The 123,210-nt window shown below is 46.4% G+C and overlaps 5 protein-coding genes across 13 annotated transcripts in view; 2 read left to right on the top strand and 3 right to left on the bottom strand.

The window, feature by feature from the left end:
• Nucleotides 1–2,575, top strand: part of LOC128567461 (zinc finger protein 555-like) — a 6,957-nt gene extending 4,382 nt beyond the window's left edge. For both annotated transcript variants that reach the window (XM_053564635.1, XM_053564639.1), the window contains 2 exons: nucleotides 1,021–1,081; nucleotides 1,489–2,575. In XM_053564635.1, the coding sequence (XP_053420610.1) occupies nucleotides 1,021–1,081; nucleotides 1,489–2,575 (1,148 nt within the window). The remainder of the gene's footprint in view (nucleotides 1–1,020; nucleotides 1,082–1,488) is intronic.
• A 12,552-nt stretch (nucleotides 2,576–15,127) lies between these two features.
• On the bottom strand, nucleotides 15,128–28,203 carry LOC128578153 (zinc finger protein 555). 4 transcript variants are annotated; one of them, XM_053580645.1, is made up of 5 exons: nucleotides 28,070–28,185; nucleotides 27,379–27,702; nucleotides 19,871–19,997; nucleotides 19,019–19,199; nucleotides 15,128–17,615 (listed from the first exon to the last, which is right to left on the bottom strand). In XM_053580645.1, the coding sequence occupies exons 2-5, from the start codon at nucleotides 27,382–27,384 to the stop codon at nucleotides 16,049–16,051; spliced, it is 1,881 nt and encodes a 626-aa protein (XP_053436620.1). In that variant the 5' UTR covers nucleotides 27,385–27,702; nucleotides 28,070–28,185; the 3' UTR covers nucleotides 15,128–16,048. The 4 variants fall into 4 exon arrangements, with proteins under 4 accessions (XP_053436620.1, XP_053436638.1, XP_053436630.1 ...); XM_053580663.1 differs by lacking the exon at nucleotides 27,379–27,702 and having other exon boundaries at nucleotides 28,070–28,203; XM_053580655.1 differs by lacking the exon at nucleotides 28,070–28,185 and having other exon boundaries at nucleotides 27,379–27,859.
• A 7,137-nt stretch (nucleotides 28,204–35,340) lies between these two features.
• Nucleotides 35,341–47,188, bottom strand: ZNF554 (zinc finger protein 554). The gene is made up of 6 exons (XM_053608689.1): nucleotides 47,127–47,188; nucleotides 44,399–44,658; nucleotides 42,250–42,323; nucleotides 40,721–40,847; nucleotides 39,286–39,477; nucleotides 35,341–38,033 (listed from the first exon to the last, which is right to left on the bottom strand). Exons 1-6 carry the CDS (start codon nucleotides 47,186–47,188, stop codon nucleotides 36,850–36,852), a joined length of 1,899 nt encoding a protein of 632 aa, XP_053464664.1. The 3' UTR covers nucleotides 35,341–36,849.
• Nucleotides 45,112–85,085, bottom strand: THOP1 (thimet oligopeptidase 1). 3 transcript variants are annotated; one of them, XM_053580693.1, is made up of 13 exons: nucleotides 84,917–85,085; nucleotides 81,544–81,756; nucleotides 76,811–76,959; nucleotides 75,592–75,699; nucleotides 72,391–72,493; nucleotides 58,211–58,371; nucleotides 56,678–56,813; nucleotides 55,930–56,296; nucleotides 55,234–55,435; nucleotides 51,408–51,594; nucleotides 51,151–51,246; nucleotides 49,999–50,135; nucleotides 45,112–48,758 (listed from the first exon to the last, which is right to left on the bottom strand). In XM_053580693.1, the coding sequence occupies exons 1-13, from the start codon at nucleotides 84,930–84,932 to the stop codon at nucleotides 48,603–48,605; spliced, it is 2,031 nt and encodes a 676-aa protein (XP_053436668.1). In that variant the 5' UTR covers nucleotides 84,933–85,085; the 3' UTR covers nucleotides 45,112–48,602. The 3 variants fall into 3 exon arrangements, with proteins under 3 accessions (XP_053436668.1, XP_053436664.1, XP_053436656.1); XM_053580689.1 differs by having other exon boundaries at nucleotides 45,116–48,758; nucleotides 51,118–51,246; nucleotides 81,544–81,747; XM_053580681.1 differs by having other exon boundaries at nucleotides 45,121–48,758; nucleotides 51,118–51,246.
• A 1,581-nt stretch (nucleotides 85,086–86,666) lies between these two features.
• Nucleotides 86,667–114,203, top strand: SGTA (small glutamine rich tetratricopeptide repeat co-chaperone alpha). Of its 3 annotated transcripts, none has more exons than XM_053580706.1 (12): nucleotides 86,667–86,805; nucleotides 100,476–100,622; nucleotides 101,387–101,493; nucleotides 101,808–101,892; nucleotides 105,030–105,129; nucleotides 106,158–106,262; nucleotides 107,190–107,328; nucleotides 108,680–108,742; nucleotides 110,245–110,282; nucleotides 111,295–111,384; nucleotides 111,584–111,707; nucleotides 113,069–114,203. In XM_053580706.1, exons 2-11 carry the CDS (start codon nucleotides 100,523–100,525, stop codon nucleotides 111,696–111,698), a joined length of 942 nt encoding a protein of 313 aa, XP_053436681.1. In that variant the 5' UTR covers nucleotides 86,667–86,805; nucleotides 100,476–100,522; the 3' UTR covers nucleotides 111,699–111,707; nucleotides 113,069–114,203. The 3 variants fall into 3 exon arrangements, with proteins under 3 accessions (XP_053436681.1, XP_053436699.1, XP_053436690.1); XM_053580715.1 differs by having other exon boundaries at nucleotides 86,673–86,805; nucleotides 100,497–100,622; XM_053580724.1 differs by lacking the exon at nucleotides 111,584–111,707.
• The last annotated feature ends 9,007 nt before the right edge of the window (nucleotides 114,204–123,210 follow it).

The raw sequence follows: 123,210 nt of genomic DNA on the forward strand, positions 1-123,210 counted from the left end.
TGTTGGTAGTCCTGAAATAGCTAACGCTCCTCAAAGTCTTTTTTACTGGAAAGTATATTTTTCTTTTAAGATTTGTTTATTTTGGGCTCGGTGCCTGTGGCTCAAGTGGCTAAGGCACCAGACACATACACCTGAGCTGGTGGGTTCCAATCCAGCCCAGGCCTGCCAAACAACAATGTTGGCTGCAACCAAAAAAAAAAAAAAAAAAAAATAGCCAGGCATTGTGGCAGGTGCCTGTAGTTCCAGCTACTTGGGACGCGGAGGCAGGAGAATCTCTTGAACTCAGGAGTTGGAGGTTGCTATGAACTATGAGGCCACGGCACCCTACCCAGGGCGATAGGTTGAGGCTCTGTCTCAAAAAAAAAAGCAATAAAATAAAATAAAATCTCAGTCTTGGCTCCAGGCCTACAGCTCAAGCAGCTAAGGCACCAGCCACAAACACCAAAGCTGGTGGGTTCGAATCTAGCCTGGGCCTGCCAAACAACAATGACAACTACAACCAAAAAAAAAAAAAAAAGATTTGTTTATTTTGGGGGTGATACCTGTGGCTCAGTGGGTAGGGCGTCAGCCCCATATACCGAGGGTGGTAGGTTTGAACCCAGACCCAGCCAAACTGCAGCAAAAAATAGCCAGGCGTTGTGGTGGGCGCCTGTAGTCCCAGCTACTTGGGAGGCTGAGGCAAGAGAATACCTAAGCCCAACAGTTGGAGGTTGCTGTGAACTGTGATGCCAGAGCACTCTACTGAGGGCAACAAATTGAGACTCTGTCTCAAAGAAAACAAAGATTTGTTTATTTTTGGATCGCTGTTTGAAAGGCATGTATGTGTTCAGTACTTATTTTCTTGCCTTCATCCTACTAGTTCTTTCCAAAGAAAGTAAATTTTTTTAACACTTATTTTATATGATGACACACGAATTAATGTTAAGGGATCAAATCCTTTGCAGTATATATTTGTAAAGAAATGTGAAGTAGACAGAATAGTATGATTCATAAAAAATGATTACTGGATCTTCACTTTAGGAGAAAACTGGAAATGTTATGGCACTGAGGATCAGGACTTGAGCCAGCGTACACATTTAAGGTGAGTGGCATTCACAAAGAGAAAGTAATGTCTCAGGAGAGAATATTGGCATGCCATTTTAGTGTTTGTGCATGTGTGTGTGTGAGAGATTGTGTATGTATGCATGTAGGTATGCCAGACATTAAGCATTCACAGAAAACATTCACCAGTTTTATAAAAGTGATGCAGACATTGATTGAGGTGTAGTTCATTTGTAAATAATTATTAAGAAAAAAACTCTTTTAAAGAATACACTAGAAATGATACCTGTGATTGAGCCCTGTGTCAGAGCATTTAGCTTATACCATTTTGGAACAATTCCAAGAGGTCAGAAGACATACACATTCACTGGAAATGGTAGAAATGTAATCATATTAATCACTCATCTCTAGCAACATATTAATTGATATGATTTCTCTTTTCAACAGAAGCCATATGTTGGAGATACCCTCAGAAAATAGTGAAATAAATGAATGTGGAGAAACCTTCAACCAGATTCCAAAATTTAATGTGCATAAGAGACTTTCTACTGGAGTAAAATCTTATGAAAACAATAAGTTTGAAAAAGCCAACACAGATACTTCATCTCTAAAGAGTGATGTAACATCTCAACACAGACAAAGACCCTACCAGTGTAAGGAATGTGGGAGAACTTTTCTTTGTTACTCATCCTTTAGGGCACACGTAAGAGCTCACACTGAAGAGAAACCCTATGCATGTAAAGAATGTGGAAAAGCCTTTATATACTTCTCCAAACTTAGAGTACATATCAGAACTCACACCGGAGAGAAACCTTATGAATGTGAAAAATGTGGGAAAACCTTCAGATCTCCCTCAAACCTTTGGACACACAGAGAAACTCATATTGCTGAGAAACCTTATGCCTGTAAAGAATGTGAGAAATCCTTCTCTTCTCCCTCTTCCCTTAGAAAACACATGAAAGTTCACAGTGCAGAGAAAGCCTATGAATGTAAGGAATGTGGGAAAGCCTTTCTTCATTCTTTTTACCTGATCATACATGCAAGAATGCACACTGGTGAGAAAGCGTACAAATGTGGGGAATGTGGGAAAGCCTACAGTTGGCCATCAGACCTTAGGATTCACATGAGAACACACTCTGGAGAAAAGCCTTATGAATGTAAACAATGTGGAAAGTCTTTCAGTTCTCCATCATCCTTTAAGGGACATGTGAGAACTCACACTGGAGAGAAACCATATGCATGTAATGAATGTGGGAAAGCCTTCAGTAGTCCTTCATACTTTAGAACACACATGAGAATTCACACTGGAGAGAAACCCTATACATGTAAACAATGTGGGAAGGCCTTCAGTTGGTCATCATCTTTTCGAGGACATTTGAGAACCCACACTAGAGAGAAACCCTATGAATGTAAGGAATGTATGAAAACCTTCAGTAGACTCTCATCCTTGCAAAGACATGTGAGAATTCACAATGGAGAGAAACTCTCTAAATGGAAGCAATGTGGAAAAGCCTTCTGTAGTCCTCATCCATAAAAAACAAGCAAACACGTAAGAACCCACACAGGAAGGAAATCTCTATGTTAGTAAGTATGTGGGGAAGGTTTCATGCAGATTGCTTACTGTACATAACAAATTTCATGTATAGTAGATCGTCTATAAGTTGACCACCCAAGGTACTGTAACAAACTGGTCAACATAAGGAACTAGATTTGTTCCTACTACTAATTTGTTCCTACTACTAATACATTTGTTCCTACTACTAATACATTTGTGTGGTGCATGTCCAGTCTATGAAAATTAGGTCAACTTAAAGAAGTGGTCAACTATGGAGGTTCTACAGTAATTAGAAAATGGTTATAGAGGTCTTAAATATAGTGTTGGCTTTATTAGTGCCTTATGCTTAAAGTAGACATCTAGTACATTATTTCCAGTTATTTTGGAGAAAAACACTTATGAGATAAATATTCCTTTAACTATTCTTTTGTAGAACTACTATAACACATTGCCACAAAGTTGGTTGCTTAATGACACAAATTTATTCTGTTGTAGTTGTAGAGGTTAGAAGTCTGAAATCAATGTGTCATTAAGGATGGTTTTGGAGGGCGGCGCCTGTGGCTCGGTGAGTGGGGCGCCGGCCCCGTATGCCGAGGGTGGCGGGTTCAAACCCAGCCCCGGCCAAACTGCAACAACAAAAAAATAGCCGGGCGTTGTGGCGGGTGCCTGTAGTCCCAGCTGCTCGGGAGGCTGAGGCAAGAGAATGGCGTAAGCCCAAGAGTTAGAGGTTGCTGTGAGCCGTGTGACGCCACGGCACTCTACCAAGGGCGGTACAGTGAGACTCTGTCTCTACAAAAAAAAAAAAATAGGTTGGTTTTGGAGATTCTCAAGGAGATTCTGATCTCTCCATCCTTCTGATGGCTTCCAGCAGTGCTTGGGAATCCTCGGCTTATAGATGCATTGTTCCAGCTTCTGCCTCCATCTTCCCATATGCTCCTCTAAGAGTTTTTTCCCCTTCTCTTCTCCTAAAAAGCATTGGAGTCGGGTCACATGATCTCAAAATCCTTAATCATATCTACAAACACAATTTTTCTAAATATTGTTGGCATTCACTGGTTCTTAGTAGACATATCCTCGGGGGGTACTGTTGTATATATTATATAACTGGTCAAAATTTATAAATTTCAATATATATAGTTTTAGTTGTGAATTGCTAATGCAAAAATTGTCTTATTTGCACTATAAAGTCTTTCAGACTCAACTTTTGGAAGTGTTACTACTATGCAACTGTTGGGATTTTAGATGTTTTTGTTTCTAATTTTCATTATGTTTCAGACTTGTAGCTATTATTATAGTAATATTTTAGTATCATTAAGATTTTATTTCTGGCCTAATATCATAGATACTAGAATTTATATATGATACCTATCCCGTAATTCCTTCTTTCTAAAATAATATTTGTGGGACTTTTAGTCTTTAGTATTAAAAATGTGTATTCAGTATTTTTTTTTTCTAGTTTCTATTTCATTGACCTGGGAGAAACTGCCAAATACAAGGCTGTTGAAACAAGACATTCTCGTCTGACTTACTTTTCTCTTTTGCTGTTCTTTGTTTATCCTAGCTCCTGGCTAGGAATTGGATGCAAAATTTTGAATTTAAAAGGTAGAACTTGTTATTTGACAATGATAAAATCTAGAGTAGATGTGCTGTGCAAAAGCACGAGTACATATTACATGCAAAAGCATGGTTGCATGTTCTACAGTTGACAGAATCTCTGCCCCGTATTGTTGCAAATTAAAATTTTACAGCCAGGAGCTGCGGCTTATGCCTGTATTCCCAGCACCCTGGGAGGCAGAAGTGGGTAGATTGCCTGAGCCCACAGGTTTGAGACTAGCTTGAGCCAGAGTGAGACCCTGTCTCTAAAAATATCTGGGTGTTGGTGGTGAGGTCCTGTAGTCCCAGCTACTCAGAAGGCTGAGGCAAGAGAATCACTTGAACCCAAGAGTTTGAGGTTGCTATGAGCTTTGATGCCACAGCACCCTACCAAGCATGACAAAATGAGACACTCTCTCAAGAAAATAAATAAAATAAAATAAGAGTTTACCAGAAACAAAACTTGCATGAGATCTGGAAAACAGAAATGAAGAATATTGGCTCAGTGCCTGTAGCTCAAGCAGCTAAGGCTCTAGACACATACACCAGAGCTGGCGGGTTCCAATCCAGCCTGGACCTGCCAAACAACAATGACAACTACAACCAAAAAATAGCCAGGTGTTGTGGCAGGCGCCTGTGGTCTCAGCTACTTGGGAGGCTGAGGCAAGAGAATCGCTTAAGCCCAATAGTTAGAGGTTGCTGTGAGATGTGATGCCATGGCACTCTACCCAAGGCGACAGCTTGAGGCTCTGTCTCAAAAAAAAAAAAAAAAAAAAGAAAGAAAAGAAAAGAAAAAGAAATGAAGAATACATTATACTTAGTTTTTTAAGCGATCATATAGGAGGATAAACATAAAGGATACATAAGGGCTTGACAGGTACCCATTTCCATCTGTTTTTCCTGCTTTCTAGGCCCACCGATAAAGGATGTCTACAAACCAAACACCAATTATTTTGGCTTCCATCCCTCCATTTTTGGTAACTTCCACAGACAACTCCAGTAACTCTTCTGTCACACATCTGCTTCCATGGTCATCCATCCATATTGCCCACACAAGCCACTTGTTTGTACTTTTGTGGTTGGTGACCATCATTACCATGTTCTGGGTCTAATTTGTATAGTGAATATCTTCTTTCTGTAATGTGTCTAGTGGCCCTGAGTTCTTAGCTCCACCCTGAAAGTTATACTTGTAGCATCAGAAAACACATAGGACTTTGTTTCCTGATTACAGTGTTGAGTAGTTACATTTACCCTGTAATTTTTGTTTCTTTACAATCTCTTATGAGTAACAACACCTTTTAAACATATGAAGCAAACAGTAGGAGTTTTCTGTTATTCAGAGCTAAACGCAATCTCTGAATGATAAACCCAATATGGGTTAAATAATATTTCAATATTTCAACTTGGAAAATAATCCCCATTTTTTATGACCAACACATGGTTCTGCATAAATTTCTTAGAAAAATCCTAGAACTGTTTTTATCTTTTCTCTGTGCTTAAATTCTTAATTTTATTTTTCATGTACTTGGAAAGGATATGTTAAAGTGTTCCAATACAATTATGAATTGTTTGGGCGATGCCTGTGGCTCAAGGAGTAGGGCACCAGCCCCATATATTGGAAGTGGCAGGTTCAAACCTGGCCCCAGCCAAAAGACTGCAAAAAAAAAAAATTATGAATCGTCAAATCAATTTTGTAATTTTATATTTTAAAATACTATGTCCTGAGGCCACAGTGCATAAATGTTTTGAATTTTTTATGTGATTTGAAAAAAAAAATTTTTTTTGAGACAGAGTCTCAAGCTGCCACCCTGGGTAGAGTGCTGTGTCATCACAGTTCACAGCAACTTCAAACTCTTGGGCTTAAGCAATTCTCTTGCCTCGGTCTCCCAAGTAGCTGAGACCACAGGTGCCTGCCACAACGCCCAGCAGCTATCCTTTGGTTGCAGTTGTCATTGTTGTTTAGCAGACCTGGGCTAGGCTCAAACCTGCCACCCTCGGTGTATCTTGCCCACTGAGCCAAGGACCCCGCCTGAAAAATTATTTTAATGTTATACATATTTAATGTTACACATTTTCTCATTAAAATGACTTATTCATAAGAAAAGCTTACATATTGGTTATGTCAATGCCCACCTGCTAAAAATCATGACAAACACACTGGAAATTGAGCAAAGTAGGGTTTGTTGACTTATTTCAATGGGGTAACTGCATAGCATGAGGAATGATGGGATATCTCAGAAACTGCATGTTACACTGGACTTACTTTAGGTGATTTGAGTGAGGAGCTTCAAGGAAGCAGACTTTGTGCTGGGTTGGATGTTGTCAGGAATTTTACATTAAAGTTAATTTAGTAGGCTTTGGTTATTCAAATTATATACTTTCCATAGAAAGTGCTGGTCATTGACCAGGTCCTGGGCGATACCCATCCCTGGCCAGATAGATTATCCTTTCAATGTGACTTATGGTGAATACCTGTTTTTGTATGCCTGAGGCCATGTATATTTAAACTCCAAGACAAGCTGGAGACTGAGTAGCTAATATCTGTCATTTGGATGCGGCATGGCTATTTGACCCGAGCTCTAATGAAAGTGCCAGACACCTAGGGTCAGATGAATTTCTGTAATTGGCAACACTTCACAAGTTGTCACACATCATTGCCAGGAGTGCCTCTCAACTTCACTGAGGATAACTGGAAGCTTTTGCCTGAAACTGGAAGTTTCTCCTGAACTTCACCTTAATTATCTTTCCCTTTGCTGGTCCTTTCACCATAACCATGAACATTACAGCTCTCCTGAATCCTGTCCTGTCAATTCTTGTGTGTCATTAAGCCTGAGGATGCACTTCAGAACTTTTGATACAGGAAGTAAATGTACTCTTATGATTGGAACTTTTTTTTTTTGTAGAGACAGAGTCTCACTTTATGGCCCTCGGTAGAGTGCTGTGGCATCACACAGCTCACAGCAACCTCCAACTCCTGGGCTTAAGCGATTCTCTTGCCTCAGCCTCCCAAGTAGCTGGGACTACAGGCACCCACCACAAAGCCTGGCTATTTTTTGGTTGCAGTTCGGCCGAGGCCGGGTTTGAACCCGCCACCCTCAGTATATGGGGCCGGCGCCTTACCAACTGAGCCACAGGCGCTGCCCTGGAATTTTTTTTTAATAATTTTTTTTTTTCAGACAGTTCATTCTGTCTTGTTGTCCTTATTGAGTGCTGTGGCATTGTTATAGCTCACAGCAACCTCAAACTCTTGGACTCAAGTGATCCTCTTGCCTTAGTTTTTCTGTTTGTTTGTTTTTTTTTCATAGAGACAGGGTCTCGCTGTTGCTCAGAGTGGTCTCCACCCACCTTGACCTCCCAGATGCTAGGATTACAGGCTTGAGCCACCACGACCAGCCCCTGTGATTGGAAATTTTAATAGTTCTTATCTAGAAGTCAGGAAGAATGGACTTCAGCTAAAACTGACTTGTAAAGAAGCAAAAGTCAGCTTTATTAGCTAGAGTAGGTTTTGGTTTGCGTAATTCCTTTTATTCTAGCTAGAGTAGGTTTGGGTTGTGTAATTCCTTTTATTAATGACATGCTTACCTACCTCATTTCCCTGAAAATAAGACATCCCCCGAAAATAAGACCTACTTGCAGGAAAGTTGAGACGTCCCCTGAAAATAAGACCTAGCGCATCTTTGGGAGCACACCTTAATAAGACACTGTCTTATTTTCGGGGAAACAGGGTAGTACTCTGTGAAGCAGGTTCACTGTGCACAGATTACCAGGTGTCTGAGTCCAGTGAGAACGTCCATGCACATAACGAGTTACACAGAGCAGGTTTATTACATGTAGATAGGTGGCAAGGGACAACAGAGGTCTAGGATTCATTGTGAGCTGATTCCTCAAATCTCACAAAGCTGTCTGGAGCAGGTGAAGCCTCAACTACACATGCTACAGTTGCACCACACTTGAGGAACCCCAGAAGGTGGCCCGTTCCAGATTTTATACCTAACTGTAAACATGACATGCTGTGGCTAAAGCATTAAGAGCATCCTATTTTGGTTGGTGCTGGAATGGAACCCAAATATTCCAGCCAGCTCCCCATTATCTCAGGATGTTGCATTCCCATTACATTCTGGCTATTTTTGAGAACTGCAAGGAAGAGGAGGGAGAAGTGTCCAGCACTCTTATTTTTACCTTGCTCCATCCATCCCAATCACCTAATGGCCTTGTGTGGATCTGTTGTAGGGTAGAATTGCTTTTGTTGAACATAACTCCATGGCCTACTAGCAAATGCCAGGCCAGGTCCACATTTTCAGGTGCTGATTTATCTATGTAAACAGGTAAATATTGCTTACTCTATATCTGGCATTGTTTTGTTTCCCATAAATTAACGTATATAAATTCAGTGAATCCTCCAAAACTATAATGTAGACCACTTTTATAATTTCCTTTTGCGAGTTAACTGAAACCTACTGATTACAAACTTGGCAAGGGATGTAAGACAGGTCAGGATTCAAGACAAGTCTTTCTAGCTCCAAGACCATGCTCCTTAGTTGAAACTAATCTTTGAACCTCAAAGACATTGTAAGCTCAAAACAAAAAAAACTGGGCTCAAAATTAATCAAGGCATGGTAGGTTCTGAGCTTGGAAACAATAAGTCCTTCCAGTTCTGGTACATGTATTTTTGTGGGAAAAGAACTTGTTTTTTTTTTGAGACAGATTTTTACTTTGTCACCCTCGGTAGAGTGCTGTGGCATCATAGCTCACAGCAACCTTCAACTCTTGGGCTTAAGTGATTCTCTTGCCTCAGCCTCCCACATAGCTGGGACTACAGGTGTCCACCAGAACGCCCAGCTAGTTTTAAAGATGAGGCCTCGCTCTGGCTCAGGCTGGTCTCAAACCTGTGGGCTCAGGCAATCCACTGCCTCCACCTCCCAGAGTGCTAGGATTACAGGTGTGAGTCACCTCGGCCAGCACAAGAGATGCTTTAGAAAAGTGAAGTCATTAATGTAAAAAGTAGAGATTTGTTATAAAAGATATTGGAGGAAAATGATCCACACCAAGGAAGATAACAGGAAAAGCAGGAGGATGTAGTTGGTTACGTAAAGTCATCATGTGCACCTTTATGAAAATCTGTACCAGCAGGCATTGATATAAAAAGTTCTGCAGGAGTTACCAAAAGAATAGATTAACAAAGTATATTATGGTGTGTTATCTTTACTATAACAAGAAGGGAGAGGAAAAATATGTATCCATAATGGCTAGTTTCTATATAAAGAAACAGTGACATAATGTACAAGAATGAATTAAAATTGGTTGTCTGAGTTGGCTGAGACAAGAACACTGCAGCAGACCAGGTCATGCTGGCAAGGAGTCTTCATAAATTAAAACATCTTCTGGATTTAACTCTATGCATTATTTATTTTAAATCAAGAGACATTCATATGAATCATATTTTGCCTTTTAGTAGTTTTTATTTTAATTTGGAAGCCACTTTTCTTTGTAAGAAACCATTTAAGATTTAATTCTCTAAACACTAAAGTTTATGAAAATGCAAAACATAAGAAATGAAATATTTTCAAATCTCTCTCTCTCTCTTTTTTTTTTTTTTAAGACAGAGTCTCACCCAGTCGCCCTGGGGTTGAATGCCATGCCTCACAGTAACCTCAAACTCTTGGACTCCAGGGATTTTCTTGCCTCAGCCTCCTGGCTGGGACTACAGGCACCCACCACACTGGCTATTTTTTAGAGATGGGGTCTTAATCTTGCTCAGGCTGGTCTCAAACTCCTGAGCTCAAGCAATCCACCTGGCTCTGCCTCCCTGAGTGCTAGGATTACAGGTGTGAGCCACCGCAGCTGGCTTCAAATATCTTTATAACTAAAATGACAAGTAATATCATAGTTTGTATTTCTAGTTTATCTCATACTCAGAAGTAGTTTTAGAAATAGATAGTATATTTAATACTTCATTGGTTTGGGCATAACCCATTAAAGGAACTCTAATGTTCCAGGCTTTACATATCCTAAAAAGATAGCCGTCTTCATGTCAATAGTAATTGTCTTAGGAATAGTACAGCCTTTTATTTATTTATTATTTATTTATTTATGTATTTATTTATTTGAGACTCAAAGTCTCATTCTGTTGCCCTGGGTAGAGTGTCATGGCATCATAGCTCGCGGCAACCTCCAACTCCTGAGCTCAATTGATCTTCTTGCCTCAGCCTCCCAAATACCTGGGACTACAGGCCCCTGCCACCAAGCCTGCCTAGATTTTCTATTTTTTTTTTTTTTTAGTAGCAACAGGGTCTCAGTCTTGCACAGGCTGGTCTCTAACTCCTGAGCTCAAGCAATCCACCCACCTTAGCCTTCCAACGTGCTAGGATTATAGACATGAGCCACTATACTCAATTCTGTACAGCCTTTTAAATCTCAAAACTCTCTAGAAATAATTATTGATGTAAAAAAATGAAAAATGAATCTAAGAATTTAAACACACTCTCATATCTCAAGGTTCCCTTGCCAAAAAGGAAGACAAATATTGTATGCTTCTAGAATTATCATTTTGAATTTTATCTCTCATTTTGCCTCTTGAAAATAAAATTCTTACACATCCAAACAAGGAAATAAGATTACTAAATGCTTAGAAAAACTGGAGTTAGTTAGTAACAATATTTGACAAAGGAATGAAAAGGGAAGAAAATCAAACATTTCCATCAGCTCAGATAAAAAACCACCTTCACCTACAGTTTGCAAGGAAAACTAATATTCAGAAGCTGAAACATGTTATCAATCTTGGGGGCCAGACTCTTGCTGCAAAAATATAGCCAGTAGGGTGGGACAGTCCCAGTGATCAAGGGCAGGGGGACCTGAGGAGCCCTAGGAATGAGCTCTGGAGGCTCCTCATCCTCCATCTTCACAGGGTGGGAGCCCCTCCCCCATCCTCACAAGGTAGAAACACTCCGTCCCCCATGACTTCACTCCCCACAAACAAGGAAACTCTCAGCAGGACTCAGTTTAAGTTCTGACCCCCAAACTTAAATTCATCCCTTTTTCTAGGAATCAGTGCCCAGAGGAGTCTTTATTTTAGTCTGAACATCATGGACTTTTTCAGTTTGCACCATTGACCCCTCCAACTCTGTAAATGCCAAACCAAACCTGCTGACACAAAACAATGGCCCAAGACAATGGCAATTATAACCTCAGAAAGGGCATCTCCCTAGGCCTGCGCAGTGGCTCACACCTGTAATCCTAGCACTCTGGGAGGCCGAGGCAGGTGGATTGCGTGAACTCAGGAGTCTGAGACCAGCCTGAATGAACAACAGTGAGACCCCTCTAAAAAATGGATGGGCATTGTGGCAGGTGCCTATAGTCCCAGCTACTTGGGAGGCTGAGGCAAGAGAATCGCTTGTGCCCAAGAGTTTGAGGTTGCTGTGAGCTATATGCTGGGGCACTCTACTGAGGGTGACAAAGTGAGACTCTTACTTCAAAAAAAAAAAAAAAAAGAGAAAGAAAAGAAAAGAAAGAGAGGAAGGAAGGAAGGAAGGGAGGGAGGGAGGGAAGGAGGGAGGGAGGGAGGGAAGGGGCATCACCCCCAACTACGCCTGCATGTGGATCTCTGCTTCCTAATGCTCAACTGTCTCCACTATAATCAGCTGCTTCTGCAGCCGAGAGGCTTGGACATCTGCAAGAGGAGGCTCCACAGGAAGAACCAGCTTCATCTGCCTCCCTTTGGGACTCCCTTTTGGCTTTAACTTGAGTCATTGGCCCCAAGTCCCTGCTCCCCACGCCATGTTATTCACTCACACTGGGCTCCCTTGGATATTTTAAATGAGACAAACTCAGTGTCTGAAGAATCCAGTAAATCACTCAAACCCAGTGTTTGATGGAAGAGAAGAAACAAAGAAGGGAAGAAAATTTAAGTGATTTTTATAGCTCAGAAAGGAAATCCACAAGTACCTATTCCTTTCAGAAAATAAAGCTGTCACTCATTTATTTCCATGATAACACAATGCTTTGTAAACAATCAGATTTCAAAACTTCTAGGTGGTGCAAATTTCATGACATAGAATTTTGTGTTCATCTCTCAAGTCCAGATAAGAGAGAACAGAATTACCTATTGGGACAAATTCTCCACCCTGCAAAAGAATAACTGATAGTTTAGTGAGTTTCTGCAATTCAACAATTTATATACCAAACATTTTTTTCTTGTAGAAATGTATTTATTTGGGGGGCATCATAATGGAAGAGAAATTTATTCTATTTCTCTGAGTTTCCCTTCCCCAGGAGCATTCTCAAGACTAGGTCCTGAAATCCCATTTGTCATTACAGAGAGGAACACAGCAGATTTGACAAACTTAACTACCTGGGCAAAAAGGGACAACAGGAAAAAAAAGCACAAGAATTTTTAATGAATGCAATAAAACTGAAACTATTTTTTTGTGAAATTTGCCTCATTTGTCTCTTAGGAAACCTTTTATCATTCACTCTATTCATTATATGTATATATGTTACATTGACTCAAAAAAAGTATCTGAGGCTCCAGTATGTAAATAAGTCTTTTGAAAGGGACAAAGCAAGGGGGCGGGGGAAGGGCTGAGCAGGACACAGATTGTGTGACTCAAGAGTCAAGTTAGGCCATTCAACCACTTGGGGTGCCCCTCTCCACCTGTTCCTGAAGCGCTCCCCTAGCACCACCTCAGACACTGGCTGGTAACCCTGCTGTGTGACTACAGTGCATCTTGCTTTGTGGATGGTGGTACCACCTCACTGGATGATCCCCAACTGTGAGAATCTGAGGGGCAGAAATCATTTCTGTCATTCTCTCTCAGTGCCAGTTCCCTACAACTAATGCCTCTGCAAGAGATGAGGGCTGGGGGAAGGAACTCTGCAGTGTCCTGAATCAGATGAGGACAGAGGCTGCATCCTGGGATCCCCAGCAACTCCCCTGGGATGAACAGATGGCACAATATAAAAGGAGAACGCTAGGTAAAAATGAAGGCTATGCTGCCACAAGTCAAGGGACTACCAGAAGCCAGGAGAGACTTAACACAGATCCTCCTCCCTAGCATCTTCAGAGGGAACATGGTTTTGTAAACACCTTTGTTTATGGACTTCTGACTTTTTTGGACAAAAAGTTTCCATTGTCCTAATCCGCCAGTCTTCGTACTTTGTTATGGCAGCCCTAGGAAAATAATACAGCAGTATACAACTGATTTGAAAACACAGTAATTAGGATAATTCTAATAAATATCCTGGGCCCTGCATAGTGCCTCACCTTTAATCCTAGCACTCTGGGAGGCCGAGATGGGTGGATTGCCCTGAGCTCACAGGTTTTGAGACCAGCCTGAGTCAGAGCAAGACTCCATCTCTAAAAATAGCTCAGTGTTGTGGCAGGTGCCTGTAGCCCCAGCTACTCAGGAGGCTGAGGCAAGAGGATCTTTTGAGCCCAAGAGCTTGAGGTTGCTATGAACTATTATGCCTTGGCACTCTACCCAGGGTAACCAAGTGAGATTCTGTCTTCAAAATTAAAAAAAGGCATATCCTTACATTTTCCTTGAAAAAAATGTCTTTGAGACACAAACTAACAATTAATAAATAAACCCATATCAAGGAACTGCATTCTATATTCAGCCTTGAGTGACAGAAATCTCTCTTAATCTAATATATGAGGAAGGTATTTATTCCCACACGGGACTGGGTAAGCACACCAAGAAGTGCAAAAGGGTAACAAAGTTCTATGTGTAGTTTTCTTGTTTTCCTGCAACATTGTAGCCTTGCGATGGAACCAGGATCACAGAGCCAGGAAAAGTCTGAAGAGAATAAGGTGTTCACTAACAAATTAGACCTCACACAACTATATTAAGATATAGAGAATAATCAGTACATTAGAGGTTGCCAACCATGACAGTCTGCATCAATGGTCTGGAGGTCATGTAGGGTTTACCGCAAAGTCCAAACTATGGGTATCTGACCACTTAGGTGTATCATTGATATCAAGCTCATGGAGATGTCTATGGAAGAGTACACTTATGATGAAAAGGATATCAAGCACTTTGTGTTTTTCTTGATGATACTCTTGATTGGCAAGGCCAAGGATTTGGAAAATAAGCTAAAGGCCAGGGCTTGGCACCTATAGCTCAAGTGGCTAGGGCACCGGCCACATGCAAAGAGCTGGCAGGTTCGAATCCAGCCCATGCCTGCAGAAGAACAATGACAAATACAACCAAAAAATGGCCGAGCATTGTGGTGGGCGCCTGTGGTCCCAGCTACTTGGGAGGCTGAGGCAAGAGAATGGCTTGAGCCCAGGAGTTGGAGGTTGCTGTGAGCTGTGATGCCACAGCACTCTACCCAGGGTGACAGCTTGAGGCTCTGTCTCAAAAATAAAAAAGAAAATAAGCTGAAGGCTGGTATCTATGGTGCTCCCATGCATCTATCTCCATATATTGTGGCCCTCAAGATTTAATAATGACTTTGTCACATCTTCCTTATAAATCTCACACAAGTCAGGCTACTGGTAAATTTAAAGATGGAAAGGGATTCTGGCAAATGCAGTTCTTACCATTACCCACATTAACATAACCAAAAGCCAGCAGAACTATCTCCAACTCTAAATTTCATTGTCATATCACAGATGTCTCTTGAGTGAATATGTATTATCCACTTCACAATCGTAAGCAAGGGCAAATGTTGAAAATAACAATTTACTTGAGACTATACGCTTTGAAAAATTTGGCATAATTATGAATTTCTACTTGTTGTGTGACCAGAGACGCGAATGAACAGCAGCTTTGCCATAGGTGTAAACTTGCTCCTGTAATTATTAAGTCAAGAAACAGACTTTACAGGATGGGATGGCGTGTAGCGAAGTTCTTTATTTAGGGGTTTGATTTTATAACTTTCTCGTCACATACACTTAATCTATTATCTGTTAGTTTCACCATTACCTCATTTTACCTATCTGAAATCAACTCGAAAGAAAATATCCTGTTACCATATCAACACAATCACTTTTGTAGTAAACATCTTCTTCTAGACACTGACTAATCTCTGGGCAGGTATCTAAACAGATAGCATAAAGAAGAAAGTAGCCACAGGGGAACAGAGTTAATGGAAGAATATCTTCAAGCATTCACTCAGTTTACTCAGTATGAAGTAACGACTGTGTCTTTTCCTCAGGGCAGAGCACGTATAGACCTCTGACAATATGTTGTTAACATACGTCAACCCTCTGTCCCGTATCTCTGAGGAAGGGCGGCATGCCCTTTGATCTCAGGCTTCACGGGGCTCACAGCTTCAGAGAATGGGCTTGTGGAATTTTAACTCCAGTCAAGCCAACTCTGTGTGTGTCCCAGGGGGGCCCAGGTCCCTTAAGCCTCTGGAAGAATAGCAAGTCATTTTAAACTCACACTGAATTCACTTTGTGTGCTTGATGTAGGATATGTTTATTTATAAATATTATCCTACACTACTAATTATGTCTTAAGAGGAAAATGGGAGTAAAAAAGAATAAAGATTCTTCCAGTAAGAATGGTGGAAAATACAATAGGTAAGTGATATCCAATATCTGCTACACTAAGTCAGTAAAAATAAATCTCAACAAATACCAGTGTCCCTGTTCCACCAATTCATTACTCAGAGAACAATTTAAGAAAATCAGTAAAAATTAAACCTAATTTCATATTTAAAATACACTTCAAATCACCCATGAGTCCAACAAATTGTAAAGATAGTTTTATTTACTGAATTGTAAGAAAAAAAGCTACCTTCCCAAACTTAAGTAGTATAGCTAAGAGTACCTAGAGAATTATTTTTCCTGTTTATCTGTAAATGAACCATAAATACACTCCTTAGGTGTCCACTTTAAAGACGAGGTGCTCATAAAGGCAATACCATATTTACAACTTTTACAAGCTCTTCCTCCTGGTGTGAGTTTTCTGAAGTATTGTACGTGAATTTATTTGCAGGAGGAGGTCCTGTGTTATATTTATACTGTTTTTCTGTAGCATGTATTCTCACATGTCTTCGTAAGGATGAGGAACAATTAAATGCTTTCCCACAGTGCTTACATTTGTAAGGTTTCTCTCCAGTGTGCAGTCTCATATGTATTGGTAAAGATGATGGCCATTTGAAGACTTTCCCACATTCCTTACATTCATAGGGTTTCCCTAGAGTGTGTGTTCTCACGTGTTGTTGCAAAAGTTCAGGCCAACTGAAGGCCTTCCCACATTGCTTGCATTCATAGAGTTTCTCTGCAGTGTGCCTTCTCATATGTTTTTGTAAGGATATGTGGCAATAAAAAGCTTTCCCACATAGCTTGCATTCATAGGATTTGTCTTCTGGGTGTATTCTCACATGTTCTCGAAAGCAAGCAGACAAACTGAAGGCTTTCCCACACTGCTTACATTCATAGGGTTTCTCTCTAGTGTGTGTTCTCATATGCTTCCGTAAAGATATGGGCCAATTAAAAGTTTTTCCACATTGCTTGCATTCATAGGGTTTCTCTCCAGTGTGCACCCTCATATGTCCTCGAAAGGATGAAGGATGACTGAATGTTTTTCCACATTGGTTACATTCATAAGGTTTCTCTCCACCATGAGTCCTTTCATGTCTTCGAAAAGACTGGAGGTAAATGAAGGTTTTCCCACACTGTTTGCATTCATAGGGTTTCTCTCCAGTGTGAATCCTTTCATGTCTTCGATAGGACTGGAGATAAATGAAGGTTTTCCCACATTGTTTACATTCATAGGGTTTTTCTCCAGTGTGTGTAATCATATGTCTTCGAAAAGCTGAGGAATAACTGAAGGCTTCTCCACATTCCTTACATTTATGTGGCTTCTCTCCAGTGTGTGATATCATGTGTCTTCGAAATGTTGAGGAATAACTAAAGGCTTCCCCACATTCTTTACATTTATATGGCTTCTCTCCAGTGTGTGTTATCATGTGTCTTCGAAAAGTTGAGGAATAACTGAAAGCTTTCCCACATTCTTTACATTTGTATGGCTTCTCTCCAGTGTGACTTCTCACATGACTAGTAAGACTTGAAAAATAAATGAAGGCCTTCCCACATTGCTCACACTCATAGGTTTTCTCAGCAGTGTGAATTCTCATATGCCGATTGAGGGAAGAAGTACGAGGAAAGGTTTTCCCACATAATTTACACACATAGGGTCTCTCTCCATTGTGGGTTCTCATATGTGTTCTCAGGTGCGAACAACAACTGTAGACCTGCCCACATTCCTGGCACTGATATGGTTTGTGTCCAGTGTGAACTGTGATGTAACTCTTGAGGGATGAAGGGTGCATGAAGATGTTTCCGTAAGCACTGTAATCATATTGTTTTACTCCAGTAAAAATTTTCTTGTAGAAATTAAGATTTGCAATTGGGCTGAAATCTTCTCCACATTGATCATTCCTTTCTCCAAGTCTCTCCATCATATTATTTCTGTTAAAAATGACAAGCATGCTATTAATAGTTTAATAATGATCTATTAATATTTACTATGATTGCATCGTAACCATATTCAGTGAAAGTGTAGGTTTTCTACCCTACTTGAATTTTTTTTTTGAGACAGAATCTCACTTTGCCACCCTCTGTAGAGTGCTGTAGCATCATAGCTCACAGGAAGCTCAAACTCTCTTGTGAGTCACTTGTGTTAGCCTCACGAGTTGCTGGGACTAACAGGACCCATCTCAACACCTGCCTACTTTTTACAGATGGGGTCTCACTCTGGCTCAGGTTGGTTTCCAACTGGTGAGCTCAGGCAATCCACCTGCGTTGGCCTCCCAGAGTGCTAGGATTATAGGCATGAGCTACCACACCCCATACCTGAATTATTTTAAAGTGGAATAAATGGAATGGTAAGGAAGAGGGTTTGATCACTGCCATTATTAAGTGTTTCACATATATGGGCTTTCTTGAGAATTGTTTCAACTGAATTATGTTTCTAACACTCAGTGTCTAAGGTATATTTAAAGAAATAGTTTTGACCAGGTCTGGTGGCTCACATCTGTAATCAATTCTAGCACTCTGAGAAGCCGAGGTGGGTGGATTGCTTGAACTTAGGAGTTCAAGACTACCCCAAGCAAGAATGAGACCCCATCTCCACTAAAAATAGAAAAACTAGCTAGGAATTGTGTCATATGCGTATAGTCCCAGACACTTGGGAGGCTGAGACAAGAGGCTCCCTTGACCCCAGGAGTCTGTGATGCCATAGCACTCTAGCCTGGGGCACCAGAATGAGACTCTCTCTCTCTCTCTATATATATATATATATGTATATTTTGTAAAAATACTATGAATAAACAAATTGCATTTTAAATTTCATGACACCAGCCTGAGAAAGAGTGAGACCTCATTTCTTGGAAAAAAAAAATAGGGTGGCGCTCATAGCTCAGTGGGTAGGGTGCTGGCCACATAAACCGAGGCTGGTAGGTTTGAACCCAACCTGGGCCAGCAAAAACAACAATGACAACTGCAACAACAACAATAACAAAAAATAACCAGGTGTTGTGGCAGGCACCTGTAGTCTCAGCTACATGGAAGGCTGAGGCAAGAGAATTGCTTAAGCCCAAGAGTTTGAGGTTGCTGTGAGCTGTGATGTCACAGCACTCTACTGAGCCAGCTATTGTGGAGGGCACTTATAGTCCCAGCTACTCACAAGACCGAGGCAAGAGGATTGCTTGAGCCCAAGAATTTGAGGTTGCCCTGAGCTGTGATGCCAAGGCACTCTACCCAGGGTAACAGAGTGAGACTCTGTCTAAAAAAGTAAAAAATTAAAAAAATTAAATTCATGATATACTAAGATTCTTCCTATAATAGCATTTTATCTTATAAATGAAACTCACCTCAGACTTGTTCCCTGGTTTGTGTGCTGATCTTTGGTGCTAAGATCTTCCCCAATTTTTCCCAAAACAGAGGGCCAGGAAACACTTCTGATGAACTTTGCTATTTTAGGTTCCTTGAGTATTTTTTCTCCATTCATATCCTGCTTGGAAACTGACCCATTGGCCTTAAATTGAGTTTCATCTGTAACCAAAAAGTGAACAAGTCTTATATGAAAAAAGGTACCTATTAGCCTAAAAAAGACACTGAAGAACTCAGCTATTTCAGAACTTCATCAGACGGGTAAGCAACTTAATACACAATAAAATTTTCACTGAGTTGGAAAACCAAACTTTACTGGGCCCATGAAGCCTATATCCACAATGATGACACAAAGGGAGCTTTCTTTACAGAAAGAAAAACTCAGTTTAACACACAAATTCTCACTCTCAGGTGGTGCCTGTGACTCAGTGACTAGGGCACCAGACCCATATACCAAGGATGGCGGGTTCGAACCCAGCCTCAGCCAAACTGCAACAAAAAAATAGCTGGGCATTGTGGCGGGCGCCTAGAGTCCCAGCTACTTGGGAGGCTGAGGAAAGAGAGTAGCCTAAGCCCAAGAGCTAGAGGTTGCTGTGAGCTGTGATGCCACAGCACTCCACCGAGGACGCTAAAGTGAGACTCTGTCTCTAAAAAAAAAAAAATCTCACTCTCACAAGGAAACTATTAAATTCTAGCACTATGACAGCTGTGACCACATCTGTGTTATTGACCAGTATATCCCCTTTTCCCCATACCAAATTTTGGAACAAGTTTGATGTGTGAGAAATACTTGTTTTCCAAATAACTAAGTGAGGGAAAGATGCCATCCTTACCTACTGAGGCCAAGTTCTGAATGGTTTCCACCATCACATCTCGGTATAGGTCCCTCTGAGCTGAATCCAGCAAAGCCCATTCCTCCAGGGTGAAGTCCACAGCCACATCCTCAAAGATCACTGAATCCTAAAACATCAAACATGTTTATGGGAAGATGGTTGAGAATGACACCACAGGAGCACTGTACTCAATTCACATAAAGTCCACACAAGATTCTGTACTTTCCCAACATCTGCCCTATGACTTGGGTGTCAGAACCATTCCTTCCTTTCTACACTCACTTCCTCACAGATTTAATAGCACCAATAATACACTAAATGTATCTCTACATTTTTACTGTGACAAATTCAAGACTTACTCCTCTGCCATGCTGGTGTTCAGCATGGTGCCTCACACCTGTCAATCCTAGCACTCTGGGAAGTCAAGGTGGGTGAATCACTTGAGCTCAGGAGTTCAAGACCAGCCTGAACAAGAACAAGACCCTGTATCTATTCAAAATAGAAAAACCAGCTGGGCATTGTGGTTGGCTCCTATAGTCCTAGCTTCTCTGGAGGATGAGGAAAGAGGATTGCTAGAGCCCAGGAGTTTGAGGTTATTGTAAGCTATGACATCACAGCACACTACCCAGGGGGACAGAATGAGACTCGGTCTTAAAAAAAAAACAACAAGGGCGGCGCCTGTGGCTCAGTCGGTAAGGCGCTGGCCCCATATACCGAGGGTGACGGGTTCAAACCTGGCCCCGGCCAAACTGCAACCAAAAAATAGCCGGGCATTGTGGCGGGCACCTGTAGTCCCAGCTGCTTGGGAGGCTGAGGCAAGAGAATCGCTTAAGCCCAGGAGTTGGAGGTTGCTGTGAGCTGTGTGAGGCCACGGCAGTCTACCGAGGGCCATAAAATGAGACTCTGTCTCTACAAAAAAAAACAAAACTCCTCTCTTTAAAAAGGTTCAGACCATATTACAGATATCATACAAGCACTATACAAATGAAACAAATATTTGCATTTTAAGACCATCAATCCCTGTGATACAAAATATCTCAGTCCTCCCCTACTTTATACCAAACCACTATTTGGCATTACATGCAGGACAGGGTTTGAAGGGATAAAAATACAAAGAAGGTGCAGGAACTTTTCCTTCTTTTTTCACCAAACATGAGGCCAAGGGGCCTGAAAGGACCCAACTTGCAAGAAGAGCCAGGAAGCTGTGTCTTAAAGAACTGCAGATGCAACTGGCTAATAAAAACACACTTTTAGAGAAGTGCTAATTTTAACTTATCTGTGTAATAATTATTGTAGGCTAAGTTTCTATTTTTTCTATGTGCATTTTCATGGAAACAAAGTTATTGAGAAATTATAGCTTAGAAAAGAGGAAAAAGATATGAGAACTTAGACCTCCATACACTACTGAGTCTCAGTACTGAAACCTAACAACTTTGATCCTCATCTCTCTCCCTTACACACAGAGTATGCAGAGAGGTCACACAATGCCAAAACACCTCTTTTCACCAGAGTCATAAAGATTATTCCCACTAACCTTACAAATAAAGACTCCCACTTTGCAAAAAGATTAACTGAAATCCAAAACATCTGACTATAAATTTGCCATGGGTTGGGTATGGTGGCTCACGCCTATAATCCTAGGAGGAAGAGGTGAGTGGCTTGCCTGAGCTCAGGTGTTCGAGACCAGCCTAAACAAGAGTGAGACCCCATCTCTACTAAAAATAGAAACACTACCCAGGTGTTGTGGTGGGTACCTGTAGTCCCAGCTACTCCAGAGGCTGAGGCAGGAGGATCTCTTGAACCCAGGAGTTTGAAGTTGCTATGAGCTATGATGCCACGGCCTGCTACCCAGGGTGACAGAGTGAGACTCGGTCTCAAAAATAATAATAATTAAAAGAAATAAGTAAATAAATTTGTCATGGCTATCAAAATTATAAAGGATTCAGCAATGCCTTCCAGGAAAACACTCCCTTGTCTCAAATTACAGGAGGAAGTGATTCCCTACATATCACCCAAGAGGCTGCATACTCAATCTCTCTCTTTCTCTTTTTTTTTTTTTTGCAGGGGCTGAGTTTGAACCCATCACCTCTGGCACATGGGGCTGGCGCCCTACTCCATTGAGCCACAGGTGTCACCCTCTTTCTGGCCCACACACCCCGTCTCATTCTGCTGCCAAGCTGCAGTGCGTTGGCATCAGCCTAGCTTGCAGCAACCTCAAACTCCTGGGCTCAAGCAATCCTCCTGCTTCAACCCTCTTAGTAGCTTGGACTACAGGTGCCAGCAAGTTTTCCTATTGTTAGTAGAGATGAGTGAGGGGTTGCTCTTGCTTAGGTTTGTCTTGAAATTTTGAGCTCAAGGGATCCTCTTACCTCAGCCTCCTGTAGTGCTAGGATTAGAGGCATGACCCACCATGCCCTACCTTAATTCTCATTTTCACATCCCATAGTGAGCTCTGAGCATAGGAACCACTGAGATGCATGGTTCCTTTAAATTCTGGTTTCTGAAAAATATCATTGACCCACTAACATCCAGGAGCAGGGTTCAGAGAAAATACTGTCCTCCAAAATTCTATTCTACCATTTACCTACTTAACAAAGCAGCAGACTCATACCTATAATACCATATTATTAGTACAGGAAAGGATACATGCTTCCTGGGTCAGCATTAATTGCTTAGTACAGTGTACCTGTCATGTTTTCTCGTAAAGAAGTTCCCTGCCCTAGTGTGCAGAAAAGAATTAATGCTGTAGGCCTTAAACTTTATCTTTATATATATATTTTTTACTGAGACTTTGTCACCCTCTGTAGAGTGATATGACGTCATAGCTCACAACTCTCCAACTCTTGGGCTCAAGTGATTCTTTTGCCTTAGCTTCCCACTTAGTTGGGACTACAGGTGCCCACAATGATGCTCGTATTTTTTTTTTTTTTTGCAGTTTTTGGCTGGCGCTGGGTTTGAACCCACCACCTCCTACATATGGGGCCAGCACCCTACTCCTTTGAGCCACAGGCACCACCCCTGTTTTTGTTGTTGTTGCTGTTGTCATTTGTTTAGTAGGCCCGGGCTGCGTTTCAACCCACCAGCCCCGGTGGATATGGCCAGCATCCTATTCACTGAGCTACAGGTGCCCCTAGACTTTATCTTTAGAAAGTCTTGCTGGCAATGCTGGCCTTGGCTGGTGTCTGGGAACATGGATTTTGGGAGGGTTCACATCACCCATTGATTACTCACTGTGAAAACAACAGTATTAATGCTGAACACCCACTTTCCCTCTGGAGGTTTGGAATTTGGGTACCATGCTAGGCAGAGAATTGCTAAATGCTAGGCAGAGGGTATTTATGCAATCAGTCAGCAATAATGATCCTGGGCACTTGCCAGGAGTGGTAGCTCACACCTGTAATTCCAGCACTCAGGGAGGCCAAGGCAGGAGGATGACTTGAGCTCAGGAGTTCAATACAAGTCTGAATCAAAGCAAGACCCTGTCTCTACCAAGAGGAGAAAAATCACCCAGGCATGGTAGTGCAAACCTGTAGCCCTAGCTATTCAGGAGCCTGAGGTGGGAGGATTACTTTAGCCCAGTAGTTTCAGGTTGCTGTGAGCAGGCTGACACCACAGCACTCTAGCTTGGCAACCGAATGAGACTCTGTCTCAAAAAAAAAATTTTTTTTTTTAAATTGCTGAAAACCACTTTATACACCATTTATAATATTCGACAGGGATACATTAAAAAAACTCTTACCATTGTGGAATAGATAGTAATGCACATAACTAGGTAAAGGACTAACTGATAAAAGAATGTTCAAAAAAGAACCAAGAACCTATAAATGGTGTGAAGTCCATTGTTCTCCCCAAAACAATTAGGTACAAATTAAGTATGCCCAGAACCTCACTTCTAGTCAACATTATACTAGAGACTGGGCCAAGCACGGTGACTCATGCCTATAATCCCAGCATCCTGGGAGGCTGAGGCAGGTGTATTGCTTGAACTCAGGAGTTCGAGATCAGCTTGAGCAAGAGTGAGACCCCCGTCCCTACTAAAAAATATAGAAAAACTAGCTGGGCATTGTGGTGGCACCTATAGTCCCAGCTACTCAGGAGTCCAAGGCAAGAGGATTACTTGAGCCCAAGAGATTAAGGTTGCTGTGAGTTATAATGATGTCATGGTACTCTATTCAGGGAAACAGAGTGAGGCTGTTTCAAAAAACAAAATAAAACATTATACTAGAGGCCCAATCCAATACCACCAGAAAATAAACAAGTGTACAAGAACTGTAAGAGAAAAAAAGTGTCCTTTTTAATAATAATGCAAAAAAGTAATGTGAATGTTACTTTTTTTGCATTATTATTATTGCTCAATATTTCGTTGCAGCAATCGTCTGATTTCTTTTCTGAATGTATTTATCGTCATCTGTTCTTTATAAGGTTTTTGCTTCTAGTCCTTATCTTGAACATTGTTATCGTTACTAAATTTTAAGCCTTTTTAATTTTGTGAAGACAAAAAAACAAATAAACACATGTATATGAATAGACAAAATTTTTTAAAAAGTGTCTTTTTTGCATAGCTCTAACAAGAATGCATTTTGTTATTTTTAACAAAATAAAAAGATAATCCTGGGAAAATATTTTAGCAAGATTCCAGTATTAAAACTCAATATAAGGCGCCTGTGGCTCAAGCAGCTAAGGTGCCAGCCACGTACACCTGAGCTGGCGGGTTTGAATCCAGCCCAGACCTGCCAAACAACAATGATGGCTGCAACCAAAAAATAGCCGGGCGTTGTGGTGGGCACCTGTAGTTCCAGCTACGTGGGAGGCAGAGGCAGGAGAATCGCTTGAGCCCAGCAGTTGGAGGTTGCTGTGAGCTGTGATGCCACAGCACTCTACCCAGGGCGACAGCTTGAGGCTGTGTCTCAAAAAAATAAATAAATAAATAAAAATAAAACTCAATATAAGAATGAATTTTATTACCTTTCCCATGTAGCAACAGCAATTTAGAAAACTGATCTCTAGGCTCGGCACCTGTTGCTCAAGCAGCTAGGGTGCCAGCCACATACACCAGAGCTGGCAGGTTCGAATCCAGCCCTGGCCCGCCAAGCAACAATGACAACTACAACCAAAAAATAGCTGGGCATTGTGGGCATCTGTAGTCCCAGCTACTTGGGAGGCTAAGGCAAGAGACTCACGTAAGCCCAAGAGTTGGAGGTTGCTATGAGCTGTGATGACATTAGAGGGTGACAGCTTGAGGCTCTGTCTCAAAAAAAAACAAAAGAAAACAAAACAAAATGAAAAACTGATCTCTAAAAAGATAACACAATACGGCAAAAACAATTTTTAATTTAGTCCTAAATAAGTCTAATGAAGGATATAAAGAGAACCTACTGAAAACATTTATAAGCAATATTGGATAATATATCAACGCAAAATGAAATAAATGGCAAGATGGCACATGTTCACAGAAAGCACTGGGTTACTAAGATATCAACTCTCTGAAAAGAGATTATGACCTTAGTAACATTCTATTAAATCCCTGAACCATATTTTTTAAGGACTTAATAAATACTTTTTTTTTTTTTTGAGACAGTCTCACTCTGTCACCCTGAGTAGAGTGCCGCTGCATCCTAGCTCACAGCAAACTCTGGCCTCAGCCTCTCAAAGTGCTAGGATTACAGGCATGAGCCACTGTGGCTGGCCGTAAATACTAATTTTACAAACCTAATAGAAAGAACAAATGTTTGAAATTAGTCAAAAATGTCCTGAAGAACAAGGTGAGGACTTGCTTAACATTCAGGAAGGATTTTATTTATTTATTTATTTATTTATCTTGAGACAGAGTTTCACTTTGCTGCTCTTGGTAGAGTGCCGTAGCGTCATAGCTCACAGCAACCTCAAACTCTTGGGTTTAAGTGATTCTCTTGCCTCAGCATCCCAAGTAGCTGGGACTACAGGTGTCCACCACAAAGCCCAGCTATTTTTAGAGACAAGGTCTCACTCTGGCTCAGGCTGGTCTCCAACCTGTGAGCTCAGGAGATGCACCCGCCTCCGCATCCCAGACTGCCAGGATTACAGGCGTCAGCCATCGTGCCCAGCCCTCAGCAAGGATTTTTAAAGTACAAGAAACCAAACATTATGGTATTTGTAGCAGAACAGTCAACTAGTTCAAAATAAAACAGTCAAACTAGTCCTAAAACAGCCATCCTGTTTGCAGAAATGTGATTAATGCCCCAGCAGTCACTGCAGGTCAGTCACTGAGATGACACACACTTTTTAATACATGGGACAGTGGCAAACTGTTATCTAAAAAAGAAAAATGTCTTGTATTTCCACATATTTCATGACTAATAAAGAATTTATTATAAATTTAAGGAAAAAATATTGCAGATCATTGAAGAAAGAATAGAATCAGACATTGCCACAAATTCCCACACCAGGCCAGGGAGAACAACTGATATTCTGGTGAATCTTTTTAATTTATCAATTTACCTGTGACACATTTTTGTGAAAATTTATTCATTTTCCTATAGCCATACTGGAAGGGAGATTTTTTCTATTTATCAGAGATTCTTTTTCTGATGAACATTTTCAAGGCTAAGCCCTGGAATCCCATTTGCTACCATTCAAAAGAAGAGAGCTGAGAAACTTACCACCCAGTTTCCAGGGCAAAAAAGAGCATTTAACATATCTGATGATTGCTTTGACAGTGTAAAATAAATAAATAAAAAGTTTAACAAATGGAACGTAAGATTGAAACATTAATTTTTTATTCTGGTATTCACCCCTTTGGAAATATTTTAGCTTATCTTTCAAGCTCTATTAATTAAATGCCTGTTATATTTACTGAAAATCTGAGGCTCCAGAGAAAAAAAGTCTTTCCATCCTGCATAAGGAATAGCCACACCTTTCCTGAGCATGGAAGTGTTCCCTGAATTTAGGACACTGGCTTGAGCCACCTGTGGTCTGAAGTGCATTTTGCTTTTCAGGTCGTTACACTCCCTCCCAAGTTTGGGTTTTCCTTTGTTTTTTTTTTTTTTTTTTTTTTGAGACACAGTCTCAAGCTATTGCCCTGGGTAGAGTGCTGTGGCGTCACAGCTCACAGCAACCTCAAACTCTCAGGCTTAAGTGATTCTCTTGCCTCAGCCTCCCATGAAGCTGGGACTACAAGGTGCCCACAACGGCTATTTTTTGGTTGTAGTTGTCATTGTTGTTTGGCGGGTTGGGGCTGGATTCGAACCCGCCAGCTCCAGTGTATGTGGCTGGCGCCCTAGCCGCTTGAGCTACAGCGCCGTAGGTTTTCCTTTTTGTGTATGAGAACCCAGGTGCCAGGAATCACTTGTCCTTCCCACTAACTACCCTGTTTCCCCGAAAATAAGACATCCTCCGAAAATAAGACCTACTTACAGGAAAGATAAGACGTCCCCTGAAAATAAGACCTAGCACGTCTTTGGGAGCACACCTTAAAATCTTATTTTCGGGGAAACAGAGTACCAGCATCTTGTAAGTTAGAGGAGACTCACCATCATCGTGTCTCTAAGAAGGAAATTTGGGATTTAGGGAAGAGCATCTTGGCGTGCCCCAGGGGTGGGCTTTTCAGGTGGGGGTGCCTGGGAGGTTTTGCCCAGACACTGAGCACCGGGCAGCTCCCATCCCACCTCTCAGCTGTCCTGTGGGGGGCAGCACAGCGGGTCCCCAGAGAGCGGGCAGCGGAGACCTAGGAGGGCGGGCTGAGAAGACACTGGACAGGCCCAGTCCACCGGGGCCCCAGGATGATGGTCAGCAGCCCTGGGGGAGGGGCACAGGGACCGTCCCCGCGGATCTCGGGGTGGCCCTGCCCCTAGCTCCTGTGGACCGATCAAAAGCAGAAACCAACCCTTAAAAAGGAACATCTATCGCTCTGTGCAAATGAGGACCCTGGCGGGGAACGCTGGGAACAGAATAGGCTGGGACGGCGCCGTTGGGGAGGAAGGGAGAGTCCGGGGTCTCAGGGTGGAGACCGGCCACCCGGGCTGGCTGGGGAGGCTTCGGGGTCTGGGTTTGGGCACCTGCGTCCCCCGCGCTGGAGGCCTGGGGGGAATCGGGGCCGAAGGACTAACCGGCAGAGGCCCAGACCACCTGGCGAACCCGACCGATCGGGGGTACCAGCTTCCCTCCTGGGGTCCCGCCCACGCGGTTCCCTTCCCGGCTCTGCTCCCATCTCCGTGCACTCACCATGTCCCAGCCCGGCTCCTAGACGCTCCGGGCCGAGCCCCCTGCGGCCAGTGCAGGTGAGCGCGCTGGGGACAGGGACGCCTGGGCCCCCTGGAGCACCCGAGAGCGCACCTCAGTGGGGACGGCGACGCCCCGCCCCTGGAGCCTGATTGGAAGTTGATCGGGGCAGCGACGCCTGATTGAACAGTGCTGCCAACTATTGCTCCTGGATTGGAGATTGCTCCGCTCCTCATCCCTTTAGCGCCTTTGATTGGATAGTAGTGATAGCTACGCACCCTTTGCTGTCTGAGTGCCAGGCGCACCACGATCGCGCGTGGCTGACCCCTACCGGCCGTGGGCTTTCGTATCTGGGCGAACTCGCTCCGACATGGGAGGGATATTGGCCTCTTCCCTGCAGTCTGTGGACCCTCCCGCGACCTTTTCCCGGACGAGGGCGAGAACTCCAGATTCAATTTTTCCACTCATTTTGGGTCGGGGAGATCTGGGGTCCTGCAGGGTCGGGCAGAACAGGGGTGCGAAATCCCCGGGTCTATGCTCTGTGCCTCAGACCAGAGCCTTTAATGTGAAGTCACCAAGTCGGCTCCGTGCGGAAATCTGACTGCGGACACTGCGGAAGCCCCACACAGCCTACGTCGCCGGGTCTTGAGACTGGAAACTACTGCCTGAGGAAAGGCTAGAGCCCCTCGCCCTGGCGCGAGGAGCAGGACGCCGCAAGACCTGTGATGTGTTATTTACAGTGCGTGCGTACATTTGACACTGGAAGAAAAAACTCTTTTAGGGCCCGTTTTCACCTGCAATCCCAGCACTCTGGGAAGCCAAGCGGGATGATTCCTCCAGCTCAGGATCTGAGCAAAAGCCACATCATTTCTCTACTGAAAATAGAAAAATTAGCCAGATGCTGTGTCAGGCACCTGTAGTCCCAGCTACTCAGGAAGCTGAGGGAAGAGGATTGCTAGAACCAAAGAGACTGAGGTTGCTGTGAGCTACGCTGTTCCCAAGGCACTGCAGCCTGGAACAACAGTGTGAGGGTCTGTCTCAGAAAACCAACCAAAAAATAATAATAAAATGAGAGATACACAGGAATTTAAAAAGGTGAAATTCAGAAAAGGTGAAAGATTATACCAGAAATAGTTTGTGTTTAAAAAACAGAGATTGGTGGTGCCTGTGGCTCAGAGGAGTAGGGCACCGGCCTCATATACTGGAGGTGGTGGGTTCAAACCCTGCCCCAGCCAAAAAAACCCCACAGAGATTATGCTATTAAAATGACACAACTCTGGATTATTTATTTATTTTCAGATTAATGTGAGGGTGCAAATGTTTAGGTTACATTGTTTTCATTTCTAAGGTAAAGTTGCAGTTGTAGTTGAGACCTTCATGGAGGGATTTGATGAACACCCTCACATGTCATTAGGTGAAACCCCAATAACACTCCCTCCTCCCTTTGCTCTTTTTCCTCCTCCCCCCCTCACTAAAATATACTTGTGTTTGTCTCTCCTGTGGGTGTGTAGTTGTTTATGTACTGGTTTCATAATACTACTGAGTACGTTGGATACTTATTTTTACACTCTTGTGATAAAGAAGAATGTGTTTCAACTCCATCCCAGTAAACACAAAAGATGTGAAGTTTGGCGCTGGGCACCGTAGCTCAGCCTGAAATCCTAGCACTCTGGGAGGCCAAGATGGGCGGATTGCTTGAGCTCAGGAGTTTGATACCAGCCTGAGCAAGAGCAAGACCCTGCGTCTAAAATAGCCAGGTGCTGTGGCCAGAGCCTGTAGTCCCAGCTATTGGGGAGGCTGAGTTAAGAGGATCACTTGAGCCCAAGAGTTTGAGGTTGCTGTGAGCTATGATGTCTTGGCACCTACCCAGTGTGACAGAATGAAAAAAAAAAAAAAAGATATGAAGTCTCTATCTTTTCTTATTGCTGAATAAGAAATACTCTATGGTATACATATACGACAGTTTGTTAATCCATTCATGGGTTGATGGGCACTTTGGTTGCTTCCACATCTTGGCAATTGTGAATTGAGCTGCAATAAACATTCTAGTGCAAATGTCCTTGTGGTAAAGTGACTTTTTTTGGGTCTATCTCTAATAATAGGATTGTGGGATCAAATGGAAGGTCAACTTTTAGTTCTTTGAGAATTCTCCATACTTTCCATAGTGATTGGAACTTTGAATTCTGGGCAGCGCCTGTGGCTCAGTGGGTAGGGTCCCATATACCAAGAGTGGCAGGTGCCAACCCGGCCTTGGCCAAACTGCAACAAAAAAATAGCTGGGCGTTGTGGTGGGCGCCTGTAGCTACTCAGGAGAGTAGAGAATCGCCTAAGCTCAGGAGTTGGAGGTTGCTGTGAGCTGTGACACCACGGCACTCTACCAAGGGTGATAAAGTGAGACTCTGTCTCTACAAAAAAAACAAAACAAAACAAAACAAAAACTCTGAATTCTTTTTTTCTTTCTTTCTTTCTTTTTTTTTTTTTTACAAATACCTGCACTTTTATTTACTTACATCATTATCCTAAAACATACATGAAAGGATATACAGAAAATGGTTACCACTAGGAAGTGATTTACAAATAGGAAAGGTTAGGAAACAGTACTTTACTTTTGTTTACCTTATATATTTTTGTGCAATTTGAAGGTTTTACAACAAGCCTGTAAAATTTGGTAACTTTTATAATAATTTTATAAAAACAATGTTTGCAAAAACAACTTTAGTATGAATTGCTCTAACTTGAAGAAATATTACTAATGGAAATCTTATCCCAGGGTTTGGAGCCTTTCTCCATTACTAATATTTCATCAACTTAGACTAGGGCCAAAACCAAGACTCCTGTCCCAGGGAGGACTCCTTTTTTCAGGCTCCCCCAAACCCCAAATGGAACTCAGAATAATAAAAATATCTGCTACTATTTATTATGCACTTACTATGAACCAGACACTACGCTAAGTGTCACAGAAGTTATTTAAATCCTCACGATGACCCATGAGGTATTATCCTGATTTTACATAAGTCACACAAAGCATGAATTTTGCTGCAGTCTTTCTTCTTGAATCACTTTTCTTGATCTGCTCTTTGCAAAAAAATTATTATTTTTTAACACAACAGCTATAGTTTACTAACTTGTCATTAACTACATTTCTTTCTACAATGCTATATATTTTTTCAAAGTCCTTCAACTTTATTATTTTTTTCTATTTGGCCTTCAATCAACTCTGAGATACTTATAAAGCAGAACTTAATCCCCTCATTTTAGGATCCAAAGACCCAGCAAGCTTAGGTGAGTCCTTCTCCCAGTTCCTACAAAGGCAATTCCAAACTCAACTGTTCTACCAGATCCAATTGCCAACTGACAACTCTGCTATCAACTTTATAAAGAAAACAAAAGCCATCAGGCATCAATTTGTCCTATTTCTCTCTGCCCTACTTCACGCCTAAGCTTATCTTTATCCATACTCTTTTTCCTCATGAGTGAGAGAAAAAGAATCCATTTTCCTGTCCCCAAGACTAGGATGTGCCCAGGGTTCTAGTTCTTCCTATCTTTCAAAGTTCTTACTCCACCAGTGAGTTAATCTTGTTGTTCTTCTGTTCCTTCAACCTCTTCCTCTGTACTGGCTGATTTCTTTCATTGGACCAACACGCATGTGCAATATTTGCTTCCACCCTCTTCTGCGGAAAAGAAGTCAAAGGGGAGGGCGCTGTTTCACTACCGAGGTTCCTGAAGCTTGCACTGTACGAACGAAGGAGCAGCTCACAACGGAGACCGGCCGCCGTTCCTGAGTGCCATGGGCCCACGGAGCCGCCAGAGTCGGGCGGGAGCAGTACAAAGCACCAACCACAGCAGCGCCTTCAGCAAGAGTTCCCTGGCAGCACGCGGGTACGTACAGGATGCCTTCACTGCCTTCCTGGTCCCCGGGACCGCGCCAGAACTCTGAATTCTTTTAAGGAGCATTAAAAGAAAAAGTTTATTCTGGCCAGATGATATAATTTGCAGTGAAAATCTGTCACAAAGCATTCCAGATTATACCCCCCCCCCCAAAAAAAAAGTTAGAAATAAGCAAACAACAAAATACTGAAGAAAATTAAGTACATTGTACTAGGAAACTGTAACTCAATTTTCTTGAGCAGTTATCTTTAGATTGACAATCCAAAACCAAAAATGATAGCCAGGCAAAGTGACCCGCAGTCTCAGTACTCCAGGAGGCTGAAGCAGGAGGATCAAGTGAGCCCAGGAGTTTGAGGTTGCAGTGAGCTGTGACGTCACAGCACTCTACTGAGGGCAACATAGTAATACTCTGTCTCAAGGAAAAAAAAATTCTCTCTCAAAAGACTTTTGAGTTAAACATATGAGGTCTGACTATTAAGCTCACAAACTTATTCTAGAAAAAGTGCTACACAGCTCATTTCTAAACATCACTATAGTCACCTGTGAAGTACTCCCCTTGGGAAGCTATGCAACCAACACTAGCACCTAGTTCACCTTTCAAAGTGATTTTGGAACTCTTTGTGGAATGGTCATCAGAGCTGTTGTTGTATTACCCTTGATGTCCCAATGACATCAAAATGTCTTCCTTTTAATATTTCCTTTATCTCTGGGTATAAAAAAAGTCATGGGAGGCCAGATTGGGTGAGTAGGGAGGGTTCCAATACAGTTATTTGTATACTGGCTAAAAACTCCCTCACAGACAGAGCTGGGTGAGCTGTTGCATTGTCATGATGTAAGAGCCATGAGTTGTTGGCCAAGATTTTCAGGTATGATTTCCCTGTATCTCTATCAATGTTTAATTGTTGTACTATACTTTTTAGTCAGCCAGCAATTTTGGAGCACAATTCCATGAATTTTTGCAATGTTTTAATCAGTTCTGCTCCTTACTGACTGCCCTGATCTCTTTTTATCAGTGATGCTTTCTCTCCCCTTAGAAAATTGTTCAATCCATTTTTTTCATGGTACTATCTCCATAAATTTGGACTAACATGTCCATAATTTCAGTTCTACTCTTGCCAAGTTTAACAACATAATTAATGCTTGTTTTTTGCTCTAACCCAAGCTCTGACATTCTCGTGATGGCACACAAACATACACGACAATAATGAACACCATTCTGTAGGACACTGCCACCTAGTGTCAACACAAACATGACTGTGAGACACTGATATACCAAAGTTAGGAAGCCTTACTGAGTTTTTTATACAGTGCTGCCAATGTAAGTACGTGGTGGCAAATTCATGAACTTAATTGTCAGACCTCGGGCGGCACCTGTGGCTCAGTGGGTAGGGCGCCCCATATACTGAGAGTGGCGTGTTTGAACCCAGCCCCAGCCAAACTGCAACAAAAAAATAGCTGGGCGTTGTGGCAGGTGCCTGTAGTCCTAGCTACTCGGAAGGCTGAAGCAAGAGAATTGTCTAAGCCCAGGAGTTGGAGGTTGCTGTGAGCTGTGATGCCACAGCACTCTACTCTGTCTCTTAAAAAAAAAAAAAGTTGTCAGACTTCATATTAAACCAAAAAAAAAAAGTTTTCTTTTTGAGACAGAGTCTCACTTTGTTGCTCTTGGTAGAGTGCCATGGCACCATAGCTCACAGCAATGGTGAACTATGGTCACCATTGAGCCCCTTGCCTCAGCCTCCCAGGTAGCTGGGATGATGGGTGCCTGCCACAATTCTTGACTATATTTTAGAGACGGGGTCTCACTCTTGCTCAGGCTGGTCTCGAACTACTGAGCTCAGGCGATCCCCCTGCCTGGGCCTCCCAAAGTGCCAAAAATTTGTATATTTAGAAAATCCTTACATTTTACATATGAAAACAAAGCTACACTGAGGGTCTCCTCATCTTGGCTGCTCTGATGACTCACATCTCAACTTAAACATCAGGCTCTCAGAAAGATCCCGCCTGAGGCTGCTCACTATAATATTATCTATCACAGCATCATCCTGTCCATGTCCTCCATACCATCTACCAAAATTTGTAATTAATTAAAGCATTTGCTTGTTAAACATCTGTCCCAAAGCCTCACTTTTGTATAGGACAAGCTACAAATGTGTAAGGCTCACAACAACATAAAAGTGAGCAGGGGACATTTTATTACTGTGCATTAAAGTTATAATAATTTGATAATTTTTCATTATCATTTCTCAAAATAACTAGGAATGTAAAGGTAGGGCTAAAATCAATCACAAGAAAGTTGGAGTCGATCCTTGTATGACTGCTGGTGTCATATGCCCAGTCCTACTCCTTCAACTGGAATATACATTCATTGAGGGAAGCAAACTTGTCTGCTATGTACACAGTCACCAAAGAATTTAGGTTCTCTATAAATAACTGTTGAAGGGAGGGAGCTATCAAGACTGAAAACAGTGTACTCGTGATACCTCTAACTTGTCTCAAGAATATAGGCTAGGCATAGTAGCTCCAACCTGTAATCCTATCACTCTGGGAAGCCATAACAGGAGTAATCACTTGAGGTTATGAGTTTGAGATCAAGAATACACTAAAAGCTATAGATGCAGTCCCCAGAAAACACATCTATGCACACAGATGACATGGTTGACACATAGTTGACATGGAGCCCTTATGGAAACTTACTCATCAAGTAAGTTGAATTTGCATAGACCCAGCAACCCTTTCTTCTGTTAAAGAAAGGTTTACAGAATTCCTTTTTTTTTTGAGACAGTCTTACTATGTTACACTTGGTAGAGTGTCATGGCATCACAGCTCACAGCAACCTTAAACTCTTGAGCTTAAGCGATTCTCTTGCTTCAGCCTCCCAAGTAGCTGGTTCTACAGGCATCCACCACAGTGCCCGGCTATTTTTAGAGATGAGGTCTCGCTCTGGCTCATGCTGGTCTTGAACTCATGAGCTTAGGCAATCCACCTGTCTAGGCCTCCCAGAGTGCTAGGATTACAGGCATGAGCCACTGTGCCTGGCAACAGAATTCCTTTTAACAGTTCCCATTTAAGTGAAAGGAGAGCTGAAAGGCAACTTCTCTCATTATCTCTTAGGAAAGGGAAGGTCCAGAGAAAAGTTATGTGATTCCCAAGGGAAAATGTGAAAAACCCAGGTCCTCTGTAGACATCCTTAGCAAATGAGGCACTGGCTTTGTACAGGTTGCTGGAATTCAATCAGATTCTACTACTTTCTAATTGTGTGATCTTGAGCAAGTTACTTTGTTTCTGCATCCCTTCTGTAACATGGGTTTATGAACAGTGATTATCTCATGGGTAAGGTTGTGAAGGTTAAATGAGAAACCACATGTAAGTATTGGCCTGGTGCTGGGCATACAGTAAGCATTTAATAAATTTTAATGATGATGTATAACACCACTGTTAGTTTCTACTCTGTCAAGTACATCTCACAGTTGGGACTTTTCTCAGGCCAAAGATAGCTAAACTTCTCCATTTTCCAAAACCCACTCTACTGTATCTCTTCCATTTTGTAATTCACAATCTACTCTGATTGATCAATGAAGTTCCATATCCCATCCAATTTCTAGTGCTGTTTCATTTTTATTCACTGTCAAAATGACTACTGCAATAAATAGCAAATGACACAAAAATCATACATAATGATAATCTTGACTAATAATCAGATAAACTATTCATTTCTCAAAATCTCTGTCCAGCCTTTGTCCCTTTGTATATATACATATTTTGACTTCATTGGATCCTTTATTTTCTTATTTCACATCCAAAGCACTTGTCATCTTAGCACACACTCTGCTTTGCCAAAGTAGCACATGAGGAAAATTAGGATCTACCTAAGTGACCACAGGGTAGAATGACTGAGTAAATTGTTGCACAAGAATAGTGAACATTGAGGTGCATCTTACAAGGGTATATGTGAAACTTGGTAAACGGTCTGTGAAGCTAGTGAATGATGCCCCATGAATATATCAATGTAGACAGCTGTGATTTTTTTTTTTTTTTGTAGAGACAGAGTCTCACTTTATCGCCCTCGGTAGAGTGCCATGGCATCACACAGCTCACAGCAACCTCCAACTCCTGGGCTTAAGCGATTCTCCTGCCTCAGCCTCCCGAGTAGCTGGGACTACAGGTGCCCACCACAACGCCCAGCTATTTTTTGGTTTGCAGTTCAGCCAGGGCCGGGTTTGAACCCGCCACCCTTGGTATATGGGGCCGGCGCCTTACCGACTGAGCCACAGGCGCCGCCCACAGCTATGATTTAATAAAAAAAAAAAAAGAATATTGAACATTGAAATAATAAGTTGGAAGTTAAAACAGAGTACCTTTGGTTTCAGTAACTAAATTAACATGTGATTTCTTTCTTTCTTTTTTTTGAGACAGTCTCACTGTATTGCCCCCGGTAGAGTGCTGTGGCATCACAGCTCACAGCAACCTCCAACTCCTAGGCTTAAGTGATTCTCTTGCCTCAGCCTCCCAAGTAGCTGGGACTACAGGCACCTGCCACAATGCCCAGCTATTTTTTAGTTGCAGTTGTCATTGTTATTTAGCAGGCCCGGGCTAGATTTGAACCTGCCAGTTCTGGTGTATGTGGCTGGCGCCTTAGCTGCTTGAGCTACAGGTGCTGAGCCTAACATGGGATTGCTTAGCAAAATCCCATTCCATGTTAGCATTCCCACTGGGCAATCTTTTCTAAGAGGATGGAGTTCATTTGGTATAGCTTAATGGTGATTTCTCAGTTCCAGACCTCAGAGCTTTCTTTTAAGAATATGATATGAACCTACACCCATCACTCTAGGGCAAAGTCTAACCACATTTAAGTGTCAGAGTGCTGAGGGGTGCTTTTACAAGGTAGCATGCAATCACTAAAATCCAATAAGGTGGCTGCTCTGATAAAACGCTTTCCCACAGTCTATTATTCTGTAAGTTTTCTGGCTAGTGTGAGTTTTCTTATGTGTAATAAGGGAGGAGCTCTGGCTGAATGCTTTCCCACATTTGACACAGCTATAAGGTTTCTCTCCAGTGTGAGTTCTCTCATGCCTCACGAGGGAAGACCTCTGGCTGAAAGCTCTTCCACACTGGTTACATTCATAGGGGTTCTCCCCAGTGTGAGTTCGCTCATGCTGGTTGAGAGAGGAACGATCGCTGAAGGCTTTTCCACATTCATTACATTCATAGGGCTTCTCTCCTGTGTGTGTTCTCTTATGCAAAATCAGGTAAGAGCTTTGGCAGAAGGATTTTCCACAGTCTTTGCATTTATAGGGCTTTTCCCCTGTGTGAATCCTCTGATGTTGTGTCAGAGATGAAATCCTGTTGAAGGCTTTACCACATTCACTGCACCTGTAGGGCCTCTCTCCAGTATGAGTCCTCAGATGGCGAGTAAGGGTAGAGCTGTGTGTGAAGGCTCTCCCACATTCCTGACACTCATATGGTTTCTCTCCCGTATGAATTCTCTGATGTTCACTCAAAGAATGTCTCCGGTTAAACACCTTCCCACACTGGTGACATTCAAAGGGTTTCTCCGCTATATTAATTTTGTTGTGTACATTAAGAGCCACACTATGATTCACTGATTTTCCACTTTCCACATATACAGATGTCATATCCCCTGTTTCAGTTCTTTCATGTTGAATAAGCTGACCATTTTGGCTGATGGAATTTCCAAATTCATTACTTTCACAGGGTGTCTGATCTGCATATTGGATCTGATGACAGTTTAAGATTAAATCAGATGCCAAATTCTTGACATTTAGCTCACTGGCACTGACACATTTTCCTATAGAGGTTCCCTGTAATATAATATGGTCTGAGCTCAGATTACTAACACCTCCAAATCCACACCATGTCATTGCTTCTTCCTGAGCAACTGCCTTTATTTGGATGGATGTCATTTGCCTCAAAAGCCCCTGGGGGTCATCATGGGTCTTCTTGGACTGGTCACATCCCCAGTCTTCTATTATAAGCCTTATATTCATAGCACTAGATGGTTCTTCCTCCAAAACCACCTTCTTGCAAGTTGATTCTTGATTTTTCAGTTTAGTCTCCCAATCTGAAATACATTGGAGGGAAAAATATTTTTTTGGAGGAAGAGACTGCTATCTTAAGAATGGTGGGACAGGGGCAGTGCCTGTGGCTCAAGGAGTAGGGCGCCAGTCCCATATGCCGGAGGTGGCGGGTTCAAACCTAGCCCCGGCCAAAAAAAAAAAAAAAAAAGAATGGTGGGACAAAGGTGGCACTTATGGCTCAGTGGGTAGGGGGCCGGCCCCATATATCAAGGGTGGTGGGTTCAAACCTGGCCCTGACCAAACTGCAACAAAAAAATAGCCAGACATTGTGGCAGGTACCTGTAGTCTCAGCTACTCGGGAAGCTGAGGCAAGAGAATCACCTAAGCCCAGGAGTTGGAGGTTGCTGTGAGCTGTGTGATACCACAGCACTCTACTGAGGGTGATAAAGTGAGATTCTGTCTCTACAAAAAAAAAAAAAAAATGGTAGGACAAAAGAACTTATAACATAATACAAGACCCATGTGGATCGATGTTGAAATATCAGATTTCGACATGAGGGAAGAATGAGAAAAAGAGAGATGGGTCAGTAAGTAAAGCTGTTGAGTACAAGATACAGTGTAAGGAGTTTGACAATGACAGAAAAGAGGGAGAAATGTAAACATAGAAGCAATTACTCAGTATAGATGGGAGAATAAGGATGGCAGAGAGAAGCATCAAGAAAGCGAAAAGAGAAGAGATGTAACTAAAAAAAAAAAAAAAAGGCAAAATGGCTTCAAGAAGAAAATGGGGCCAGGTGCAGTGGCTTACACCTATAATCTCAACACTTTGGGAGGCCAAGGCAGGAGGATCACCCCTAGGAGTCTGAAACTAACCTAAGCAACAGAGTGAGACTATATCTCTACAATTTTGTTTTTAATTAACTAGGCTGGTGGTACATGACTGTAGTCCCAGCTACATAGGAGGACAAGGCAGAAGGATCACTCAAGTCCAGGAGTTTGCAGTTACACAGAGCTATGAAGGCACTATTGCACTCTACCCAGCGTAACAGAGTGAGACCTTATCTCCAAAAAAAAATTAGAAAATGTGATGTTATTTCTATGACCCCGAAGAAGGATAATACAGGGTAATACACAGATAGAGAAAGTTGCTAGAAGATACCTGTAAGTAAGTGGAAGATACCTGAGAAAGAATCTTGGTATTCTCTCTTATAATTAGAGCCTCGTGTAAAAATCTCTGACCAATGGTTCTTAAGGCACTATCCCCTTCCCAAAGGCTCATATCTGCCAGACGCTCACCTGAACAGGAGGCTTGGGGAAATCCTTTTTGCTTCATCCACAGGGCTTCTCTTTGCTCCAAGTAGACAGACCTCACTGACTTAAAGAGTGAATACCCTGTCCGTGGAGAAAGTCTGGTGTCTTGAGGGGTTTGTGCTGGGGAAAATGGACCATCCTCAATACCTGTGTAAGTGCTTTGGTTCTTCAAGGCTTCTGAAACAGACAAGAATACATTTGAGAAGTAGCAGGTTGCCTGAGCTGAAGATCTGACTTTCCTAATTAAAATATTTTGGATACATTTCCCTCAAAGAAGTTATAAAGGTGGTAAACATGCACACAAAAAGATGCTCAATGTCATTAGTAATTAGGGAAATGCACATTGAAACTATAATAAGATGCACTTCTCAGCTATTAGGAAGGTTATAATTTAAAAAATAAATAACTGGCTTGGCGCCAGCCATATACACCAGAACTGGCAGGTTTGAATCCAGCCCAGGCCCTCCAAACAACAATGACAACTACAACAACCAGGTGTTGTGGGGATATCTGTAGTCCAAGCTACTTGGGAGGCTGAGGCAAGAGAATCACATGAGCCCAGGAGTTGGAGATTGCTGTGAGATGTGATGCCACGGCACTCTACCCAGGGTGACAGCTTGAGGCTCTGTCTCAAAAATAATACTAATACTAATAATAACTGTTGGCAAGGGTGTGGAGAAATTAGAACACTTTACACTGCTGGTAGGAATGGAAACTGTACACAGCTTACTATGTAAAACAGCATGGCAATTTCTCAAAAAGCTAAATTCTAACACAGAATTGCCATACAGCCCAGCAATTCCACTCTCAGCTATCTACCCAAAGAACTGAAAACAGGGAGTGAAAAAGATACTTGTTTGTTAATGTTCACAGTAGCATTATTTACCATAGCCAAAAGGTGGAAACAAGTGTCCATCAGTTGGTGAATAACAAAATGTATTATACACATAGAATGGAATCTTATTCATCCATGAATGAACCTCTAACACATGCTATGTGGATGAATCTGGAAAACACCATGCTCAGTGAGAAGCAAGACACAAAAGGTCATGCATGCATGATTCCATTTACATGAAATGTCCAGAACAGGCAAATAGAGATCGAAAGTGGATTAATGGTTGTCAGGAGTGGAAGGGAGGTGGCAAGATAGGAGATGAATGTTTAACAGGTACAGTTTTAGTTTAGGATGATAAAAGAGTTCTGTTAAAGGATAGTTGTGCTGGTTATGTCACATATAAATGTATTAAAGCTACCATACATCCCTCTGATCTGTCAGAGAAACCAGGAGACAAGGAAAGCCACAGGCTAGGAACCACATCTGTCTTGCTTACTGATAAATCCCCAAGTCCTAGTATTGTGCCTGACAAATGGTAGATGCTAGAATTTAACAAGCATGTGAAATTTATGGTGCTCGTCTTACCCAGGGAGACAAGGTTCCTATAGTTCTCCAACATCACCTCTCTGTACAGGTTCCTTTGAGCAGGGTCCAGGAGCTCCCACTCCTCCTGAGAGAAGTCCATGGCCACATCCTTGAAGGTCACTGATTCCTAAAATATCACAGCAGTCTGTTCAAGATGCATTCATCTTGAGGAGGGGTGCAGATGGTGGCACCAGAGTAGTTCAGGAGGAGGGGTGCAGATGGTGGCACCAGAGTAGTTCAGAAAAGTCAGAATACAACAAGCTAAAGTCAGGTTCTACCAGCTACCTTGTGGGTACTTGTCTGTGGCTTACAATCAGGGGGCCATATAGATTCTAGCTCCACTATAAACACAGCAAGGAGGACCTGAACACAGGTCTGAATTAAACACTTTGACATTTTTTACTGAACTAGTTATTCTAACTTCTAGATCTATGAATATGACATTCACACTTGACAATCTCTTGCTGCTGGGGCCAGGTGTGGTAGCTCATGCCTATAATCCCGGTGCTTTGGGAGGCTGAGGCAGGGAGATGACTTGAGCCTGGGAGTTCAAGGCCAATCAGCCAGGCGTGGCGGTGTGTATCTATAGTCCAGCTACTGAAGTAGGCTCAGTCAAGAGGATCACTTGAGTCCAGAAATTTGCTACAGTGAGCTATGATGATGCCACTGCTTTTCAGCCTGAGTGATAGAGTGAGACCCTGTCTCAGGAAAAAAAAAAAAAAAAGAGGGTAAAACATAAGGGCCCTAGGCTGGGCATGGTGGCTCACACCTTTAATCCTAGCAACTCTGGGAGGCCGAGGTGGGTGGACTGCCTGAGCCAGAGTGAGACCCCATCTTAAAAATAGCCAGTGTTGTGGTGGGCACCTGTAGTTCCACCTACTTGGGAGGCTGAGGCAAGATAATCGCTTGAGCCCAAGAGTTTGAGGTTGCTGTGAGCTATGACGCTACAGCACTCTACAGAGGGTGACAAAATGAGACTCTGTCTCAAAGGAAAAAAAAAAACAAAACCGAGTTTGTGACCAGCCTGAGCTAGAGCAAGTCTCTACCTTTAGAAATAGTGGGGTGTTGTGGCAGGTATCTGTAGTCTCAGCTACTTGGGAGGCTGAAGCAAGAGAATTGCTTAAGCCCAGGAGTCTAGGATTGCTGTGAGCTATGATACCACAGCACTTTACTAGGGGCAACAAATGAGACTCTGTCTCAAAAAACAAAAACAAAAACAAAAACATAAGGGCCCTGCTTGCCCCTCAGTCTTTCTCAGGAGAGAGATGGCTTGTCCATACTGCCCTACCCCCAATAGAAAGGGTGCTTTTCTGGGCAGCTCTCTCTGTTCTATAGGACAAGGTACTAGATCCCGCCCCTCCCCTGTCCTTACACTTCAGAGAAGCTTGGGTACTGGGACCAAACAGTCATGGGCAACTCTCCAGTATTTCCCACATACCAAGGGGGTTCCTTCTCTATCAGTGAGTTTCTGATGAATTCGTTCCCTCCAAATATACCAGGTGCCTTTCAGGAGAAGGAGAATGTCTCACCTGGGACCAGGGGGGCAGGTACCCAGAAGCCATTCTCTCCTCTTGGGAAAATGAGGGTTCCTGAGCCAGCAGAGCTGCAGAAAAGAGAAAGGTGCTGTGAGATCAGATTCAGGCCCATCCCCTGAGGATTCTGGAATCCTCACTCTAGAGACCCCTGCATCCACCCATATGCAGAGGGAGGTAAACTGAAACCAGGACTGAGACCAGAGGTCTCAAAAGCTCCATTTTATGGATAAAGGTATCAAAGATTTGGGAGGCAACCAACTACTGAAGTTTACAAAGTGAATGTGCTCAGTTGCATGCAGTGGTTCAAACCTATAATCTTGAACTCTAGGAGGTCAAGACGGGTGGACTGGTTGAGCTGAGGAGTTCAAGACCAGCCTGAGCATAAGTGAGACCCTGTCTCTACCAAAAACAGAAAAACTAGTTGGGCATTGTGGCATGGGCCTGTAGTCCCAGCTACTGAGGCAAGAGGATCGCTTGAGACCAAGAATTTGAGGTTTCTGTGAGCTATGATGCCATCGCACCCTCCCACAGAGTGAGACCCTGTCTAAAAAAAAAGCGAACATGCTCTATTGTGAAGTGAAGCACTCTGTGTAAGTTTCCTGTGGCTGCTTTAACAAGGAACTACAAACAGAAGTCTGAGATAAGGGTGATGGCAGGATCATGTACATTTTGAAGCAAGGAGAGGTTCTTTCCCATCTCTCTTAAGAACTTCTGGTGGCATGACTGGCATCCTTATAAAAGAGAGAGAAAGACACACAGGGAAGGTCATGTGACAATGAAGGCAGAAATAAGAGCCTGGCTGGGCCACTTACGGCAGCTGTAAGCTAAGGAATGTCAGGGATTGCCAGTCTCCACAAGAAGCTGGAAGAGGCAAGAAGGATCCTCCCCTATAGATTTTAGAGGTAGCACAACCTTGCCACACCACCTTGATTATGGGCTTCTGGCCCCCAAACCTGTGAGAGAATAAATTTATATTGTTTTTAGCACATCCAGTGTGTGACAGCAGCCCCAGGAAACTCATGCAAGGACCAAAGGCAAATGGAGACACAGCATTTCTTGCTCACCCCTTAGCCTTGCAACTGAGGAGCTTCCCCCCAGGGAACGCCTTGCAAGGACCTTCAGGGATTTACAACCTGCTAGGCTTCCCTCACCCTCCCACTTGAGGAGGCTTCCTCTTTGCTCTTGGGACCCTAAATTGTAGCTCATGGCAAAAGATACATGTCTAGCCCCTAAACTTCTACAGACCATTTGTCACCCACCCTCCCATGGTACATGGGACCCTCTAACTTCACGGTTGACAAAAGCAACCCTTGTTAGACCCCCTCATTCACCCAGACCTGTGGCACCTGGACCAGGTGCATTCATACAAGGTCCAAACCCTGAGACTCACCCTTGATGTGCAAGAAAGGCCTGGTGAGGACTTCCTTGCAGAGAAAAATGAAATAATGCCCAGGGAACGGGGGAGCCATGAAAAAATGCCCAGGGAACAGGGAAGCCAGGGAACTTTGGTGTTGGGAGAATAGCAGAATGGTTGGCTGCTTCCTCATTCCTCAGCAGGTATGGGCATAAACAGAAGGGACCCTGGATACCTTACTACCAGGACCACAATGCTAAGCCATAAGCCAGGTCTCTCCCCTGGACACTGTGGACATTGGTGGGGCCATCCTAGGCACTTCAGGGTGCTGAACAGCGTCCCTCTGGCCTCCACCCACTCCACGCCAGGAACTCCCCCTAAGTAGTGACAATCACCCGTGTCCCCAAACATCTCCCAGTGGCCCCTGGAAACAGATCGTCCCCACGTGATTAGAAACCCTGATCTAGCTCCCAAAAGAGCCTAACTCAATCTTCATCCAAGCCCAGGCGTTTTGGTCACTTTATTATAAAAGTAAACAGGTTTTCTCCCGTTTCCTTACAGGTTCGGCCAGAAGAGCCTTATTCCGTTAGTAAAAGTCATCATGGGCTTCTTATCCACGTTTTTTTCACAAGGGGAAGGTCGGACTTGGGCAGGCAGTCAGGACCGGGAGGTCTTGCGCGAACCTGCCGGCCTCTCCCATGTAGCCTCCGACCTCCCAGAGGAGTCCGGACGACCATACTCGCCACCGCGTCCTGCCCAGCCCCGCCTGAGCCCCGACCCGCCACTTACGGCAGTGCGGGCCCCACGTGGGCGCAGGTGACCCTCGGACCACGAGGCTAGAAGCCGCGCAGCTCCCCCGCGGCAGAAGCGGCCCACGCAGGCCTTGCGACCCCCAGCTCTGCTCTGCCCCTCGGCGTTCGGAGTGGATGGTCCCGCCCCCTCGTGAATTCCTGCCGTCGCCCGCGGACGCGCGTGGCCGCGGATCGGCATCGCGCCTGCGCACCACGAGCCTGCAAACTACAAGTCCCCGCAGGCTGCGGGGCACGACGCTTGACCGTCAGAGTCCGGGACACGGAGCTGTGTCACAGCGCCTCCTCCGCGCGGGAGGTGTCTTCGTAGGATTTCCTGACCCCGCCCAGTGCAGCCCTCCACAGCGCTGGCGTCAGCTGGAGGCCCTAGAGGTCCTGGAGCCTTAATCCTAACTCCGCTAGTTCCGCGGCTTAACCAGCTTCTCAGCCCATTCATAGCCCGGCTATACCCCCCGGGGCCACGGGTGCCAACCGTGCAGCGGTAAACCCAGTTCCATCGGCTGCTGTAGAAAACCGGGGAAAAAACACGTCATATATTTAGCAAGAAACCTAACACACAAAGGCTTGCCATTAAACATTATTTATTAACAAATTATATAAATATATGATGCATTTATACGTGTTAAAATTGTTTTAATAACTAGTCTATTAATAAAATTAATATTGATTTTATTAATAAGTTAAAGTTATACTATAAGATTCATAATATATTTTAGTAATACATAATTGTATACTAACACTACATGTAAAATTCATAAATATATTCATACGTATTATAACAAATATATTAATACGTATTAACTATGTACTAATACATTAGTTATAGAATATTTACGTTTTTATATAAAATTTACATATTAGGTATAAATATATAACATGATAAATGTATAATTTAATAATTAATAAAATAAGTTATTTATTGATATTTATTTATTGAGAGATGGGGTCTCACTGTTGCCCATATGATTGAGATATGGGGTCTCACTATTGATAAATTATATTTATTTATTTATTTATTGAGATATGGGGTCTCACTTGCCCAGCTAGCGGGCAGTGGCATCATTATAGCTCACTGCAGCCTCAAACTCCAGGGCTCAAATGATTCTCCTGCAAAAAAATGGGAATTTGTTGATTCAGGTAACTAGATTGGTTCCCAATGTGGACTGAGATAGCAGCACTTGGGTGACAATGGGGGGCAGGCCTCAACCACAGCCCTGGCTTCCTCTGTGTCCTTTGGCTTCCAACTCCAACAGGCTCCGCGTTTCAAGTTCAATAAAGTTCTTTAATGGGTTTAACAAAAGTTACAGGCCAGACTGCACTGACTCAAATGATCCAAAAGGAGTCACAGTCCCACCCACAAAGTGTTGTGGGACGGCCCATACCACCTGCATGTGATCTCCCTTTAGTTACTAAGCCAGATCTGCTTTCTTGACCTTGCAGAGCAAGGGAAAGGAAAGCTCCCTGGAAAGGCAAGTTCAGGTGGGGATAGCATGACATTGGCCTGTGGCAACCTAGAAAGACCCATGCTTGGTGTACAGCCACAGTGAGCTTAGAACCCAGGATGCCACTCGGGCACCGGCCCCCCACCCCCCAAGGCTACTCTAAGAGTTGAACCCAGGCCTTCCCTCCCGCAAACCCAGCACTTGACCCACCTTCAAGCTGCCCATCAGTATCTGCATTGAAGTTGCATTTCATACTGAGAAGGGCCTCAATGCTGAGGCCCCACATGGGCTATTAGAGGCCATGGCCTTCAGCTGATATTGCTGATTGGGAAGCAGATGCAGGCTCTGATCCTGAGACATCCAGCACACAGGGACAGTGACACCAACCCCGGGAGCAGTGAGGACGCAGCAGTGCCTGCTTGGTCCTGAAGCCACAGACCTGTTGTTCTGTGGCCACAGAGTCCAACAATGGCCACCCCCTTATCACCCTCCTGTGATTTGGGGGAATGTCCAGGGAGAGAAGAGGGAGCCTGCCTGACGCTACCAGAAAGCCCAGCTCTTCTCAGAGTAGGAAATAAAAACCCAACAACTGGGAAGCCTGGGGCAGGGAGGAGATCCCAGGGAAAAGCCAGAGGCCCACCTCTACCCCACCAGCCCCAGGGTTGTATAGGTGGCTATAGAAGAAACCTTTTCTGCCTTCAGGTTTTGTCAAAACCTAACAGATGAGTTTATAGTTATGAAGTTCAGGAAACACCCAGGTGCCCTTTTTTTCTCACAGGGAAGCAGCAGGGGACTAGGGAGAATGAAAAGCTGGATTGATAGAGGAGCCTCATACCAGGTTATCCTCTTGAGGCCACTGCAAAGGAGGGTGGCTGGGCAGCTATGGGAGCTGTTTGGACCCCAGAGGCTACAATGACAGCAGCCCTGGTGGACAGGGGACCATCTGCCTGAGGCTGCAACCCCATTCCTCCAATAACTCAGAGCACAATGGACGGTGGGGGGTGGGGGAAGTGGGGGTGGGTTGGAGAGTACTATGGCACATCTGGATTTTGCACAGGGATGAGGTGGGGACCAAGTGTGAGCTTAGCACAGAGGACAGCAAGGGTACCCCAGACTTGCTGCCCCTGTGCCCAGAATGAGGGGCTCTGCCCCCGTCATCTGTCTCATGGAAGCCCTGCTGTGGTCTCTCATTTTTTTACCTTTTTCAAGCCCCAGGTATTTTCAGCATAAGCAACAGCTATCATGACTCTGGACATCAATCCCCACCTTCCAGGCACCTGGTCCTGGGCATGTGGGGAGCCTGTCAGCTCTGCGAAGAGAAAACTCATCCTTTGCCCCCTGAGTTTAAAGGACAGAAGTGGACACAGGAAGCAGAGCTAGGTGCACAGGCTCAGGGAAAATGGGATGAGGGAGACAGCACAGCCCAAAGAATCCCATCCTAATTGAGGTGATGACCAGAGGTGGCCATGTGGCTGTGGCTCTGGCCTTGAGAAGATGGGTTAGGAACAAGGAATGTCACTGGTTCCATTGACCAGCCTCTTCTGCAGAGGACTCAGGAGAAGACTCGTGGCATAGGAGGAAATGCCAGTGCTTAGACTTAAGGGGGGGCCTCCTGTCCCCTTCTGACCCCCTCCTTAAGGGGGTCAAGGACCCAAAAAAGCAAGATTATGGAGACATTTGGGGGAATTTTCAGAAGATCCAAGAAGTCCACCCTACTCTTGGTCAAGACTTTGTCATGATTCTAAGGGCCAAGGGAGGACAAGGCACTGGGAGCCTCTGAGCCAAGGCTGACCTAGTTAAGTCTTCAAGGTCATCCAACAGAGGCCATGGCAGAGCTCCCAGCAGCTTCACTGATTAGAAGCCAGCTCATGTCAAGTAAATCCCCAGAGTCTTTGGTCCTGAAGCCAGAATAAGCTAAGTCTCTCCTGTGGATGCCCAGGAGTATGTGTTCCCCCTGGCGAACGCAAATGGGCAGCTGCCTCCCCAACTGGCCCTACTGGCTGCTGTACACAGATAAGGCTACCTGGACTTCCAGATTCTCTGACCTGGTTCTGCAGCGCTAGAGCTCAATAAGGAGGAGGAGTGAGGGAAGGACTCCAAATATTTTCCAGGACAATCCCAGATGAGGTGTGAGGAGGAAGCAGAACTCTCTTGGTGGAACCTCCAGCCGTCCAGCTTGGTTGAACACAACAGGGAACCCTTCCAGGGGTCCTGAGCCCCTGGGGCTTCACCCCCTCCAACAGCTCAGCCGTTCCCTAGAGCCCCAAGCTTGTCTTAATTCAGGCTGGGGTTACAGGCAGGTCAGAGCCCAAGGGCTGGACCTCACAATGTCCAGTGCTCACCAGAAACACCACATTCCCATCCATGGAGAGAAAGGGCAGAAGCCATAGGGAGCCTTTCTCCTGTTTTGTTTTGTTTTTTTGTTTTGTTTCCTTTTTAATGACCACATTTCAAAGCAAAACCCACATGTAACAAATAGTGTTCCCAAGAAGGGGACATGTTAGTGCAACAAAGACAAGGCCCTGGGCGACACCAGAGCTCTCCAGATGCCGCAAGCACAAAACCTCACAGGGCAGCCTCTGGTGGAGGCATGAGGATCATGAGGGGTGAGAGCCATCTCCTTGACCCCTGCACACCTGCCTTACCTGGGCACTGTGCGGGAGCCTACCCTGCCCTGCTGGAGGCTAAGGCACTGGGGCGCCAGAATGTGGGCTGGACCAGGGCAGTCTGGCAGCTGGGGTGTCAGCATGCCTGTGGTTCACAGCCCCCCACCTGCAGCCCCTTGCTCAGGAGAAAGGCGTCTTGTTTGGGGTCACGGCCCAGGAAGCGCTTCAGCATGGCACTGGCGTCCTCTGAGCCACCGGGCCTCAGGATACAGCTTCTGTAGTCCATGCCGACCTGTGAGGCAGAAGGCCTGGGGATCTGCATGGCCCCTCCAAAGTGGTTTTTGCAGCAGCCCCTTCCCAGGCACAGGCTGCCCTCATCAGCAGCATGTGGGGGTAGTGTGCAGATGCCTTGGATCCCAATCTCAGGGTGTGTGTGTGCAGGACCCAGTATCCCTACGAAACTCCCCTGGTAGCTCTTCCCCTGACAGGGGTCTGAAATACCAGGCTGAGTCAAGAACAGAAGTGGTGGCCAGACAGAGGCGGGAGATGGTCTGGGCCTCAAAGGCCTAGGTTCCATCTGCCCCTTCTCTGCAGTGGCAGTGGGACTCGGGGCAGGTGGTGGCCCAGTGGAGGCACTGTGCATAGTTTGGGCACAGCACAGACAGGATGGGGAGGTGGCCAGTATTGGCTGTACAGAATCTGGGGACCCAGGACAGCCCTGGCCACAAAGGAGCTCAAGATATCCTCAAGCCTCACTGGACCCTATACTGACTAAAGGTGGCTGCTGGCCCACCTGGCCCTGTGCCCCCGGGGGCTCTCTCCACTTCTCCAATTCCCTTGCAGTCAATTTAGTGGGTACAAGAACTGTCCTGTCCTCAGAGGCAGCCCCCTGGTGCAAAGGCAGGTGCCAGAGGGTGGCGCAGGAAACCGTCGGCTCCCAGCTATGATCAGGGGCCTGCCAGAGCCAGAGGGTCTCAGAGGGGTCAGAAGACAGTGGACTTCTCCATTCTCACATCTCCAGGCCCTAGCCTTCCCACAGCTACAAGGGGGTATTCAAGAGCAGGCTACCTGGGGCAATGCCCCAAGACCCCCTAGAAACCCCCAGGGCAGGGCAGGCTCCTGGTGCAGCTGGGACCCATCTAGCTCTGTGATAGAATCCAGCAGCTGCCCCCAAGCCTGAGAACACACCAGGCCAGCAGGAGCCACAAGCTTGTGGTGGGCATTAATATTCCCATTTTATAGGTGAGCAAACTGAGGGTCACAGAAATGAAGAAATGCCAAAAGGCCAAAACTACTTCCCCCAAAAAGGGTCTGAGAGCTCCTGAGAGCCTGGGGCTCCCAGAACCACCACCATCCCCAGCCCCAAAGAGTCCGGTGCAGAGCTTCCAGCAGCATCTGAGAGACCAGCATGCACCTCAGCACACTTGCACCTGAGGCTGTAGACTTGCTGTCCCTAGTCCTAAATAGTGGGAGCACCCCTCAGTTGTCAGTAGATAGCACAAGGCCATGAGTCCCTGGCCTCCCCTCCTCACCTTGCTGTTCAGGACGCCTTCCTGCTTGAAGCGTGTGTGAAACATGTCCATGGAGTACACCTCACTCCACAGGTAGCCGTAGTACTGGGCATCATAGCCCCCTGCCAGGTGGCCGAAGGTTGCAGGCATGTTGGTCCCTGGGACAGACACACAGCAAGGTTGGCTCCCTCAGGAAGAGGACATCAAAGCAGCCTCACCAGAGACCCACCCCTGCCCTAGCCTGGGACAGCCCTGGAGACACAAAGCTAAAACAGGGTTGTGGGACATGTCTGCACCTGCTACTGCAGAGGACAAGGGCATGGTCACCAGTGACATTAGCGTCTATAGCGTCTTGCCATTAGGGTCAGGCATGGTGGCTCACACCTGTAATCCTAGCACTCTTGGGAGGCCAAGGTGGGAGGATTGCTTTAGCTTGGAAGTGTGAGACCAGCCTGAGCAAGAGTGAAGACTGTCTTTACTAAAAATAGAAAAACTAGCTGAGCATTGTGTAGGCCCAGCTACTCGGGAGGTTGAGGCAAAAGGATCACTTAAGCCCAAGACTTTAAGGTTGCTGTGAGCTATGATGATGCCACAGCACTCAGAGTGAGACTCTGTCCCCAAAACCCCCAACATATTTGCCATTAGGAGACTGCCTGATCAAGGCACACTGATATGATGCAATATCATATGCCACTTAAAGCACTTTGTTGAAGATTTAAGTGTTCATGAAATATTAAACCAGTAAGACATAACACGTTAAAATTCCAGTTCTCTTCGCATAGCTGTATATTCATACACACATACAAATAAGGCATGTCATTAACTCATTGCTTTCAGGATCTAGAATTACTAGTCTTTTCTGTACCTTTCCAAGCTTTCTACAAAGCACATAATTGCAATTTTGGATCAAGAAAAAACCAGCTTCATTTGTTGATGTATTTAAAGCAAAGGTTCCCCAGAATGCATTTCTCCTGAAGTCCCAGGACCTATACCTACGCCCCCCACAGCCAGAAACCTGCCTTAGGCAGGGCTGCCCTCCAGTGGCCACCTTGAGAAGCCCCCAGCAGGGAGCTCCCCAGCACTCGCCAAGTAAAACACGAGCATGGACTTGCTCTGGGTTCCCTGGCTCAGGGCAGCTACCTGGCGTTGCAGGGACCCCGAGGATGTCCTTACAGAGCCGGGCATACTCCTCTGCTGGGTCTGCATCCGTCTGCGTGTGCAGGGCCTGGTCCACCTTGGCAAGGACGATCTGGCGCAGGTTGAAGAGACCTGGGGAAAGATGGGCAGGAGCTGGCCTCTAGGTTTTGGGGTGGGTGTCCCAACACTTCTAGGCACACCAGACCTGAAAACTGCAGGTGGCCCTGTGACAGGGCCCTTGTCCTGCCTTGGTGACCAGAGAGCGTGAAGGTGGGCAGCTGGGGTGGCCGCACCTGTGTTGGCCTGCCGGGATGCGATGAGCTTCTCCAGGAGTGCCTGAGGCACGGTGCCACCCGTTCGATAGTGCCGCGACATCCGGAGCAGGGGTTCCTCCTCCCATACCCAGTTCTCCAGCATCTGTGAAGGCGCCTCCACGAAGTCTCGCTCCACATGCGTTCCGCTGAACATGGCAAACTCCGCCTACAGGTATAGGGCAAAGAGCCGCACCAATGCCCAGACCCTGCCCAGCCAGTTCCCTAGGGCCTTACCTGGGCCACCCTCCCAAGCACACCTAGACAGCCAGGTAACTGCCTCTCCCCCAGCTGCAAAGCCTGAAAAGTGATGAGGACAGGTAAGGCCCCTGGGCTGCTGCTGGCTGACCTGTTCCAGGACATGCCCAAAGATGCTCACCGCTGTCCCAGTGGTCACCCACACTCCTCTGCCCTGTCCATGGAGCTCCCCAAAAGCTCTGTGCCCCAAAGAAACATAGGTGCCAGTGTGGAAGGGGCCTGAGAACAATTGGGTTTGAATGACCCTGGGTGCCAGGCGACAGAAGGTACACTATGTCTGTGCCTAGAATCTTCCCTTTGAGGCCTAGCCCTTGGCTCAGTCCAGCCAGAGCCACACCTGGAGAACAACAGGCCAAATGGCTTCTCTAGAGACCTAGAAGTCATTTCAACAGCACAGAGGCTCCCCCACTCCAAGGATCATGCAATCATGCTCCTTGTCCTGCTAGCAAGTGTGCATGGAGGGACTTGTGCTGTTCACAGAGGGACTTGTTTCAGGTGTAGGGGATCCTGCATGTGCATGTGTGTATGACAAGGGTAAGCACTGTGGACCCAGAGTATGGCAGGAAGCCGGGAAAGGATGCATAGGCTCTCATTCCTGGATTCATCTACTCAGTAAGGTTTATGTTCACACTCAGCACTTTCTCAGAGACTTCTACCTTCTCTTAGCTCAGACTGTGGACAAGGGTCCTCTTCTTATTCTAATGAGAGTGACATTTGTTTGCATTTTTGTGCTTAATGGTGATGTGGGCTGGGCTGTTTAAAACACCCTCATGGGTGGTACTGAGGTGTCTAATAGTGTCCTTGGGCACAAAGAGGCCACGAGGAGCTTCACAGAGGAAACCATGTATTATAGAAGTTGCACTCAGGCCCCAGAGACAGGGCTGCTAGCTGCTATGTTCAACCTTAATAATGAATCAGTGACTCTTGTGGGATGTTTAAACAAAAACACACACAGGAGGCCCCGCATTGATTAGTTGATGAAAACATGACCAGAAGCCCACAGGAACCTACTCCAGGACGTTCCCTCAGGAATCACAGCTCAGGACACCCTTCCCAATGTCTGTGAAGACTTCACAGGATAGAACCATCGATGATGACAATGGACTGTGCACTTTGGGAAAGACTCTTTTTAGCAAGATGATGTCAAAGCAAAGATGTAAAGGAATTGAGAGAGTAAGCCTTGAGGGCCGCCAGCAGCCAAGTCTTCCAGATGTGGGAAAGAAGCACAAAGACTGTAAGCAGACTGCAGATGGAAAGCTGGGAAGTGCTGAGGGGACATCGTAAATGGTTGCCCAAGTCATCAGGGTGAGCAGATTGCACAGGGGAAGTTGGGAATGCTGAGGGGACATTGTGAATGGGTGAACGAGTCATCAGGGTGGCAAGTGGCGTCAAGGAACCCTGCCTCAGGTCCTCTGGAGACTCGCTGAGCACAGGCAGGAGGGCAACCTGGGAAGAGGGCCGTGGGGGTGGGAGCAAAAGAGGGCTGGTGCCACCATGTCCAACACATGCCATGGACATCCCATCTCTGCCACCTGGTCCCTTCCTGTCCTGACTCTGTGACATGCAGAGCTGGGGCCATCTGTTTCCTGCTATCTCTGCAAACCCCACTTTCCCGGCTACCCCAGTGCTACCATCCTCCTTGGTTTCCTGTAACGTGAATCCCCATGGAGAGTCAGACACAGACAATAGGACAGGTCCCAGAGGGCACCAGCACCTTTCTCCCTGGGCTCCTATAGAAATCCCTCTCTCCCTAAAGACTGCACTTGCCCCCCCAACACTCAACCAAAAAGGGGTGACACCCTGGACTCCCTCTCCCACATACTCCCAAAACAAGCCACCTTAATCCCTCATCACCCAGTCTCTCCACCCACCTCTTGGCCTCACCACAGCCCTCCTGGTCACACACCTCTGTTCATTCTGCCTCAGCCCCAACAGACATCGACCCCACTTCACACCACAGACAATTAACTCACAACATCCGACAGACCACAATGAAGAAGAAACTATCAAACTTGTGGCAAAAAAAATTCAGACAGGGTGGGCGCAGTGAGTGGCTCATGCCTGTAATCCTAGCACTCTGGGAGGCTAAGGTGGGTGGATTGCTTGAGCTCACGAGTTGGGGACCAGCCTGAGCAAGAGTGAGACTCCCATCTATACTAAAAATAGCAAAACTGAGGCAAGAGGATTGCTTGAGCCCAAGAGATGGAGGTTACTGTGAGCTATGATGACACCATCGCACTCTACCCAGGGTGACAGCTTTAGACTCTGTTTCCAGTAAATGAATGAATGAATGAATGAAGATAAAATCTTAGTGCCTCGGATTAGGAAACAATTTCTTCAACAGGATACAAAACAGTACAAACTGTAAAAGATAAAAGTTAATGGACTGAACTTCATCTAAGTTAAAAACCTCTGTTCATCAAGACACTTGAATCCACATGGGGGATTCAGCCATGAAAAGGAAGGAGGCTAGGATGCAGGCCACAAAATGGATGCACTTGGAGCACATGGTGCTCAGTGAGAGAAGCAAACACAGAAAGACACACAGTGTGTGACTGTGTTTATAACAGGCCTCCACATCCGCAGTTTTGATTACCCATGGTCTGAAAATATTAAATGAAAAAACTTGAGAGATAAACAATAGATAAGTTTTAAATTGAGCACCAGCCTGAGTTGTGTGATGCCCCCTTATGCTGTCCTATGGTTACACTGGGACATGAAACACTTCCTCACTGTAGATGGTACACAGCTATTAGTCACTTAACAGCCACCTCAGTTTTCAGATACACAGATCACAAGAAAGGTGAGTGTGGAACAATAGGATATTTTGAGAGACCACATTCATATAACTTGCATTACAGCATATTCTTATAAAGGCCCCATAATGTATGTAATAATCTACATATTATATATACTATATATGATAATAATAATTACTTATCATTATAAATTAAACTTTATTGCAGATGTGCATGTTTTAGGAGAATGTAGTTATGTAGGGCTTGATACTACCTCTGCTTGTAGGCATTGCCCCTCAGATCAGGGGGCTCTTGTGTATGAAGTGTCCAGAATAGGCAAATCCGCAGAGACAGAAAGTAGATCAGTGGCTGCTGGGGACTGGGGAGGGGAGTAACTGCTGATGGGGCATAAAAGATCTTTTCAGGGTGATTGAAACATTCTGACTATGGTGACAGTTGCACAACTTTGTGAATTCACTAAAAACCAATGAACACCAGGTCCTGCACACTCCCAGTTAGGCTCCAAGAATGTTCTCATGATGGGGAAAATGGGTGTCCTGAGTGCCAGCGAGAGGCTGAGAGCAAGTTCACATGCACAGCTGGGATCCTGGGACATGGACATGAGGTTGGGGCCCAGGAAACCTGGGCTGAGGCTTGTCTTTGGCCTCAACAGAGGTCATCACCATAACTGTATCAGATGAAGAAAGCACAGGCAGAACCAGGCACCCAATTCCATCCCTGGGCACCAGGCAGCCAGTGAGATCTCATCCACGCCCCTCCCTGGTAGTGGCAGAACTGTGGCCGGCACCCACCTGGGAGCAGAGCTGGTGCATCACGTGCCCAAACTCGTGGAAGTAGGTCTCTACCTCGTCGTGTTGTAGCAGGGATGGGGTATCTGGGGTGGGCTTGGTGAAGTTGGCCACCATGGCCGCAATGGCGATCTGGCGGCTTCCATCTTGCCGTAGGCAGCCGGGCTGCAGGCCAAAGCAGGCCGCATGCCCATACTTTCCTTCCCTGGGGAGGGAGGTGAGGTCAGGCCCACGAAGATCCCTATGCCACATCCCTTAGCCTACCTGAAAACCAAGACTCCCTGAGACATTCAAGGTGCTAAACCTCCCTCCCAGCACAGGAGTACCCAGGGCTGGGGTCTGAGAGACCACCAGTGCTGCCCTGGGGCCCCCACTCCTTGGGAGAGCCTCCTGAGGTGCCTGCCTCTGCAGAGAAGCCTGAGAACCACAGATCAGGTCACATTCCTGCCAGTGGGATCCCCAGGGACTTTGGCCTCAACAGAGCTATTTCCCTATCAGTGTGGCTGAGCCACAAAGTGAATGGTGACCACTATATGTCTAGTGCCTAAAGTGTAGACCCTGTACATCATGGCTCATCACCAAGACCATACAGAGAATGTAGCAGACCTCACTGCTGTTCACGAAGGGCAAAGCCAGGCACAGAGGAGACCTGGGGGCCTGAGTGCATCCCTCCCCTACCCGGGCCCTGCCCACACCCACCGCGGATAGAGGTCCAGGTAGAACTTGCCGATCACCTCCCCTGAGGTCGCATCCCGCACTGCATACAGCCTCACATCCTCGTGCCATACGCTAGCACCCTCCTCCAGGTCGAAGGTCAGCCCCAGGAGCTCCTGGTAGATGCCCAGCAGCCCCTGGGTGACCACCTGCATGGGGAAGTACTCCTTGAGCAGGTTCTGGTCCACATGGTAGCGTGTCTCCTCCACCTGGTTCATGTAGTAGCGCATGTCCCAGGCGTGGATGTGCCCATCGAAGGGTAGGCCTCGCTGCTCACATTCAGCCTTCTTTAGCTCCAGGATCACGGCGCGCTCCTGCTCCCCCAGCGGCTTCAGCTTCTGTGCCAGCTCATCTGCAGGGAGGGCAGAAAATTAGGGCCACCTTGCTGCAGCAGGCTCTCATACATGTACCCCAGAAAGAAGGCCGGAGCCATGGAGGCCTCTCACTGACCCCAATGCTGCAGGAGGTACTGATAGCAACTCCTGGTAACCTAGAGGGGCTAGAGCCTTGGGATGGGAGCAACAGGGCTGGGTGCCAGGCTCAAACTCTGTCTAGATGCTTCATGTTATGTTGGGAGCCCTGTAGCCAAGACTAGGAGTCAGGGCAGGGCCCAGAAGTCCCACTCTACAGATGAGAAGAACAACGTTCCCAGATATGACATTGTATCACAGTTAAGCACAGTCCTCCTTACAGGGCCTCCAGTAGAGGCAGGCAGAGGGAGCAGGAGGCTTACCTAGGAATGCGGCCACAGCCTGGCTAGTCTTGGCCATGTTCATCTCTAGGACATAGTCTGCATGTGTGCTGAAGCCCAGCAGGCTGGACTTCTGGGCCCGCAGGGTCACCAGCTCCTTGAGGATGGCACAGTTCTCCTGCAAACGGCAGCACCACTATCACTTGACCTCCTACCCCGTCTGGCCAGACCTCTACACACCCTGTCCAGCCACACCCACATGGGTCCTTATAAAGCCAAGTTCTTTTCAGAACCAGAGAGGGTATGAGGCTTGAATGGTTCCAAATCCCCAAACAAAAAGGGACACAGGAGGTAGGGAAATCACTGCTGCACTTAGGGATATCCCATGGTCCACTGCCTAGTCCCTAGCCTCAGGGGTTCTGCCCACTCCACGTGAAATGCAGGTCAAGCTGAGGGTACAGGGCTGATGGATGCACAAAACCAATCTGACTTGTTCACCAGGAGAAACTTGTTCCTTGCAGCAGCCCTTTGGGACAGACATGCCCTTAGCATAAGAGGCCCATGGGAACACAATGGAACCAGGCAGGTGTACAAAGAGCCATGGGAGGGCATGGGTGGTACCATCTTCAGGCACTTTCTCCAGGCACCATGTCCTTTCGGCCTGGGGATTGGGGTGGGATTTAGGCCAACTCCTGTGGGGCCCTGACCAGCCCACAGGTCTGCCTACTAGAGACTTCCAGCGTCACAAATTCTTGCTATAGCACAGGGGCAGAACGTGCGTCTTAGACCTTGTAGGACAAGGTATGGCTCCACCTGGGGAAGACAGCTATCTCTAGGGCCTCACTACAGGTCCTATAGTAGGGGCTTTCCCTGGAACCCTTACCATAGCACTGAGCTCGTCTGCTGCAGCCCACAGAAATAGAATACACATGCCGTCACTACCTGCACTTATGGTGCCATAGCTATTTCACACCCCTGCACAGCAGGCAAGAGGCAGCTGAGATCTCTGGCCAGTAGCTCCTTTGCCAACTGTGTGAGCACCATGTGATGCCCTGAGGAAAACCAGGGGTCTGAGCCTCATGCCCTCACCTGCCCTACATGCTAGACAGGGGAAATGCAGACAGAGGCGACCTGGCCAAACAGTGGGGAATAGGGGGACATAACGTGTGTCTGTGTGGAAGTGGCCATCTGAAGCTGAGGTCCCAGTGGGAAGTCTAGACCAGGCTCAGCTCTGGGTGCTAGTATTTAAGAACAACCTGGGCTGAGGCATGTGAGGATGGCTTGAGAAGAGCGAGGGAGATGTGGTCAGGGGCAGACACTAACAGAGCAGTCTAAGGAGAGACCAGATCACATGCAGCGGCCCCAGGAGCAAGGCCAGGCCTGGCAGTCCCCTACCAGGGCAGGCCAAGCCCTGTACGGGAGGCTTCTGTTAGTCGCTGAACTCAGGCAGGCAAGACTACGAGATCCTCTGTGGGCAAAGCCCAGAGGTAGCTTATGTGCCCACGAGGCAGGCAACCTGTGCCACCCTCTGAACCGGACAGGTGCAGCCCATGGGCCCTGGCAGAGCCAGCGCACCTCCTTGCAGCGGCAGTTGAAGGCCTCCTCCACCTTCCGCCGGGTCTCAGGCACGTGGCACTTCTTCAGGAGGGGGAAGTAATGGGGGTATTTGAGAGTGACTTTCAGCTTGTCATCCTCCATCTTCTCCAGGGAGTTCAGAAAGTCCTCCGGGAGCCCTCCTAGGGGACAAAAGCAGGGCAGCTTTGAAAGGATTGACATAGGCCAGTGCAGAGTGCAGGTGGGAAGGGGTGGGTTTCTCCTCTGTGCAGGAGGCTAGGGACACAGGGAGATGCTGCAGTCTGGGCACCACTCTCTGTGATTCTGACCAACTCACTTTCCTTCTCTTAACCCCAAGAGGAAAACTCTCCAGGGCCCCAAGAGGGACCGTCTGTTCTCACAGGGATGCCCACGGGGACAGAAGAGCTTAATTCAGCTCAACCCTCTGACAGTGTGGCTTTCAGGGAGTTTCTGCCCCCAAGGGTGTGAGGGAGTGAGGGAGAGGGAGAGCAAGGGCAGGGTCATCAGGCCCTTGGGAGCTGAGAGGTAAGATGAACTCAAACGGGGAGAAGGATCAAGATGGCAGCCGAGTAACAGCTTCCTTGCAACTGGGCATGGTGAGACTGGGGAGAGAAAACTCCAGGCATCTCTCTGGCTGGTGGGATCTGCCTAGAAACATCCCTTTAGGGACACAGGGAGTCAGCGAGAGACTTCTGGAACCCCGTGAGAAGAACAAAAGCAGTGGAGAACTGGCAAATGGCTGCATGTGTTTGTTCAGTGTAAGTACAGCACCAGCCCCTGTAAGTACAGCAGCAATGAGATTGCAAACTGGAAAGGCCTTACCTGTCAGCGGTTTTGGGTTTTTTGGACTTGGCACTCAATTGAAATACCTTGGAAGAACTTGGGGGAGAGTGTGGAGGACTTTAAGCATTTTCTAGGGCCCTGGACTGGCCGCTGAGCTGGACAGAATAGTGTTCAGCTGTGGGCCTTGGGGAACCACTGTGGGAGAACTGACCCGGCAAGCTCTGCCCTCAGAATCTCAGAGCAAGGAACCCGTGGGAGACTTTGGGTGAGTAATCTAGTGACTGAGCAGCCTAAAGGCAAGGACTGAGATGTCTTACAGCCTTGGCCCTCAGGGGCATAGAGTGAGACCAATTTTGGCACACTGGGTAAGTGGACAGCCACTTTAAGAGTGATCCCAATGACAAGTGCTTTCCTGGCAAAGCTTTTGCTTAGCCAAGGTTAACAGTATAAAGTGCCTTTTAAGTGGGCTGAGGAGAGATTTAGGCTCTCCACCCTGTCGCGTTTGAGAAATCAGCAGAGGCTTCCAGCCAGTCTTCATCTTGTATAACTGTATCAGCATTGTGATTAACATCTCATACCCTAGAAGATCACCTGTGGCCCAGACGATATTTAGCAAGATATATATACTGCTTTGTTTTTCATTTCTTTTTTCTTTCAACATTTTCCTTCTAGATTTTTTTGTTTTCTTTCTTCATTGTTCTAGTTTAAATATAATTTTCCATTGTTGCCTTCTTTAACAATTAGAATTTCGTTTGCTAGTGTTTCTACCCCTATTATTTGATTTCCCCCCCAGTTTTATCCTGTAAAGTTTTCTGCTTGCTTGTTTTGGTTTGATTTATAGCATCTTTGTCTTTCCTCTCTACTGTGTCTGAACAGACTGGCAAAGAGCTGCTGACCTCAAGGGAACCACCCAACCTGGCACCCCCAGAGGCTGGGGGTTTTAAAGGTTGGGTCAAAGTACCCTACTGGACACCTATATTGCTCCTGTCTCCCTCTTTCTTGCCTCTCTTCTTTTTGTCAATATTCCCTTTAACTCACCCCCTCTCCTTTTTTGCTCTCTCTTTTTTTAAAATCTTTTTTCCCTTCATGCTCTTCAATCTTCTCATCCTTCTGGTCTTGTACAAAAGGATGCATCGAAACCCTAGGCCAGAGGCACGATAACTTAAAGAGCAAGAGGAAGTGAAAAGAAAATTAGGGCAAGGAAACAGAGAAAAGAAAATACTCATGAGGAAGAAAATCAGCAGAAAAATCCTAGCAACATGAAAAACCAGTCCAGAGCAACCCCCACAAGGGACTGTGAGGTAGCTATTGCAGAGGATTCCACCTATAAAGAAATGTTAGAAATGACAGAAAGGGAATTTAGAATACAAATGATGAAAACAATGAAAGAAACGATAGAAACAATAAAGAAAACTGCTGATTAAGTGGAAAATAACCAAAAGGAATCCAAAGAATCAAATAAGAGATGAACTATATGAAGCATCTAGAAAGGACATAGCAGAGCTGAAGGAACTGAAGCAATCAATTAGGGAACTTAAAGATGCAATAGAAAGTATTGACGACAGATTAGACCATGCAAAAGAAAGAATCCCAGAGGTAGAGGACAGAGCTCTTGAGATAACTCAGATAGATAAAGAGGCAGAAAAGAAGAGAAAGCAGAACGTTCACTGACAGAATTATGGGACTTTATGAAGCGTTCAAACATCTGAGTTACAGGTATCCCAGAAAGGGAAGAAGAATGCCCCAGGGGAATGAAAGCCATACCAGAGAATATTATAAATGAAAATTTCCAAAATATCACCAAAGATCCTGACACACTCCTTTCAGAGGTATATCAGACCCCAGGTCACCTCAATTCTAACAGAGCTTCTCCAAGACACATTGTGACGAACCTGTCCAAAGTTAATGTAAACGAAAAGATTCTTCAAGCTGCTAGGAGTAAGCGAGTAAGCACCAGTTGACCTACAGGGGCAAATCCATCAGGGTGACTGCAAACTTCTCTAATGCAACTTTTTTTTTTTTTTGACAGAGAGCCTCAAGCTGTCGCCCTGGGTACAGTGCCGTGGCATCACAGCTCACAGCAACCTCCAACTCCTGGGCTCAAGCGATTCTCCTGCCTCCACCTCCCAAGTAGCTGGGACTACAGGCACCTGCCACAAGGCCCCGCTATTTTGTGGTTGCAGCCATCGTTGTTGTTTGACAGGCCCAGGCTGAATTCGAACGCGCCAGCTCAGGTTTATGTGGCTGGTGCATTAGTGACTTGAGCCACAGGCGCCGAGCCATCTAATGAAACTTTTCAAGCAAGAAGACAATGGTCATCTACCTTTAATCTACTTAAACAGAACAACGTCTAGCCCAGAAGTCTATATCCCGCTAAGCTATGCTTTGAAATTGACACAGAAATCAAATCATTTACTGATATGTAAACACTAAGGAAATTTGCCACAACAAGAGCAGCTCTACAGGAAATTCTTCAACCTGTTCTAAACACTGACCCTAACAATGGATCAACAGCAAAGTAAGAACTCAGAAATTAAAGGATAGAACCTAACTTCCACAATGATGCAAAAGGTAAAACTAAGCAATGGACTCTCACAAAATAAGATGAATAGAACACAACCACACTTATCAATTATCTCAATAAATGTTAATGGCTTGAATTCCCCATTGAAGAGACACAGATTAGCTGACTGCATTAAAAAACACAAGCCGTCCATTTGCTGTCTGCAGGAAACACACCTAGCTTCAAAAGACAAACTAAAACTTAGAGTTAAGGGTTGGAAGACAATTTTGAAGAAAAGAGGGATTGCAATCTTATTTTCAGATACATGTGGATTTATAGCAACTAAAGTCAAAAAGACAAAGATGGTCACTTTATATTGGTCAAGGGAAAAATACAACAATACATTTCAATTCTAAATATTTACGCACCCAACTTAAATGCTCCCAGATTCTTGAAACACACCTTACTCAGTCTGAGCAATATGATATCCTATAACACCATAATAACAGGGGGCTTTAACACTCCTCTTACAGAGCTGGACAGATCCTCTAAACAGAAATTAAATGAAGATATAAGGGACTTCAATGAGACCCTAGAACAAGTGTGCTTGATAGATGCATATACAACACTCCATCCCAAAGATAAAGAATATACATTCTTCTCATCGCCCCATGGGACATTCTCTAAAATTGATCATATTCTAGGATACAAAACAAACCTCAACAGAATCAAAAGAATTGAAATTTCACCTTGTATCTTCTCAGACCACAAGGTACTAAAGGTGGAACTCAACTCTAACAAAAACATTCAACCCTACACGAAGGCATGGAAATTAAACAACCTTCTGTTGAATGACAGTTGGGTGCAGGAAGTGGAAAATAAAAGAGGAAATCATTAATTTCCTTGAGCATAACAACAATGAAGACACAAGCTACCAAAACCTGTGGTATACTGCAAAAGCAGTTCTGAGAGGAAAATTTATCGCTTTAATGCCTACATTCGAAAAACAGAAAGAGAGCGCATCAACAAACTCACAAGCCATCTTATGGAATTGGAAAAAGAAGAACAATCTAAGCCTAAACCCGGTAGAAGAAAAGAAATATCCCAAATTAAATCAGAGATCATTGAATTGAAAACAAAAGAATCGTTCAGAAAATTAATGAAACAAGGAGTTGGTTTTTTGAAAAAATAAATAAAATAGATAAACCTTTGGCCAGACTAACTAGAAATAGAAAAGTAAAATCTTTAGTAACCTAAATCAGAAATGATAAATGGGAAATAACAACTGATGCCACAGAGATACAAGAGATCATTTCTGAATACTACCAGAAACTCTATGCCCAGAAATTTGACAATGTGAAGGAAATGGATCAATATTTGGAATCACACCCTCTCCCTAGACTTAGCCAGGAAGAAATAGAGCTCCTATTTCTTCCTGAAATAGGAAGACCAATTTCAAGCACTGAGATCAATAGAAACAATAAAAAATCTTCCAACAAAAAAATGCCCTGGTCCAAATGGCTTCACACCAGAATTCTATCAAAACTTCAAGGAAAAGCTTATTCCCGTACTGCAGAAATTATTCCAAAAAATTGAGGAGGAAGGAATCTTCCCCAACATGTTCTACGAAGCAAACATCACCCTGATATCAAAACCAGGAAAAGACCCAACTAAAAAGGAGAATTTTGGACTGATTTCACTCATGAATATAGATGCAAAAATTCTCAACAAAATCCTAGCCAATAGATTACAGCTTATCATCAAAAAAGTCATACATCATGATCAAGTAGGTTTCATCCCAGGATGCAAGGCTAGTTTAACATACACAAGTCCGTAAACATTATCCACCGTATTAACAGAAGCAAAAACAAAGACCATTTGATCCTCTCAATAGATGCAGAAAAAACATTCAATAAAATCCAGCATCCTTTCCTAATTAGCACACTGAAGAGTACAGGTACAGGTGGCACATTTCTTAAACTGATCGAAGCTATCTATGACAAACCCACAGCTAATACTACTGAATGGAGTAAAACTGAAAGCTTTCCTCTTAGAACTGGAACCAGACAAGGTTGTCCTCTGTCACCATTACTATTCAACATATTGCTGGAAGTTCTAGCCAATACAATTAGGCAAGACAAGGAAATAAAGGGCATCCAAATGGGAGCCAAGGAAATCAAACTCTCCCTCTTTGCTGATGATATGATCTTATACTTAGAGAACCCCAAAGATTCAACCACAAGACTCTTGGAAGTCATCAAAAAATACAGTAATGGGCTCGGCATCTGTGACTCAAGCGGCTAAGGTGCCAGCCACATACACCTGAGCTGGCAGGTTCAAATCCAGCCCGGGCCCACCAAACAACAATGGCTGCAACCAAAAAATAGCTGGGTGTTGTGGCGGGTGCCTATAGTCCCAGCTACTTGAGAGGCTGAGGCAGGAGAATCACTTTAGCCCAGGAGTTGGAGGTTTCTGTGAGCTGCAATGCCACCGCACTCTACTGAGGGTGACAGCTTGAGACTGTCTCAAAATAAATAAATAAATAAATAAATACAGTAATGTCTCAGCCTATAAAATCAATGTCCACAAGTCAGTAGCCTTTGTATGTGCCAATAACAGCCAAGATGAGAGGCTAATTAAGGACACAACTCCCTTCACCATAGCTTCAAAGAAAATGAAATACCTAGGAATATACCTAAGAGGTGAAGGACCTCTACGAAGAATATTATGAAACCCTAAGAAAGGAAATAGCAGAGGATATTAACAAATGGAATAACACACCATGCTCATGGCTGGGAAGAATCTTTTTTTTTTGGCTGGGAAGAATCAACATTGTTAAAAGGTCTATACTTCCCAAAGCAATCTACTGATTCAATGCCATCCCTATTAAAATACCAACATCAGATTTTCAAGATTTTGAAAAAATGATTCTGCATTTTGTATGGAACCAGAAGAAATCCCATATAGCTAAGGCAGTACTTAGTAATAAAAGCAAAGCCGGGGGCATCAGCATACCAGATTTAAGGCTGTACTACAAAGCCATAGTAGTCAAAACAGCATGGTACTGGCACAAAAATAGACATAGACATTTGGAATCAAATAGAAAACCCCACAGCATGAAGGCACTCCATAGGTGTGACCATGTGACCTTAAACTTCTCAATCCCCAGAACTGTAAGAAATAAGTTCCTTTTCTTTTTTTTTTTTGCAGTTTTTGGCCGGGGCTGGGTTTGAACCCACCACCTCCGGCATATGGGGCCAGCACCCTACTCCTTTGAGCCACAGGCACTGCCCAAGTTCCTTTTCTTTATAAACTGCCAAACTTCAGGCATTCTGTTATATGCAACAGAAAACAGAGTGAAAGTCTCAAAGCATCTCCGGACAAATTATAGACCATAGAGAGAAATGGAGTTGCTTCATAGCAGAGGGCCATTGCCTAACGTTTGAGGCATTAATTGCCAGTTCCACAGGGACTCCCAGCCTCCCGTATGGAAAGCTAAGCTGAGGCACTTGGGCTGGACAAGCAGCTGCATGGGCACTGTGGATGACCAGACATGTCCCTGAACAGTAGAGTCTGGGGTCCCCTCTTCCTGGGAGACAGGGAGCTTTAACACAAACCAAAGCCCACTGTCTTCTCCTGCCTTGGGTGTCAAGTATTAGGATGTGCTGCCCAAGCTCAGCAGTGCCCGATTGGTGGACCCTTATTCAGGAAACATGCATTTGAGGGGCTGCACAACCAAGTCACTCCAGGAGGCCTCAAGCCAACGATGGCCCCTTACCAGACACCTCAGAGGCAACCATAGTTAAAATTCTAGAGTCAGAGATTACATTCTATAAGTAGATTAGAATATCTAGGCCCCGTCTGAATCCCCCAGTAGAGCCTCAAAGCCAGATGATGAGTGCCACAGCGCACATTCAAAAATGTCTACTACTTAAAAAGACTAAAGGAGAGAAGAGCCTAAGGAGATCCGAGATTCGAGGCATGAAGCCTGACTGGGTGTCACATAGAGAGGGAAGTGCAATAACAAAGCCCATCACCAGAAAAAGGGGACAAATCTGTGTCTCAGACATTACCATGTTCAATGCTGGTTCCCAGGGCAAGATCAACACTGATGTTATGTGGAAGGATGGCCTTATTCTTGGCAAAGTGTCACAAGGCCTATAAATAACTCTTAAATGGTTCAGGAAAAGAATCCCATATATGCAGGTATCTCTACAGAGAAAGACAGCAGGATGCTAATGGACAAGCCCAAGATGCATACAATGCCTCACCATTACACTATGCTTGCAACTTCTCTATTGGTCTGCAATTTTCTAAAACAAACATTCAGGAAAGGAGAGGTAGGGAAAAGAGGGGAAGAAAGAAAGACACGTTGGCCCCAAGACTTCTGTACTCTAAGATGAATTCAGGTCTGGTAACTTTGGACTCAGTCTGTCCCATTCATTTTTTTAAGATTAAAAATCAAAGGCCAGGTCAGGGCCTGTGGCTCAGTGGGTAGGGCGCTGCCCTCATATACCGAGGATGGTGGGTTCAAACCCGGCCCTGGCGAAACTGCAACAAAAAATAGCCAGGTGTTGTGGCAGGCGCCTGTAGTCCCAGCTACTCCAGAGGCAAGAGAATCACCTGAGCCCAGGAGTTGGAGGTTGCTGTGAGCTGTGTGATGCCTCGGCACTCTACCAAGGGCGATAAAGTGAGACTCTGTCTGTATTTTAAAAAAAAAAAAAAAAAAAAAGGAGAGCGAGCAAGATGGCAGCCGAGTAACAGCTTTCTTGTATCTGGGCACCATGAGTCTGGGGAATAGGACTCCAGGCATCTCTGGCTGGTGGGATCTGCCTATAATCATCCCTTTGAGGATACAGGGAGTCAGCGAGAGACTTCTCGACCCCAAGAGGAGGACAAAAACAGTGGAAAACTAGTAAGTGGTTGCGTGTGTTCAATTGGCCTAATCCCGCCGACAGCTGTAAGTACAGTAGCAGCGAGGCTGCAAACCGGAAAGGCCTTACCTGTGAACTGTTTTGGTGTTTTTGGACTTGGCACTCAGTTGAACTGCCTTGGGGCAAGCTTGAGCAGGAGTGCGGAGAACTTTGGGTGTTGTCTAGGGCCCCAGACTGAGCCACTGAGCTGGACAGAGCTAATAGTGTTTGCTGTGGGCTGCAGGGAGCCATTGGGAGAGAACTGCCCCAGCAAGGTCCGCCCTCAGGGTTGCAGAGCAAGGATCAGGCGGAACAAGTAACCTAGTGACTGACCAGCCTAAAGGCGGGGACTGAGCCGCCTTACAGCCCTAAACCTCAGGGGCAGAGTGAGACTGGTTTTAGCAAACTGGGTAAGTGGATAGCCACTTCAGCAGTGATTCCAGCGACAAGCACTTTCCTGGGAAAGCTTCTGCATAGCAAGTTTAGAAGTTTAACATGCCTTTTAAGAGGGCTGAAGAGAGATTTAGGGTGTCTACCCTGTGGGGTTTGAGAAATCAGCAGAGGCCTCCAATGGTATCGGCATTGTGATTAACATCTCATACCCCAAAGACCACCTGTTGCACAGACAATATTCAACAAGATATATATACTGCTTTGTTTTTGGTTGGTTTTTTCTTTTTTCTTATTTGTTTTTTGTTTATTTTGATGTTGTTGTTTTGTTTTTTAATTTCAACCTTTTCCATACAGATTTTTTTTCTTTCTCAATTTTTCTAGTTTAAATACAATTTCCCATTGGTGCCTTTTTCAAAATGAGAACTTCATTTTTGCTAGTGTTTCTACCCCTATTATTTGGTTTTTCACCAAATTTTATCCTGTAAAGTTTTCTGTTTGCTTGTTTTGGTTTGATTTATAGCATTTTTGTCTTTCCTCTCTACTTGGTGGAGGTGGGGTACTGTGTCTGCTCAGGTCTTGCTGACTTCAAGGGAACCACCTAACCGGGCACCCCCAGAGGCTGGGGTTTTTTTAAGGTTGTGTCAAAGTACTCCACTGTACACCTATATTGCTCTGTGTCCCTCTTTCTGTGCCTCTCTTCTTTTTGTCAATATTCCTTTTAACCACCCCCTCTCCTTTCTCTATTTTCTTTTTGCTCTTTCCTTCTTTCTTTCATCCCTTCTTGCTCTTCAACCTTCCCATCCTTCTGGTCCTATACCAAAAGGACTCATCAAAACCTTAGTCCACAGGCATGGGAACTTAAAGAGCAAGAGGAAGAGCAACAGGAACTTAAAGAGGAAGTGAAAGGAAAATTAGGGCAAAGAAACAGATACAAGAAATCACTCATGAGGAAGAATCAGCCGAAAACTCCAGGCAACATGAAGAACCAGTCCAGAACAACCCCTCCAAGGGACCATGAGGTAGCTACTGCAGAGGATTCCACCAATAAAGAAATGTTAGGAATGACAGAAAGGGAATTTAGAATACACATGATGAAAACAATGAAGGAAATGGTGGAAACAATGAAGGAAACTGCTAATGAAGTGGAAAATAACCAAAAGGAAATCCAAAAACAGAATCAAATAAGAGATGAACAATATGAAGAATATAGAAAGGATATAGCAGAGCTGAAGGAACTGAAGCAGTCAATTAGGGAACTTAAAGATGCAATAGAAAGTATCAGCAACAGGTTAGACCATGCAGAAGAAAGAATTTCAGAGGTAGAAGACAAAGTTCTTGAGATAACTCAGATAGTAAAAGAGGCAGAAAAGAAGAGAGAGAAAGCAGAACGTTCACTGTCAGAATTATGGGACCTTATGAAGCGTTCCAACATTCAAGTTATAGGGATCCCAGAAGGAGAAGAAGAATGCCCCAGGGGAATGGAAGCCATACTAGAGAATATTATAAATGAAAATTTCCCAAATATCACCAAACATTCTGACACACTGCTTTCAGAGGGATATTGGACTCCAGGTCGCCTCAACTCTAACTGAACTTCTCCAAGACACATTGTGATGAACCTGTCCAAAGTCAAGACAAAAGAAAAGATTCTGCAAGCTGCCAGAAGTAAGTGCCAGTTGACCTACAGGGGCCATTGGCCAGACTAACGAGAAATAGAAAAGTAAAATCTCTAGTAACCTCAATCAGAAATGATAAAGGGGAAATAACAACTGATCCCACAGAGATACAAGAGATCATCTCTGAATACTACCAGAAACTCTATGCCCAGAAATTTGACAATGTGAAAGAAATGGATCAATATTTGGAATCACACCCTCTCCCTAGACTTAGTCAGGAAGAAATAGAGCTTCTGAACAGACCAATTTCAAGCACCGAGATTAAAGAAACAATAAAAAATCTTCCAAACAAAAAATGCCCTGGTCCACATGGCTTCACACCAGAATTCTATCAAACCTTCAAAGAAGAGCTTATTCCTGTACTGCAGAAATTATTCCCAAAAAATCGAGGAAGAAGGAATCTTCCCCAATACATTCTATGAAGCAAACATCACCCTGATACCAAAATCAGGAAAAGACCCAACCAAAAAGGAGAATTTCAGACCAATCTCACTCATGAATATAGATGCAAAAATTCTCAACAAAATCCTAGCCAATAGATTACAGCTTATCATCAAAAAAGTCATACATCATGATCAAGTAGGTTTCATCCCAGGGATGCAAGGCTGGTTTAACATACACAAGTCCATAAACGTTATCTACCATATTAACAGAGGCAAAAATAAAGATCATATGATCCTCTCAATAGATGCAGAAAAAGCATTTGATAAAATCCAGCATCCTTTTCTAATTAGAACACTGAAGAGTATAGGCATAGGTGGCACATTTCTAAAACTGATTGAAGCTATCTATGACAAACCCACAGCTAATATTTTACTAAATGGAGTAAAACTGAAAGCTTTTCCTCTTAGAACTGGAACGAGACAAGGTTGTCCTCTGTCACCTTTACTATTCAACATAGTGCTGGAAATTCTAGCTAATACAATTAGGCAAGACAAGGAAATAAAGAGAATCCAAATGGGAGCAGAGGAGGTCAAACTCTCTCTCTTTGCTAACGACATGATCCTATACTTAGAGAATCCCAAAGATTCAACCACAAGACTCCTAGAAGTCATCAAAAAAAAAAAAACAGTAATGTTTCAGGATATAAAATCAATGTCCACAAGTCAGTAGCCTTTGTATACGCCAATAACAGTGAAGATGAGAAGCTAATTAAGGACACAACTCCCTTCACCATAGTTTCAAAGAAAATGAAATACCTAGGAATATACCTAATGAAGGAGGTGAAGGACCTCTATAAAGAAAATTATGAAATCCTCAGAAAGGAAATAGCAGAGGATATTAACAAATGGAAGAACACACCATGCTCATGGATGGGAAGAATCAACATTGTTAAAATGTCTATACTTCCCAAAGCAATCTACCTATTCAATGCCATTCCTATCAAAATACCAACATCGTACTTTCAAGATTTGGAAAAAATGATTCTGCGTTTTGTATGGAACCAGAAAAAAAACCGTATAGCTAAGGCAGTTCTTAGTAATAAAAATAAAGCTGGGGGCATCACCATACCAGATTTAAGGCTGTACTACAAAGCCATAGTGGTCAAGACAGCATGGTACTGGCACAAAAACAGAGACATAGACACTTGGAATTGAATAGAAAACCAGGAAATGAAACTAACATCTTACAACCACCTAATCTTGGATAAACCAACAAGAACATACCTTAGGGGAAAGACTCCATATTCAATAAATGGTGTTAGGAGAACTGGATATCTACATGTAAAAGACTGAAACTGGACCCACACCTTTCCCCACTCACAAAAATTGATTCAAGATGGATAAAGGACTTAAATTTAAGGCATGAAACAATAAAAATCCTCAAAGAAAGCATAGGAAAAACACTGGAAGATATTGGCCTGGGGAAAGACTTCATGAAGAAGACTGCCATGGCAATTGCAACAACAAAAATAAACAAATGGGACTTCATTAAACTGAAAAGCTTCTGTACAGCCAAGGAGACAACAACCAAAGCAAAGAGACAACCTACACAATGGGAAAGGGTATTTGCATATTTTGAATCAGACAAAAGCTTGATAACTAGGATCTATAGAGAACTCAAATTAATCCACATGAAAAAAGCCAACAATCCCATATATCATGGGCAAGAGACATGAATAGAATCTTCTCTAAAGAAGACAGACGAATGGCTAACAAACATATGAAAAAATGTTCATCATCCCTATATATTAGAGAAATGCAAATCAAAACCACCCTGAGATACCATCTAACCCCAGTGAGAATGGCCCACATCACAAAATCTCAAAACTGCAGATGCTGGCGTGGATGTGGAGAGAATGGAACACTTTTACACTGCTGGTGGGACTGCAAACTAGTACAACCTTTCTGGAAGGAGTATGGAGAAACCTCAAAGCACTCAACCTAGACCTCCCATTTGATCCGGCAATCCCATTACTGGGCATCTACACAGAAGGAAAAAAATTCTCTTATCATAAGGACACTTGTACTAGATTGTTTATTGCAGATCAATTTACAATTGCCAAAATGTGGAAACAGCCTAAATGCCACCAACCCAGGAATGGATTAACAAGCTGTGGTATATGTATACCATGGAATACTATTCAGCTATTAAAAAAAAATGGAGACTTTACATCCTTCATATTAACCTGGATGGAAGTGGAAGACAGTATTCTTAGTAAAGCATCACAAGAATGGAGAAGCATGAATCCTATGTACTCAATTTTGATATGAGGACAATTAATAACAATTAAGGTTATGGAGGGGTAAGGAAAAGCAGAGAGAGGGAAGGAGGGAGGGGGGCGGGGCCTTAGTGGGTACCACACCTTCTGGGGGCAAGACATGATTGCAAGAGGGACTTTACCTAACAAATGCAATCAGTGTAACCTGGCTTATTGTACCCTCAATGAATTCCCAACAATAAAAAAAAAAAAAAAAGAAAAAGAATATACATCGAAAAAAAAAAAAAATCACAGGCCAAAAGGGGGGAAAAAAAAAAAATCAAAGGCCAGCTCGGCACCTAGGGTGCCAGCCACATACACTGGAGGTGGCAGGTTTGAATCCAGCCTGGGCCTGCCAAACAACAATGACAACTACAACCAAAAAATAGCGGGGCGTTGTGGTGGGTGCCTGTAGTTCCAGCTACTTGGGAGGCTGAGGCAAGAGAATCGCTTGAGCCCAAGAGTTTGAGGTTGCTGTAGGCTGTACGCCATGGCACTCTACCCAGGGCAACATAGTGAGACTCTGTCTCAAAATAATAATAATAATAATAAAATAAAATAAAATAAAAAATCAAAATCAAGGGCCAGGTGCAGTAGCTCCTGCTTATAATCCTAGCACTCTGGGAAGCTGAAGCAGATGGTTTTCCTGAGCTCAGTAACTCAAGACCAGTTTGAGTAAGAGAAAGACCCCATCTCTACTCAAAATAGAAGAAAAATTAACTGGGCATGGTGGCAGGTGCCTGTAGTTCCAGCAACTCAGGAGGCTGAGGCAGGAGGATTGCTTAAACCCCAGAGTTTGAGGTTGCTGTGAATTAGGCTGATGCCATGGCTCTCTAATCTGTGCAACAAAGTGAGACTCTGTCTCAACAAAAGTAGCAGGTACCTGATGGCCAGGCTGTAACTGCCTATCTTAGCCCAGGGGTCCTGCTGCTGCCTGGGGCAATTTCCATAGGGGTGAAACCTGGATGGGACAGACCACAGTCCTCTCCAAGGAGAGATATAGAGCTTTTGGCTCTAACCCTTGAGTGTACCAGGTAAAGAAATCCCTTGTCCAGTGGTGGTCAGCTGCAAATGCCTCTGCCTCCTGAGTCCTTGACTGCAGTGGGAAGCAGTGGCCTCTGAGACCCACTAGGACCACAGCACAACCCTGGGAATGATAGCCATCAGGCAGGACATGCCCGAGAAGCAATCCCACATGGCCAGGCCCATACCTAGCTCCTCACGTGTGAACGGCAGGAAGGTTGTATCCTCGTTCAGGTTCTTGTTGAAGTCGATGCACAGTAGACTAAGCTTCTTCTTGATGCTTTTGATTTTCTGAGGAAAAGACAACAGTAGTGGGAGGAGGAAGAGACCAAGAGTAGGGACTGTGCATACCACACCAGCAGCAGGGACATGCCTATTCCCATTAAAGCTAGGGCCAAGGGGGTTCCTCCCCTGACCCAAGCAAGAAAAGAGACAACTGGAAAGAGTGAAAAAGCCAAGACATAAAGAAGACAGACTCGGGTGGCCACAAGACTGTCCCTGTGGCACGGGTCTGAGCCTAAGTTCCAGACCCTCCTCTCGGAAGCCATCTTCAGTCTACGGCCTACACTTTTAAACATTTTAACAGAGACATGTTTTCTCCTTTATCTGGTAAATCTGGTTTTTAGAAAGTTAAAAACCAGCCCTGGTAATGTGGGGTACCAGCTAAAAAAGTGACTCTCAAGTGGCCCCTTTGCCAGTGCTGACTGCAAAGAGGTCATCACCACATGACAAAGACCTCACTTGGGACCGCGTGGTAAGTGACAGACTGGCAGCAGAGCTGGGCTTCAAATTAGAACCTCTGCAGGCAGATATGGTGTGGGGAGCCATTTCCCCCGCCCCGGGGCAGCTTTAGAGCCCTTAGAGAGCGAGTCCCTGTCCCTTAGCAGGAGGATGACACTGCTCCACAAGGCTAGAGCACAAATGTCTACCAGAAGGACAGAAGGGTAGGCAGGGAGGGCAAACCGTGCTGACAACTGTGCCCAGAATGTGGGCTCATTGGGCAGGCTATGGCTCTAAACCAGGTGCTCAGGCTCACTGGGCCTCTTCTGGGAGCAGGCCCCACACTGATGCTTCCAAATGTCCCTTTCTTTGGCGCCTTACACAAGCAAGCCCAGAGAGGGAAGGCACATTTGTCTCTTAAAACCAATACTGGTGGGAACAGGGTTCAGGTGACAAGGACAGTCACACCTATGGGAACTCTGGCTGCCTGTATCAACCGTGTCTTTTATTTCCTGTATAGATGCTCCTCCACCTAGGATGGGAGGTACATTCCAACAGACCCACAATGAATTGAAAATGTCTTTAACACTCCTATGGAGCATCACAGCTGAGCCTAGCCCACAGTACACATGCTTAGGACACCATGTCAGTCCACGGCTAGGCCGTCACCTACCACAAGACTTAACATATAGTAAAGTACCAACTATCTCATGTAACTCAATGAACACAGCAGTGCCCAGAGGAGCACCCTACAGCTGCCGCCAGCCCGGGAAAAGATTAAAATTCAAAATTTGAAGTATAGTTTCTATGGTAAATCAGGGCCTGTCTGTATTCTGGTGCCTTGATGACTTGTGGTCCTCCTGAGTGGCCAGTTCCTACAGACAGGGCACTGGCACTGCTGTGAACACCAACACACCTTCCCCACACAGACCACGTCCTGGGGCACCAGCCCCACCCTAACCACTCCAGGGTCAGGGACCAGACGGCTCAGACAGCCCCTGTGCCCAGGGCCCACCCTAACTGTGAGCTCTGCCTACAGGACCATGGTGAAGCCTCCTGCCCAGAGGGTACCTCTGACTGGCCTACTACTGCCCACTCTTCTTGGGAACTGTGACAAATTTCTTTTCAATGGTAGCTGTGCCCTGCTCTCTCAGACTCAATCTACCTCTGTTTCCTACTAACACGCCAGACTTAACTCCAGTACCATACTCTGAGCTCTACACAAATTATCTCATCTTACCCTTGAGCCCATTCCACGGTGGCAGCTCACCTGGTCCCTGCAGCTCTGTGCCCTGGGCCCCAGTCCTCTGGCTCCAGCTCCTGTGCCTTCACTGTCATCTCCACCAGCCCAGACCAGGTATGGGAAGAGCCCAGCAGGGAAGGTGAGGGCAGAGATTCTTGGGGCTTACTGGCCTGTTCCCCACAGTCACCAGGTGAAGGGGCAGGCAGTGCAGCCTAAACTGGTCTCATGGTTCATCAAAGGCAGAGATGAGTGCCAACCTGCCTCCCACTGGCAGAGAGAGAGGCCCTCAGGAACTGTGATCACCCTGGAGGAGGCAGGTCAGGAGAAAGTGACTCCAGCTGCTGGCCTTTTCCTCCCCCTGCTCCAGCCTCCTCAGGGCCATGACCAATCATGAGCCACACACAGGGGAGCAAAGCTACAGAGCTGGGAAACACTGCACGGGCCAGAGGCAGGCCACCCTCCCTTCTCAGTAAGACAGAAACCACACAGCAAATCCTTCAGAAGGAGTAAAAGGCAGTGAGGAGCCAAGGGGCTGAGGGCACGAGTTTTTCAGGAACCCCAGGGCTACATGGCATAGCAAAGAGGAATGTGAGCAAGAATTGAGACACTCTCACATAAAAACCACAGGACCTGATCAGGCGCAGTGGCTCATGCCTGTAATCCTAGCACTCTGGGAGGCCAAGGCAGGTGGATTGCCAGAGTTCATGAGTTTTGAGACCAGCCTGAGCAAGAGGAAGATCCAGTCTTCCTCTAAAAATAGCCGGGCGTTGTGGCGGGAGCCTGTAGTCCCAGCTACTCGAGAGGCTGAGGCAAGAGAATTGCTTGAGCCCAGGAGTTTGAGGTTGCTGTGAGCCATGATGCCACAGCACTCTATGGAGGGTGACAAAGTGAGATTCTGTCTCAAAAAAACCAAACCAACCAACCACAGGACCTGAGTAGGTCGCTGCCCTCCCCCAGCCCCGGTTCTCAGGTAGAAAACAAGAGATAACCCTCACACCAAGCCATGGAGAGGACTCATGAGAGCAGGGAAATGCCAGCTGATGCCCATGTTCTCTTACTCTCTCTCTTTTTTTTTTTTTTTTTAAAGTTTGGCCTTTTTATTTTTTTAGACATTCTTTTTTTTTTTTTTGCAGTTTTTGGCCAGGGCTGGGTTTGAACCCGCCACCTCCGGCATATGGGGCTGGTGCCCTACCCCTTTGAGCCACAGGCGCCACCCTCTTACTCTCTCTTTTGAGAGAGTGTGCTCTTGGGAGTCATCCCTGATCCCAGAGAATTGAGGACACAGAGAGCCATTTTGGAGAGACCTGCTTTCCTGGAGTCCAGATCTATCTTCTGGCAGCAAAAAGATGGGCTCAACCCTGAACAGAGGATACTTCCAGGGGATGTGGGGACACCCACCCATGATGGCTGAGGCCCAGGCACTCACTTCCTGAGTTTCTCTGGGGAGATGCAACCCGTTCCTCCTGCCCAGCTTGATGAGCCGTTCCAGGTACCGAGCTGCTTCTGGCCTCAGCGAGTCCTTCAGAACTTTCTCCTGGATATGCAAATTGAAACACTGTTGACCTAAACAGCAGCAATAGTGCCAAATGCTGGTCAGGGTGTGGAGACCCTGGATCACTCACATCATCGGTAGGAATGGAGGACAGTGCAGCCGTTCCAGAGAGCAGTTTGGCAGCTTCTTAAAAACCCAATCCTCCAGCCCCCTATAGCCTGGCAGTTACAGTCGGGGCATTCATCTCAGAGAAATGACAAACCCTGCATGCAGATGCCCTGTGTTCAGAACAGCCCCAAACTGGAATCAGCCCAGAGGTCCTTTAATAGTGTGATGATTAAGCAGGAATAAGCACTGAATTGTACCAAGGTCTGTTAGAAGATTATACTTTAGTTTTGCAAAATATCATCATTTGAGGAAACTGGGCAAAGCATACATAGGCATACTCTGTATTGTTTCATATAACTGCATGTGAACCTGTAATTGTCACAAGAAAACTTCAGTTAGGAAAAAAAAAATCCTGTACTTGCAATAAAGCACATTGGCTGTGTTTTCCTGACACTGTAGGGCACATGTCTGTGAGTTCTAGGGTGTCCCTGCCTAAGAGTATGGACACAGCAGCAGGACAAACATCTCTGGTCCTCCTCTCCTGATCACACAATGTCAGAGCAAAAGCCCCAGGAGAGGCAGGAGCCCATGTCACTGGGCCTCTCTGACCCCACATGAATCCCTAGAATGGCTAGGACATAGAAGGGAACCTGTGAGGGGATAACCCAGGAACCCCATTGTTTTATACTTCATTGGTGTTGTTCTCCATCTGTCTGGATCATTTTTTAACAGCTCTTAAAAAAATTGTTGTGAAACATATGTAACATAATATTTACTATTTAACCATTTTTAGATGTGTAATTCAGTAACATTAAACACATTCACATTGTTGTTCAATCACTGCCACCCTCAGCCTCCAGTCTCTTTTCTTTATACCCTTTAGAATCCAGAGAGCAAGATTCACCAGTTCAAAAAGGCTCTGGTCTCTGGTGCTCCTCCAGAGATACTCAGCCCTGCTAGGCTTCCCATCGCCGGCCATGGTTCTTTGCCATGTCAGCCATGTGCCAGTCAGCTCCAGAAGCTGTGTTCCCACTGCCTCCCTCACCTGGAGCCACACGATCCTCTGGTACACATCCTGCCGCATGCTCATCTCCACATCAAACTCAGACAGCTTCTTGTCCGCCTCTGTGCTGGCTGTCCGAATATCCTTGGAGGGAGAAACGTGCTGGGGGAAGTCAAGGATATTCCTTTGAACTGAAACAGGCCAGACAACGGAGACAGGTGTGAAAATGGACGCCAGATACAACTGGCAAGCGCCAACCAGACCCCTTTACCCAGGTGTATCTGCTGAATCCTTCCATGAAAACATATCACACCAGGCTCAAGCTGGGTGCTGGGATGGAGACATGAGGAGCTGTCATCAGCCCAAATAAAAACATGGCAAAAAAAATAAATGAATAAATAAACAAAAGGACAGAGTCAATCCACAATACTCCAAGCCAAGAAGGACCCTAATGGAGATAGATATGACAAGATAAGCTGACAGAACTCCATTCTCGAAAAAAAGCTATGGCCAGTGGTGGTTGTATTTTAAATGCATAAGCCAGGCGGCGCCTGTGGCTCAGCGGGTAGGGCGCCGGTCCCATATGCCGGAGGTGGCGGGTTCAAACCCAGCCCCGGCCAAAAAAAAAAAAAAAATAAATGCATAAGCCACTTTATGATTCCCAGAGCACATCTACTCTTTCTGCTAGACAGAGGAAGTGTCAGTGGCTTTCAAAGCATAAGTTTAAGGCAGGGTTCATGTCTATAATCCCAGTACTCCAGGAGACCCGGGCAGGACTTCACTTGAGCTTAGGAGTTCAAGACCAGCCTAAGGAAGAGTGAGACCCTGTCCCTACTTAAAAAATAGAAAAATTAGCTGGGTATGGTGGTAGGTGCCTGTAGTCCCAGCTTCTTGGGAGGCCGAGGCAGAAGGATCAGTTGGGTCCAGGAGTTGTTGTGAGGTAGGCTGACACCACAGCACCCTAGCTTGGAGCAACAGAGTGAGACTCTGTCTCAAAAAAAAAAAAAAGTATAAGCTTTAAAATGGAGTTACCCCATGACCTAAAAACTACTGCTGGGCATCAGGCCAATAGCAGGATTCACAACAGCCACAAAATAGAAATAATCTGAATGTCCACTGATAGATAAATGGGCACACACAATGTGGTCCATCCACATAGTGGAATATTACTCAGCCATGAAATGAAACAAGGCTCTGACACAGGCTACGCAGATAGACCTTGAGGACATCATGCTCAGTTAGAGAAGCCGACACAGAAGGACACACAGTGTGAGATTCCATTTATTTTTTTTATTTTTATTTTTTTTTTTTGTAGAGACAGAGTCTCCCTTTACGGCCCTCGGTAGAGTGCCGTGGCCTCACACAGCTCACAGCAACCTCCAACTCCTGGGCTTAAGTGATTCTCTTGCCTCAGCTTCCTGAGCAGCTGGGACTACAGGCGCCCGCCACAATGCCCGGCTATTTTTTGGTTGCAGTTTGGCCGGGGCTGGGTTTGAACCCGCCACACTCGGTATATGGGGCCGGCGCCTTACCGACTGAGCCACAGGCGCCGCCCATGAGATTCCATTTATATGAAATGCCCAGAATAGGCAGATCCTCAGAGACAGGAAGTAGAATCATGGTCACCAGGGGCTGGGAACAGGAGAAATTGGAAGTGACTGCTAAACAGTACAGTTTTTTGGGGGGTGATGAAAATGATTTAAAATTAAAGAGTGGTAATAGTTGGACAACTCTACAAATTCACTAAAAACCCCTGAGATATGTGCTTTAAAATGGGTGAATAGTATGCCATGCAAATCATATCTCAATAGAGTAGTTTAACAAAACAAACAAAAAAAGCACACACTTTGCATCAGAGACACTTGAATTCAAATCGCAGTTTGGTCACTAGCAGAAATCTAAGCCAATGAAAACGTCCCCAGGCCTTGGTGTGTTTAACTGTGTAGTGGAGACCCTCTGCCAGGCAGGGAGAGGGCCTGGCTATCAGTCTGACTGCATTAAACACAGTAGGCGGCTCTGGGTCAGGCCTGATGCTGGTGTTCAAGAGAGAACAGAAGGGTGGCGCCTGTGGCTCAGTGAGTGGGGCGCCGGCCCCATGTGCCGAGGGTGGCGGGTTCAAACCCATCCCCGGCCAAACTGCAACAAAAAAATAGCCAGGCATTGTAGCGGGCACCTGTGGTCCCAGCTGCTTGGGAGGCTGAGGCAGGAGAATCGCATAAGCCCAGGAGTTAGAGGTTGCTGTGAGCCGTGTGACACCATGGCACTCTACCCGAGGGCGGTACAGTGAGACACTGTCTCTACAAAAAAAAAAAAAAAAAACAAGAGAGAACAGAAAACAGGCTCTGTCCTCTTGGGGTTTACAGGCTACTGATTAAACCAGCAACTGTGACAGTACCAAGTGTGATGACACAGCAGCTCAGTGTGTGGGACTATCCAAGTAGTTGGGATGGGAGGAGAGGAGGAAAGAAGGCTCCTGGGCAAAGTGGACTTAATCTACCCTCATAGGGAACCCTGACATTCTGCAAGGTGAAGGTGGGGAGTATTCTGGGTCAGTAGGAAGGCCCAAGACAAGGAAGCACACCAAGCCTGAGGAGGTACAAGGCCAGCTGGCAGGGCACAAACAGTGCAGTGCATAAAAGGCCGCACCAAGGATGCTGGTTGTCATCCTGTGGGCGGTGGAAAGGCCTTGAGGGGGATGAGGGTGGAGTGCCAGGGCCGATACTAGTTTTCCTCTTTTTTTAAGAGACAGTCTCATTCTAGTGCCTAGGTTACAGTGTTGTGACATCAGTTTAGCTCACAGCAACCTCAAACTCCTGGGTTTAGGCCAGTGGTTCTCAACCTTCCTAATACTGTGACCCATTAATACAGTTCCTGTAGGCCATTGAGACCCGCTGGTTTAGGCGATCCTCCTGCCTCAGCCTCCCAAGTAGCTGGGACAATTGGTGCCCGTCACAACACCCAGCTAATTTTTTCTGTTTTTAGTAGAGACAGGGTCTCTCCCTCTTTTTTTTTGTAGAGACAGAGTCTCACTGTACCACCCTCGGTAGAGTACCATGACGTCACACGGCTCACAGCAACCTCCAACTCCTGGGCTTACGCGATTCTCCTGCCTCAGCCTCCTGAGCAGCTGGGACTACAGGCACCCTCCACAACGCACGGCTATTTTTTTGTTGCGATTTGGCCGGGGCTAGGTTTGAACCCGCCACCCCCGGCATATGGGGCCGGCGCCCTACTCACTGAGCCACAGGCGCTGCCCAGGGTCTCCCTCTTACTCAGGCTGGTCTTGAATGCCTGAGCTCAAGCAATCCATGGGTCTCAGCCTCCCAGAGTGCTAGAGTTACAGCTGATTTTAGTTTTCTTTAAAACTGCTCTGGTTACCATGCTGCAGTAAGGGGAGGTGGGGAATGGAGGAGACCAAATGACACCTGGCACAGTCATGCTGGATAAAAGGGAATTAGTGTCATCCCAGCCTTGTAAGACTCCTGCAAGAGAGACAAAGGAAAAAAGGAGCCACCACGTGGGAGGGAAGTGAAACTGAGGCCCAGGCTGGGTGCTAACTTACCTTCATGAAGCCAGAGAGAGTAGGAGGCAGAGCCAGGAGTCATAGTCAGGTCTGCAGGTGCAAGGCCACTTTCTGGGCTGCAGGCTAACCTCTTGGCCCCAGCCACCCACCCTCACTTCTCAGCAGTAGCAAATCCTCTGCAGTGTGAACAGCAGCCCATCAGGGTGATGCCCTGTGGACACGCGAGAAGCCCTCAGCTTGAATTCAATTCAAGAATTCTCAGTGATCTCCAGAAAAAAAGCCTTTTGGTAGAGACTCTCAGAGTGTTCCTGCTCAAAGTTCTTGGCTGTGTGGCTTGGCACTTGTAGCACAGTGGTTACAGCGCCAGCCACATACACCGAAGCTGGAGGGTTCAAACCCAGCTGGGGCCAGCTAAAACAACAATGACAACTGCAAAAAAAAAATAGCCGGATGTTGTGGCAGGCGCCTGTAGTTCCAGCTACTTGGGAGGCTGAGGCAAGAAAATCGCTTAAGGCCAACAGTTTGAGGTTGCTGTGAGCTGTGACTCCACGGATGTCTACCAAGGGTGACACAGTGGGACTCTGTCTCAGAAAAAAAGAAAAGTTCTTGGCTGTGAGATTTCTCCAGTCTTTCAGACAGCGAGAACACTGTCATGCTCTCTGGAGGCAGCTCTGGGAAGCAGTGGTCACGATCTATTTGACCAGGCACCTTGTTCCTCACAGTTAATAGGGAAACCTCAAGGGGAAAAGAAAATCCGGCTGGGGGGCAGGGAGGACGCCTGAGGACATGATGTTACCCAAACCAGAGGGCAGAGGCCAAGGTGGCAGGTGGAAGAGGAAACCAAAGGGACCAAGCTCAGGCTATAGAGAGAAAACAAATATCATCTGCGACTGGGAAAGAGGTCAAAGGGACTCAGGTTTCAAGACCGTCACCCAAGTTGGCTCCCAGAGGGATGTGCTATGTAGACATGTGTCCTGTTTAGGAGTCTCAGATGACATAACCCACTGTGCCCTGAATGGGCAGGTGGGGAAGCAGGGAGCTGGCCTCTCTCAGGATGCTTCTGACACCCAGCACCTGCTTGTACCTTTGCACAGCTCACCATGCCAATCCACTGCCACCGCCAGAAGGGAGTGGGCAGAGCTGTCCTATGACCAGGGTCAAGGGCTTAAGACTGTCAGCTCTGGGCTCTGAACTGGTTCTGAGGCTTAAACTGCTCCAACCTGCCAACCTGCTCAGCCTGACCTAGACATACCTGTGTAGGTGACTTCCACGTCAGCCAGTGCCTTGAGTGTGCTCTCATATGACACTTCCTCGAAGTTCTGGGAGCCCACCTGGTCATACACGCGCTTGGTTTGTTCTATGAGCTCCTTGGTGAGCTCCCCTATCTGCTGGGCACTCAGGTCCCATCGTAGGTAGTTCACGACAGAGCACGAAGATGCCATATCCAACACGTCTCCTGCACATGCTGGGCAGAGAGAAGACAAAGCCCAACATGGAATGGATCTGCATTACATCCTGAGTTAGGGTAAAAGTAACTCAGGGGCAGAGGGAAAGAGGGGAATCACTCACTTCCCCATCTAAGTGCACAAGCTCCGGGCGTCTGGCAGGATAATACTGACCAACCAAACCTCTAGAACACAAGGCAATTAATTCTGGGTAGTGTCAGGGGACACATCTGTGATTGTCACAATTGAGGGCAGAGTAGTACTCTTGGTATGGAGTGGAAGCAAGGGGTGCCGCCAAACATCTTGCAGCACCCAGGATGACCCGCCCCAGAGAACAATCTGGCCCTCAATGTAGATAACAATGCTGTTCAATAAAACACCCTGCCGGGCGGCACCCATGTTTCAGTGGCTAGAGTGCTGGCCACATACACCCAGGCTGGTGGGTTCGAACCGAGCCCAGGCCAACTAAAATCAACAATGACAACTGCAACAAAAACACAGCCTAGGCGTTTTGGCAGATGCCTGTAGTCCCGGCTACTTGGGAGGCTGAGGCAAGAGAATCATTTAAGCCCAAGAGTTTGAGGTTGCTGTGAGCTGTGACGCCATAGCACTCTACTGGGAGCAACAAAGTGAGACTCTGTCTCAAAAACAAACAAACAAAAAACCACCCTGCCCTTAAGCCACCAAGCACATATCCTTGCCAGGACCCTGTAAAGATTCCCATGTTTACAGAAAAGGGTAGTCTAAGACCACCATAGCACTGCTCAACTCCTGCCATGCCAAAGGGGGAAAGTAAAAAAGTTGCATATCTGGAAGAAGCTCCTTTTTCTACTGGCTTACTCTGCACTTCACCCCTCCCTCCCCCACTTAGGGGAACACACAGGCCTCACTCACTAACTCACATGCAATTCAGGACAGGGTGTGGCCATTTAAGACCCATGGGTGCTATGGGAATTTAATGAGTGCCTGGTCCATCACTACGTCTTCTCAGAGAAGTGAGTGTGTACGTGGAGCCATGAAGGCAGATGGGCAGGGAGGGGCGCCCGGCAGCCAGAACAACATGCAAGGCCAGAAGGGCCACTTCTTGAAGAAAGTCAGTGTGGCTTAGAACAAAGAAGTTAGCAAAACCACCTGGCAACACCTGACCAGCCAGGACCCAGGGGAGTCAATATAATGTGGATTGAAGACCACCAGTGGTTCTGTACAGGGCCCAATATTTTAGGCTTTGCAGGCCACATATGGTCTGTGTTCCATTCAAAAATCATTTTTAGCTCATGGGCTGCACAAAAATAGGCAGGCTGTAGTTTGCCAACCTTTGACATAGATGAGGAGGGTTTGAACTTTAATCCTGAGTGCAAGGTGGAGCCCTGGAAAGGGAACAGGTTAGGTACTGACAGGCAGATGTGCATTTGTACAAAGGTGGGGGCAGGGTTGAGACACCAGTTCAGAATGTAGATGCTAAAGCTAAAGTCAAGACCACACGGGTTCGAACCCCTTCTTGCCAGATGTTGAATGCTGGCAAGAAACTTTAACTCTCCAAACCTAAGGATTCCCATCTGTAAAATGGCAGCAATAATCAGAGTACAGAACTATCTAAGAATTCAATGAAGGAATAAACACCAAACATCTTGCATAGTGAATGCAATGAAAAAGTTTCCAAGCGGCAGCTACTATTATAGACCACGGTCTTATCCAAAAACTCTTGAGGCCAGGGATGTTTCAATATTCAGAATTTTCCAGTACTTTAGAAAGGTACTACAGTACAAATGCCATATATCATATAACATTAAGGGTGATGAAGGTAGCACACTGTAATCAAATTATTCTTTCTGTAGTGAAACATGGGAATACACAACAGGGTTTCTCCCCTTCAGTACTGTTGACACCTGGGGCCATAATTCTCTGTGATGGGGCTGTCCTGGGCACTGCAGGGCACTGAGCCTGACCTCCGACCACTCCACGCCAGGAGCACCTCCCAATTATTACAACCAAAAATGTCCCAACCTGTGTTCTCTGAGGTGGCACAATCACCCCAGCTAAGAACCACTGAAATACACTAAGTGGGAAAAAGAAAGGCCCTCGGTCAGTTTGTACAGGTCAGATTTTCTGGCCAAAATGACTGTTGTGAATTTAAAGCAAATCTTTCTGTTTGCACAGTTTTTTGGACTTCAGAACTGAAAGAAAAAAAAAAAGACTGTGGATCTATATTAAACCTTGTTTAATTAACAAGGACTTCATGAATTCAAAAAAGATAGAGAACAATGACCAATGGGAACTGGAATTGTCAGAAAATTCTGAGTCAGGATTTGAGAAACTTGTGGACCAAAGTTTATCCTGTAAATACAGATATTTACTGATTGTCACCTCTGTGCTGAGTCTCTGAGCCAATGATGCAGCAGCAAACAAGGCAGACAACATTCCTGCCTTCCTGAAGCTTGAACAACCCCTAAGTATCAATATCACAATTATCATTCGCAATCTTCTGGACAAAGAACTGGGGGAGAGCGGGTGGGAAGAAAATTCAAAGACAAGGATCTGATGTCACAACACAGATCACATTATTCCCCTAATGAAAACACTCTCATAGTACCCCTTTGCCCTTAAAAGGGTCCCCCAGCTGACTACGTAATCTAGCTAAACTTTTTGCACTCCAAACAGGTTACACGTGTTCCTTCCTTCTCCCCTAGATACCCGCGGGACACCAGCTTCACCACGTCAAGCCTCGGCTAACCTCCTCGGAGAAGTCTTCAGGGACCACCCCTTCCAAAGAAATCTCCCCTAAGATTGCCCCGTTCACGTTTACTGCTCCACCGCACCAACGCCTATCTAAAATCCTCCCTCATTACATGCTGGACGTCGGTCTCCGTCTCTAGAACTCCGGAAGAACAAGGACTGGGCTCCTTAAATCACTGTCTCCCCAGAGTCTACCCCAGGGCCTGGAAACGATCGTAGGGGAAGCGCCAACAAGTTTGGTGAATGAAGCGCTGGAAAACCTGGTTCATTCATTCGTTAGACAAGGGGACGTGGTCTCCCATGCGCTCCACCAGCCGCCGCGGCCCAAGGGACACTCCAGGGTTACTGGACTCCTGTCTTAGGCCCAAGTCACGACCCCGGGAGAAGAGAAGGTGCCGGGGACACCCGGGTCCAACTAGCAGGGTCGCACTGAGGAGCGGCCGATACCTGCGGGGGGCTTCATGGCGGCCGGATCTGCACCGATGGCCCTCTCCCTCCTTCCCCCTGTTCCGCGTCGAGCCGCCTCAGCCGCCACAGCTGCCGCCTTGCTACCAACCAGCCGCCCCTGCTGCAGCCCGCAGACTAAGAGACCCGCCGCCCGCGCGCCCAGGGCACGCTGGGAGTGCGCATGAGCGGGGGAGGTGGGACGCACGCACACCCGAGCTCCGCCCACACCTGGAAAAACCAGACCCCACCCCCACCCGCACCCCCTGATGCTAACACCCACTGTACTCGCAATGTAACCTTCCGGCCTGTCATTGTCTCTCAGATGAGGGTGCGCGAGGCCCTGGGGCTCCAACCCTCCTTAAGGGCTGCCGTCCGAGGGCTGGAAGGATCATTTCCATGGTAACCGCACGCCGCTGACGCCTCTGAGTTTCTGTATTTGTGGCTCTTTTTGCCAGGATTTCTCAGCCTGGGCGTGTACTTGACTCCTTATAATTGTGTAATGAGTTCTACAAGTTTTCTCTTACCTACATCTAAGGCGCTTTTTGTAGGTAATTTCCTTTCCAGTATCCTGCCCATCATCCAGCATCTGAAGAATAGAGTAAGTTCTCCACGTGTGTGAGCTGAATCGTTAAATCAATTAACCGCAGCTTTACTGCGGTTAATTTAAATAAAACCAGAAACGTAAGCAAGCAAGTGCAATCAAGAAAGCTTCGATAAACAGACCCATGACTTCAAATAACTTTTGGAATAGTGCAGCAGCCTGACCTACATTCAGGCAAACAACTTGAACCGTCTAAGGAACTCAGGAAAAAAAAAAAAAATGAATAGGATCAAACTGACTAACTGAGCCCCACCCCTCCAAACCCACAGCCCACATCCTTTATTTCTGTTAAAAAAATAATAATCAAAATAATCCAGGGCATGTACTTTAAATGAAAATCAATTGGGAGAACATCTGGCAACTTTAACTTTCAAGGTGGTCAGTTATCCGTCGTCCTAGAGAATTTCACATTACTTGATCTCTATGTCTATCTCTTGAGCACACCAGGCTTAATATTACATCAGTCTTCATTTTCACTGGTCCCTGGGCCTGAGTTGCTTTCCCTTTGGATTTCTCCGTCCTTCAAATCCACATCTAGAGGAGTGGCCTTCCCTAGCCAACCAACTAGCCCATGCAACTTAAGCTCTGGTCACAACCACCTCATCTCAATGTTTCTTCACAGTGCTTGCCATTACGTAACATTTCTTATTTTTCTATTTAGGTACTAGTTTACAGTCCGTCTACCCCAAAACAAGGTAATGAGAGCAGATATTTTGCTGGTCTTTACGGTTGATTTGCAATACATACAATATTTGTTGAATGAATATTAGGCATCTGCTGTCTACGACTAACTCTATTCCTTCACATCTCACAGATTAAATGAAAAAACGCATTTGTGGGCGAGTGGGTGGGTGAACAAATAAAGATAGTGAGCAAATAACACAGAATCACATTCTTTGCGAGCCTGTGACGCTCGGGAAGCCAAATGTCCAAACGCAGAAGCACGACGTGGCCTGCTCCAAACCACGTGGTCGGCTCCGCCGGCTGGCTCCAGTCCGCCACTGTCCCACAGTGCACCGCTCCATTCTTGCTATATAGGGCAAGCCAGCTTAATTTCCGGCCTCCATTGGGTCACAGAGGTCAGTTGCCTTAACGACCAGCACGTTCCTACCTCTACAGTGCGTCATTTCCCTCCATGCCCGCTTCTGTCATTGATGCGCCTGCGCAGAATAGAAGCAAACATCAGGGACCCCTTTTTGCGCAGGCGTTGCGTCCAGGGGGCGGGCCCGGGCGGCGCCGTGGTGCGCAGGCGCAGCCGTCGGTGGGTCGGGGCTCGGTCGCCCGAGAGGTGAGTGGGGGTCTCGTCGCTGAGCCGAGTGATCCTGGGGTCTGTGGATCAGGGCTCAGCGGGCTCTGGAGCTCGTAAGAGAAGGTCGGTCTGGGGCCTGAGTCTCCACGACCCGCCTGGTCCTGTGAGTAGGCAGCAGGGAGGGGAAACTGAGGCTGGGCGGCGTCGGGCAGGCTCCGGGAATTGCTGGTCCACAGACCCGCGATGAGGACAGTGGAAAGTGAAAGCGCTCCGCATGTAGTGAGCGCTGGCTTCGCTGTTGCCCTCTTTCATATTAACTGCCTAAAAACACGGTCCTTTGACTCGGGCACTCCCCGGATGTGGGCACTCAAGTCGGGGCTGTAGTTCCAGCACCTCCAGTCACTACCTGTGTGACCATGACCAGCCTTTTGGACTCTCAGTTTCCTCCGCTGTAAAACGGGCGTTGTCAAAGCCTCTGCCTGGGCAGATGACAGCCGCAGGGTCTGTGCAAAGTTAGGACTACCGAGGGTTGCAGTTGTTTGTCGTATTTGGCATTTAGGGTACTTGGCATATAGTGCTAGAGGTGGAGGGGAAATAAGGGTTTGAGGACCAGTCCGGACCAGCCTACCACCTCGCGCCTGCTGTGTAAACTTGGACAAGTCGCTTTCCCTCTCTGAGCAGCCGATTCCTTTTCTCTGGAGTTGTAAAACTATATGCCTTAAAGGGTCCATACAAATTCTTTAATCAGGCGCCTGGAACTTGGTAAGAGGTTGCTTGAGAATGGCAATTTTTGTTATTAGGTTTTGGAAAATGTGCGGTGGCTCACGCTTGTAATCCTGGGAGCACTCTGGGAGCGGGTGGATTGCTTGAACTCAGGAGTTTGAGACCAGCCTGAGCAAGAGCGAGACCCTGTCTCTAAAATAAATAGCTGGGCGTTGTGGCAGGCACCTGTAGTCCCAGCTACTTGGGAGGCTGAGGCAAGAGAATCGCTTAAGCCCAAGAGTTTGAGGTTGCTGTGAGCTACGGTGCCACAGTACTCAACCCTAGGGCCACTGAGTTGAGACTCAGGTCTCAAGAAGAAAAAAAGAAAGAAAAGAAAATACACATGTAGTGTGCACCCCTAGGCTGCTTTTCCTGTTTTATTTTGGTTTTGATTGATATTTAGTTGTTTTTTTTTTTTAAACAGAGTCTCACTATGTTGCCCTCAGTAGAGTGTCAAGGAGTCATAGCTCACAGCAACCTCAAACTCTTGGGTTTAAGTGATTCTCTTGCCTCAGCCTCCCAAGTAGCTGGGACTACGACAAGGCCCGGCTATTTTTGGTTGTAGTTGTCATTGTTTGTTTTGCAGGCTCGGGCCAGGTTCAAACCTGCCACCCTTGGTGTATGTGGCTGGCGCCGTAACCACTGTGCTACGGGCACTGAGCCTGATAATTATTTTATTTTTGTCTTCTCTCTTGAGCAGTGGTTGTCAACCAGGACAACTGTCTATCTCAGGGACACTTGGTGATGTCTTGAAACACTTGCAGTTGTCATGACTGGGTTGGGGGGAGCTCCTGGCATGGGGTGGGTGGAGGCCAAGGATGCTGCTAAGCACCCTGCAGTGCCCAGGATGGCCCCTACCGCAGAATAATCCAGCCCCAAATGTAGATAATGCTGCTGTTTAAAAACCCTACCCTGGACCAGTGATTCTTCCCAGTGTGGGCAGCAGGGGGATGTGTGAGCCCATAAAATCATGTGCAGAATTTTGTGTGTGTGCCCAATTCTGTGGGGAGAGGAAAGAACACTTAAGATTTTAGTCTCTAGAGTCAGACAGCCTGGGTTCAGAACTCCTGATGTGCATTGTCATATCTGGGAGATCTTAGATGGCCCCCATCTTTCTAAGCCTTCTTTTTTTTCCTTTTGTAGAGTGAGAATTATAATAGTAATCACCCCAGGTGTGTGAGTACTAAACTACACATGGTCTCAGCAAACTGACCATTCAAGCCAGGTGTGATGGCTCATGTGTGTAGTTCCAGCTACTTGGGAGCCTGAGGCAAGTGGATCACTTGAGCACAGTAGTTCCAAGCTGTAATGAGCTATGATTGTGCCACTGCACTGGGCAACAGAGCAAGGGCGGGGGACAGGACCCAAAAACTGTGACCAGAGGGCCAAATCTACCTTTAGCCTGTTTGATGAATAAAATCTTCTGAAAGGAGACCACGTTCCTTCACTTACACGTTCATTGTCTGTGGCTGATGTTGAGCTACAAGGGCACAACTGAGTTGCCACAAAATAAATACTTAATGGCCTGCAAAGGTAGACATGATCCCTCTTGCCCTTTTTAGAAAACTTTTGCTGGTCCCTGTAATAAGCCAGTGTGTGTACAGCACTTAGATGCCTGGAAAGTCCTGAGCATGCCAAGGATTTGAGCAGAGATTTTATAATTAAATCTTCCTAGAAACACGAATGACTCCAGACAGGCTTAAGCTCTGCCCCAGATTGGAGGATCCTTGAGAGCTGTAGTCTTATTCATTTCTCCTTTTTGGCCAGAACCCAACACTGGCCCTGGTGGGAAATGCTCAGTAAAGGCTGAAAGAATTTTTGGTAGGTCGGAAAGACAGGGTTTGTTTGTTACTGAGGAAGAAAACAAGATGCACAGAGAAATGAAATCCCCACAGAACTTGATCAAGTAACTCTGAATTTGTCAGTGATCTAATGTTTCCCTGAGTCTGTATGGGTACACACTGTGAGGTGCAGGGGTTCAAGGGAAAGGCAGGACACGTGAAGGGGTATAGAACCTGGTAAGACATGCTGGCCAGAAGTAGGACTAGGACTTGGGATTTGCAGTAATGACTTTCTTTTTCAGGAGACTGGAAAGGTGAGCACTTGAGTTTTGAATGGCATGTACAGTGTTTGGAGTGGGCCCTGCAGATGACCCCTCACTGGTGAGGGGTCTCTTTGCACATTTATGAGGTTCCGAGGAGCAGTGGAAGATTTTTATGTGTGTGATGACATCCTGGTGGTATTTTACTTTATTATTTTTTATTTTTCAAGATACAGACTTTCACTCTGTTGCCCTAGGTAGAGTGTTGTGGCATTATCTTAGCTCACAATGACCTCTAATTCCTGGGCTCAAGCAATCCTCTTGCCTCAGCCTCCCATGTAGCTGGGACTACTGGCGCCCACCACAAACATGTGGCTACTATTTTTAGTAGAGATGAGTCTCTCTCTTGCTCAGGCTGGCCCCAAACTTGGTGGCATTTTAGAAGAAAATAGATCTTCCATATTAGGAGCAGATAGGGGACTGAGGTAGAACTCATGCGTCTAAAGATGGGGCCGGCTTTCCTGCCCTTGCTGTGGCTTTGGGATGAGGGTGGGCAGGTGTGGGTCCTTCTCCTTCCCAGGGAGTAAGGAGGCAAAATGACCTCATTTTAGTAGGGTGTGCCATTTTTTCCTTTTGAATGATCCATTCTGTATAGGGAAATGAGACAGGAATAGAAAAGGTGATGTATACTCATAGACTTAGAGAGCTGAAAGGGATCCCGAAGCCTTCTGAAGAGGAGCTGATGCTGGGACCACCCCCCAGCCTAGCATTCTTCCATTCTCACTGCTGCATCCTTTGCCTTTTATACCAGGCTGGACCACGGTTTCTGAGCACTCACAAAGCCCTCACTGTTCAGAGAAGGAGTGGGCCTTCTCTGGGAATGTAGTGATTGTTCAGAAGATACCGGGTGTGCCTAGTAGCAGCTGAAGAACGTGCCATCCTAGGGCGGCGCCTGTAGCTCAGTGAGTAGGGCGCCGGCCCCATATACCGAGAGTGGCGAGTTCAAACCCAGCCCCAGCCAAACTGCAGCAAAAAGATAGCCGGGCGTTGTGGTGGGCGCCTGTAGTCCCAGCTACTTGGGAGGCTGAGACAAGAGAATCACCTGGGCCCAGGAACTGGATGTTGCTGTGAGCTGTGTGACGCCATAGCACTCTACCGAGGGTGATAAAAATGAAACTCTGTCTCTACAAAAAAATAAATAAAAAAAAAAAAAATAAATAAATAAATAAATAAATAAAGAACGTGCCATCCTAGTGTTTGCTGGACCTGACTCCAAAGAGCAGAAAACTTTACATGGGGAAATTTAGGCACTGAAGAAAGATTTGAGAACTTCCTCCTCCCCCCCCCAACCTGGGCCTGGTGAAGGGAGAGAAGTAGCAGGTTGTAGAACCAATACCCACATCACTTACCAGGGTGGTCCCTTTAGCTTAGGTATGTGGCCCTCAGCTGCAGATCTGCTGGCCCTTTTCTGTGGCTCTGAAACCCAAAATACTCTGTAGATTTTCGAAAGTTCACAGTAAAGTGATTTGGCCAGAAAGATCTGACTTGTACTGACTTGAACCTTTCCCTTTTTCACTTAGTGACTGTGAGTGATTTTCAGCTGGGGTAGTTGACAATGTCTGGAGGCACTTGTGGTTGTTGTGACTAAGGGTACTCCTTGTATGGAGTGGGTGGAGACCAGGGACACTCCTCAGCGCCCTGCATGCCTAGGATAGAGGATTATACCCCCAAGATGTCAACAGTGCCAAGGTAGAGAGACCCTACATTAATTTTGGGGAGAAAATTAAGTCTCCTCCCTGCTCACACTGGACACTAGAATAAACTCTTGATAGAGCAAATGGTATAAACCAGGATGACCTCAGCTCCTGAGACTCTGCTCCTCTCTCTCTCCCCACTGAGTGTGTATATTTATTTATTTTATTAGAGTCAGGGTTTCACAATGTTGTCCCGGCCAGCCTTAAACACCTGGTCTGAAGGGATTCTGCCTAGTTTGTGGATTTCAATGTGTGCAGCCTCCTAGGATCTCCATGGGATCCACGGTCATGAGACTAGAGGGTCTTACCAGCCAATAGCCTCTATTTCTGTTCTCCTGTTCAACTCTGCCGGATGCATGAAACCAGCAAGAATGGGCGTGGCTGTGGGCCAGTAAGACTTTATTTACAAAGACAGTTAACTAGTAGTAGTTTGTCCCTGTCCCAGGGACAGGGCAGAGACCTCCAGTCCACTATACTGGGGCTCAGAAGTTCATTGGGGAAGGGTTGTTCCAGCAGAGGGAGCATAGCATGTGCAAAGGCCTGAGGTGGGGGCAGGGGGTGGAAGAATGGAGAGCACCAGAAATACATCTTATATCTTTCAAGTTTTTGATTCCTCAGTGACCCCCACCCCACAAGAGGTCAGTAGCTGCCCTTTCCAGTTCTCACAGACTTTTTTATTTCTGTGTTAGTTCCTAAGAACGAAATGTAGATATATAGCCCAGTGTGGGTCTGACTGGACCGCAGGTGTCCAGCAGAGAAATGGTCCTCAGAAGTGGTGCCTGGGACATGGAGCTCTAGTCCCAGCTGTTCACTGGTGTAATCTTGCACATGCCTCCCATCTGGATCTGCCCCACCCCCCTAAGATGGGGCCATGGCTCCCAGCCTTCCAGGTTTATGGGAGGACTTAGCCAAGACCGGTTCCTGTTGCCTACTATTGCTTTGTTCCAGACCTGAAGTAGGTAAGTCAGGTATGGCCTTGTGGGGAGCCCTACCTGATTCAACCTGTTGTATAAACACTTAAAATGCAGAGACCTTTCTGCACTAAACAGATACCTGGTGGGGTGTGATCATCAAGCCTGATTTAAAACACAATATGCAAAATAATCAAGCTACATAGGTCGCAGAGCTTCCTATTCAAAGGACTCCTGACTTTGAAAGGAAGCTTTTCTAATTGTGAAATTTACCATGTTAACTAACCATTTCTCAGTGTACAGTTCAGCAGTGTTAGGCACACTCACATAGCTGTGCAACCATCACCACCCCTCCATCTGTGGAACTTTCTCATCCTCCCAAACTAAAACTCTGTCCCCATGAAACACTAACTCCCCAGCCCCTGGGACCCACTATTCTACTTTGTTTCTCTGTGAATATGACTTTAGGGACCTCTTGTGAATGCAATCTCACACTGTGTGTCTTCCTGTGTCTGCTTCTCTCACTGAACACACCATCCTCAAGGTCCATCCATGCTGTACCCTGTGTCAGAGTCTCCTTCTCATGGCTGAGTGATCCATTGTGTGGTGAGCCAAGTTGTGTTTGTCCATTCATTTGTGTTGTGGACACTTGGGGTGTTTTCACCTTTTGGCTATTGTGAAGTGTTGCTATCTATCAAAACAAATATCAGTTTAAAAAAAAAAACATTCTAGGCTTGGTGCCAAGCTCAGTGGTTAGGGTGCCAGCCACATACACTGGGGCTGGCGGGTTCGAATCTGGCCCAGGCCTGGTAAACAACAATGACAACTACAACAAAAAAAATAGCTGGGTGTTGTGGTGGGCACCTGTGGTCCCAGCTCCTTGGGAGGCTGAGGCAAGAGAATCGCTTAAGCCCAAGAGTTTGAGGTTGCTGTGAGCTATGATGCATGGCACTCTACTGTCTACTGAGGGTGACATAATGAGACTCTGTCTCCAAAAAAAACTATAAATCAAAATTATTTGGGGGTGACGTGTCTGTGTTCTTTGGGTATCAGGGTCAGAGACCTGATAGGTTTGCTCTGTGCCAGAGCAGATGACTTCACCATTTGTGGCTTCACTTTCCTGTGGTGGGGGCCCTGCTTTGTTAGTCTGCTAGATTCTGGCCTGTCCTGATGTCAGAATTTACAGGTCTGAGCTCTTATGTGTAGAGATGGGGGCAGAAAACTCATTATCTTCCTCAAGGAGCATTCAGGAAGACTATAATTCCCTGTCCAGCCATATGAAACACAGTTCTTTTAGATTTTTCGCTTTTAAAAAATTGAGATATAATTCACATACCATAAAATTCAGTGACTCTTAGTACATTCATGGAGTCATGCAACTATCACCACTATCCTATTCCAGAAAATTCCATCACTGCATAAAGTCTGGTCCCTACCAACTGTTACCCTTCCTCAGGCTCTGGCAACCAGGGATCCACTTCCCATCTCTGTGGATCTGCCTGTTCTGGACATTTCATATAAATGGAGTCTCACACTGTGTGTCCTTCTGTGTCTGGCTTCTTTAATTCCCCCCCTTCCATTTTTTTTTTTTTTTAACAGTTATCAACAGGGCTGGACATGGTGGCTCATGCCTTAAGGGAGGCTGAGACAGGAGGCTCACTTGAGCTCAGAAGTTCGAGACCAACTTGAGCCAAGAGCAAGACCCTGTCTCTACTAAAAATAGAAAAATGAGCTGGACATTATGGTGATGTGCCAGTAGTCTCAGTGACTTGGGAGGCTGAGGCAGGAGGATCTTTTGAGCCCAGGAGTTGGAGGTTGCTTTGAGCTATGACACCATGGCACTATACTCAGGGTGACAGAGTGAGACTCTGACTCAAAAAAAAACAAAAACCGGGGCGGCGCCTGTGGCTCAGTCGGTAGGGTGCCGGCCCCATATACCGAGGGTGACGGGTTCAAACCCGGCCCCGGCCAAACTGCAACCAAAAAATAGCCAGGCGTTGTGGCGGACGCCTGTAGTCCCAGCTACTCGGGAGGCTGAGGCAAGAGAATCATGTAAGCCCAAGAGTTAGAGGTTGCTGTGAGCCGTGTGACGCCACCGCACTCTACCCGAGGGCGGTACAGTGAGACTCTGTCTCTACAAAAAAAAAACACCACACAATTAGTGATGAATGTTGTTTTCCCGGAAATGGAAACAGCTTTAAGCATACCCAGCATGAGTGCTCCTGTGCTTCTAGGCAGTGCGTTGCCTAGAATCTGATTCTTATGCCAGCCAGCATTTAAAGCTTGGGGCGTTGCTGACTCGCTTATTTTTGGTGAGTAACAGTGATGTGGTCAGGAAGCTTACTCCTTGTTTTCCAGCAGGCACAGGCTCCTCATCCCCTCTGAGGCACCATAGGAAGCCAAGACACTGAACAGCTCTGATCTCTTTGTGGGATGTGGGGGCAGGTGGCTCAGCTGCTGGGTTTAGGCCCCAGTCACTGCCCCAGTGGCCTTCACTCTGCATCCTTTCTAAAAGGGTCATGATGCCTACTCTGTAGGTCCTCATGCAGAGAGAACCAGACAGTGTTGTGTAAAGTGCCCAATGCACCCTGTTTTTCTACTCCAGAGTCTCCCCACTCTACATCATGGACATTAGGGCTGGCTCATCTGTGGTGGGGGATAGGGGCCTGGGCATTGCAGGGTGCTAAGCAGCGTCCCTGGACCCCCACCTATTCCATGCCCCGAGTGTGTCTCTGGACATCACCAGGTATCCCCTGGGGGCAGAATCATACCCATTGAGCACTAACATTCTAGGAAAAAAACAATCTAGAAAGAGAAGGCCTGGGTAAGTTGCATCCACAGGGCTTCTCTGGAATGTGCCTCCTAGAGCATGAAGGCTGTGTTAGAGGAGATGAGTTTATCAGTTAAGAATTCTCTAGAGCACCCCTATTTTGCCAACATAGCGAAGCCAGTATTTCACCAAGTTGATTACCTAGATCTGCTGGGAGCAGAGGAACTGCTCAGACAGCTGGTGCTTGTGTTAATACTTTCAGTTCTCTGCTTCCAATTCCACCTACATGGATCTTGTACATAGTGGTTGTGTCCAAAATGCCTCGTGTGTATGTGTGTACACATGTGTTAACTTATATGTCTTGGGCCATTAGACATCTGCGCACTTAAGATTAAAATGGACATTTGTGTAGAAAAGATTCAAAGCTTCCTTTTCTTGTGGAAGACAGAGCCGCCCCTTTGGCTGCTGGCTCCTGGTCCTCACATAGTATGCAATTTGAAACTGGTTACTCTCTCCTCTTTCCTTCAGCCACCATCCCTTTTGGGTGGACACAGGTGTTGGTTTCTTCTGTGTTGTCCTGTTTGTCCTTACAACCACTCAACTCTGGGCAAATTACCAAGCCTGTCTGCCTGAGTCGACTCATAGGCGCCTCTAAAAATAGAACCAAAAAATAAAAATAAAAATAGAACCAGCCTGTTAGCTGAAGTTGCTGTAAGGGTAGAGGTGGTTCTTTACTATGAGGCCTGTCTTGCAGGGAACATGTATCTGCTAGCTGGGGCTACTGAAACAAGGTACCATGGACCAGTGCCATAAACAGCAGAAACTTGTGGACTCACAGTTCTGAAGCTGGAAGTTCAAGATCAAGGTGTCAGCAGGGCTGGTTCCTCCTGAGGCCATGGGAGAGGATCCCTCCTGGGGCTTTCCCACTTACAGTGGTGTTCCTTGGCTTATGGATGCATGCAGAAGTAGGGTCTTGGGTGGCTCACTGGGTAGGGCGCCAGCCCCATATAGCAAGAGTGGCGGGTTTGAACCCGGCCTCAGCCAAACTGCAACAAAAAATAGCTGGGTGTAGTGGCTGGCGCCTGTAGTCACAGCTACTCAGGAGGCTGAGGCAAGAGAATGGCCTAAGCCAGGAGTTAGAGTTTGCTGTGAGCTATGTGATGCCATGGCACTCTACCGAGGGTGATAAAGTGAGACTCTGTCTCTTAAAAAAAGAAAAGAAAAGAAAAGAAGTGGGGTCTTGCTATTTTGCCAGGCTGGCCTTGAACTCCTGGCCTCAAGCAATCCTCTTGCCTCAGCCTCTCAAAGTGCTGGGATTATAGGCATGAGCCACTACATCTGGCTCACTTCCCATTTTTATAAGGGGCCTGCCCTACTGTGGCATGACATCATCTTAACTAATTATATCTACAAAGATCTGTGTGACTGTGTGTGCACAGCTTGGAGTTGAATCTGGCGGACAGGACCCTGTGATGTTCTGTTTTTGTGCTGCATTAGCTCAAGAGGAAGAACATTAGCCCGCCTGGGTCCTAGTATAGAGTTTCTTGTCTAGGTGTTTACATTATTTTAGTCACTTTTTGGAAATTGGATCCAGGGATAAAGGATAGAAGAGTAACATATTATTAAGAAACAGCTGTCACAAGCAGATGTGAAATTCATTCTAGCCCAGCATTTTTCCTCATTTAGCCCAAGGCTGGCAGTGCCTTGGCTGGGCCCTCTCTGACCTAGCCTTTGTTTCAGGATCTCTGCTCAAAACCCCTCCAGAGAGCCGGGCACAGTGCCTCATACCTGTAATCCTAGCACTCTGGGAAGTGGAGGCGGGTGGATTGCCTGAGCTTGAGTTCAAGACCAGCCTGAGCAAGAGCAAGATCCGTCTCTAAAAATAGCCGGCCCGCCTGTGCCTCAAGCGGCTAAGGTGCCAGCCACACACACCTGAGCTGGCGGGCTCGAATCCAGCCTGGGCCTGTCAAATAACAATGCTGCAACCAAAAAATAGCCGGACGTTGTGGCAGGTGCTTGTGGTCCCAGCTACTTGGGAGGCGGAGACAAGAGAATCGCTTGAGCCCAGGAGTTTTGAGGTTGCTGTGAGCTGTGATTTCATAGTACTCTACCCAGGGTGACAGCTTGAGGCTCTGTCTAATAAATAAATAAAATAAAAATAGCTGACCGTTGTGGTGGGCACCTGTAGTCCCAGCTACTCTGGAGGCTGAGGCAAGAGAACCACTTAAGCCCAAGAGTTTAAGGTTGCTATGAGCTATGACGCCAGGGCACTCTCCTGAGGGTAACAAAATGAGACTGTTTCAAAAAAAAAAAAAAAAAAAAACTCCAGGGCGGCGCCTGTGGCTCAGTGAGTAGGGCGCCAGCCCCATATACTGAGGGTGGCGGGTTCAAACCCAGCCCCGGCCAAACTGCAACAAAAAATAGCCAGGCATTGTGGCGGGCGCCTGTAGTCCCAGCTACTCGGGAGGCTGAGGCAAGAGAATCGCATAAGCCCAAGAGCTGGAGGTTGCTGTGAGCCGAGTGATGCCACGGCACTCTACCGAGGGCAGTAAAGTGAGACTCTGTCTCTACCAAAAAAAAAAAACCTCCAGAGGGGTGAGCCCAGCCCCTGCATCTAATCCCAGCAGGTACCCTACTCCCAAGACCTGGAGCTACCTCTTCTTGCCTTATCTATCCAGCCCAGGGCACAGGCCATAGCAAAAAAGATGGCCTGCAGCAGTCAGCCCCAAGAGGAAAGCCTAAGGCACACAACCTGTCTCTCCCTGTGTGGGTCCAGCAGCATAAAGCAGCAGTCCCTCTTAGGGAGAAGCCCTGGACAGGGAAGGTCTACAGGGAAGGTGGCCAGCCCAGCCTTGAGGGAAAAGGTGGGAGGGGGTTCCAGCCAAGGGAACCATGGTGTGCTACAGAGGGTATAGGGCTTCATCCCAGCACCAGGACCTCCCCAGGCACACCACCCCCACTATGTCTAGATGTTAGCGCAGCCCTTCTCCACTGCTGCCTCCATTCCAGGAGCACACCCTCCATCTGCCTTCCACCTGCTTCCAACAAACTGCTCAGTCCAGAAGTATTTCTAGAACAGCCACGTTGAGAGTTGATTCAAGCACTTCTAGTGCACATTCAAGAAGAACCTCTGCCCAAGGCTTACGTTTCCTACAAGTACAGAGTGCCTGCCAATACAGGGCTATACGCCCAGCGTGCATACCCTCTCTCTCCTCACACTGCCCCATTGGGGATCTGCCATCACCTTCCTGAGCGACAGAAGAGGAAACTGAAGCTCAGAGTTGCTTTGCTGTGTGACTTAATCTTGAAGAATCATGATGTTAATAACAGACACTGCAGGGCACTGGCACTGGGCCAAGAGCCTCCGTGTTTTTTCCCCCATAGTCCTGACAATGGTTGTAATGGTTATTTCCCATTTTACAGATGTGGAAACTGTGGCTCAAACAGGCTGAATCACCTGCTCAAGGCTCCTGGGAGCTCACAGGCCAGCTAGGTCACCCAGTTCCTTGGCCCTGGGCTTTACTTATACACTTCTATGATCCACAACCTGAAACCTGTCTGGCCCCTCTCCTTCATATCCAAGAGGTGTGCCCCTTTGCTGGGTCTGGGGCTACCATCAAATGACCATGATCTGGGTGGCTTAAAACAAGAGATTTGTTTTCTCCTGGCTCCGGAGGTCAGAGGTCTGAAGTGAAGGCATCATGGGCCTGGGCTCCTACTGAGGATTTCTGGTGCTGCTGGTATCACTCAGCCTGTTTGTGGCTTTATTGCTCCAGACTCTGCCTCTGTCTTCAGGCTGTCTCTACACATGTGTCCATTTCCCTGTTTTCCTTTTTTTGTTTAGAGACAGGGTCTCGCTCTGTCCCACAGGCTGGATCACAGTGATGTGATCACAGCTCATGGCAGCCTGAAACTGCTTGTCTCAAGCCATCCTCCCACCTTGGCCTCCTGGTAGCTGGGTCTACAGGTGTGCCACACCATACTTGGCTTCTTTCTCTCTTCTTAGAAGGGCACCAACATTGGGGCCTTGACTTACATCTGCAAAGACCCTATTTCTAAGTGAGGTCCCATTCTGAGGTCCCAAGTGGATATGACTTTGGGGGACACCACCCAGCCCAGAAAAAATTGTCAGGGGTGGCTGCTTTTCCTCATTGTCATTTGTTACATCAAAATGTTAGTGTTGTCCTGGCTAGCCTCCAGGGGGAGACGGAGTCTCAGGAAGAGCTGTCCAAGGTGGCATCACAAGGCAGCCGGATAGCAGTGCTGCCCCCCTGCCCAGCACTCCCCTGCCTCTCACCTGATACCAGGATGATTGCTGCAGCCAAAATTCCTCCACATTGGCCTAGGCACCTGTGATTGCATAGGTCTTGTGCCAAAGGGAGGTCTCTCCACAGATTGCAGTTCTAGATTCTAGAACAATCTCTTCTGGTGTCGACACCTGGTCCCTTTAGAGCTGTGGCAGATGCACATGCATGCAAGCTAGAGCACCTGTCAAGGTCTGAGAAAGGGGTAAATTGAGAAACAATTACCCCTAGGAGTGGAGTCCCATGGAATCGTGACACCCAGGAAGCACACCTGGCCCCTTAGGTGCTTAATAAATGCTTGCTGACATACCACAGAAGAGGCCACCAAGGAAAGAGCACTGGAGGCAGCAGCCTAGTGCCCCCCTACCCTAGTGGACATTGGGCTGGATGGTGGTACAGGGTGCTAAGCACTGTCCTTGCCTCCACCCACTCCATGACAAACACAGATATTCCCAGACATTGCCCAGTGTCCCCTGGAGGCAGACCCTTTCAATTGGGGGATTCCATGAACTCCAAAGAGACTCTGCATCCCTCGATAATCTGCCCTGCTGAGATCTTAGAAGGCTACACACATTTAAATCCACACACTGAGCGGGGAGGGAGAAAGAGGGGAGTCAGGGGTTGGGATCACCGGGTCTGTACTGTCTGCCCCATTGGGAATTTATTCTGCTGCCTACTGTGAGCAGAGAGCAGACATGAGTTTTTTCCCCAAATAATTAACACCGTCTCCTCACTTAGCACTTGGATTTGGGGGCTAGATCACTTCTTTGGAGTGAAGCTGTCCTGGGTGTCCCAGGGTGCCCAGCAGCATCCTGGCCCCTACTTTCTCTGTGCCAGAAACATAGGCAGAGGGGACCCCACGAGGCCTCAGTACTCCAATGAGACAGGAGGAACTGGGAGAGGAGTGGCACTCCAGGACTGGGCAGTCTTGCTGGTCTACTGATCAAGATTCTTGCTGTGTGCCCTGGCAGATCAGTGGATTGCTGAGCCTTACGGCCCTCATTTATGAAATGGGCACAGTTAGGCATTTCCACCTCAGTGAGGTGAGGTAGAGATGAGCCAGCAAAAGTAGAGTGACTCACGCAGGGGACAGGCCTGAGGCATCTATAGTACCACGTGAAGAGGCACAGTGAAGTGAGGGATCTGCCTGCTTTCCTCAACACTCAGGCTCCCAACTTGGACCTGCAGATCCTGAGACAACCTCCTGACTCAAGATGGACAACAAGAAGCGCCTGGCCTATGCCATCATCCAGTTCCTGCATGACCAACTCCGGCATGGGGGGCTCTCATCTGATGCCCAGGAGAGCTTGGAGGGTAGGTGGGCACTGCTGCCATCTCCACCTCCCTCCCCAAGTCTCGGGGAGAGAAGGCTGTAGGGGTGCCCTGGAGAGGCCACTGGGCTCCCATCCAGGCCCTGCCAGCCCTCCATAGTGCAGCAAATTGGTGGGAGCTTAGGATCAATACCACGGGAGGTGCCCAGGGGTGGGGAGGAGCTATGATGTGGATGCAGCACAGGGCAGGAGGTGACCTCGCCCTACTTCCAATTCAGGTCAGAACCCTGGTTCCACTTGTGGAGGTGGAGACTTTACTGTATGCCAGCTGGGCAGAGGGGCTCGTAGGATGTTTGTTGTCCTGTACCCGATGGTCTGGCCCCTGTGACAAACCCAGTCATTCAGGACTTGCCTTGGGGCTGACTTCAAGCTCTTGACTCCAGCAAGGTTCCCTTGGAGATCTGATAGCATCCCTGGGGACCTTATGCCCCACTACCCCTTAGCAAGGCAGCCCCAGCATTGTGACCCCACAGAGGCCCAAGGTTACTGCTTTGGGCCCAGCTCTGCCTGCAGCTTTCCCTGCTCTCAAAGGATGTATCCATCCTTGAGTTTCCAAGGCTCAAAGTTGATGGGAGTGAGGAGAATCCAGAACAGGAGCTCTGATGGCACAAACAGTGCCAGATGTGTCCTGGGGTCTTTGAAAACAAGCACAACTGGGGAAGAATAAGCATGAGCCTCCCCCTAGGCCTTCAGAATGTAAGCTTGGGGTTGCATTTGACAACTGGGGTGACTTTTTCCTTCTTCCAGTTGCAATCCAGTGCCTGGAGACTGCTTTTGGGGTGACAGTGGAAGACAGTGAGCTTGCACTCCCTCAGACTCTGCCAGAAATATTTGAAGCAGCTGTTGTAGGCAAGGTGAGCCTCCAGGCTTCCCCTAGCAGTGCCCCCCAAATAAGAGCAGCAACAATGGGTGGCATCTACAGAGCCTAGGTCCTCTATCTGCATCATCTTGGGGGCTGGGAATAGTGGGCCACAAGGAGCATTTGGCCATCATCATCCTAGAGATGGAGCCTGAGACACAGGGCACTGTGGTCACAAACTTGGGGCCAAGAGTGCCCTGCAGAGCCTCTGGCTCCCTTGGGGCCTGGCCACCCTCTGTGGTATTCCTTGAAGTGAAGGGTGTTGGGCTAGGAAGAGAGGACAGAGGTCGTCTTTGCCTCTGGGGCTAGGAGATGCCACAGGACCTGAGGAACCCTGAGCGAACCCCACCTTCTGAGGAGGACTCAGCAGAGGCAGAGCGCCTCAAAACTGAAGGTAAGGGAGAGGCTTCCCCATGCCTGCAGGAGTAACTACCTGGATGGGGGACAGAGGGAGGGTGCAGGCCATCTGGTCCAGAGCACCCCAGGAAGTGCGGTTAGGGGCAGCAAGCTGGTCTTGGGGCTGCAGGTGCCTTGTTATGACATAGGCGCACAGATGTGGAGAAATTCCACCCTCACACATAGCTGGTGGTTCTGTTTCCATATGGTGCAGCAATTATTGCCCGAGAGAACTGGAAATGTGTTCCCATAGAAACACACAAATGTTTGCTGGGCGCGGTGCCTGTAATCCCAGCACTTGGGAGGCTGAGGCAGGTGGATTGCCTGAGCTCACAGGTTCGAGACCAGCCTGAGCCAGAGTGAGACCCTGTTTCTAAAATATAGTGTGTAGTCCCAGCTACTTAGGAGACTGAGGCAAGAGGATCGCTTGAACCCAAGAGTTTGAGGTTGCTGTGAGCTAAGATGCCACACATTTCTACCAAAGGTGACCAAGTGAGACTCTGTCTCAAAAAAAAAGAAAGAAACCCACAAATGTTCATAGCATTATGCACAAGAGTGAAAAAACTGAAAACAATATTTATGTCCATTGCACGGGTGAATGGACAGGCTCAGCGTAGTCCATACATACGTACAGTGGAATATCACTCAGCCAGGAAAAGGAAAAATACTCTGACACAGTCTCCAACAAGATGGACCCTAAGGACATCATGTTCAATGAAAGAAGCAAACACAGAAGGACACACAGTGTAAGACTCCATTTATATGAAATGTCTGGAATAGGCAGATCCAGAGACAGGAAATAGATTCGCGGTTGCCTGGGGAGGGGGATGGGGAGTGACTGCCTGCTGATGAGGATGGGGCTTCTTTTGGGGGTAATGGAATGTTCAGGAATTAGGTAGCAGTGGTGGTGGTACAACATATTGAATATACTAAAAAACTACTAAATTATACTTTTTTTTTTTTTTTTTTTTTTGTAGAGACAGAGTCTCACTTTATGGCCCTCGGTAGAGTGCCGTGGCCTCACACAGCTCACAGCAACCTCCAACTCCTGGGCTCAAGCGATTCTTTTGCCTCAGCCTCCCGAGTAGCTGGGACTACAGGCGCCCGCCACAACGCCTGGCTATTTTTTGGTTGCAGTTTGGCCGGGGCTGGGCTTGAACCTGCCACCCTGGGTATATGGGGCCGGCGCCTTACCGACTGAGCCACAGGCGCCGCCCTAAATTATACTTTTTATTCTTTTTTTTTTTTTTTTTTTTTGTAGAGACAGAGTCTCACTCTATGGCCCTCGGTAGAGTGCCGTGGCCTCACACAGCTCACAGCAACCTCCAACTCCTGGGCTTAAGCGATTCTCTTGCCTCAGCCTCCCGAGTAGCTGGGACTACAGGCACCCGCCACAATGCCCGGCTATTTTTTGGTTGCAGTTTGGCCGGGGCCGGGTTTGAACCCGCCACCCTCGGTATATGGGGCCGGCGCCTTACCGACTGAGCCACAGGCGCCGCCCTCTTTTTTTTTTTTTGAGAGAGAGAATCTCACTCAGTTGCCCTGGGTGGAGTGCTGTGGTGTCATAGCTCATAGCAACCTCAAACTCTTGGGCTCAAGTGATCTTCTTGTCCACCTCCTGAGTAGCTGGACTACAGACGTCTGCCATAATGCCCTGCTAATTTTTCTGTTTTAGTAGAGACATGGTCTTGCTCTTGCTCAGGCCTATCTCAAACTCCAGAGCTCAAACAATCCACCTGCCTAGGACACCCAGAGTGCTAGGATTGCAGACGTGAGTCACCGCTCCTGCCTGAATTGTGAGCCGGAGTGAGCTTTATGGTACAGAAATTCTATCAGTAAAGCTGTTTTATATTTTTTAATGGTTTTTTTTTTTTTTTTTTTTTTTTGCAATTTTTGGCCAGGGCCAGGTTTAAACCTGCCACCTCTGGTATATGCGGCTGGCGCCCTACTCCGTGAGGCACAGGTGCCACCCTATTTTTTTAATTTTATTTAAAAAATGTTTTTTGGCGGGCGGCACCTGTGGCTCAAAGGAGTAGGGCACTGCCCCCATATGCTGAAGGTGGCGGGTTCAAACCCAGTCCCGGCCAAAACTGCCAAAAAAAAAGGTTTTTGGAGTCAGAGTCTCAGCCACATTGGGGTTGAATGCCATGGTGTTATACCTCACAGCAACGTCAAACTCCTGGGCTCAAGTGATCCTCTTGCCTCAGTCTCCTGAGTGGCTGGGACTACAGGCACCTACCACAGTGCCCAGCTAGTATTTTTTTTTTTTTTTTTTTTTTTGAGACAGAGTCTCACTTTATCGCCCTTGATAGAGTGCCATGGTGTCACAGCTCAGAGCAACCTCCAACTCCTGGGCTTAGGCAATTCTCTTGCCTCATCCTCCTGAGTAGCTGGGACTATAGGCACCCGCCACAATGCCCGGCTATTTTTTGTTGCAGTTTGGCCGGGGCTGGGTTTGAACCCGCCACCCTTTGTATATGGGGCCGGTGCCCTACTCACTGAGCCACAGGCACCACCCCCAGCTAGTTTTTCTATTTGTGAAGATGGAATCTCAGTCTTGCTCAGGCTGATCTCAAACTCCTGAGCTCAAGCAATCCACCTGCCTTGGCCTCCCAGAGTGCTAGGATTACAGGCATGACACACCCCACCCAGCAGAAGCTGTTTTTTAAAACACAGGCAGATGCCCATCTCCTGCACCCCCACCCTGAATTGCTATCTTGGGGTGGGAGTGGCAAGCTCAGCTTTCTGTCTTTATAGCTGGATCTGAGGTGGCTTCCATTCTCCACCCCACCAGCTTAGAGAAAAGCTGCATTGTATGAGGGTTCTAACATATGGGCAGAGCCTCAGCTGTTTCTAAAGGAAAAGCAGAATTGATCCCTGGGCTGAGTAGTATGTTGAGCTTCTTTTCCCAGGGATTGCCACCCAAACAGCAACAGTTGCCATTGCTTGTGCAGGCTGGGCTTTATGGTCCATGGCCCATTCCCTTAGCAGGTGCAGAGAACCTCAGCAGGTCCACGTGCCTCTAGAGCCTACTGCCTTCTTTAAGGACAAGCCCAGAAGAGCCAAGAGGAATGTCATCTAGACCCCTTAAGTCACATGCGGACAACATAGGTGTTCTTTTCTCTTTGTCTTTAGGAAACGAACAGATGAAAGTAGAAAATTTTGAAGCTGCCGTGCACTTGTATGGAAAAGCCATTGAGCTCAACCCAGCCAATGCTGTCTATTTCTGCAATAGGTACCAGCTTGGAGCCTGCCCAGGGCCAAGGGGTGGCTAGGTCGTCATACATCCTTCAAGAGGCTCAGCAAGGACCTGAGAAAGGGAAGGCCTCTGACAATTAGGGGTTGTTTAGCGGCAGTTTCAAAGCAAGTGCCAGGCAACCAGCAAGGCATCAGGAGAGTTGAGACTGATTTTAAAATGAGGGAGTGCAATGTTCCACGCAGGATGTTGAACCAAGAAAATAATCCAAAATTTGAGAAAATTTTTTGTATCTGTTCACAGTGGTGTCACTAATAATAGCAAAAAGCCCCATCTGGCCTTGCTTGGAAAGGCTGAGTAAACTGTCAGCCTGATGATGTGGAGTGCTGTGCTCATGGGCTTGCAGTGCACAGGGGGAGGTGTGGGAAGCAGATCCAGAAGCGTCTGCCTAAACTGCACAGGCAGCACTTTGACCATGACCCACCCTGCTTGGGGTACAAGCACCTTTGTTTTTTTTCTCTTTACTTGTGGTTTTGAATCTACTCTTAGGGAAAAGTTGTAGAGAGAGCAGAGAGTTCCCATCTGCGCTTCCCTCGGTGGGCCTGCTTGTCATGGAGTGTCTTCTCCTTAATGCCTCTCTATGCTTAGGAAACAAGGTGAAACATATGAGATACTAAAACAGAACAGCAGGGAAATGCTTGTACATTGTAAGCTGAGAGCTTTGCTGTTGGCCCCTTGATGGATCTGGATTATTTTTTAATGTTAGATATTTGGCAGCATTGAACTAGGCATAAGTTCCTTCTGCCTGCTGCTCTTATCTGATAATAAACCCAAACATTTTCCCAAGATAAAACTCAGTCACAGTTCCAAATGGTCCTTTGGGTTTTGAGCCCGTGTTCTTCTCTGACAGCATCACCTCTCAGCAGCCCCGTCTCTCAGATTGGGAAACTGAGGCACATGCCTAGGTAGCACGCCTCAGGGCCCAAGGAACCTGGCTCACTTCCCTCCTACCATCTGCATGCTGCAGAGCTGCTGGTGAGGATTCCCCGCTGCCCTTGTTTCCCCAGAGCCGCAGCCTACAGCAAACTCGGGAACTACACGGGAGCAGTGCAGGACTGTGAGCGGGCTATCTGCATAGACCCGGCCTACAGCAAGGCCTATGGCAGGATGGGGTGAGTGCTGCCAGGTATCTGTCAGGTGGAGGGATCTGGAAGGATCTTCCATCCTGCATTTTCCCAGTCTTCTCTATCCCCAAACCCTTCCCACACAGTCCTTGCCTGTCATGTGGTTTTTTCCAACATGTTCTTTCCAACAACTGTCCAACTGCACCCCAGTCCTGATGCTAACTCCAGAGTTAGCACGGCCCCTGCAGTTCCTATGCTCAGTCCACAGGCCTGCCCCCATCAGGTGCCAGACACAAATCCCAGGGGCCACCGAACCTCTGACCGCCAGGCTACAGCGGTCATGGGACTCAGGGAAACCCTTGTGTTTATTGGTTTATCCTGAAGGAGACGTATGTGCAGATGAAGAGGTCCAGGGTACAGTGAGGTTAGGGGGATCCTCAGCACACGGGCCTCTGTCCCCCTTGAGTGGGATGTGCCAATCTCCAGCAATGGGGTCTATTAGGGATTTCTCTGAATGGCATAATTCAAGGGATTTTATGACCAAACTCCCTGCAAGTTGGGGAGGAGTGGGGCTGGGAGTTGCACTCTGTCTTCCCTCACGGGCTCTCCAGGGACCCCACCTGAGTCACCTCATTTGTACAGACTTAAGTAAATGGTTCCTGAGCTGCTTGTGCAAGACAACAGATACTCTCACCATTTGGGAAATTACAAGAGTTCTAGGAGCCCTGTCTGGGGAACCAGGGTGAACACCAAATGTCCATTTATCATTGCCCCATGTACCCTTCCCCCCTTCCTCAGCCCCCTCCTTTAGACTTGGGAAGTATTTTGTGCTTGGCACTATTAGCAAGCAGGAGGTAATATCCCAGGCAGCTTGGGGGTTGCCAGGACCCATAGGAACCAGGACTTAGAGAAGGACCAGGCTGAGTTGAGGCAGACAGGGACAGGCTGCCTCCTGGAGCTGTCTCTCTCCTGCAGCCTCGCGCTCGCTAGTCTGAACAAGCATGCGGAGGCTGTGGCCTATTACAAGAAGGCTTTGGAGCTGGACCCCGACAATGAGACATACAAGTCGAATCTCAAGATTGCAGAACTAAAGCAGAGAGAGGTCCCAAGTCCTGTGAGTCCAGTGGGCCAGTACTCTGCAGAACTCTGGGTGTGATGTGGTGGGGGGAGGTGGGGCAGGCCTGAGGGTATCTCACCAGCTGGAGGCTTGGGTTGTGTTTTTGTTGCAAGGGCCCCCTGGGTCCATTTCAGTCTGGTACAATGAGACACAGGCATGGGAGTGACTGCTGCAGGGAAGAAGCCCGTGCCCACAGACCCCCTAGAAGAAGGGGCAGGCAGGGCCACCCAGGAAGGTCAGGTTTAGGGGGCATGTATGGGTAGGAGTCTTCACCGTGGCTTTTGCAGGTGAGGCAGCATGAGCAGATTTCAGGTTGGCTCATTTGATTGATGTCAGCGGACCCTGGGCATAGGGGCTGCTCCTGGGTGGAGGGTGCTGGAGGCAGACAGATCTCGGTCCTAAGTAAGGGAGGAGTTGGTAGTGTGGGCTGTGGGTCAGTTGGTTTACATTTGATAGGTGCCCTTCTGGGCCTGCCCTTTGCTATCTAGGAATTGGCTGCCTCTGGGAGGGCCCAGCTGTGTCAGCTTTGCAAAGGCCCCAAGATGTCCAAGTGTCAGAGTATAGAAGATAAAAGATGTAGATAAGGCCGGGCTTGGTGGCTCACATATACAGTCTTAACACTCTGCGAGGGTGAGTTAGGTGGATCACTTGAGCTCAGGAGTTTAAGATCAACCTGAGCTGGGCGGCGCCTGTGGCTCAGTCGGTAAGGCGCCGGCCCCATATACCGAGGGTGATGGGTTCAAACCCGGCCCCAGCTGAATTGCAACCAAAATAATAGCCGGGCATTGTGGCGGGTGCCTGTAGTCCCAGCTACTCGGGAGACTGAGGCAAGAGAATCACTTAAGCCCAGGAGCTGGAGGTTGCTGTGAGCTGTGTGATGCCACGGCACTCTACCCAGGGCCATAAAGTGAGACTCTGTCTCTACAAAAAAAAAAAAAAAATCAACCTGAGCAAGAGCAAGACCTCATCTCTACTAAAAATAGAAAAATTAGCTGGATGTTGTGGCAAGCACCTATAGTCCCATCTACTCAGGTGGCTAGGGCAGGAGGATCACTTCAGCCCAAGAGGGTGAGGTTACTGTGAGCTGTCACACCATGGCACTTTGCCTAGGGCAAGGGAGTGAGACTTTGTCTCCAAAAAAAAAAAAAGGTGTGGATAATATGCTGTGCTTTTCCCAAAGCAGTTGGCCCTATGGTTCATGCAGTTCAGAACCCCCTCTTGTGGCAGGGACTGGCTCTGGTGAAGGGAATATCAGGCCCTGTGGGTGACATTGTCTCTCAGTACCTGGGGGCCTACCCATCATGGTCCCGTGTTCAGTTGTCACTAACAAGTACTATTCTCTCCCCAGACGGGAGGCGTTGGCAGCATCGATATTGCTGGGCTGTTGAACAACCCGAGCTTCATGAGCATGGTAATGGGCCCTGCCCCTTCCCCACCCCTTGGTGTCCCTCTGTGACTCAGGCCTTCCTTTGCCATGTCGACGCTTTGCTGTGGGCCAAGGCTTCCCAGCCTTGGCATTGCTGGCCTTTGGTACAGAGGAGTCCTGCTTGATGGGGCTGTCCTGGGCACTGTAAGGTGCTGAGCAGCTCTGCCCACTCCATGCCACTGCAGCATTCTTTCTCTACCTCAGTTGTGATGATCAAAAATGTCCCAGATATTTCATGTGTTCCTAGGGCTACCCCAAGCAAGGCCCATCAGTAGTGAGCACAGCGGACTAATTGCATCTTTCCTCTCGTGGCTGAATACCCTAGGAAAAATGAAAAATTACACCCCCAACCCCCAAAGTGGCTTGGATTTCCTCCTCTCAGTGTGGAGAAGGTGATAAGAACATAGCCACATCTGTTTCTTGAGGTTCAGATGCGATAACTCAGCACTGGGTGCCCAGGCCACAGGTGCCACCTCTTGATGCCACGGTGCTTATGCTACAAAAGAGACTTTGGCAGCAGGCTTCTTGGCTGGGACTCTTGGAGGGCAGTCTCCATACCCATATGTTTATTTCCTGGGTGATCTCTTCCACTCTTAGGCCCCACTCTGCTGCCTCCCATGGCCTCAGTATGCAGCGATTTTCCTCAAACTGTTAGAAGAGAAAAACCTCCACCACTGGCAGCCGATAAATGTCCTCACCAGAACAAGAAGCTGTTGTGCTGTTTTCACCTTTTGTGAATATTGCTGCTGAGAATTAGCCAAGTAAATCAGCAGGGATTTGCTCTTTGCACTGTAGCCTTGCACTACCCAGAGGTCTTCCTTCATCATGGGAGGAAGATAAACAGGCACTGGCCCCTCAGATGGCATGTGGGCCTGACTCCTGACTTTAGACATCCAGGGTTGGCTGGTTCCAGCCCATTGCAGGATTCTGTTAACAGTTTTATTGGCACACAGCCACGCCCATTTGTGTGTTGCTTCCACAATACAGATACAGTGGCAGAGGTGAGTCATGGGGTCAGAAACCCTGCATCTAGGAGATGCTAAGTTTCCCAACCGTCCACTTTAAATAGATCCTGAGAAATAATCCTAAAAGGGAAAGTTATTATAAGGAAATGCCCAGTACAACGTTCTTAATTGATAGAACAAAACTGGAAACCAACCAAATGAAAAGTAGACACTGGCAAAAATAACGAAAAGACATCCACACAGTGAAACCTACGCAGCCAGTAAAAATGTGATATGGCACTGTGAGATCTTTCTCAAAACAAGTGCCCCAAACAGATGTTAGTAGTAATTGTGAGGGTCACAACTTGTGGGGAAAGAGAATCAAACTGTAGGAAAAGGGTGAGGGGATCAAATACCTGCCAAGCTCATGGTGGTATTTGATGTGCCTAAGTCATAGAACCAAGGTTGATTAAAACAAAGGTTTTTTAATTAAGGAAAATAATGTTTGGAAGCTTTTTCTGACACAGCTATTCTTTTCTTTAGGCGTCAAACCTAATGAACAATCCCCAACTTCAACAGCTGTAAGTAGCAACCATTCTTCTTTGTATTCTCTTGCGGTTAAATTTCTTTTTATTGTGTTTAGATGCACATACATAAAACCTAACATTTTAACCTTTAAAGTGTAAACCATGGTGCATTAGGTATATTCACAGTGTGAAACCATCACCAGTATTTAGTACCAAAATATTTTCATTGCTTCAAGAGGAAGTCCTGTCCTTATCAGCAGTCACTCCCCAACCCCTTCCCAGCCCCTGAGACCCACGAATCCACCTCCAGTTTCTATGGATCTGTCTGTATGGACATTTTATGTAAATGGAGTCACACTGTGTGTCCTTCTGTGTCTTTTTCTGTCACTGAGCATGATGTCCTCAAGGTCCATCCACATTGTAGCCTGTGTCAGAGCCTCGTTCCTTTTCATGGCTGACTGATATTCCAGTGTGTGGATGGACCATTTTGTATTTATCCTAATCTTGTCAGTGGTCATTTGTGCTGTTTTTACCTTTTATGAATATTGCTGCTGGAATATTGGGGCACGAGTTTTTGTTTGAGTCCCTGTTTTTAGGTATCTTGGCTATGTACCTGGGAATGGCATTGGTGGCTCCTAGGGTAACTGTTCAACCTCTTGGAGAACTGCCATCCTGTTTTCATGGTCAAATCTTAAAGCATAGTTTCTCAGCCATAGCACTACCAGTATCTAGGGCCAGATCATTCTCTGGGGTGGGGCTCCCCTGGGCTCTACAGGGTACTAAGTAGCAATCCAGGTCCCCACTCACCAGTTGCCAGGAGCACCCCACCCATCCTGGCAATTAAAAATACCTGCTCAAAAGTCCACTGGGGACAGGATCCCCTGACTAAGAACTGCTATCTTTGCCAAAAAAGGAAAGCTGATGAAAATTCATAGGGCCTAAAGGAGGGTAGGCTGAGGGTAGATCTCTCCTATCTGACAAGGGGAAGAATTGAGAAAGAAAGAGGGGCCTTGGTGGGGGTGGGCAGCTGGCCATCCATCTGTGAGTCGTGGTGCTCTCTTTGCAGCATGTCTGGGATGATTTCGGGCAGCCACAACCCCTTGGGAACTGCTGGCACCAGCCCTTCACAGAACGACCTGGCCAGCCTTATCCAGGCGTGAGTGGACCTCCCTCAAGGAGGGTGTGGGTGGGTGGACGGGCAGGCAGGGGCAAGCACATAGAGAAAAGGGAAGAGGGGACACTGAATGACCCTGCCTCCTCTTAGGGGCAGTGGTCCTGAGGGGTTGGGTGGGGGCAGGCGAGAAGTCAGATCTTCTCCTGGGCCCTGGCTGAGCCCCTAGCACCTCTCCCTACAGTGGCCAGCAGTTTGCTCAGCAGATGCAGCAGCAGAACCCTGAGTTTATAGAACAGCTCAGAAGTCAGATGAGGAGTCGGACCCCCAGTGCCAGCAACGACGACCAGCAGGAATGACCAGCCCATGTGAGTCCCCGCCAGGGGGCAGCAGGGGATATGGAAGTCCTATTGTGGTGACTCCAGGCAGTAAGTCTGTCCTGAGTCACTGAAGCCAGGCAGAGGGTCTTAGGTTTCAGGACCCTCCCATCACCCACCTGGGCTGGGGTGAAAGCCCACAGCTGCCTGGATGCCACTGTCCAGGAGAGTACTAGTGGCCCCTGTGTGCAAATGTCAGGATAGCCATGGCAGATATGAAAATGAAGTCACTGGGCATCTGCCTTTGCATCCATGCCCTAGTGGGATGCCTACTTTTTGTGAGAACTCTTTTGTGTTTTCTCTCTGTGAACAGGTGTTATGTTTACAGTTGCTTAAAAACATACCCGGATATCCCAGGTGCATTCCAGGGCCCTTTCCCTGTTCTCCATCTCCAGGAGCTCCTGACCTCAGTCTTACCTGCAATCAATGCTAACTCCCTATAGTGGGTGACAGGTGGCCCTGAGTCTTCCCCAAGAGGTGTTCTGTTCTGCTGTGACAGGACCTGTTTTTATTTTGCCACTGTCTCCCCTCAACATATCCACACTTTAAAAAAATTTTTAACTGGTGGTGCCTGTGGCTCAGTCGGTAGGGCGCCGGCCCCATATACCGAGGGTGGCGGGTTCAAACCCGGCCCTGGCCGAACTGCAACCAAAAAAAAAAAAAAATACCTGGGTGTTGTGGCGGGCGCCTGTAGTCCCAGCTACTCGGGAGGCTGAGGCAAGAGAATCGCTTAAGCCCAGGAGTTGGAGGTTGCTGTGAGCTGTGTGAGGCCATGGCACTTGACCGAGGGCCATAAAGTGAGACTCTGTCTCTACAAAAAAAAAAAAATTTTTAACCATGGTTACTGTAGAAAGTTTTAAAAGAGGAAACATAAAAAGCATTAAGAACAACTTTAGCAGCAACCAGGACCATTTCTTCTTCTCCTACTTATTTATGTATTTATTTATTTATTTTGAGAAGAGATCTCATTGTTGCTCAGGCTAGTTTCAAACACCTGAGCCCAAGCAATCCTCTTGCCTCAGCCTCCCAGAGTGCTGGATTACAGGTGTGAGCCACTACAGCTGATCCTTATCCTTTTAAATAAGCTTTTACTTATTTTTTGCTTTTTGTTTTAAACATAGTCAAGATCAGTTTTATGTTGTTGTAACCTTAAATCCAAAGTAGTTTTACCAACCCTTCACCTGTATACTAATAGAACCTTCTAGATAATAGCCATATTCTCTGTCTGCACTGATACAATGCCCCTGGTCACATGTGGCCGCCGAGTGTCTGAGGCACAACCACTGTGATTGGCCTGTCTGCCCTGGACTCCCATCTGGGACCTGACCATGCACGTGTCTGCCTTCCTCTAGCTGCTCCTGACTGTGTCCTTCCTCGGCCAACTGGAAGCCTTCTCATGTTTTGACATTTTCTCCTGTTGGACCGCTGAAGAGAGAAAAAGAAGAAATTGGACCTGCATGTTCAGATGGATTTTTCTCCCTTTTTTTCCTTTGCCCTCTCCCCCCTTTTTGTATTCCCTTGCAGCCCCCAGACCCTTCTTAAAACAAGAGCCAGCAAGCTGAATGCAGACCAGCAACTATCTCCCCGCTCTGCCCCCAGGAAGCCCAGTCACTAAAGTATTTTCTAGAACTCTGGGGGTGCTTTTTGGGCTGCCTTTGGTGAAGTGGCAGGTTTTGCACTGAACCACATGGCAGAGTCCCGTGACTCCAGGAGCCTTTTTTTAGCCCTCACTCCCCAATCCTTTGGTCTGTCTTCAAGAACTTTCCCTGTCCTGTGAGAAGCCACCTTCTAAGTCGACCTCTTGGCTTACCCAGCCACGCTGGCCACCTGCCTGCTCGGAAGAGCTCACTGTCAGGTGCGGCCTGGGTGCCAGTGTCCTCTCATGACCTGTGGGCTGCGTCTTTGCATGAAGAACTCTTTAGCCACAGACACCTGAAAGACAACTGCTGTCACCTGCACCTCGCCACCTGGAAGCTGTCCTAGGTACCTAGGACCAGTTTCTGTGACTTCTCTTCCAGCTAAGAGTGTTGATAGACATGAATTTCATTTCCTCCCACCCTCTCTACTCCTCATGACTGACAGCCAGTGGCGTGATCATGGCCTTTTTGTCCCGGCCGGGTCTCTGCTTTAGTTCCTGAACAGGGGTCCACTTTTAATGTTCCGTTCTGCTTTCCTGGCCAGGGTCCTGTTTTAACAGGCCCAGGGTCCTTCATGGCCCCAAAAAAGCCACTGGAGCTGAGAAGTGTGCCCTTTGCGCCTGAGGGTCAAGGGGAGGGAGGTGAGCTGTCTGGGTAGCTAGATGTGTCAGTTGGTGTGACGTGCAGCTCCCCAGCAGTCTTGGGTCATCTGAGAGGTAGACGCGGTACTGTGTTGTAGGTAACCAGTAGGAAGAAGGGCCACCACCGGCCATGGCAGCGAGATGTATGCTGACTCCTGTGCTAACGGTGGTGCAGAGCGTGACGTGTGGAGAATAAATAGACGTCGCGATCTGTGTCTGTCTCTGTGTTTACCTCTGGGCGCCAGCACCCTCTTAATCTCAAACTTCCACAAACCCCCTGTAGTTTGCACATCACCCAGGCTCGTTGTGAGTTAGTCACCTTAGTGCCCTCAATAAACAACCCCCTGTGTCAACCCTCCTTGAGGTGCCCCACCTTCATCCCTCCAGTCACAGAGAACTGAGATTTGCAGAAGTGAAGTTACTGATTCAGCCATTGTCCTCTGTCGGCTCCCCAAAATCACAAAATGCAATGATGAGAGAACCGCTCAGGGGCACTCAGTCCACTGAGGAAGACAGAAGGTGAGGCCTGGGCCATGGCTAGAAGGTGTCCAGGGTTCTTCAGGTCTAAGGCAGTGGGTCCCACCCAGGCAATCATAGCACACTTGGCAGGGTCTGGGGACATTTGTGGTTATCACGCTGCCAGCACCTACAATGGCCAGGATGGGCCAATTCAGAACAATCTGGCCACAGTGTCCACAGTGCTGGGGAGGTGAGTGCCCAGAATAGAGCAGTGTGTTTCAAACTGCCCAGCCCAGCAGTGTCTGTCACATGGGACCTTGGTAGAAATACAAAGTCTTGGTCCCACCCTAGACCTACTGAATCAGGGTGGGGGTGCCCAGAGTGTGTGTATTAAACCCTCTGGGTGACTGATGCACATCAGAGTTTTGAGAGCCAGTGGTCCAGTCTGCGTGTACCTCTTAATGTGTCAACCAGCTCTCCACTGGATCTGCATTTTAATTAAGCAGCCTAGGTGACTACAACATACCTGTTGGGAGAACCCCATTTTGAGAAACACCAGCGGACACGGATATGTGCTGCATATCCCAAAAGCAATGTGCCTACCCTTATGTCTTCCACATTACCTTGGTTCATTGCCTCCCACCTTGTCCCCTTCTGGGAGAACCTGCACAGCCTCTTCCAAATTTACCCTAAACCCAGCCCAAGTGCTCAAGACACATCCAAAAACTTCAGGAATCAGGAGTGGAGGAGGGGGGCAGGGAGGAGAAGCTGTCAACATCTCATCCCAGAAGCCTGCAGCTTGTGTGCCATGATGAGAAGTATGTCAGAGATAATTACTGCTTGATCCCACATGAGTTAGAAATAGGCTATTTCTGAATATTCCTGTCAGAGGTGCATTGAGCAAAGAAATGGCAATTAAACTTGGATTGAGTTTAAGTTGTGACTTGGGGTTCCAGGAGTAGGTTGGGGCTTGAAATATAAAGTGGCTCCTGCTATCTTCAATTACGGGATGATGAAGGCTCTGCTGCCTGCTGCTCTGCACTCCCGGTGTGTAATTCTGAGGCAGTTTGACCTCACTGGGACTAAACTGTAATCCCTGCCAGATTAAGTCCCAGAAAGCAACAGGAGGAAACAAAATGTGTCTCATAAAGCAATGGCTCCCAGCCAAGGGTGATTTTCTTCCCCAGGTACACTGGGCGATGTCTGGGGATATTTTTGACTGTCACATCTGGGAAGAAAGGGGTCTGGCGTGGATATGTGGAGCCCGGGGTTGCTGCTCAGCCCGCTTGCAGGGCCCAGGATGGCTCAACCCCAGAGAACAGCCTGGCTTCAGTGTCCACGTTGCCCAAGGGAGAAAACCCTGCCATGCAGTATTACTGGCACATGATATCCCCATAGATAAATGTGTCAAATACATGAATTTCCCTGACCAGTTTGCCACCAGCAAATTAATTTGTCTACTGGCTTTAGAATGCTCCTTTATCTTTGAAGGAAAATATTTCAACCCTAACTGGATGACATGAAAACCTAAAATTAAATCCATTTCCCCGCCTTGCAAAATCTGTTATTTCAAAATGTGAGTGAAAAGGAGAATTTACCTAACAAATACAGTCAGTGTAACCTAATTCTTTGTACCCTTAATGAATCCCAAACAAAAAATAAAAAGTGAGCGGTGAGCAAGCGCCCAGGAATATAGCCCTAGGACGATGCACTAGGGCTATTCCACACGTGGACGCCAGGGGGTACCCACGGGCCCGTCCTGACAGAGCCTCCTGCTTCTTGCTGGGGGAAGCACCTGGATGAGAAAGAAGGGTGCTGGTAGCCTGGGGTCCAGATGTGGCCCTGCTCCAAGAGATTAGCTCTAAAACCTGGTCCTCTTTTCGGAATGATAGGGAGAAAACATCCTCCTGAGCAGGAGTGTCCTCCCATGGAGCGGCAAGGGTGCTCTCAGGTGACTGGTGGTCTCCGAATTGCCTGATGAGACATAGGGCCAAAGAAAATGAAGCTCTTCAGCAGTGAAAATAGAGGGTGCAGGGCGGCGCCTGTGACTCAGTGGGTAGGGCGCCGGCCCCATATACCGAGAGTAACAGGGTTCGAACCCTGCCCGGGCCAAAATGCAACAAAAAAATAACCGGGTCTTGTGGCAGGTGCCTGTAGTCCCAGCTACTTGGGAGACTGAGGCAAGAGAATCGCTTAAGCCCAGAGTTTGAGATTGCTGTGAGCTGTGTGACGCCACCACAGTCTACTGAGGGCAAGATAGTGAGACTCTGTCTCAAAAAAAAAAAAAAAAAGTCTGATAGAATTATAATGAAGCTACACTTAAAGTATTCAAATTGTAAGTGAACAATTTGATGAATTGTGACAAGGGGAACACACCCATGCTATTGGCACTCAGACCAAGAAACAGAACTCAACCAGCAATTTCCAAACCACCCCAAGTAGTGACGTCCTAGCATTTGATGCCACGGATTAGTGTTGCCCCCTTTTTATACAACATTTATGCAAATAGAATCTGCAAAAAATAAAGCCATACGGATTAAGCAGAAAATGCAGACTATATTCTTTCTCTTTCTCTTTCTCTCTCTCTCTCTTTTTAGACAAGGTCTCGCTCCATCACCCAGGCTAGAGTCCACTGGCATCAGCCTAGCTCATAGCTACTTATGAAGCTGAGAGAAGATCACTTGAGCTCAGGAGTTTGAGGCTGCAAGTGAGCTCCAGGTATGAGGGTGCCACTGCACTGTAGCTGGGGTGACAGAACAAGATCCTGTTTCAAAAGGAAAAAAAGTGTTATGGGACAGAAAAAGGACATTAGGGAAAAACTGAAGGAATATGAAAAAAATGTGGACCTTAGTAATAAAGTATTGATACTGGTTCATTAATAGCATGACAAATGTACCACGCTCATGTACAATGTTTTAAGAGAAACTGGGTGGGCAGTATATGGAAACTCTGTAGTGTTTTTTTTTTTTTTTGAAGACAGTCTCACTCTGTGCCCTATGTAAAGTATCATGGCATCCAATCTCACAGCAACCTCTAACTCTTGGGCTTAAGTAATTCCCTTGTCTCACTCTCTCAAGTAGGTGGGACTAGACGCACCCACCAGGACACCCTGCTAGTTTTTCTATTTTTATTATTTTTTATTTTATTTTATTTTTGAGACAGAGTCTCAAAGCTGTCACCCTGGGTAGAATGCTGTGGTGTCACAGCTCACAGGGACCTCAAACTCTTGGGCTTAAGCAATTCACTTGCCTCAGCCTCCCAAGTAGCTGGGACTACAGGCACTAGCCACATTGCCCGGCTATTTGTTGTTGTTGTTGTTATTGCAGTTGTCATTGTTGTTTTAGCTGGCCTGTGCCAGGTTCGAACCTGCCCGCCTCAGTGTGTGGCTGGCACCCTACTCACTGAGCTAAGGGCACTGCCAGTTTTTCTAGTTTTAGTATAGAAGGGGTCTTGAACTCCTGAGCTCAAGCAATCCACCAGCCTCAATCTCAAAACTCTGTACTATTTCTGTAATTTTTTGTAATATGTTTATTCTAAACTACAAGGTTTTAGGCTGGCACAGTGCCTCATGCCTGTAATCCTTGCATTGTGGGAGCCTGGCAAAATGTTAATAACTGGAAAATCTAGATGAAGAGTATAAGGGAGGTCATTGTGTTATTCTTGCAGCTTTTCTATAATTTTAACATAGTTTTTTTTTTTTTTTTTTGAGACAGAGTTTCACTTTGCTGCCCTTGGTGGAGTGTTGTGGCGTCACACAGCTCACAGCAACCTCTAACTCCTGGGCTTAGGTGATTCTCTTGCCTCAGCCTCCCAAGTAGCTGGGATTACAGGAGCCCGCCACAACGCCCGGCTATTTTTTGTTGCAGTTTGGCTGGGGCTGGGTTTGAACCCGCCACCTTTGGTATATGAGGCCAGCGCCCTACTCACTGAGCCACAGGCGCCGCCCATTTTTAACATAGTTTTGAAATATAAAGTTAAACTTGGTGCCCATAGCTCAGTGAGTAGGGCCCTGGCCACATACACCAAGGCTGGTGGGTTTGAGCTGGTCCCTGGCCCATTGCTAAATAGCAATGACTGCAACTCTGCAACCAAAAATTAGCTGGGCGTTGTGGCAGGCGCCTGTAGTCCCAGCTACTTGGGAGGCTGAGGCAAGAGAATTACTTAAGCCCAAGCGTTTGATGTTGCTATGAGCTGTGATGCCACAGCACTCTACCAAGGGTGACATAGTGAAACTCTTTCTCAAAAGTAAAGAAAAGAGAAGAAATATAAAGTTAAAAAGAAGAAATGCAGTATCATTTTTTTAAAACTTGTTATTTTATTTTATTATATATATATATATTTTGAGACAGAGTCTCACTATGTCACCCTCTGTAGAGTGCCATGGTATCACAGGTCACAGCAACCTCAAACTCTTGGGCTTAAGTGATTCTCTTGCCTCAGCCTCCCAAGTAGCAGGGACTATAAGTGTCTGCCACAATGCCCAACTATTCTTTTTTCTTTTTTGTTGCAGTTGTCTTTGTTGTTTTAGCTGGCCTGGGCCAGGTTCTAAACTGCCAGCCTTGGTGTAAATGGCTGGTGCCCTACCCACTGAGCCATGGGCGCCACCTATATTATATATATTTTTTAAACAGAGTCTTGCTCTGTCACCCTGGGTTGACTGCTATGGTATCTTCATAGCTCACAGCGACCTCAAACTCTTGGGCTCAATTGATCCTCTTGCCTCAGCCTTCCAAGTAGCTGGGATTACGGGTGCCTGCCACAACACACTGATAATTTTTCTATATTTAGTAGAGATGGAGTCTCGCTCTTGCTCAGGCTGGTCTTGAACTCCTGAATTCAAGCAATCCACCTGCTAAGGTTTAACATTTTTTTTTTTTTAGACACAGGATCTTGCTATGTTGTCCAGGCTGGTTTCAAACTCTTGGGCTTAATCAATCCTCCAGCCTTAGCCTCCCAAAATGCTACGATTACAGGCATATGCTATTGCACCTGGCCTATTCTGCATTGTTTTAGTTTATTTATTTAGACAGAATCTCACTTTATTGCCCTCAGTGGAGTGCTGTGGCATCACATAGCTCACAGCAATCTCCAACTCCTGGGCTTAGGTGATTCTCTTGCCTCAGCCTCCCGAGTAGCTGGGACTACAGGCACTCGCCACAACATCTGGCTATTTTTTTGTTGCAGTTTGGTCAGGGCTGGGTTTGAACCCACCACCCTCCGTACATAGGGCCGGCGCCCTGCCCACTGAGCCACAGGCACCGCCCTGCATTGTTTTAGTTTTTATTTCCAAGATTATCATCATGGATTGAATATCTTTTTTATATTTATTCACGTCTTATATTTGTTCTCCTGTGAATCATCTATTCATCTCTCTTCTCATCTTTATTTTAAGATGATTGCTCTTTATCAAGGGCTCTGTCTAATCTATGGATCATCGACATTTCCTCCCACCTGTCAATTGTATTTTAAGCCCATTCATAGTGTCTTTTACTGTGGAAGATTTTGGAAATGTTCAATGTAGCCAAATTTATCAGTATTTTCTTTTTCTATCTCATTCTGAAGATACCTGCTCACACATAGCTCATGGAACATAGGAGGTTTTCAGAAACATGTATTCAGGGAATAAAAACCCACAGCATATGCAGTTCCTTCTCTCAGCAGCCTCGTTCTTTAAATAATTATGAATAAATATTGCACACTATAAATTCTTCCATAGAAAGGAATTATCATGTGGCATTTACCTGGTGGGCTGGTATTACAAGCCATCTCTTTCTTGTGCATTACGGAAACAGAAACAGAATCAAGTCACTCTGTGTCTCATAATAAAAATAGCTACCCACATATCACGTGTTCCACATGATAAAACAAGCACCATGCAGGCAGAAAATGGCATTAAATGCTAAGAACTCATAGACATCTCCTACATAACCTCTGTGAAAATGAACTCAATCTTTTGACACCTTCAATATCTATGCCTCCTCTAGCCTTTCCTATTTTAGTGAAAAACACCAAACCAGAAGGCTAGAAGTCATCCCTGACACCTCCTTCCCCTGCCACCTACAAGGCAAAGCAGTGCCAAGTCCTATCAGTTCACCCTCCAAAATATTTCTCAAATTCACCCACTCTCCTTCACATCCCCCTTCTATTCCCTCAGCAAAACTTCCATTGATTCTTGCCCAAATGATTCTTAACTAGCCTCTCTGCTTCTATTCTTGCTTCTCTGTCGTTCAATCTTTCTTTGTATGTGACTCAAAATAACCTTAGAACATAAACTAGATTATGACCCTCACCTGCTTAAAAACCGTCACTGAATCACATTGTACTTACCATAAAATCCAAATTCCATAGCATAATCTATGGGCCTTGCCATACCTCTCATCTCTCCTAATATTAATCGAGCCTGGCTTCCTCAAATACAAAGTCTTTTCTACTTTTTTCACCAACGATCCTCTATGTAGTCCCTACTTCTCAGCACACTTGACTTGGGTTAATTCCCACAAAGAATTCTTTCTGTTTTTATCTTCATGGCTCTTAGTCAAACCTATAGTTTTCCTATTATATGTGTGTATTAGTTACAGGCAGCCCAGAAACTGCCTACTATATCTACTACTGCATGACAAATTGCCCCTAAACTTAGTTGCTTGAAACAGCATGTATCATTTCAGTTTCTGTGGGTGAGGAATCCAAGTGCAGCATGGCTGGGTTTTCTGTTTCAGGGACTTTCAGAGGCTGCTATTAAGGTAACCACTGGGGGGCAGTGCCTATGGCTCAAAGGAGTAGGGTGCTGGCCCCATATGCCAGAGGTGGTGGGTTCAAATCCAGCCCCAGACTAAAACTGCAAAAAAAAGAAAGAAAGAAAGAAAAGAAAAGAAAAGTAACCACTGGGAAGTAGTCTCATCTGAAGGCTCAGCTGGAGCAGACCCCTTTCCAAGATCACAAATAGAGATTTACCAGGATTCAGTTTCTTATGGGCTCTTATACTGAGGGTCTCATTTCCTTGCTGACTATTGACTGGAGGGACCCTCAGTTCCTTGCCACATGGCCTCTCCAGCATCTTAAATTGTTCCACCAAAGCATGAAAGCCAAGAAGGTGACAGAGTGTAGCAATATGGAAGTCACAGTGCCCATAGGACAGTGGTTATGGTACCAGCACTATACATACATCGAGGATGGCAGGTTCAAATCGGCCTGGACTGGCTAAACAACTGCAACAAAAAAATAGCTGGGTGTTGTGGTGGGTGCCTGTAGTCCAAGTTACTTGGGAGGCTAAAGCAAGAGAATCGCTTCAGCCCAAGAGTTTGAGGTTGCTGTGATCTGTGATGCCATAGCACTCTACTGAGAGCAACATAGTGAGACTCTGTCTCAAAAAAAAAAAAAAAATCTTCCATAACCTAATCACAAAAATGACGTATCACCACTTTACCATATTCTATTTGTTAGACTCATGGACAGTGCCTGTCACTCAGTGAGCAAGGCGCCAGCCCCATATACTGAGGCTGGTGGGTTCAAACTCGGCCCCTGGCCAAACTGCAACAACAAGAACAACAAAAAGAATCAAAGGATTAGGTCCAGTATACACTTAAGGAGAGAGAATAAGGATGTGAATACCAGGAGGAAGGGAGCCTTTGGGATGGTCATAGAAGTCTGCTTACTACAGTATATTTTCATTAATAACTGTCTCTCTCACTGGACTATAACCTTTGAGAGAAGGGGCTTTGCTTTTTCCCCCCATTTTATTCTTTTAATCGTATTAAATTTATTTTTCAAAATTGTGATTACATAGACATAGCATACAATTTACTATTTTAACCATTTTAAATGTACAGTTCAGAGACATTAAGGGCATTCACATTGTTGTACAACCATGACCACCCACCATCTTTTCCAGAACTTTCTCATCTTCCCAAACTGAATCTCTATCCACATGAAACACTAATTCCTCACCTCCCTTCCAAATCCCTGGAACCACCCTTTCACTTCCTGTCTCTGTGAATCTGATGACTTTAGGGACCTCCTATGAATGGGATGCTATGAAATTTGTCTTTTTGTGACAGGCTTGTTTCACTCAGCATTTTTTCCCTGCCTAGCTCCTTGGTAGGCCAGCAAAAAGATTTGGGGCAACAAATGAATCTAGATTTATCTTCTGTAAGTCTGGTTGCTTTTATGGGGCTGTGGAATAATCAATCTATTTCAATTTATCTTTAAAAAAGTGAATTGTTAATAATCAACCTTGATTTTACTTGACCTTCAGCAGCATTAGAACCACCAAAATGCTTAAAAAAAAAAAATAGCTGGGCGTTGTGGCGGGCGCCTGTAGTCCCAGCTACTTGGGAGGCTGAAGCAGGAGAATGGCTTGAGCTCAGGAGTTGGAGGTTGCTGTGAGCTGTGATGCCACAGCACTCTACCCAGGGTGACAGCTTGAGGCTCTGTCTCAAAAAAAAAAAAAATTGGCTCTAGGTGGTGCCTGTGGCTCAAAGGAGTAGGACTCTGGCCCCATATGCCAGAGGTGGCGGGTTTAAACCCAGCCCCAGCCAAAAAACTGCAAAAAAAAAATTTTTTTTTTGGCTCAATTACATGTCTGATAAAAATTCTGCAATGGTTTTATATTTCCCTCCAAAGGTCTGTCGACTTTGGGAAGGTCTCTAAGGCCTTTAATGATCTATCTCGCCTAATCTCCAACTACAGTTTCCCACCTCGCTTTTTGTTGTGGCCATGGCAGCCTTGTACACTCCTGACCTCAGGAGTTCCTTCTCTGTG

Source organism: Nycticebus coucang, chromosome 2 (assembly GCF_027406575.1).
Source record: "Nycticebus coucang isolate mNycCou1 chromosome 2, mNycCou1.pri, whole genome shotgun sequence".
NCBI classification, from domain to species: domain Eukaryota; kingdom Metazoa; phylum Chordata; class Mammalia; order Primates; family Lorisidae; genus Nycticebus; species Nycticebus coucang.

What these genes read in the sequence shown, in the direction of transcription:
- LOC128578153 (XM_053580645.1), bottom strand. An exon ending in TCAGAACTTGGCCTCAGTAG is followed by an intron (nt 19,200 to 19,870) that starts GTAAGGATGGCA and finishes TTTTGGTTACAG; the next exon opens with ATGAAACTCAATTTAAGGCC. An exon ending in AACCAGGGAACAAGTCTGAG is followed by an intron (nt 17,616 to 19,018) that starts GTGAGTTTCATT and finishes CATTTTTAACAG; the next exon opens with AAATAATATGATGGAGAGAC.
- SGTA (XM_053580706.1), top strand. Translation starts at nt 100,523, where the DNA reads ATGGACAACAAGAAGCGCCTGGCCTATGCCATCATCCAGTTCCTGCAT. An exon ending in AAGCAGCTGTTGTAGGCAAG is followed by an intron (nt 101,494 to 101,807) that starts GTGAGCCTCCAG and finishes CTCTGGGGCTAG; the next exon opens with GAGATGCCACAGGACCTGAG. An exon ending in ACCCGAGCTTCATGAGCATG is followed by an intron (nt 108,743 to 110,244) that starts GTAATGGGCCCT and finishes TCTTTTCTTTAG; the next exon opens with GCGTCAAACCTAATGAACAA.
- ZNF554 (XM_053608689.1), bottom strand. Translation starts at nt 47,188, where the DNA reads ATGAGTTTTCTCTTCGCAGAGCTGACAGGCTCCCCACATGCCCAGGAC. An exon ending in CACGTGGGGCCCGCACTGCC is followed by an intron (nt 42,324 to 44,398) that starts GTAAGTGGCGGG and finishes TCTTTTCTGCAG; the next exon opens with CTCTGCTGGCTCAGGAACCC. An exon ending in ACCTGCCCCCCTGGTCCCAG is followed by an intron (nt 40,848 to 42,249) that starts GTGAGACATTCT and finishes GTGATATTTTAG; the next exon opens with GAATCAGTGACCTTCAAGGA.
- THOP1 (XM_053580681.1), bottom strand. An exon ending in TGCACCAGCTCTGCTCCCAG is followed by an intron (nt 51,595 to 55,233) that starts GTGGGTGCCGGC and finishes CTATACCTGTAG; the next exon opens with GCGGAGTTTGCCATGTTCAG. An exon ending in ATCCCGGCAGGCCAACACAG is followed by an intron (nt 51,247 to 51,407) that starts GTGCGGCCACCC and finishes ATCTTTCCCCAG; the next exon opens with GTCTCTTCAACCTGCGCCAG.